The sequence below is a fragment of the Trachypithecus francoisi genome, unplaced genomic scaffold (assembly GCF_009764315.1).
Source record: "Trachypithecus francoisi isolate TF-2019V2 unplaced genomic scaffold, Tfra_2.0 Lachesis_group11, whole genome shotgun sequence".
NCBI classification, from domain to species: domain Eukaryota; kingdom Metazoa; phylum Chordata; class Mammalia; order Primates; family Cercopithecidae; genus Trachypithecus; species Trachypithecus francoisi.
Genome location: NW_022681456.1, coordinates 27,098,258 through 27,242,436, shown reverse-complemented (window position 1 = coordinate 27,242,436; position 144,179 = coordinate 27,098,258). Strand labels below are relative to the sequence as shown.

The window sequence follows — 144,179 nt, the reverse complement described above, 5'->3', positions numbered from 1 at the left end:
ACGCCTGTGGTATGTGAACAATCTGAGGGCCAGGGCAAGACAGCCTCCCTAGAACCTTAAATGAGTCTCAGAGCCCGGGACTGTGTCAGCAAGCAATGTTGGAAGGGAAACCTTTGTTCTCCTCTTGATGTGTCTTTCCACGCAGTAGCAAGAGCTCTCCTGGGGCAACACTCTTAGCTTCTTTCTGCCCCCTTTCTCACCCCCTTTACTAGTCCATTTTCATACTGCTATAAAGAATTGCCCCATCCTGGCTAACTCGGTGAAACCCCGTCTCTACTAAAAATACAAAAAATTAGCCGGGTGCGGTGGCGGGTGCCTGTGGTCCCAGCTACTCAGGAGGCTGAGGCAGGAGAATGGCGTGAACCCTGGAGGCAGAGCTTGCAGTGAGCCAAGACCGGGCCCCTGCACTCCAGCCTGGGCGACAGAGGGAGACTCTGTCTCAAAAAAAAAAAAAAAAAAAAGAGGTTAAAGAATTGCCCAAGGCTGGGTAATTTATAAGAGGTTTTTAATGAACTCAGATCAGCATAGCTGGGGAGGCCTCAGGAAACTTACGGTCATGGTGGAATGTGAAGTGAAGGAAGGAAGGAACCCTCTCCACAAAGCAGCAGGAAGAAGTGCCAAGCGAAGGCGGAAGAGCCCCTTATAAAACCATCAGCTCTTGTGAGGACTCACTCACTATCACGAGAACAGCACGGGGGAAACCGCACCATGATTCCATTACCTCCACCTGGTCTCTCCCTTCACACGTGGGGATTATGGGGATTACAATTCAACAAGAGATTTAGGTAAGGACGCAAAGCCTACCCACATCATCCCCCAGGGAAGAGGGGAGACTTAACCTGATTGGTGAAGTTGAAAAGCAAGTTCTTTTGCCTTCCCTTACTTCGTGTCCCCTCTCCTCCCCACCCCTCCTGTCCCATCCTCCTTCTTTCCCTCCCCTCCCCTCCTTTTGCTTTCTCTTTCTTTCTTTTCCTCCCCTCCTGTCCTCTCCCCTCCCTTTTCTCCCCTCTACTTCTCTTTCTTTGCCTCCCCTTCCTTCCCCTCCTCTCCCCTCTCTTTCTCTTTCTTTGCCTCGCCTCCCTTCCCCTTTGCCTCCCTTCCCTTCCCCTTCTCTCCCTTTCCCTTCACTTCCTTTCCCTCCTCTCTCCTTCTCTTCCTTTCCCTCCCCCACTCCCCTCTCTTTATCTTCCTTTCTCTCTTCTCCCCTCCTCTGTCCTCCCCTCCCCTCTTTCTCTTCCTTTTCTCCCCTCCCCTCCCCTTCCCTTCTCTTTCTTTCCCTCGTTTCACCTCCTATCTCTTTCTTTTCCTCCCCTCACCTTCTCTTCCTTCTCCTCCCCTCCCCTTCTTTCTCCTCACCTCCCTTCCCCTCCTCTCCCCTTCCCTTCTCTTCCTTTCCCTCCTCTCCCCTCCTATCTTTTCCCTTTCCTACCCTCTTCTCCCCTCCCTCCCCTCCCCTCCTCTCTCCTTCTCTTTCTCCTCCTCCCCTCCCCTCCCTTTTTCTTCTCTTGCTTTCCCTCCCTTCCCCTTTCTTTCCTTTTTCTTCCTCTTGGCACTTTGCTGCCCACATGCTCTGTTCTTAACACATCCACTAGCCCACAATCTGATCCACAGCTAACTCACCTCCTGGTGTTTTTTGAGGAACTAACAGTGGGAGAAACACTTGTAGGAGAACAATTTATGTTCAAGAGTGTGTCACCATTATTAGGCACCCACTGCATACCACCATAAAGCTGTAGTTTTTATGTTACTAACAGACAATAGTCTTAGCCCAGTGTACCACCCTGGATTACTATGAGAACCAGCTGAGATAAGGCAGTGAAAGACAAGGTGGTTCAAAAACCAAAGAACCCTGTTAATTAGAATGGAGGGTGGAGGACATGATTAAGACAGAGATCTACATACCCTGAGAGTACAAATAGGATCTCAGAACCAGGAATAGCCAGAGAGTGTGAGGGCACAGAAAGGGACATGAGGCACAGCCTGCCCGCAGCAGTACACAGCAGAAGAGGTGAGGGCCATGGAGTTAGACAGAACTGGGTCAGAATCTTGGCAGCCCCATTTACTGGCTGTGACATGAGCCAGTTCCCAGCTTTTGGGCCTAAGTTCACCTCAGTTTCCCCATCTGTGAAATGGATGGGGCATCTGCTCTTCTGCATGCCGGCATCCATGCCCCTCTTCTGACCACAGCCTCCCAGTTCTCCTTGAGGAGCGGCCTTCCCCTACTCTCAGGTGATGTTGTGAAGCAGACCCCCTCCCCCAGGTCCAGCATGGGCATTTGACATATATCTGTGCAGTCTGAGCATCAAACTGCCACCGCCACGGTGGGTTGTTCTGGAACGGACAGATAAATCTGTCCTCTCATTCTGACACTTCTGGTGAAACTCTCAGGAAGAGAGAATCTCTTCTATTCAGACTGTGCAGTGGGTAAATTGTAAAACTGGAGCTGTCATGAGAAAAGTTGCCACAACAAGCAGCCTGATTGAGGAGGAAATACAAGAAGGTAGGACTAGGACTTGATAGCTTCTGAACTCTGGATCCAGCCAGACCTGAAGTCGTAGACTTTTTGGATATAAATAAATAAGTTACTTTAATTTTGATGAAGCCAAGTTAAGGTGCCACCTGTAAACAAAAGTAATAGAGCATTTAATTTAATAATAAATTCCAAGTGCTTATGTCACGGGATCCTTGGGGTGTCACTTCACCAGCTGGAAACCTCTGTGGCCAGCAGTGCCTTCTGCCTGAGTATTGTTTGTGCCCACTGGACTCAATTCCACCCACTTGGCCCAGCAGGCTGCGCTTGGCTTGCACTACTGGCCCAGATTCCACACCTGCCAAGAGCGAGCCAGGCATGGAGCAGCAAGGGGTATGTGAGCAAACAAGCAAGCACAGGGTCTGGCCACTGTACACAGCCAGGCATACCAGCTGCTGCAGTGGGGCAGGCAACTCCAGGCACTGGCAGAGACACTGGCTCCGTGCAAGGCTGCAGCTGGACCAGACATACCGCAAGTGGCTTCTGTTGCAGGCACCAGTGGGTCTGGGCAGGGGGAACATGATAGCGCCTGAAAGCTCAAAGATGCCAGAAACCTCAGAGCCCCAAAGAGGGTGTTACAGCTCTGACTTGGGGAGCCCCTAGGTCTAGGGTCCCTGAAGGGCCACAGCTCTACTGTCCTTCTTGTCACCTGCAATGTGGCCAGCAAGGGGATGTGTTTCAGCCCTGTTTGTGTTACAGGTCTTTCAGTCCCACCATTCAGCAGGTCCTGAGTTCTTGTCCCACATCCAGGAAGGATGAGGTATGCAGACAACTAGAGAGTGAACAAGGCAAAGTGCTTTACTGAGCAACAGTACAGCTCTCTGGAGGTCCAAAGTGGGTAGCTCCTATCTGCAGGCAGGTCGTCCCGATGAACATGAAACCCTCAGCAGAGAGAAGACCTGTAGTGGGTAGCTCCTATCTGCAGGCAGGTCATCCCAACATCTGTGTGAGTCTGGCTGAATCTGGGGGTTTTATGGGCTCAGAAGGGAGGAAGTGCATGCTGATTGGTCCATGGGCAGCCAAGGGCAAGTGCAGGAAAAGCACCATGAGTTCTCACTCCAGCCACAGACTCCACCCAGAACTGGCAGCTCAGCCCCCAGGCTTCAGGCCCTCCCTGGCATGAAGGTGTTTCACCAAGGACCCGCCCCTTTCTGCCCAGGAACTTGTCTGCCTCCTGCCATCAACATGCTGTCCAAGGCACCCAGGCTGTTCCTGCCAAGGAGCACCTGCAGGCCCACACAGAGCTGCCCTCAGTCACCTACCTCAGCTTCCCTCCCATGCTCATCGGTGCCCAAAGTCCACAAAGGGCCAAGGCAGGAGGGGGCTGGTGTATCAGCACCACCCCAAGTGTGCACACACCCAGCAGGGTTGTGACAGCACTCGGGCTTGTCCACAACTTTGCTTCACCCCAGGGTGGGCACCAGGAGCAGGGAAAGGCCAGGCAGTGGGAGCAGGCACTTTCTTTCTTTTTTTTTTTTTTTTAATTTTTTTTTTTTGAGATGGAGTCTCGCTATGTCGCCCAGACTGGAGTGCAGTGGCACCATCTCGGCTCACTACAAGCTCCGCCTCCCGGGTTCACGCCATTCTCCTGCCTCAGCCTCCCCAGTAGCTGGGACTACAGGCACCTGCCACCACGCCCGGCTAATTTTTTGTATTTTTTTTTTCAGTAGAGACGGGTTTTCACTGTGTTAGCCAGGATGGTCTCGATCTCCTGACCTCCTGATCCGCCCACCTCGGCCTCCCAAAGTGCTGGGATTACAGGCGTGAGCCACCGTGCCTGGCTGGAGCAGGCACTTTCAAGCCTGTAGGAGCAAGAAGTTTCCTGGGCCCCCAAGAGCACAAGGATGCCCGGGATGCCCGGGTCTGCAGCATGCACCCAGGGAGCATGGGGCTCCCACCCCACCCACTCAGCAGGGGACAAGGCTCCCACCAGTTCCTGGCTCCTGCTGGCTCTTTTGCACAGACTCTTTTATACAGAGTGCACAGCCCCAGTTGTACCTACCCCGCTGCAGCTGGTGTCTTTGCAGCAGCCACTACAGATAGGCCACTGCTGCCATCACTTTAGAGCCATGCCTGGCACACAGTAGTTACTCGATACCTGAAAGCAAGAGCCATATCTGGGATCGAACATAAGCAGTCTGACCTCACAGCCCATACGTTTAACATATAATGTAAGATTTTTTTCTGAGACTCCATCAATTGAGTGCCGAATTCGTTGGATGATAATCATAGGTGACATCAGAGGAATTCCTGAGATGCAATTCTCTCCCTGTCTCCATATGTATACACACTCACACAAACACATATATATAGAGAGAGAGATAATCAGAGATATGGACCCCAAAATGTCTTAAATATTATTGAAGTCTGTAGCTGTCCACTTTCACACTGTTATAAAGAATTACCCAGGCCGGGCGCCGTGGCTCAAGCCTGTAATCCCAGCACTTTGGGAGGCCGAGACGGGCAGATCACGAGGTCAGGAGATCGAGACCATCCTGGCTAACATGGTGAAACCCCGTCTCTACTAAAAAATACAAAAAACTAGCCGGGCGAGGTAGCGGGCATCTGTAGTCCCAGCTACTCGGGAGGCTGAGGCAGGAGAATGGCGTGAACACCGGAGGCGGAGCTTGCAGTGAGCCAAGATAGCGCCACTGCACTCCAGTCTGGGCGACAGAGCGAGACTCCATCTCGGAAAAAAAAAAAAAAAAGAATTACCCAAAACTGGGTAATTTATAAAAAGAAGAGGCTTAATTGACTCACAGTCTCACAAGGCTGGGGAGGCCTCAGAAAATTTATAATCGTAGTGGAAGGTGAAGGAGAAGCAAGCACCTTCTTCACAAGGCAGCAAGAGAGAGAGAGCATGCAGGGGAAACTACCCCTTTAAAAAGCATCAGATCTCGTGAGAACTCCCTCACTCTCATGAGAACAGCATGGAGGAAACCCCCCTCATGATCCAATTACCTCCCACCTGGTCTCTCCCTTGACACATAGATTTGGGTGGAGGCACAGAGCCAAACCATATGATCAGGTGACAATTAGAAGCTCTGATTGGCTATCAGGGCCATCATAAGAAATTCTAAAATGTGATTTTATTACATAATCAAACATATCTGAATCATAAATAGAAAAATAACAGTAGTCATTATCTAGCAAATGATTTATTCAGAAGATAATGTCTTTGAAAACATGGATAGAAAAGGAATAAGAGGTCAGGCATGCTGGCTCATGCTTGTAATACCAGCACTTTGGGAGACAAAGGCAGGAGGATCACTTGAGGCCAGGAGTTTGAGACCAGCCTGGGCAACATAGCAAAATCTCATCTCTACTAAAAATGAAAGATAAAAATTTTAAAATTAGCCCAGCATGGTGGTGCATGCCTGTAGTCCTGCCTACTTTAAGGCTGAGGTGGGAGGATTACTTGAGCCCAGGAGTCTGAGGTTGCAGTGAGCTATGATTATATCACTGTACTCAGCCTAGGCAGCAGAGCAAGACTCTGTCTCAAGAAAAAGGACCAGGCATTGAAAACTGTGGGACACTGCTCCAGTCCAAACTAGTTGCTTTTAACGCAGGTGGAAAACGATGGGAGCCAAATCAGATACAACTACAAAAGGAGAAACTTGTTTTCTCTAAGTTCTCATCAGAAATTCATAGTCCTGAGGACAAAACCAGAGGATGATGTACCCATCCAAATGTATTTCTTTTTTTCTAACTGTATGTGGATTGAGCTTTCCAAAGAACTTATTAATATGGCAGACTAGTTGGCCAACATTTCTAGATGTGGAAACGTTCCCACAAAGCCTTATAAAATGAGCCTGTGACCAGCAGAGGAATCTGGTGAAGCAAAGGAGCAAAATTATCAGCCTCCTTCATCCTGTTCAGACTTGGCCAAGAGTCAGAAGAAAGGCTGGCTTGGCCACTTCACACAGACCACCCACGTGACATATGCACACTTCCAGATGGACATATACAAATCTTGACTATCGCTATTTGATTATTTACTGATCTCCCCCGCTACAGCTTAAGACAATAATCTCCTCCTTATATCTCCAGTACGCAGAACCTTTGCCATGCAGTGAACATTCCATAAATGTCTGTTGAATTAATTCATTTTTATTGAATGTGGCATTAGTCAACAATGATTAATGTAGACTGAAGGACCAAGGTTCAAATCCTGGCTCTTACTGGCTAAATTTATGATCCATCTAGGCCACACTGCCTTATCTGTAACATGAGTAAATTTGAAGTAAAAATTCTTATGCCATGTTGGTGGAAAGGTAGATGGTTACAGACATTTCAGAAAAATCTGGCAGCCCTGAGTGAAATTAAATGTGCATATGTCCTCCTAGATACATATCCCAGAGAAATTATCTCTCCCCATGTTATGGTAATGGCTTATGGTAATGGAAAATGCTAGGAAAAATAACCAAGTTAAACTTATATGTAATGAATGTAGTCTACAGAATGCAATGGAGCAAAAAGGCACAACAAACCGTATATCCACAGAGCAATGCGGGTAGATTACAAAGGTGCAGGATTATGCAAAACAAGCAAGCAATCCAGAAACACATGAAAAGATGTACAACCTCCCTCATAACAAGAAAAAAAATACAAATTAAATCTGTACTGAAATACTATTTCTCACCTATTCGATTGTTAAAAATATAAAAGTTCAACTTCACTGTTGGCAGGACTGTGGATTAACAGTCATCTTACACATTGCCGAGGAGATGCAAATGACACATCCCCTGTAGAGGGGAATTTGAAAATATCTCTGTATTAGTCCATTCTCATGTTGCTATGAAGAAATATCCAAGACTGGGTCATTTATAAAGAAAAGAGGTTTAATTGACCCACAGTTCCACATGGCTGGGGAAGCCTCAGGAAACTTACAGTCATGGCAAAAGGTACCTCTTCACAGGGCAGCAGGAGAGAGAATGAGTGCCAGCAGGGGAAATGCCAGATACTTATAAGACCATCAGATCTTGTGAGAACTCACTCACTATCATGAGAACAGCATAGGGGAAATATCCCCATGATTCAATTGCCTCCTACCATGTCCCTCCCACTACACATAGGGATTACAGGATTAAGATTCGAGATGAGATTGAATGGGGACACAGCAAAACCATATTAATTTCATAAAGTGATGTAGCATTTGTGCTTTGACCCTGCAAGTCCATTACCAGGAATCCACCCTGGAAATGCATCTCCACAAATACAACATGCATCCAGGGTTATCCACAGTGGTATTGTCTGTAATAAAAGAATGTAATAAAAGCAACTTAAAATATAAAGAATGTAATAAAAGCAACTTAAATTTCAAACAATAGGAAATTAGTTGAAGAAACTATTGTACATTGTCACAATGGAGTACTATGCAAATGCAAATGTAAAAAGTATTTTAAAAATTTCTGTTTACTGATTTGGAATAACTTCAGCATATATTCTTGGTAATAATTCCAGTATATATGTTTGGAATAACTCCAGCATATATATGCCCAGGTATAGAACACTGTTTATATGTGCACTATATTTCACAAAATAAGAAAGAGAAATGAGAATATACATGTATGTGTTTACTTTTGCTCAAAAAAAAGCCAGAAAGATAAACCAGAAACCAATAATCATGATTATGTTTCTGGTTATGGGGGTAAATAAACAGGAAGGAGGGGTAAGGATGGGAAGAAGCCATCACTGAGTAGAATTTTTAATTTAGTTTTGTGTTTGGAACTATGTGTTTTACACATTCAAAAATAAATTAAACCAAAAAGAGGGGAGAAAAGACTAACTCCAAAATTAAAAACAAATGTTTGAACACAATATCCTAACTATTCATCCTTAGGGGGATATACTCTACAAACCAACACAACAAAAATTTTTGCAGAGAAATCTTAAATCATTCAGTAGTTTTATTGTTAGTAATATATTTGTATTAGAAAAATAGTATTAAGTGAAAAAAATAAAAAAGAATTAGGTTTATAGCATATCATTTGTGAAAATTACAGACTCATAGACTGGTAATATTTCATAAGAACACAGCTTTATTTAATGGTTTATGTGTGTGTACATATATTACATACATATATACAAATATATTACACATATATACAAATGTATTACATGCATATATACAAATATATATATTACATATATGTATATATACACACTCATATATACATATATGTGTATATATACACACTTTAGGGCTATTACTTATTGTAGGGAGAGAGGGACATAGAAGTCAGAAAAAAGGGAAAAAATAAAATGAGAGAGAGCCTTTACAAAGACTAATGATGACTATGTGCTATGAGCTGAGAAAAATGACTTAGAAATTTTCTGAGGCAAAAAGCAGTATAGATATCAAATAAATAAAATGAATGCATTGATTTGAGAAGTTGCTGAGGTTGCTCCTGGCTCTGATCTAAATTTTAAATAAAGAAAGTTTGAAAAGACCTTGAGCTACATAATGGCATTCTTTTACTTCCAGAATCCAGCACAATGTCTGGCTTATAATAGGTACATATGAAATATATACTGGATAATGCATATCAGTTATGAATTACATTTGACTGCTACTAACAGAGATCAGACTTCATAAGAAGAAGCCTGTTTCTGTCATGCACAAAAGATGTCTAAAGATAGGCAGTCCCTGGCAGGGATAGTGGATCCATGGTCATTAGGAAGGGATATAGGCATCTATCTTTCTGCTTCACTGACCTCATGCAATGGCTTCATCCTCAAGATCACCTTGTGGTCCAAGTTGACTGGCCAGATGCCAGTCATTCCATGTACATTATAGGCCAGATAAAGGGAGAAATGGGAAAGAACAAAAGAATGAAGACAAGTTTGTCCCCTCCCTTTGAAGGAAACTTTCCAAAAGCTTTCTAAACTTTCTAAAACTCTAAGTCACACTTGTGATTGCATTTCATCTAAAATAACTTAGTCACTTGGCTGCACCTAGTTAGAAGGAAGCAATAAGGGAGGCTGGTGAATATAATCAAAGGATGTACCCGCCTGGAATTTAGGATTTGATACTGAAGAGTCATAGATATCAGAGTTGGGTAGGAATTAGCAGTCTGACATAAGAGAAGGAAATGAGGCTTTTTGAACACCAACTATGTGCCTGGTGTTTAACAGACTCTACACGCATTATCACATGGCCATGTCTCATGGGAGACACTTATACTAAAAAAAATTACTCGTCACTTATGTAAATTCAAGTTTAATTAGGTATTCTATACTTTTATGAGTGAAGTCTAGCAATCCTACACACTTGCTGAAATGTGACTAAGGCTGGTGGTAAAGCAATGAGCTCACTGGCTTGGTGGTAAAGCCAGTAGGCTCCGGAGTTGGCCAGGGTGTAAATCTCCATTGATTATATGAACTTGAACAATTGCCTAGTCTTTTTCTCCATGTCAACTTCTTCCACTGTAAAAGAAGAATAATTGTCTCTATCTCTTATGGCAGTTGTAGGATCAGATGAGTTATATGAGAAAAATACCTAGGACTGAGTGTGCCTAAATAGATACAAGGAGTGAGTTTTGGACTCACTTGGATAGGAATGACCCTGTCCTTCAACTTTCAGTCCCTCCTGACTGACATCCTGGTTGGCCGTGGCCTAGTAATGTGGGCTAACATCAACCCTCTCTATTTCAGTCATTATTAAAACTAATAATGATGATTAATCATAATGGCAGTAATTATGGTCAACCATTCCACTGTACTTTACAATGTGTGAAAACGATCTCCCTTATATTATGTCTGCTATCATTTTCTATTTTGTTACCTGTAAAATATCAGTGATATTCACAGTGATATCCTCTTCAGAGAGTGATGTGAATATTAAGTGAGATGATGTGTGTCGGATGCCTAGCACACAGTAGGTGATCAAGAGTTCACGTGCTTAATTCCTAAACTCTACTGCATAGGCCTACATGTGTGCAAAACTAGTGAATATTTTCTATATTTTAATATTGAATGTATATCTATATTGAGTATATGTATATACTGCACATTTATCATAAATAATACCTAAATGAACCAATTCTTGTCAGTGCTCATAAGTCACCCTCACAGATAGGTTTTATTGGAGGTCATCCCAGGGAACTTTTGAATTGGGGTTTCCTCTCTGTGGAGCCTGAGCTTGGCCTGTTTCCATTTAGCCTGGTCCTCACACCAGTGATAGTAACTAACCCGCTTTTAATCAGTGGCCTATGACTGGACCTGCTCCAGATATCTCAAATCAGGAAATAGATTACAAACGAGGCCTTCTTTTTGTTCTTTCTGTCATTGGCCTGGCTTAGGGCTGGGAGGATAATGGAGTAGGAGAAAAGAGCTGTGTCAAGGATGCCCACCTTGGGATCCTTGAATCCTGAATCCCACCCACCTGGGATTCCATCTCATTTCCTTTGCAATGCTTGGTGGAGAAGGACAGTAAAGAGGGCAAGGAGAGGCAAGACAGAAGATGACGTTCCCCAGTGATGGTCTCATCAGCAGAGCCTCAACGTCCCTTGTCTAAATTTCAAGTTGAGAGAGAGTAGGCCATGCCACACAATATATACTAACAACAGGGGACCAATTCAGAACAGATGTCTGAAGGTATATTTCACTAAATAGGGAAAAAAATTAAAGTTCTGCCATGCCCAAGCCTCAAAAGCAAATGGGTCAGAGCTGTTTGGCCAGCTACTGCTCCCATTCAACCTGTCTCCCCAGAGTTCTCTGAACCACACACCAGATAAAATCCACCTGCCTCTTCTTTCCTCAGAAAGGATCTGAACCTTGACTGTCACTGCAAGAAGAGGCCACAGAATGTGCATATAAAGCTTAGATGACTTGAGTTCAAATTTTAGTTCTGCCCTATACAAGCTCAGGATCTTGGGAAAGGAGCTTCACCTTCCTGGCAGCCTTGGTTTCCTTATCTATTAAGTGGGGATAATAGTAGTTCCCTGCTGGGTTATTATGTGGATTAAATGAGATGGTGCAGGATGATTTGCCATTTTCTGTGAGTCAGTATTTTGGCTGTACAGCAGTTGAAACTTCTGGGCCTGTGACCCAACCAGACACACCTGCTCAAAGTTTTAAATCTCAAAGTAATGGTCCACAGACACAGAGATGAGGCAGGATCCATTTTGGCAATACTGTACTTACCAGAACCACCCCATTTTCCAGAGCAGTGGTACCCCTAGCAATGCCCAACGGCCAAAGGCCAGAGCTGGCTGTGGTAGTACAGCAGCCACAGTGCCAGGGGACAGCCAGGGTAGCTGTAGTCAAGCCAACACCCTGGCTCTATGGTCCAATTTTGGCTGAGTTCTGGCCACCTTGCTTCCTTTATATTCCCAACTATTTCCCAAGCCTTGTTTTCCAGCCTTCTTGGAGTTTCTGGGAGATGCCTTATACTCTTTCATAAATTTCTTTCTGGCTCAGATTAGCCAAAGACCCTTTCTATTGCTTACAACTCAGATCCCAGTCTGGTATCACAGTCAAAGGACTTGACATGGTGTCTGGTCCACAGCAAACATTCAGTGTATGCTAATTTCCCTGTGTGTCAGAGATGTCTCCCTATTTCTGTCCCCTCATAACCATAAACATAATCATTCTTATTGGTTTCTGATTTATCTTTCTGGCTTTTGTTGTGTTTATTAGTTTTCTACTTGTATTAGTTTGTGTTGGGGCTGCCATAACAAAGTACCACAAACGTAGGGGCTTACAAACAAAAACCATTCATTACGTCAGAGTTCAGTAGCTCAGACGTCTGGCATGGCATGGCTGAATTCTGCTCAGGATCTAACAAGGCTGAAAAGGTGCCTGCAGAGCTGTATTCTCTTCCAGAGGCTCTAGACTGAAGCCCCTTCCGAGCTCACTCAGGTTGCTGAAAGAATTCAGCTCCTTCCAGCTGTAGGACTGAGGTTCCCATTTCCTTGACCTAGGACACCCTCCATCTTCAAGCCAGTAACAGAGCTTTGAATCCTTCCCATTCTTAAAATCTCTCTGACTTTCCCTTCTGCATTCCCCTTCTGCAATTAAGGGCTTGTGTGATTACACTGAGCCTACCTGGCTAATCCAGGATAATGTCCCTATCTTAAGTCAACTCATTGCTAACCTAGATTTCCTCTGCAAAGTCCCTTTTACCATGGAAATAACTAACATTCAATGCCCCCAGAATTAGGGCTGGAGTCTTGTGGGGGCTGTGAGCCTGCCCTCTACACCCTCCTTCCCAAAGGCATGTGGACAATGCCTCCATTTTCTCTTCTTGCTAAAACTGTTGGTATTACCTGGACAATGTTTTCAAGTGATATCTGTGGCAATGTGCTGGAGGAAGCAGAGAAGAGACCAAGCAGTCAGGGACTCAGCTCCAAAAATATCTAAAGAGCTTCAGTGAAAGATGAAGAGGGCGGAAACCAGTCAGAGGAAGCAGAAGGGGCACAAAGAGCGATGGGGAAACCAACTGGAGATAGAGGGAGGGAAAGGAGAGGTGAGGCAGGAAGCAAAACCAGTTCTTCCCAGCTTTCCATCCAGGCATCCGGTGCCAGAAGGCAAAATGCAAAACCAACAACGAGGAGAGGCAGATTTGCTAAGTGAAAAGAATGGGATTTTTACTTGAACACGTGGAATTTGAGAGGCCTGAAGAACAAAGTGAAGATGTGTCTCCACATCCAGGGAGGAGGCAGAGGAAACTTGAGAAAACTCAAGCTAAGATAAAATTAAAAATATATAAAATAAAATGTTAATAGTGAAAGCAAAGGAGAGAGAGGGAGGAGAAACTCAGAGTGGAAAGGACAGGCAGGGGAGGAAGGATGAGAAGCCGTGTCTCAGACATGCTGACAGCGCCACATGGGAGTCACAGCTCCTGGCTCTGGCTGCTCACAACACGTGATTTCAAATTCCCATCTGCCACAGAGTGTTTTTATGCTTTCATGTGAGTCTGTGGCCCGGCACAGGCCTGCAGATATAAAGGCTGCTTAGGGATGTTCTGGAACTCCAGATGGCACTCTGGGATTCCTGCCTACATGCCTTATGCTTCCTGGGCCCAAGAAAGATGCTGCCACCCGAATTCTCCCCAGTTCCTGCCCACCGTCTCAAAACAACTCGCACAACGGCCTCTCTCTCTCTCCCTCTCCTTTCCCCTTTCTGCTCCTTAGGTCCCTGCCCTGAGACATAGTGGAAAGATCATGGATTCTGGAATCTGACCTCTGGAACCTAGGTCAGTATCCACCAGCTGTGTACCCTTGAGCAAGTTACTTAGCCTCTCTGAGGCTCAGATTATTCACGTATGGCATGGAATCAGCAACACCTATCTCAATAGGCCTGTTGTGGGTTAAATGCCAAGCACAGTGCCTGGCAAGAAGGAGAAGCCCAATCAATGTCCGTCCCCATCCTCCAGCCTGGCACACAGGCCTGTGGGTCTCTTTTCAGAGGCAAACAGGTCCAGCCAAAAGCCCCAGGGCCAGGATGACCACGGTGAGCACAGCTTTATGGTCGGGGGACTGAGTTGCCATCTGTCTTTACCACTGATTGATACAATCTTTGGCCCGTTATCACTGTGGCCTCTCTGAGCCCTGATTTCCCCATCTATAAAATAGGGACAGTGACAGCATGCACCTCCACTGAGGATGTCTTATTTGCCTTGTATTAGTCTGTTCTCATGCTACTAATAAAGACATACCTATGACTGTTTAATTCCTAAAGGAAAGAGGTTTAATTGACTCACAGTTCCATATGGCCGGGGAGGTCCCACAATCATGGCGGAAAACAAGGAGGAGTAAGGTCTCGTCTCACATGGTGGCAGGCAAGAATACAGTGTATGCAGGGGGACTCCCCTTTATAAAACTATCAGATCTTGTGAGACTTATTCACTATCACCAGAACAGCAAGGGAAATACCTGTCCCCTTTATTCAATTACCTTCCACCAAGTTCCTCCCAGACATGTGAGAGTTACGGAAGCTACAATTCAAGATGAGATCTGGGTGGAGACACAGCCAAACCATATCATGCCCCTTCCGGTGCATTCTCCACCCTTCTCCACCTGCTCTGAGCCTTGGAAGCTGACCCGTGTCAACTACAGGAAGGGATATCTGCCCTCTGACTTCAGCAGAGGTTCAGCAGTCATTTCCCAGGCTCCCTCCCGGCAAGGTCACCTCTGGCTGGCTGCTTTCCCTAGTGACCGCTCCTGTCAAGGAAGCCCTCTTGACAGAGCTCTCTCCTTCTAGAGTCCAGCAACTCCTTCCTTCCTCACACTGTCGTTACTATCTGTGTAGGGAAAAACTCTGTCAAATCTTGCTTTTCTTCTGCTTTCACACCACCACAACAATCATCAACACAGAAGACTTTTGTAACAAAGATGTGGAGATTTGTTGCCACACACCAAGCAGTAGACCCCAGTTGGGCATCCTCCAATTCAATGCCAACACTAGCTACCTGGAGATAGGGTCAGTCCCCAAGACTCTCTTTCTCTCCTGCACCAAGACACCAGTCACAAGTCTGGACCTCTAGAACTTCTGACCGACTAGCTTCAAGTTGGGGTTCCTATGACCCCCATTTTGGGTTTAATTAATTTGTTAAGACAGCTGCCAGAACTCAGGGAAACAACTTAAGTTGACTGGTTTATTATAGAGGATATTGCAAAGGATACAGACGAAGAGATGCATAGGGTGAGAAATGGGGGGAAGGAGTGCACAGTTTCCATGCTTTCTCTTGCTTGGAACATCTGAAGGTTCCTGGGTGCACCACCCTCCAGGAACCTCCACGTGTTCAGGTATCCAGAAGCTGTTCTTCCATTGCAAGTGACAGAAATCCAAATCAAACTAATTCAGCCCAAAAAAGGAGAATAACTCTCATCACTATGAAGTCTCAGGTTAGTGTTTGCTTTGAGGGCAGCTTGGCTCAGGAGATCAAATGATGCTACAATACACATTTCACTTACTCTCTTAGTTCTGTGGTGCTCTTTCTTGGCTTCATTCTCAGGCCATCTCTGTTATCATTTGATGATAAAAATTGGCCACCAGTAGTATCTCTAGATTTACATCATCCTAATGGCGAGTCCAGAAAAAGAAAGAAGGAAGGAAGGAAGGAAGGAAAGAAGGAAGGAAGGAAAGAAGGAAGGAAGGAAGGAAGGAAGGAAGGAAGGAAGGAAAGAAAGAAAGAAAGAAAGAAAGAAAGAAAGAAAGAAAGAAAGAAAAGATGATGACAACAATCATCACAAATCCCCCCACCCCCACCCCCGCCACCACTCAACATCCATACTTGATCACCCAAGTGGCATTGATTGGTCCTGTTTGGGCTTTAGAATGGATACTGAACTAATTATTAGGTCCAGAAGAAAAAAATTGAACTAGTCAGAGTGAGTGAAGAGCTTGTCCCTATAGTGTGAAAGGTAATTACAGCCTGGTGAGGTCCCACTGAATCACATTGCCTTGCCTGAAACAGAATCCCAAAATAAGTGATGTAGAACTGACACAAAGCAGATTTCCAGATAGGACCATATAGATTTCCACTATAGGACCATTAGGGGCACAGACTATATATTCAACAAATGCTATCAGAATGGAAACTAAGAGTTCTATGAGATTAATACTTTCTCCTCTCTCTGCCCTCTCACTCCTGTCTCTTTTTCCCTCTCCCCCGAGTCTCTCTGTCTCATATATTCACACACACACACAAAGAAGTAGTTTCAAATAGTCCCTGGGGCACTAACAGAGGAAAATGGCCATGAGGATGAATTCCAGTATTACTCACAGGATAAATTCTCTGGTTACATCAAGAGGAAAAGAAAAACCATTAACTGAGGCATTAACTTCCTAATTGTGAAGACCATGATTGGCAGGCAGTGAATACCTCATCATTCTCAAATAGAAAATAAGCTTCAGGAAGCCTTTAATAATAACCTGTTATATTGACATGAATAAGGTTGAGCTAGAGCAGGCTATGCTGAAGTGGTAGAGGCTGAAAGAGAGAGAAGAAAAGATTGTTCCTGATGTCCCTTTGTATCTCACCCTTATCCAGATACTGAAACTGAACCACCATAATGAGCCAAGTATCATATTCCAAAAAATCTGACAGACATTCCTGCCATTTCAGCTTTATTGAATTACTATGTAGTGCAGCCTTAGAAATATAAATCATGGAGAAGCGGGAAATGCGTTTATTTCATTAACCCATCTAGCCTTCATTGAATGCCGGCTGGTACCTCTCTTAAAAATAGCCTTAGAGTCTCACCCTGCAAATACATTTGCATTCTGTTTTCCAGCAGCAGTAAACCTGATGATAGACTATTGTTTAATTCCTATTTCTCCTCAAAAGCCCTTTCATTCCCATTTAGTTGGCCTCATGTTGTTCAGAACTTTAAAGAACATCCTGTCTCCTTTGTCATTTCTTGGTCTTCCACGAAGTAGCTGGCCAGACTTGCTTTTTTGCTACCATTCCAATCAACCAGCCACAAAGAGGAAGAAATGGTTCCTGAGGTTGGCAACAAATATCTGGATGCATTCAAAAAGCCCAAATCACCTTGGACACCAAACTTGGTGCTCTGTGAAAGAGTTGCGCAGGAAAATCCTGAACTGATAGAACCAGTAATGAAGACAGAGATGATTTGGTCATAGCAAGCAGCTTTGCAAGTTTAGATGGCAGAGCAGAATTAGGACCAGAAGCACCAGAGTTAGATGGCCTCGGTTCAAATTCAGACCATAACACTTAACAGCTGGGCAACTTGAGCTAGTGACTTTCCTTCTTCCAGTTTCCACTTCATCAGCAGTACTAACGTTTACCTCTAAAGGCTGTTGAGAGGTGGCTTCAAGAAAAACAAATGAGTGGGTGCGGGGACCTGTAACCTACAAAATGTCACTCAACTTTGTTATTATTATGACACCCAGACCAAAGAATACAAGGGACATATACATCTCAGCTTGGGACAAAATTTCAGAATTTATCCTTGCCACCTTCTCTGTGAGAATTCCTTTGCTTTCTCATTCTGTCCCATTTCCCAAAAGGCCTATGTTGTTCTTCATGCTTACTCTTAATTAACACTTAATAAATCTCTCCTGAAACATTAATAGCTGGCCAAGATTTAGCTGACAATGGCTTAATGTATGATACCTCCCCAGGGGCGTTGGCGTTTATTTTAATTTGAAAGGAGACCCTAACTTCTCTCCTAACAACCCAGAAACTACACAAGGGTCCAGAGAGTCATCCCTAAAATGTCACCATCTGGGACTTGCCCACATGATCATATTGAAAGTTTGGGAGACAGTAAAAGAATGAAGAGGAAGAAAACAAAGCAAAACCCACTGGGAGCTGCATTTCCCTCCCAAAACAACAACAACAAAAACCTAGTGCGTGGTACACAGCAGGTGTTCCATTAATAATCTTAAATGGAGGAATAAATGATAGAATTAATGAACCAGCGAGCAAATAAAAGAAGAACTGCCCCATACTTTCTCCATTCACTCACAAGGAAGAAAATAAATAAAAGCTAACTTTGGCAGGGCACTTCTGAGAAGTCGCCAACTATAACAGCAAATTCCCTGCCTAATCCTTCTTACTGGAATTGTAGCACTAAGAATAGCCAGTTTGCTTTTTACTGACTGGGTTCTTACCTGCCTTCTTTCTGGAATGTGGTCCAAAAAAGGGGAGAATGGGATCTTGATCATGATGAAGGGCACAGGTTTTGAAGTCTATCATATTTGGGTTTTAGACCCAGTTCTGCTAACATCTATTTGTGATTGGGCAAAAGACTTAATCTCAACTTTTGCTTCTACCCATGAAGGAGAAACTCCTATGGGATACACCCTGACCCACTGAAAAAACAATCTACAAACAAAACAAAATAGATTCAAGAAGTGTTTTCAGACATTAAACAGCAAGTAACACAGGACCATAATCACCAATAAAATGAAAAACTAAAGTAAACCAGACAATTGCACCATCTTAACCTGGAAGTAATTTTTGGACTGAATCACCAGGAGGATGAAACCAAACAAAGAAAGTCACAGAGATCAGGGAGGCCAGGGTAGATAGATTTGGAAAGCACAGAGTACTGGAGTGAAGGAAACTATACAAAGAAAGAGCTCCAGAAATCTGCATAGGGGCACTCTGGATCTTTAGCTAAACATTAATCTCCACATGCAAATGAAGCTGGGCAAGGAAAATTAACAGAAAAGAAATCACTAGAGAGCTGCAAGCCAAACAATTCTCAGAGCTCACCCAGGGCTGAAAATATTCAACTTCCCACCAGCCAGAGCACAGAGACAATGCTAAATACATGGGAAAGGTAGTAACGCCATGGAAGTTTTATGCCTTGGTAGTGGGGCTAAGTAAGCCCTTCAGTAAAGGGATTAAATTAACCATTTAAAAATATCAAAATTGAGCCTCAAAAGAATCAAGCTGAATTGCATCCAAGTCACTTGACCCACCAATACAAAGCATAACACTCTTCAAAGGGATATAATAAAATCCAGCAATAACCAATTAAAATACACAATGCCCAACCTCTAGTTAAAAAATTAGTAACTATGATGAAAGAATATGATTTGTAAAAGAAGGAAAATCAATCAATAGAAACATCTATAAATTTTAAAGATGAATGAATTATCAACTAAGGACTTTAAAATCTTTCAGGTATGCAAGCTCAAGTGTTTAAAGAAAAACATGAGTATAATGAAAGAATATATGTATATACAAAGGAACACACACATACACTATTTATATGTAGTGTGTGCATATATAGATAGATCTATCTATAGTGTATATAGTGTGTGTGTGTGACACACGCTATATACACACACATGAAAACATGCCAAATGGAACTTTCAGGAATGAAAAAAATTCAAGAGGAACCACAGAGAAAAAGAAAAAGACTGAAAAATATAAACAGAGCCTCACTGAGCTGTAGGTCAACATCAAATGGTATAACATAAATGTTGCTGGAGTTCCAAAAGGAGAAAGATGAACAGAAAAATAAAATTGAATTTATAATGGCAATTTTAAAATCTAAATTTTTGATGACATCTATAAACTTACAGATGCAAGAAGGTCAATGAACTCAAGGAAAGATAAACACATAGAAAACCATACCAAGAGAAATCACAATCAATTGCTAAAGAAATAACTACTAAATGAAAAATATGAAAAGCTGCACAGAAAAACAGACATGATAAACCCAGAGAACAAAGAGAAAAATTATCTCAGATGTCTCATCAGAAACTATGCAAACCAGAAGACAGAGGACTGATATCTTTGAGGGATAAAGATGTAAAATGTCATGTAAATTTTGATAACCAGAAAAAATATCTTTCAAAAGTAGAGTTGAAATAAAGATTTTTTTTTTCAGACAAAAAAATGCTGAGAGAAGTTGTCACTAACTGATTTTCACAAGAAGAAATGTTCATGGAAGTTCTTCATGAAGAAGAAAACTGATACCAGAGGGAGACTTGGAACACAAAAGAGTGAAAACACAGCAACCATTAAGATTATGAGTAAATATGAAAAGAATAAATCAACAAGGAAATCAGAAAATATTTTGAACCAAATGAAAATGAAAACAAACCATGTCAATATTTGTGGGATGCTTCAGCAATTATTAAACAAAACCATACAGCTTTCAATGCTTATATTTGAAAAGAAGAAAGGATCAAAAATAATGACATTAAAGCTTTCCACAAAGGAAATTCCAGGTCCAAATACCTTCACTGGTATACTAAATCAAATATTTAATGAAGAAATAATGCCAACTGTACACAAACACTTCCAGACAATAGAAAGGAAGACAAGATTTTCTAACACAGTTTAAGGTCACCGTTGTCCTGAGACAAAACCAGACAAAGACATTAAAGAGAGAGAGAAAAACTGTAAACCAATGTCTTGCAGGAAAAGAACATATTTTGCAAAATATCAGCAAAACGAATTTGGCAATATATTTAAAGAACAATACAACATGAAGTGAAAATTATCTCAGGAAGGCAAGGTTGGTTTAATATTCAAAACTCATCTAATACAATCACCATATTAACATACTAAAGAAGAAAAAACATAATTATCTTAATAAATTTAAGAAAAGTATTTAACAAATTTCTTTACCCATTTATAATTTAAAGAAATCTCTCAGCAAAGTAGTAATGTAAAGAAACTTCTGGCCAGGCACAGTGACCCATGCCTATAATCCCAGCACCTTGGGAGGCCAAGGGGCGGGTGGATCACCTGAGGTCAGGAGTTCAAGACCAGCCTGGCCAACATGGTGAAACCCCATCTCTACTAAAAATACAAAAATTAGCTGGGCATATTGGTGGGCGCCTGTAATCCCAGCTACTTGGGAGGCTGAGGCAGGAGAATCGCCTGAACCCGGGAGGTGGAGGTTGCAGTGAGCCAAGATCTCTCCACTGCACTCCAGCCTGGGCAGACTCAGTGTCAAAAAAAAAAGAAAAAGAAAAGAAACTTCCTCAACTTGGTAGAAGACATTTATAACTAACATTATACATAATCGTGAAAGACTGAATATTTTTCACTAAGTTCAGAATGAGGAAAGACATTTGCTCAGTCTATGTCATTCAACATCATACTGGAAATCCTAGTATTAGGTGTGCTTTGTTGTATTGTAATGAAGCAAGGAAAAGAAATACAAACATACAAATTAAAAAGGAAGAAGTAGAACAGATTTTATACACAGAGAACCTAAAATGGAAAACTCCACGCACATGGAAAATCCTACTGGATCTTTTAAAAAAAAGCTACTAGGTAAGACTACTAAGTGAATTTAGCCAATTCATAAAATTCAACTCTATTTCTACATACTAGCCACAAAAAACTTGGGAAATAAATTTGTAAAGAATTCCGTTTATAATAGTTCAAAAGTATAACATGCATAGGAATAAATTTAACAAAAACTGTGTAATTCCTGCATACTGAAAATAAAAAATAATGCTGACAGAAATAAAAGACCTAAATAAATACATAACCCTGTCCATGAGTTGGGAGACTTAGTATTGTTAACATGTCAATTCTCCCCAGATGATTTATAGATTTATTATAATTGCAATCAAAATCTTAGCAGTCTGCTTTGTCGAAATGACAACTGATTCTAAAATTTATTTGGAAATGCAAAGGACCCAAAATATCCAAAATAATTTTTAAAATAGAAACAAAGTTATATGATTTCAAAAGTTACTAAAAGCTACAATAATCAAGGTGGTATGATTTTGGCAAAATGATTGACCAATTAATGGGAAAGAATACAGGGTCAGAAATAGACCCACACATCCATAGTTAATTATTTTACAAGGGTGCTATGTCAATTTAACAGAGAAAGAATGGCCATTTCAATAAATAGCATTCCAAAAACTAACATCTCATACAGAAAAAAATAAGTAAAATTCAATCATTCCCCACATAGTAAACAAAACTTACCTTAAAATGGATCATACACCTAAATGCAAAAACTTAAATATAAAGCTTTTAAAAGATAATATAAAGAATATATTTGCAACATCAATGTAGGCAAAAATTTCTGAGATAGGACACAAAAAGCTCAACCATTAGAAAATTTATAAAATTTACTTTATCAAAATTCAAAGCCTCTGCTTTTCAAATCACTCTATGAATCAAAAATAAAAGACAAATTCAACAACTGGGGAAATATTTATAAAAATGTATCCCACAAAATCCTTGTGTCTAGTATATATAAAAAACTCTTCTAACTCAAAAACATGAAGATGACTATCTTAGTCCATTTTCTGTTGCTATAATTGAATATCTGAGACTGGGTAACTTACAATAAAAATAAATGTATTTCTTACTCTTCTGGTGCAAGAATAGGAAAAATATCAGATGAAACTAGTCAAAGCACTGACATGCCATGACTGCACTTCAAACTTGAAGGATAACTCACCTCTTTCAATCTGTTTCTTCACTTTGAAATTCCCTTCTCAACAGGGAGCACTCCTATTAGCTCCAGCGTAGCTTCATGGGCAACATGATCCCACCACTCTAGATCCCCAAAGGACCTGAGCATGTGATTATAAGTTGTTTCTCTAAAATGGGAGGCAACTTTTCCCCAGCCACCCATATCTCTCTCCTTCATCAAAATAGTGCTTAGCTACACGTGTTTGTAAGAAGCCAGTCTAAGCAGAGCCCATTTCCAGTGACCATCTGTACTTCCTAGCAATTGAATCCACATCCATGCCTTTGGAGATGACCAGCAGGACTGGGTAAGAGGTCTGCATCTGGCTTTCTGCTCTGCACACATGCTTTTGTCTGGACTCCAAGGCCTGACAGCTGAAACTTCTGGAACGCCCTAGGCACTGCTGAATCAGATGTTTTTCAGCTTCAGTGATTCACAACTTCCAACTTGCAGAACATTCTCAAGCTAGCTATTTTCTGGAGTCCCTTTTCTCCAGGTGCCTCCAAAATGAACTGTCCCCAGCCCTGAATTTCACTGACAGTGAGGTGTTTCTGTGGAAATCTGGTTGAGGGCCATGCCAGGGTCATCACCCTGTACTGGGCTTTGAAGTCATGATGACCCACTGATTTTTATGTGATGAAGTTGCTGTTGCAGTGCCTGACTCCAGGCAGGTCCATGCAACCCAGCCTGGCATCCTGTGTTTCCATATGGCCCCAATCAGGTTGCTTTGAGCTCTCAGTCCTCTAGAAGTAGGGTCCCCTGAGGCACCACAACATAGAAAAGGCCACATAGAGCCCTGTTGGAATATGTGCATGCACAGCTTTGGACAGCCACTAGAGACCTGCTGTCTCCTTTACTGAATTCTGAGCCATTGCAGGTGCTCAGGATGGAGTGACCTCCATCCCATCCCACAGTAGAGTAGTTAAGAAACATGAATCATTCTGTTAATCCCATCTGCTGAGATGGGAGCTTCTAGAACTTCACATCAGTGGGGTACTGGGGACAGTTGCTCTCTGCTCCATGTTTGTTTGGAGAGTGCATTGATTTGGGCAACTGTCTTTGTTCCTGATATCTGCTCAGCTCCTGCAGGAAATGTTGTTTATATCAACAGAGATGGCAACAGACTGGGCTTACTGTCAAAGAGACTGAGTTGCAGAATGATCATCCCTGATTCCCAACAGAGCAACTAAGAGCTTGGACTTGAAAGTTAGTCATCCAGGCCCATATTTGAATCCAGATGCACATTTAACAGTGGGTTGACTTGGGCAAGTTACTGCGCTTCTCCAAAAGTGTTTCCTTATCTGTAAAAATGGAGATAAAGGAACATGAGGAAACTTCAAAGATATAATAAATGCAAAGGGTAGGCACACGGACTGCGGCCCAGTAAGCACTTGGTTAATACTAACAATAATTATTTTTCTTAATGGTGAGAGTTCCCACCAGGAAGCAAAAATAAGCTGTGGCAGAAACATTGCTAAGTGTTCATCTGATTCCATTTTACTTTTCGCTTTTTAAGTACTATAGACTTGAGGACTGTCTATGATTAGGTCGAGGTCAGATGGCTGAGTTTTGACCAATGGGAGGTGGGTGCAAATGATGCACACCACATCTAGGCCTGATCTTTAAAAGGTTCTGACTTCTGCTCTCTCCTTCATTTGCACAGCTAGAAATGAAGAACCCAGAGATGTCAGAACCACAGGATAGAAGCAGCTCAGGTGTTTGAGTACCTGCTGGGAGGTGACATGACAAGAGAACAGCCCTGTACTGGACTTAGTGGGAGTGAGAAATTGTTATTATATCGACACATTGACATTTCAGGGTTTATTTGTTACTTCAGCATAACATAGTCCGTCCAGACTAATTCACAAACACTAGTACATGGAGTGGATGGGGAACCAGCTGGTCAAGATACAATGGATATTCCCAGTCAGGTAGAGAAGTGTAAGTTTTTCATCAGGATGAAAATAACTCACTATTTTACAACAAAGTTGATTGCAAATTTCCCATGCAACCTCCCACTGGAACCAGACAGTTGTGCCAGGAGGAGACAAGTCTTGTGACATGAAAACCCCTTTGTTTGCACTTTCTGGTCTTCATATAGCAACACTGCTGTTCCACTTCCATACCCCAAACTTTGCATGATTCTGTAGATTAAGAACATCCTCTCCATAAATTTCAATAAATTGGCAGTGAATTTCTGCAGCGGAAACATATTCTCATTTAAAACTGCACATCATGGCATGTATCTTTGTCTGGGGACCACCTGTTGAAGGAAGCAGCCATCTGTACACAAAGTCATAAATGATCACATTCAGTCCATGTTAGAACATGGTCACACATGTTTAACAAAACATCACGCTCCCTGGGTCATGGCTGTCCTATGCCAATGGAACCAGAAATGAATCCTGTAAAGCTCTAATGTGAAGACCCAAGGGCCTTTGCAGATACTGTTCTCTCTGCCCAGAATGCTCACTTTACATATGGCTAGTCTTCATCTTCAGATCTCTGCCCAAAAGTCACCTCTTCAGAGATGCCTTCCCTGAATGCTCTTTCTACAGGAGGTAGCTCCCACCCTTACTTCTCTATCTCTGCACCATATCCGTTTCTTCCATAGAACTTACTATATGTAATTTGGGGAGGGGGGTTGTATATGTAACTTATTTCACTAGACCCAAGTAACTGGGAAACTCCCCAACCTCTAGAATTCCAGGTATATGAACTGATAAAGCCCTTGTAGTGTTTAAGCCAATTTCAGCTGAATTTTCTGAGATTATAGCTGATTTTACAGCTAAAATCTTCCTAACAAATATTCCTCCTCTTTACAGTATTACTACTATTGTCTTCCCTGAGATTATCTGTATAACTTAAAAATCCACTATGTGCCAGGCACTGCGTTAGGTACTTTATTTCATTTAATCTTCACAATAACTCTGAAAATTAGCGATTATTTAATGCTACTATATGAGTGAGGAAATTGAAGCCTAAAATGTGTAATTAACATTGTTGGCTCTGAATTCCTTCCTTTGGGGAACTGTCCTCCCACATTCTGTGTGATTCCGTGTCATTCAAATATACTGCAAGGTGGGTATATGATCCAGGCTGGCCAATAAGAGCACTTCTCCACCCAGACTCTGTGATGAGCCGGAAGGAGACACATGACCCAAACAAAGACAATCACAGTCCTTCCTTGTTACATAAATGCTAGGCCATTAAGAACCTATCTGGTTGGAGGATCACACTCTAAAATAACGTTAATAACCCTGCTTTGGCCAGGAGCTATCTTGCTGCCATGTGGGGAGGGCGTGCTAAGCATAAAGCCTTATCCAAGGAGAGTGAGTGAAAAGGAGGCCAATGAGATCCCTTGAACTCCTGGATCCAACTGTGCCTGAGACACACACCTGGGCTTCTCGGTTCCATGAAGTAGTAAATTAGTCATTACTTAGCATGGTCTGAGTGGATTTCTGTCATTTGCTACTGAACAAAGATGGAGAGGGCATTATGTAGAAGTTAAATACATATTAGTTCTCTCAACTTTTCCTCCTTAAAGTGACCACTGCCCATTAACCCCACAACAGTTGACAACATGTCAGCTGCTGCCACTACAAGCAACCCTATTTTTTCATTACGCTTACTATGTCACATTTGGTCCAGCCTCTAGGCCGTGCACAGGCTATTCTTTCTGCCTGGATACAGAATTATGTCTTTTCCAAGGGCCACACTTCTAAGCAAATACACTCCACAAATGACCTACAGCCCCTCTAACTGCAAATGACTGCCCATTTGCTAGTGGGGGCAGGGGCTATAGTAAGAATTAAAAGCCCACAGGTCTTTAAATGTCCTATTTTAAGTCAGTGAATATTGCCCTGCCAAGAAAGGACTATTGTTTCTCATTCATATTGAGTTTTATATTCAAGGTAACTTCATAGAATTTCTCTCATTCCTTCTTTTTCGTACCCCTGTTAGAGTTGGGTAAGAGAGCAATGAATACACCCATTAGACAGATGAGAAAGCTGAGTTCCAAAAAGGTGTAGCAACTTAACTCAATTGCAATTATCAAGTCCAGACTGAACTTGGAATTCTTCCCACCTCAGCCCAACCTGAGACGCACCAACATGTTCTAATCTGGCAAGCCACAATTATAAGCATCCATTCCCCAACCTCCTCCCGTACCCAGCACCTCATCAATTTGGACAACTAAGCCCTATCAGGTTAGGTTGCCAGATAGTATACAGTATGCCCAGTTAAATTTGAATTTCAGACAAATTTTTTTTTTAGTATAAGCATGAGCCAAATATTGTCTGGAACACACTTATACTGAAAAATTATTCATAGCATATGTGAAGTTCAAATGTAACTAGGCATTCTATAGTTTTATTTGCTAAATATGGCAATGCTACATCGATGTTCTTCCAGTAAACTAGGAAAGGGGTGCAAGTTGTAATTTATTTGGAAAGTCAGACTTTTCTGGCATGGATCCTGTAACACTACTATTCTGTGCACAGCATCACTCTCTAATGTTTGATACTAGGGTAGGGTTTGATGTCACTTGATATTATGGCCAGGATCCAGGTACTCTTCAGTCTTGTTCTATGATGCACCTCTCCTTCCAAGAGCTTTGTGGAGGGTCTATTCGCACAAGAAACAGTGGCAAAATGGGACTCAAGATGCTATGTCATTCTAGGCAGAGCCGTGAGTGGCCTTCCCCATTAGGAAATCATGACCCACTGATCTTGGACTCTGATTAATCCCAATCAGATTAGCAACTTCCTGCCCTTGGGATAGATGGGAGTGCCTAGGGAAAGGGCAGGCACAGGAAACTGCAATGTGGGGGAAAAGCGTGGCTGAGTGTTAGCCTTTGATGACGTCTAGAGTGCAGAACTAAGGAACCTGGTGAGTAGTGTCTTTTGGAAACCAAGACTGAGAACATGTAAATTTGGAAGCTATGGGATAAGCCAGGGTAGGTTCCACAATCAGGGAGGAGAAAGTCAGGGTATAAAAGGAGAAGAAAGCTGATACGCAAAGAGAGCAGAATAGAGGGTATACTGTCCTCTTCAGTCCACCACTCCAATTCTTAATTCCAGCTGCACTGCAAGCTGCATTTCCTCTTCTGAGAACTTCGAATAAATTCCCTTTTGTGCTTAAGCTCATTTGGGTAGGTGTCTGTTACTTATATTGATTCTGTCACTTACTTGACTAAGAAAAACCACCAAATAAAGAAGCAAGCTCTCTGGGTCAGTTCATTGCAATTTATTTAATTTAAAAATAAAAACAGAAACAAAAACCAAAATGAAACAAAAATCAGTTTCCAATAAAAATACAAACACTTTGGGTAGTTATCCAGCTTTTTTTTTCCCCTGTAGGCTGTTCTGGGCTCAAACCAATCAAATGAGTGAAAACCAATTTTGACAGGAGCCATAAAGCATGTTGCACCAATTAAATTACACCAATATATTATTATAATACCTTTGAAATGCCTTTCAGACCAATAAATAAAAAAGACAAATTCAAATAAAAAAAGTCAACTTTTTATTACCAAAAAAAAAATAGAAATTAAATAAAAGTCACAACGTGGATTTTTTTTTTTTTTTTTAATGTGCAGTCAAGTTTCTCTCTTTTTTTTCTTCTAGGAATGATACCATGCCAGTAAATCCCTACAGAACATTTCCAGTTTGGCAACAAGCAGTCAGTCGATCATTCACATTTGTACTCAAGACAGCAGGCCTGGGCAAAACTCGCCTGAATTTCACCCTGAAAAGTGCTCCCCATCATCTGAAGAAGCAGCACCTGGTAACAGGGATGGCCATTCAGAGGGTACTTAGCATTTTCATTTCACCTGGGGTCTTGAAGCACTTCCTGAAAACTGATCGTGCCTTGAAATTTACCTGTAAAAAGAAGTGTAATTCTACCCCTTTGGCAGACGTGTAAACTAAGACGGTGCAAGGCCCACAGAAGCAAGGAGAGGACCAGGAAAGCTGACAGCGAATCTCCTGCTTTGTCCATCAGGTCCTAAAAGTGTCTCTCACTTGTAATTCCACGAAAGCGAATAAAGCATAACTTCTTTGACTGGGATTGGCTGGTAGGGATGACAGGACTTAAGGATGAAGCAGGGAGCTGCTTTAACGGCTTTTCCCTCTATTGCAAGTTTTTCCTTGAAAGAACAGTCAACATCACACCTAGAATCAGAGGATGCTGGCAGTGTCAGAGCTAAGCAGGGCTTCAGGGACCAGCTAATTCATCCTTCCAGCCCTCACTGGAAGGAAAACTTAACCACCGCAAACAATGCAGATGCCTAAGGCCACCTATGACTTAACTCAGAGTCTCTGCCTCTGAGTGAAGGACTTTCTCTGCCACAGTCCACTGGCTGAGTTTCCTGATGAAAGAGAACACGTGTTTGGGGGGAGGAAGAAGGGAGTAGACTGACTTTCCTCAATAGTGTCATTTTTACTTAAAGACTAGAACGATGGAAAATACTAAACAGACTCAATCACTTGGCAAAAGGAAAAAGCACATCAACCAGTAGGTAGGTGCTAGATCTAAGTCATACTGACAGCTAAGGACACGGCCAGCTGCCGTGCGCAAGGGGCCAGCAGGGCAGCAGCATAGGAAGCCAGAATGAAATGAGGCAGGAAGTAGGGAGCTCAGAGTTGCAGGTTGCCCTCCATGCACCCACACCCCCATCCCCCCCGCCCCCCACACACGCACAATTTGCTATCTACGGATTTTTTTTTTTTTTTCCCTTTTAACCTCTATTAGAGTTCAGGAAGGAGGTGGAATTGAATGAAAGGAAACTGAGCAGCTTCCCATAACACACTGCTCAGCTCAACCTGAAGGAATGCACAAGCCAAAACACCAGAGCCGGTGGCAAGGGGAGAAACCAAACTGTCTCCTTAAGGAAAGGGCAACTCCATTCTAATGCACTTTCTTGGCACTGTAAGGTGAATTTTTTCTTCTCTCTCTCCGAACTATTTTTTGTTGGTTTTTCCAAAGATGTTCCCAAGACCAGTCTTCCTGTCTATCTACATGGCTACCAGTGCTGGCCATCTTGAAATGAGTTCAATTTGCCTTGGCCAGCAGAATCTGAAGTCATCCCAAAGAGACCAGGAAGTCCAAACCTAGAATCCTGAAGGTGTCCCATGGTTGGAGTGGCATCTTGTCATTGTGATCCGGGTGTTTAGAAATTACATATCTAGTGTTTTTTTTTTTCTTTTTTCTTTTTTTTTTTTTTTACTTTTTAAGATAAGAGTCCTGCCGCACCTCTTTTCTACCTCCCCCAGAACCATCTGGGTGACATCTAAGGAAATGTTCACTCTCTTACATGCTTCCTCCCAACCCCCTGCACTCTTTCAACACCTTATTCATTTAAATGGATGGAATTTTCTTTTCCCCCAAAGCCCAGGAGTTCACGTCAAAGTTTAAAACCATGACACAGAATACTTAGATTTGGGGGGGAAAAAGCACCGTCTACCTGATTTTCCTTTCCTCATCCCAATATCCCACCTACATCTAACTCCCTAGAAGCAAACTTGTCTACCTCTGAGGATGCTACACTCAGTGGATGGGGAAACCATTTGTCATTGGTGAACAGAGCCAATGGTTGAGCCAGGTAATCCTCTGGAGACTATGGACAGTAGCACGTCCAACTCAAAGCATTCATGCATGTGAGAACCCAAGAGGCAGCATTCCAGTTAATATTGAGAAAGAAAGTGACAAGTTGCCTCTTGTTGGTGCACATCAACTTCCATTCATCTGTGCAAAGATCACAGACCGTCTTGTGCCCTGTCATATACAATAGTTTTTACCTCTGACACCATCATCTTTCTCCCTGTCCACACTCAAGAGGTTGTGCTGTAGAGCAAGGCAGACATCAGGAAAGAGGAGGTGAACAGCAAGGAGCTAAATCACCATGGGCTGACTCTATGTCCTTAGCAGAGTTCAGAGTGTTCTCTCTCTGACCAAGGCCCTGTCTTTCAAAGTTGAGTAGCAAATTAACAAATGCCTCACCAGTGGCATGAAAGAGTTAACACAGATCCCACAGGATGACTAAACCCGATTCCGAGGGCCTAGCCAGATCAAAGATGACAACTACATAGCATTAGTGCTACTGCTTCCCTTCCCTTTCCCGTGGTAGCCATTACTAGTCAATCACAGTACTCCTTCCCCATGATGTGGGCCACTCACACCAGCACAACCGGCAGCCACTATTAATTGATCATCAACTCAAGCTCAAGTTGCTGAAATCTACTTGCCAGCTCCATGCAGCCAGACCTAGCTTGCTAATGCAAGGAGAAAAGGGGCAAGTTCTTTGGGCTCATCCAAGGCAAGCAGCCCAAGTGTCTCCTGCCCCTCCTCCAGAAACATTTGGATAACTTCTAAGGAAATGCTCCCTCCCCATATGCTTCCTCTCTACCCACTGAGTGCCGGTCAACACCACCTCTCCTGGACAGCTGGTCCTCTAGGAGGTGCCATAAAGCAAATGCCAAATAGGGCCCAAATTCTGACTGACAGTTGTCAGAACTGGCAGAAGAGCCCACCCTTCCCTTTTAGGTGTTGGCTCAAGGCTGCAAACTTGGCCAAGTGAGACAGTGCCAATCATTTTTCAGTCTATTGTCATGGCCAGCAAAGAGGTAACCAGCCTGTGAGCCCAAGTTTTGCTCCCCTTCCTCCCTCGTACCCCCACCTGCCCCCGGCGCCCTGGAGTGCTAGTTGAGCTTGCTGCAGATCTCCAGCGCTTGCTTGTAGACCTGAGTCACATCATCCATGTCTGCGAGGAGGGAGAAGCTGCTGTCTGCCAACCGGTTCCGGTACCGCTTCAGGTACTGGGGCCGGGGCCGGTTCTGGAGCCCCTCAAAGTCCTGGATCTGGAGGAAGTTTTCTGCAGAGACACAGCTGCGGATGCGCTGGCGGGCAGGGCGATTCTCCTGCAAATCCAGCAAGTCGAAAGAGTCGCTGGACAGCACGCTGTCATCACTGATGACACTGGAAGGACGGCTGTAGCTCCGGGAAAGGCCCTCGGCAGGGACACCAGGCTCCGACAGGGATTCCAGTGTGGGCATTTCAGGACTGACCAGGGCCGGGTCCATGGCGCCCGCTGAGTATTTGCTGCTGTGTTTCAAGATGCCCTTCCTCCGGCAGGAGAGGCTGTGGGAGGTCACCCTGGCTGGGTCTGGGGGGCTGGGGGAGGGGATGCTGCTGCCCATCACATCATTACTGTCCAACAGCTCCGAAGACTCACTGCGCTCTGGGGAAGAGTAGTAACCTGATTCTCTCTGCTGGGTCTTTTTCAAGATGCCTTTCTTCGGCATCGTGGCCGACTGCTTGGGGCTGAGTTTTCCCGGCACCTCTGACTCTGGTGAGCTTGGGAGGAGCACACCAGTCCTGCATAAGTCCTGCTCCATCTTGAAAGTAGAGGGTAAGGCAGGACCAACTACACCTTCAATGAAGCCAGTGCTGTGAGAGCGATGCTCGCTGTTGCTTCGCTTCTTCAGGATCCCCTTGGGCCTCTTGGAACTCAACTTGGATGGGCTTTCAGGCACTGCATCCAGACCAGACTGAGCAAAGTCATTCTCTTTCTTGGATTTCTTCAGCGACCGCTGCCGCTCTAGCATGACCTCAGAGGTCGTGGGTTTGACCAGGCCCTTCATTTTGGCTTCGGTGTCAGCCTGCAGCCCTGTGGAACGGTGGTGCCAGTCAATGATCCGAGCCAGGAGTGGGGACTCAGAGTCATGGAGGGCATCGCAGTCACACACGCTGCTCTTATAGCCCCAGTTCACCCACCAGTGATTGGCAATGTCCTCAATAGTGGCCCGGCGATCGGGGTTCACCATCAGCATCCACCGTATGAGTCCTCGAGCATCTAAGGGACAAGGGACAAAAAGAATCGGGCATTACGTGGGAGCTTCTAGCTTTGTGATAGTGGGACCCTCCAGCAGTGATGAAAGACACACACTCCCTCTAGGAAAAATCCATTTGGAGACCTGGTCCAGTCACATTATGGAGCAGGATGCCCCAGCCTTTCAGACCATCCATCAAAAGCGTAATCAAGACTTGGAACAGGCTGGGGTGCCATCACATGGTGGCATGTTTTCCCTATAAGTGAGCAAATGCCATAGAGCTACGAAGCTTTTCATCATCTTGAATCTTTAGAAAATGTCAGGTAACCAAGAAAGAATCCAGACTTGACCCCGAGAAGTGCCCCACCATTCCTTTGGCGAATATCATTTTACCAGAGGAAAAACAGGTGTAGATCACCATTGCTTTCTTTATTCCTCCGTAGGTGGGCTTGTATAAACACACAGCACCTGCAGTCACTGGGAAAGCATGCCAGAGACAGAACATGGAGTGTGGCTCAGAGGCACTTACCTGCCACACCTGGGCAGTAAGAGCGGCTGTCTCCAAAACTGGCCTCCCCGCAAGGTCCTGGCCAGGTTCTGAGACCAATACTCAGTGAGCTCGCCTTCTTTCCCTCTCTGACATAAGCCATCTCCTACTGAGCTGTTAGGTCAGAGAAGTGATCTATATCTGCTACCCATTCACAGCCTGTCTGAAAATTCTACTTGCACATTTCTGCTGCCAGACATATAGGGAAAACCCCTAAAGGGATGCTGAGAAGGCCACAGGAACCAACTGACTCTCACAGCTTATAAACTGACTTTTAGGTTCAAACTGTGTTCCCCCAATTGGGGTGAATTATATTCTGGGAAGCTGCCACCTCCCCTCAGCTGCTTATGTAGGCAAATGAGAAGCTGGCAAAGGCCTGGTAAAAGGGACTGGGGCAAGAAACGCCTCTGAAAAGTACCAAGATGATCATCCTCAGTCATTCAGTAAGTATTTCTTGAACCCCTACAATGTGCCAGGAACCGCATTGGCATCGGTTGGCTGGTGAGGCAAAGAAGACCACTTTAGAGGTCATTCTGAATTTTTCCAAAAAGAATAGGCTGGCTTGTTGAAAAAATCATATATATATATAGAGAGAGAGAATGCATATCTATATATACACACATACAACAGTCTAGCCTCGGTATCCATAGGGTCTGTATTTGCAAATTTGTCTACTCGCTAAAATTTATTTGTAACCTCAAAATCAATATTCACAGCTCTTTTGCAGTCATTTTTGCATATGCACAGAGCAGCAAAAAATTAGAGTCACCCCACCTAACACACATATGTATTCACAGCTAAGGTCAAACAAGGCAACACTCTGCCTTCTTATTTCAGATCTCATACAAAGTGTCCTTTTCTCAGTCTATTTAGTGCTGTGTTTCTCACATTTTTTGGAATTTTTTTTTGGTGATTCCTCCATTTTAAATGGGCCCCCAAAACAGTGCTGAAGCACTGTTTAGTGTTCCTAGCACAAGAAGGCTGTGATGTGCCTTATGGAGAAGATAAGTGTGTTAGATCAGCTTTGTTCAGGCATGAGTTACAGTGCTGTTGGCTGTTGAGTTTGATGTTAATGAACTAATAATATAGATTAAATAAGGTGTCTTTAAACAGAGACACACATAAAACAAGGTTATATATCAATCAGTTGACAAACATATTGTGAGCAGAGGCTCTCAGGAATCTAACTCCCTATTTCCCCTAGGAGCAACAGTTCAGTATTCACAAATTCAGTGTTTGTAGCAACTTTGTAGAACATAACTACTATGAATAATGAGAATCAACTGTGTATGTACAGATATATAGATATACATATATATTCGTATATATATATGCATGTGTCTAGTATGTATATAAATGAAGTGCCAATGTTAACTTCATTTTTTAACAAAAATGACCAGTGATGACCAGCTGTACACACCCTCTGTACAGGCATGATGCTCCCCATCAAGAGACGGAGCTCATGGCCATGGTTGTCTTGACCAATAGAACACAGCAGATATGACACAATCTGGGTACAAGCGTGGACATAGCACTGGCACTCCAGCCTGGGCAACAGAGCAAGACACTGTCTCAAGAAAAACAAATTTAAAAAGAAGAAAGAAGGCTCAGCAACTTTTTATTCCTCTTTCTTAGAACCCCTTGCTGCCACTGTGGGGTGGCACCTCAGAAGGTGGCGCCTAGGAAGGTCCACTGTTCAGCCCCAGCAGCAGCCCCAGCTGCCATCTACTTACAACTATAGGAAAACTCCAAGGCCAGAAGAGCACCTCCCAACCCACAGGAGTGAAAGAGATGATTTCAAGGTTGTGTAAGCCACTGAGTTTGTTTTGTGGGGGCAGATGGGGTAGAGTTGTTATGCAGAAATCAATAATGAGACAGTGCCCATGAGCCATACCCTATGCCAGTGGCACAATAGTGAGAGACAGAGCAGTGGCCACGCTCACAGTATTTACATTCTGAGGTGGGTGGTTTCTATGTCTACTCAGACTGGGAGAGACCTCGTCTAACACCTTTTCCAAAATTTTTATTTATGGTGGAGAATCTGAATCCAAAGAGCTTAAGTGACTTGCCCAGATCCACACAGCAAGCAAACAGGACTCCTAGAATGTGTGCTCTGAAAAGTTTCTTTGGGAAGGTTTGGGGAAAGCAGCCTAACAAGCAAGCTTTGCCAAGGATGATGCTTCTGGGAAGAAGAAAGAGGAAAACCAGGAGACTCCAGACAGACATACTAAAACAAAAGCAGAAAATGAGAGTCGGTAAACAGATCTCTCTCCCCTCCACCTCTGACCCTCCCTCCACAGGGCACGCACCTGAGGGCTGCGTGGGCTCCCGGTACTCTCCACTGCTGATCTGCCGAATGAGGTTTTTGTGATCGAAACCATCGAAGGGCATTGTTCCATAAACAAGGGTGTAAAGCAACACGCCCAGGGCCCAGCTGTCCACCTGAAGCAGAGAGACAGCACATATAGGAGCTGGGAAACAGATCCCAAGATGCCTTCCAAACCATTAGCATCACAGCCTGTGAGCAGCCACCCCCAGTGCCCCCAGGAACTGAATTTAGCACCTGGAAGACAGGTTCCCAGTGCAGCCTGACATCTGACAGCAATGCAGCTGGGACCTGCTACAGAGCCTGACCTTTCCATTCTGAACAGAGGCCAGTGGTCCCAACTAGTAAAGTACCTTCTTAAACAGATTATCTTATTTAATCCTCACTACAATCTTGTGAAGCAGTTAGGGCCAGGACTATTTTCAGCCCCATTTGACAGATGAGAATACTGAGGCAGGAAGAACCTAAATGGTTTCTCCAGAGGCCCTACCCCAGTGATGGAGGTAAAACTGGGATGCGGGGCTCTTCATTCCTAATCCAGGAATCAATTCCTTCCTGCACTTTCTTCAAATGAATCAGGAATTACAAACTGAAATCTTGTAAGAGCCAAGCAAACAACAGATATACACAAAGCAAGAAAGAATTGGGGTTACGACATAGAGTGTTGGGGATGGAGACAAACTGTACAGTACATTCACCCGTCTTAGGCAGACAACCTCTGTTTAGCTAATTGCTGCCATGTAGTAATGTGGGCCTAGCACTACTAGATTCTTTGGTTTTTCAAGAGAAGTCAGAAACCAAACTTTTATATGGAATCTCCTAATTATTACATGTTTGCTCAATTTTTTAAAATAAAAACTAAGGTGGCCAAATAAAGGAGTTTGCTGACCAGATCACAGGCTGCCAGCCTGTAACCTCAAAAAACAGGTCATCAAAGACCAAAATACTCATTATCTACGAGAAATTTACTGTTGAGTTTCTACAAGTTTGTAAATTGAGTTCTATGCTCCTCCCTCGCATTCTTATTTTAGAAAGACTTTCTCTTCATTGCAATTGATAAATGGTCTTGGCATCCTTCTCTTTACCCTTCAGCCCTGCCCCGAAACACTCTCAAACAGATAAATATTTAAAAGAAAACATTTCAACACACTGAGCAGCGGCTATTTAAAAGATACTGAGTGGATGAACTTCTCTGAAAAGAGAACCATCTTTCAAAAAGAGAATCATCACCCACAACTCACTCATTTTCAAAATAAAATTTCCACATACCCATATCTTACAGTGACCCTTGAAAGCACTAGCATGTAGGGAAATGTATTTCTCATGAATTAGAAGATGCCATTAAAATGTATTTCCTTAGTCAGATATGCATGCTGCCAAAAATATATACAAAAAAAGATATTTACTCCACAGTGAGGCAATCTTTTGTTTGTTGTGTCTGTTTTGATATAATAGGGAAAAAACTAAATGTTCACATCTAGACATTACTAAATAAATTATGGTATATTCATCAATAAAATGTCATTAAAATCATGTTGGGGTTTTTTTTGTTTCTTTCTTTTTTTTTTTTTTTTTGAGACAGAGTCTCGCTCTGTCACCCAGGCTGGAGTGCAATGGCACGATCTCTGCTCACTGCAAGCTCCGCCTCCCAGGTTCACGCCATTCTCCTGCCTCAGCCTCCCAAGCAGCTGGGACTACAGGTGCCCGCCACCACGCCTGGCTAATTTTTTTGTATTTTTTAGTAGAGACGGGGTTTCACCATGGTAGCCAGAATGGTCTCGATCTCCTGACCTCGTGATCCACCCACCTCGGCCTCCCAAAGTGCTGGGATCACAGGCGTGAGCCACCGCGCCCGGCCGAAAATCATGTTTTTAATAATGAATTTGGAAAGTGTCACAAGATAGTTTTGATAGTAAAGGGCAAGATATACATATGTGTGTCATATACATATGTATATCTTGCCTTTTATTAACTTAATCTCAATTAGTTTTGAAATGCAGAGATCTTCACTGGGAAAAGTTTAAAAGTCACAAAAGTATTAAGTGATTCTCTTTTGTGGGGGAATGACAGGTACCTTTATTTTCTCCTTTAGGCTTTTCTGGGTTTTCCAAATTTCCTCCCAGGAGTATATATTATTGCTTTTATAATTGTACAAGGAAAAGTTTTCCTTGCTGACTTTTTTAGGCTCTGTTTTTTTAAGCATTTCTCAAATCCAATTTTTGCCCTTCCTCCCTCTTCTCCCTCCCCTCCCCCGCCCCATACGCATCGGGCAAGCTGCTCACCTCTGGCCCTCGGTAAGGTCTCCCATTGACAATCTCAGGAGATGCATAGAGTGGACTCCCACAAAACGTTTGTAAGAACTTATCCTTCTGGTACAGGTTGGAAAGCCCAAAGTCAGCAATCTACAAAGAGAAGCAAAAACCAGGGAGACTTGTTAGCATTCCAGATTATGTCTGTGTTGAATCAGTTCACACCACACAGCACACAGAGTGGATGAAGGGCACCTGGGTTGGTCTGCTGGCTGGATCGCCATTTTCTCTCCAGCCCTGAGTCTTCATAAAGGACCACTCAGCCCAAGCAGGTCCGTGTTTCCTAGCTGCAGTCCTTGCCATCCATCACAAGTTCTACCAAATCTGCAGACTACAAGCTTTGTGACTTACTTAGAAATTACTCTTTAAATGGACGCTCTATTCAAACTTTAATTTAGACTTGCTCTGAGAAATAACATTCACAAAATCACTGGCTTGATGTTTCTGATGAACTTTAAAGCGTGTAACTATTAATTTAGGAATTCTCCCTCTGTGGTCTACCCAATCATATTGCATCTGCAGTGGCGTGCATATCACACTGCGGAAAACCCCTGACCTACGCAACTGGTGATACCACCTCTGTATCCACTCACACTCTGATCAGAACTGTATTTTGACTGTCTTGTGACCTGAGATGAAATGGACTAATTGACTCACAGCATTGGGTTTTGAGTCATCATATTTCAGCCCAACTCTGCACCTATCCATCTGTCACTCAGTGACCTTGAGCCTCAGTTTACCCACCAGAAAATGGGAATCCATGATCCCTTCCCTGTTCTAGCTCACAGGATTATCATGAGAATAAGAAGAAAAAGATATCAATCGAGATGAGACCTTGGCCGGGCAGATCATTTGAGGTCAAGAATTCGAGATCAGCCTGGCCAACACGGAGAAACTCCATCTCTACTAAAAATATAAAAATTAGCCAGGCATGGTGGTGCATGCCTGTAATCTCAGCTACTCGGGAGGCTGAGGCATGAGAATCACTTGAACCTGAGAGGCAGAGGTTGCAGTGAGCCAAGATCGCACCACTGCACTCCAGCCTGGGCCACAGAGGGAGACTCAATCTCAAAAAAAAAAAAAAAAAAAAAAAAAAAAAAAAAAAAAAGATGAGACTGTGAGTGTAAAAGTGCTTCATAACCTTCAAGTTTCATGCAAATGTTTCACTTAGCCTTGTTTCCATTGTACTCCACACTCCTTGGAATCATTCTCTTCTCCTTTGGTTTCTTGAAGTGTTTTATGTGTTATTTATGACAGCATTTTTACATATATATGTATATGTATATGCACACATATATATGCATATATACATACATATACATATTTGCTTTCCCTACCAGACTCTGAGTTTCCTGAGGCAGTTGGCAGGTTCCACATCCTCCCCTTAACTTTGTATCATCCACTCCTTAGCACCTGCCCATACCCAAGAAACACTTGTCACTGGAACAGGCATTATATTTTGAAAAGCACAAGATAATTAATACAAAATGCAAAATAATAATAATCATGATAAACTTAATTGCCACTTTTTGAACAACTTCCAGTTATCAGGTACTGCTCCAAACACTTTAAATTCTTTAATCTAATCTTAACAAAAACCTGGTTTACACAGCAATGTGAATGCATTTTATGCCTAAAAAAGGTTAAAATAGTCAGTTTTATGTTATGTCCACTTTACCGCAAATTTTTTGAAAAATTCATTTAACAGATGAGGAAATTGAGGTTTAAGGAGATGAGGTCACTCATTGAAGGAGATGAGTAACTAATATGCAGCAATATAAACCCCCGTGTCTCTAAAGCTTCAAACCACAGTGCCACCCTTCCCCTGGGTCACCTGCATATTTCACTCCACTCTAAGTCAACCTTGCAAGCTGAGCCCCTGTAGGTTTCCATCATTCTCCAAGCTGATTTCCATTTGAGGCTTGGAAAAGAGCTGCATGATTCACATGCCCAGAGACAGCCCAGCCTGAATACCACCGAGGCTCTGTTGTGGTCACAGCCCCTAGAAGCAGCCTATTTTGTAAAAGTCATCCCTGAATGAACGGAATGTCATTGAAAGCAGCTGATGTACAACCATCCTCAGAAAATGCATTCTCTGGGCTCAGACTGCACTTAATTGCCCTGAATTCCACTTTCCTATCAAGGCCCCATGACTTGCTTGCAGGAAGTTGGTTGGAAGCTTTATGAAGTGTGCCCTGTCAATCAGAAGAGGCATGGAATGGCTACACACAGGAAAACGCATTCCCTTTCCGCCTGGCAGCAGTGCCTGGGGCACCATATGAGCTTCACGTGCGTGTGAGAGGCACCCACTGCACATGTGCACGCTCACGCTGGGAGTTTTCACTCCGAATCTGGGCAGCCTCGTTTGCTCTGTAGCGGCTCTGGAGAAGTGTGTTTATGTTATGGCCCACTCCCATCCTCGCAGACTGATGTTTATCAGCCTCTCCCAGTAAAACTGTCATTGCCACTGACACAAGATTAATAGAAATCCAGATTAGCCTGTGTTCTTGGCACTTCGAAGGGAAAGCAGTATTAATCAACACACACACACACACACACACACACACACAGAGAGAGAGAGCGTTCTCAAACCTTGAGCCTTTGAAACTTAGGCTTCGGCTCTAAGATTTAATGCCATATGGAACTTATATCAACTACTGATAGGAGGGGAAATGGCCCCGGTTATGAAACCTCTCTGAAGCTTCAGTTTTCTCATCTGTAAAATAGCGTTAGAAAGAGTGTCTATCCCTACTGTGCCATGGCAGAGATTAAATGACAAAAAGTATGTAAAGTCCTTACAACAGTAATTGGCCCAGAGTTGGAGCTCATTATATATATTTGCTTCCCAACTTTAAATCCAGAGAGTTAATTACCTTCATTATCCTAGAAGCAGAGTCTATCCCAATGCCAGGGACTCTTGACAGTGAAGAAATACAGAAATTTTAGATGCCAAACAATAATGGAATTAAATAACGTTGAATAATAAAATGAAAAATTCATTCCTTTCTGGATTCACCTTCAGTTCTTTGGATTAAGTCAAGGAGAAAGTCTCGGTTGGGCACTGGTGTGTCTTCAGTATCTCTTTAGTATTTATTCAAGAGACCAGGCCTCGGGCCTAGCCTGCAGCAGCAACCAACATGAAGTTGGAACTTCATAATGCTATTTGGTTTCCATTATACTTAGTTTTGAGCTTATCTTCTATTCTTGGTAAGTGATTCTGGTTTTCCACTTAAGGTAATTATTTAGGGCTTCTTTTTCAAATAGACAGAACTTTAAAGAGTGACCTGAACGCAACAAAAATATTAAGTAAAATAGCAGTGAGGATACTGCGGAAAGGTAAAATCCACGAAAAGGATGAAAAACTGAAATTTGAGAAATATTGATTTTAAACATCATAAAACAAAACTAATCGCATCTCAGAATTACTTTGACCTGAAAGAGCCCTGAGAGATGTTAATCCTGCCCCTCGCTCTAAAAGTGAAGCAGCTGAAGGTTCCAGGGCATAAGAAGTTTTGCTGAAGGTTGCAAAAAGGGGCAGCAAGTACATGAAGGAGTGCATGGATCTTCCCAAGCCATACAGTTTCTCCAACAGAACATCAGCTGTAAAAGGAGAGGATGACTTTCCAGCAAGGAGGCGACTGGGCTGTAGTATTTTGCTGACACACTAGCAAGTAAGCCTTGGAGGAAGGTACCTAGCTGGCATTTTCATTTGTTGTTCTGTTTCCCTGCTCTATACTGGTTCAGAACCACCTTCTACCCCTGCCCTGTGCTTCAGTTCAGCCTTGATTCTCAAAAGGAGCCATGGAACTCAAGGCTTGGGTCCTTAATATTTGGAGTTTTTATTGTTATCAAGCCTTTCCGGAGGTGCTCCCTGCTGCATGAAAATTGGGGTTAGAAAGATAAATGAGGAAGTGATTATTCATTCATATTTCAAAAGGATTAACCTCACTACAACACAGATGAACCCTGAAGACGTTATGCTAAGTGAAATAAGCCAGACACAAAAGGACACATATTATATGATTCCATGTACATGAGGTCCCTAGAGTAGTCGAATTCATAGAGATGGAAAATAGAATGGAGATTGCCAGTGGCTGGGAGGCGGGGGAAAGGGGAGTTACTGTTTAGTTGGGACAGAGTTTCAGCTGGGAAAGGTGAAAACATTTTAGAGATGGATGATGGTAATGCTTATACAACAATATGAGTATACTTAATGCCACTGAACGGTGTACCTAAAACTGGTAAGTTTCATGTTACATATATTTTACCACCATAAAAGGATTAACTCCAGAACACTGTTAATAATGAGCTCGTCTGGTGAAAACTAAGTGTCACCTTGCTGACATTAACTGATAGGAAAGGATGCTGATGGCAATGATAATAATTAGTGATGGTCTAACAGTCATCTGCAGTGTTTAAGAGGAAGTATGGTGCACTCCACAGATCAGATGTTTTGGGGCCAGGAGAACTTGGGGCTAACCATGGCTTTGTCATTACTAGGTGATGGGTGGGACCTTCCAAGTCACTCGAGTTCCTTATCTGCAAAATGGGACTCAGACTAGAACCCACCTCACATAGGTAAGAAGAGTAGAGAAAACGTATGTAAAGCTCCTAGAACAGTCCTGGGACCAGCTGACGCTATAAATTACAGCCATTATGGTAGGCTGCTGGTTTGGCCAACTTCACAATTGTTTGTTAGTCCAGGCAAATGGGAAACTGAAAGCATTAAAGCCACTGCTCATTAAAGAGCCAGGAGATCTTATCACTCGTTTATAACAGAGGCATGTCCAGGGTGAGAAGCTGCATCGTAGGATGGGAAAAGGAAAAGATTCAGGGTTTGAGTACTTGAGTTCAAATCTCAGCCTCACCTCCTACCAGCATCTAACCGAAGGCACTTTAGTTAATCCCACCCCACTCCAATCTGGCCCACGGACCAGCAGCATTAGCATCACCTGGGACCATTTCAGAACCTGAGACACTCAGGCCCCACCCCAGATCCACTAAAACTGCATTTTAACAAGAGCCCCAGTGTATAATACATACTTGCACATTAGCCATTCTGAGCCTGCATTTCTTCATCTATAAAATGGAGTTGATGATAATAATGTCACCTACCTGGAAGTGCTGGTATCAAACCAAATAAACTGATCCGTGGAAGTGCTTACACCATGCCTACCTAGCACACAGTTGGCCTTCAATAAATGTTAGCTATGACTACTTTATTTAACCTCTCTGAGTCTCACATTCCTTTGCTGGAAAATGGAATTGCGATACCACCAAGCACTTGGTGCTGTGAAAATCAAAGCCAGATTAAACAAGAAAAGAATTAAAAGAGGCCGGGTGTGGTGGCTCATGCCTGCAATCCCAGTTTTTCAAGGTTAAAGCAGGGGACTGCTTGAGGCCAGGAGTTCAAGGCTGCTGTGAGCTATGATGGTGCCCCTGCACTCCAGTCTATGTGAGAGAGCAAGACCCTGTCTCTAAAAATAAAAGTAACAGTAGCAGCATTGCTATGTGCCAGGCACAGTTCTATGAGTGCTACATATATTAATGTAGTAAATTCTCACAACAATCCTATCTGGAGGACTGCGGATAGTGAATTCTAAAATTATCCTTATTTTGCAGATAAGAAAACTGAGGCACAGGGTGGTCAAGTGGCTTGCCTGAGACATCGGTGAACAGCTGCCTTGGCTGTAAACTGCTACATAAAGGGGAGTTATTGCTGTCAGGTGGCTGACGAGGAAATGCACTTTCTGTGTAACTCTTCGAGAAATCAGCAATTCCATCCACGAAGATACACTCCATAACTCCTTTCCGGCCTTGGAGTTGATCGTTGTGGCTTCACCCACCACAGCCTCACTCCTGAGTTGCCAGGAAGTGAAGGCAGGGAGTGGAATAAGGAGCCGAAGTGAGTGGGGCCAGCTTCCATCTTCGGAGGATCTAAACTCATGCCGCCTCTCTTAAAAGAAAAGAAATTCCCACCACGAACAATGTGAGGAGGTTCTTAAAAGAGGGTGCGTCCAAGCAGCAGCTCCCATGGATGCTAATGAGCAGCCAGTGCCAGCTCACAGCACACAGCCCTGGCATCCCTGCATGGCTACTCTGGCCACCATGACTCAGCCTGGCCATCAGCCACCATTAGCACTTGGAGAGTCTCTCGCAGGGACAGCTGTCTGCAAGCCTGCCTGCAGACAAGGTAAGGCTGACTAAAGCACAGACCAAACAGTGCCCTTGTGTGATGTGCTCTTAGATGTGGGGCAAATTTGGATAGTGAGAGTAGAGGGTAGAATTCATCAGGTGTCTGGTCTTTAGAGTCAAATAGCCATAGGTTTGTAGCCAGTCCCATCACTTATTTGCTGCAAGAGCCTCCTCATCTGTAAAATGATGTAACCACACCCACCCCAGTGGAGACATTCTGAGGACCAAATGAAATAAGGCGTGGAAGGTCTGACATGGGGCTCTAGCTTCTAGCAGGGGCTCAGAAAGCATTACTTTCCTTTTCTTTCTTTTTTTTTTTTTTTTTGAGACGGAGTCTCGCTCTGTCCCCCAGGCTGGAGTGCAGTGGCGCAATCTCGGCTCACTGCAAGCTCCGCCTCCCCGGTTCACGCCATTCTCCTGCCTCAGCCTCCCGAGTAGCTGGGACTACAGGTGCCCGCCACCTCGCCCAGCTAATTTTTTGTATTTTTAGTAGAGTCGGGGTTTCACCATGGTCTCGATCTCCTGACCCTGTGTTCCGCCCGCCTCGGCCTCCCAATACTTTCCTTTTCTAGTCTCCATGCTGTGTTCCTGTGCTTGCTGTTTCTTCCTCTTGAAAAGCCATTATCATGTTCCTTACTATCAAACTCCAACCCAGCCCTCAAAACCCAATTCAATTACTCTTCCTACATGAAAGCTTTCTGGTCCATCCAGCCAGACAGACCCACTACTTCCTGCTCAGAACTTCCAGAATACATTACACAGGGCCATTTGGCCCTGCCAAGGGAGGAGGATCAGGGAAGGCCTCCTGGAAGAAGAGACATTCAAGCAGAGAACTCAAAGAAGGAGCAGGCAAAAAGGAACGAGCAGAGCATTCCAGACAGTGTGAACCATGTGTGCCAAGGTCAAGAAGCCCGACACAGCTTGGGGGATGAGAGGAATTCAAGTCCTATACCAGGGGCCTTCCCTGAGCACTCTAGCTAAAAGGGCAACCCTATTCTTCATTGTCACCCTGCATGGATTTTCTTCGCTACCAGCCAATTACGTGATGTGTTTATTTGTTGATTGCTGTGTCTCCAACTGGAATTTTAAGCTCACTAGAGCAGGTACCTTCTCTTCTTCACTGACTTCTGTATCCTCCTCACGGCTCATTATCACTGCAGTTTAACAACTGCTAGATCCTGAGTTCCAAGTCAGAAATTTGGCCAGCTAGTTCTCTATTACATCCCCAGCACAGGGCCAAGTACACAGTAGGACCTTAATGAATATTTCTGATCAAATAAATATTGCCCAGAAGAGATATTCAATTCCTCAGTGAATAAATGCAGGAATGGATGAGTGAATGCAGGTGTGCATGGATATATACACACAACACATGAACTGATTAATTCATGCATGAATACAGCTCTCACACTCATATCATCAAAGCCCAGAGGCTGACTCTGAGCTGCCCCACTTGGTCTTGTTAAGCTTCAGAGGTTTCTATCTCTTCTTGGCCCTGGCCATTCAAAGCTTCTTTTCTTATCCACCGCAGCCGTGTTTCCATTGTCATAAGGGACAGCAGGCCATTTCCCTTAAGCCCCTCTGTTCTGAGCCCTGGGAGCTCACCAGATTCCCAGCCCTCTCGGAGGAGGTCGGCTGACCCTGGTGCCTGGACCTCTTCTCATTGTAAGACATTTTTACAGGAGCCTTCTATGGGAATTGTCAGCATTCCATTCTCTCAGAGAGTGGGCTGTGTATTTGGCCCGTTTTTTATTAATTGCAAATTAATGCTGTGCTGGGTGTCTATTTTAGTAGACAGGCTTCCAGAGTGCGGAATGCAGCCCAAAGCAGCACATTGCTCTCATTCTTTCTGCTGACCGACTGTGTGAATATTTTTAGAAGCCACACCCTCTCGCAGTGGCCAGATAAATAATTTTCAAGGCCAGATGTGCTCTCTGCAAATCAACATCAGGCAGGGAAGGGGAGAGGAATGAGCTACACGGCTCTCCCCACCATTGCAGTGACATATGACAAGTTTAAACCAGTAGCATTTATATAGGCTTCCTAGGCCAAAGTCCTCCACACTTGAAACATGGAAGATGGATCCACACTTAGAGAGGCACCAGAGGGAGCTCCAAGAGAGGACCTTGCTGCTCATGTCCCGTTCATTGGTGGCTCATGTGTCCGTGGTCCCCCAGGTCCAGACACGGATGGCAGGGGCTCTCTTGAGCATGGAAGCCAGCTTGTGGCCATGTGTCTGCCTGCCTTTGTCAGCAAGCGTCCTTTCTAAATACGTTTCAGCAAAATGCTGAGTCAGGAAGAGTTGAACATATACCACCAGAAGACAAATCAAGACCAGCTGAATCACATTTTCTAAAACCTTGGAAGTGGATGGGAGATGATGAAAAGATAATTTGCCTGGAAGTCAAACACATGAGTTCTAATCCCGGCTCGTCATTCCTTTATTCCAAAGTCAAACCATTTTGAAGTACCTACTGTGTGCCAAGCACTAGTCTACACTCTGGGGAAGCAAAGACACAATAATTTAGTCTAGACTGAGTCACTGCGTGGTCATGGGCATTATCATCTAGACTCTCTCGGTCTAATCATTAAAACAAGGGGTTGGAAAATGACCCCCAAAGTTCTTTGAAGATGTAGATTCTCAGATCTGAGTAGGATTCCTTGAACAAGGAGGAAAGGAATTTAAAAGCGTTGATAATGGGAAGATCTGGTTTCTCTTTGGGATGTATGTGTGCATGCGTACCCGTGCTTTACCTTGGGAAATGCCAGGATTAGAAATTCTTAAGGAAAAGTGTATGCCTAAGCCTTCATTGTTAATACTGTTTTGTGTGTGTGCTCTTTCCCTCCGTCATGCACAGGGACCCCAGGTCGAAGAACTTGGTGCAGGGGAACTGTCAGGCCCAACATTATTGCCCTTTTGCTTACACAAACGAAGCCATTCTTCTGGGCTCCTGCCTCACTGTTTCCCTGCACAATTGCTTTCAAAATTCTAATCATTCTTTTCCTCCATTAGGGAATTCTATGATTGCATAGAAAGCTATGTGTCTTATCACTTCTGGGAATACATCATGGGACCAAGGGGTCACACTGCACCATAGAACCCAATCCCTAGGCAAGAGGCTCACATTCCAGGCCTTGTAAAGCTGACATTTAGTTTTGAGCGCTCTGGGGGCAGGTGGCAGGAAGAAATCTGGCGAGGAAGTCAATAAGGTTGATGACACAAACCCTTAGAAAAATGTGGCCCTCAAGCCAGGACCAATTTTTCAGCCATGACCTGATCACCACTCCCCAGGACCTAGGCATCTTCAGAGCAGCTGACTTCCAGTTTAATTCCCTCTCCAGTAGCCAGCCACTTAAGCAGGCTCCCGGTATAGTAACAGTTAAGCGTGAATTGCTTTGATTGTAGTATTGTCTAAAATCTTCACGTTTGTTATGGACTCCCCAGGACTGGGCACAGGACATTGCACACAGTAACTGTTCAGAAAATATTCATCAAAAAAAAAAAAAAAGAACAAATAAACAATAATCTGCAGAGATAGGAACTGGCATCCCTACTTGACAGATGAGGAAACTAAAGCCTAAATCATCAAGAAACTTACCCCAAATCCTGCCATTACTAAGGGGCAGGGTTGCAATATCTAACTCCAAAGCCACTGCTTTTAACTTTGACTCATTCGGACACGAGTGCTTAGCAGTTTACAAAACTAAACACAGAATGTCTGATTCACTACTCTAAGCAGGCCTGTGGGTAGTACTGTTACCCTATTTTACAGTTGAGGAAACAAGGTTAAGTGGTTTTCCCAGTCTCAAGAAGCTAGTAAGCCACACAGCCCAGAATTTCCTAACTCTATAACCAGTGCTCCTTCTAGAATAATCCAACCACTTTGCCAGAAATAGAACCTGAGATTCCACTTCCTATTCCCATGGAGAACTACTTCCACCAACTATTTCCTCCTTATTCTATGGACTGCATGTGACTACGGTCAACCAGTCTTCAAGAGCAAGAGGTCACTGGGTCATGGCTTCCAGGGGCCTCTCAAAGGATGATGGTGACTAATGGTTGCCGCCATGATCTGTACAGAGAATCCCAACACCAAAGCGACTCCATCCTTTCAAGCAAGGAAATAAGTCTCATCACACGCTCCTCCACTGATAGCAGCGACAACAAAAAATCATTCCCATGCTTTGTCCAGGGACCAGGGATAAGCCACTAACATCACCAGCGGCCAATTGGAAGGCTCCTGCTGGTGCCGGGAGTACTCAGGCCGTTTCATAATGAAACCCATGCAGTGAGCTCCGTTTATTTTGAAACCTTATTTGCTTATTTTGTAGACGTGGTCAAAAGGACATTCAGAGGGCTCCCCGGGAGGCACTTGAACCCTGCGGGCCAGGAGAGCTTTCTCCAGCTCCAGCAGCAGCCAGCAATAATACTCTCTCTGAGAGTAAACTCCAGAACTTGCTATTTCCCAACAGCAAGCACCATCCCCATTTTGGTCAGCTTCCCAAGTCCATGGCTGGTTTCAGGAGTGGGAAGGTGGAGAGGGAGAAGTAGGAGACAGGGTGGAGAGTGACAAAGAAATGGCCAGGAAAAGAGTTCCAGCTCTAAAATAATTTAGGGCCCTGCTAGAAAATCAAGCAAAGCAACTTGAATTTGGGCTCATGAATCAGAGAGACATGGGTTCAAATCCCAACTCCACTCTTTACCATTGGATTACCTTGGGCAAATTACTTAGTTTTTCTGTGCCTCGGTTGCCCTATCTGTGAACTTATGTAAATAACAGTACCTACCTTGTAGAGTTGTCATAAAGATTGAATTTAAGTGATATCAGGCAAAAATATAAAATACACATGTATCTATTGGTTGCTAAAAGTATTGTTATGGTGATGATTTTAGACTATGAGCTTCCTGAGGAGAGACACTGTATCTCAGTCATCTCATCTTACCCAGGGAGGAAGAACAATGCCCAGCATGTAGTAGGAGATCAACTGCTTGTCGAATTTAATTGTTTGGACTGGACTTTGAGCTCAAGCAAAGAGACTCTTCCCCACCAGCCTGCCAGGTAGGAAGTGGCTGCCTTATTTCCAGGCTGCGGCTTGGAGCGGGTTAAGCCTCCACAAGGCTGCAAGACCCAGGCCCCGCACATCAATCAACGAGACAAGAGCTGTACCTTAATATTGCAGTTGTCATCGAGCAGTATATTTTCCAGCTTCAAGTCCCGGTGGACCACACCGTTCTGAAATGAGAAGACAAAGAGGGAATTGAATGGGAGCGGCTGGGATGAGAACAAGAGAGAAAGAGGAAGAAGGAGGGTGCGCAAAGGGAAATGTCTGACAGATTAAAGAAATGCGCCAGCCCGGTGGTCTTCGCCTCCATCCTTCAGGCTGCTCTCACTGTCTTGACGCTCCCCCGCCAGCAACCGACCAGCGACAGGAGAGCATTAGTCACTTGCTGTGTGGTTAAGGGAAAAATGACTGGAATCTGTTTTCCCCCAGAGCCTGTAAAACAGCAGGGGGATTCTTTGTCGGAATGTAATTCCACTGTGTGAAAGCAATATAATCCCAGGCAGCGGCAAACAATGTCTGTCTGGGATGGGATTCCCAGGGAAGAAGCAGATTTCTCTGCTGGGGACTCAAGACTTGTGGGGCTCACAGGCACTCCTTGTCTGTCTGTCTGTCTGTGTGCCTGCCTGCCTACCCAATGCTGGAAAGACATCTGGCTCAATCTATTGCGACTCATTTTGATGTGTCCTGAGGATAACATTTCCTAAGCAGCCTGGAGAGAAGACTTAGGAAGTCCCTCTCTGCTCAGCAGGACTCAGGGCTGGGTGAAAGGTGAAGCGTGAGCACAGACCAATGAGACCGGGACCACAGGCCTGACCGAAGCAGGTGGCTGCCGTCCTGCCTGACCTTTCCATTCAGGCAAACTCTGGCAAGGCTGGAGGCTGAACTTCAATGACCAGCAGCCAGCCAGCTGAAGTGTGAAAAGCAGTCATCAGCCAATAGGCTGTCGGTCTACACAGCAGTAACCATTAGTCTTCTTCATTCTTTTAAGACTATCTTTTTTATTATCTTTTTAGGGGGTGGGTGGGCATGGGAAGAGCAGTGGGCCTGAAAGAACTGGCTATTTGGGGGTGCATGGACAAGTAGCGGGGGGCACTGAATGATTCTGAACATCATTCAGCATAAAGGACATCTGCAATCAAAGCTGCTCTTCTGAGCGAACCAATAGGCATGTTTATGGGTGGTTCTTTCTTGTTTATTTTCCTTTTCATTTGACCATTCTTAGTATCTCCAAAAGCACTGCTCAGAGGGAGAAATGAAAACATGTATTTCTACTAATCTTTTTCTAATTCAAGCCTGCAAGGAGGCCTTCTGAATTCAGAAATGCACAAAGCCAAGTCTCTTAGAAGAAAGATGTCGACTACAAGTCGCCTGATACCATTAATTTTAAATATCAGGAACAGTTTGGTTTACATTGCTTAAGATGAAATGAGTCTAATAAAGCCTCATTCATACAGAATCCAAGTGTTCATACACTTCAAATAACAAAAATATCATCTCTATGGTGATTTACAATGATACCTGATGATGAAATACAAAATATTATACGATTCAAATCATGAGCACATTTTGAGTCAACAAAGAGAGGTCAAACAATGTTCACATGGGTTAAGGGTTTCAGATTTTAGTGACTGTCTTCTAATTACTTACAGAGCCACCCTCAATTAAATACAATATTTAACAAACCAGGAGGCCCCATGTTGCAATCATTTGTATAAACAAGTTGACTCTGTTTTGGATGCCCTGTTGGACTCAAGTCACATTATCCTCAAAGTAAATGACTGTTCAGGGTGTGACAGATCTGGAGAAAGTCTGAATGAGATGAAAATCATGGCCAAAATGATCAATAACAATAATGGCTGAGACATGGCTTGTAATTATCTGTGTTCTTCATGCCTTTTCCAGAAACCAAGAGTGACTCTACTGTGCTATATTATTATTATTATTATTATTATTATTTTGGAGGTGGGGTCTCACTTTGTCACCCAGGCTGGAGAACAGTGGCAACATCATAGCTCACTACAGCCCCAAACTGCTGTGCTCAAGGGATCCTCCTGCCTCAGCCTCCCAAACAGCTGGGACTACAGGTGTGCAACCTCATGCCTGGCTACTTTAAAAAAAGTTTTTCAAAGATGGATCTTGCTATGTTGCCCTGGCTGGTCTTGAACTCCTGGGTTCAAGCAATCCTCCCCACTCAGCCTCCCAACTAGCTTGGATTATCTTCTGAGCACATCCCATCAAGGTGTGCTGTAATAAGACGTATGTGCATGTAGGTGACCTATGCAAGAAAAGGGACCAAGAGTATAGAAAGGTTTCAAGAACATTTCTCCCAGTAATTCTACTTTTGGAATCTCTCTTAAGTAAATTATTCACATGAGAGGAAAAATTCATATGTAAAGATATTGATCACTATTTGTAATAACCAGAAATTAGAAACAGCCTCAATGTCCAATGATCAAGTATCACAAAGAATTTTTAATAATATAGGAAAACATTTAGATCAAAATATTAAGTAAAAAAGCATGACACAAACGATGTAAAATTGAATCCAGTGTGGTACCCTAGATTGGATGCTGGAACAGAAAAAGGTCATTGGTGTCTCCATTTTGACAAACGTATCACAGACATGTAAGATATTAATATTAGGTAGGGTAAACTGAGTGAGGCATAGATGGGAACTCTCTGTACTACCTTTGAAACTTTCCTGTAAATCTAAAATTATTCAAAATTAAGAGTTTGCCTAAAAAAAAAATATGTGAGAAGGAGGAGGAAGAAAACTGAAAGGAAACAAGCGAAACTGTCAAAAATGGGTTATCCCTGGATTCCAGAATCGTGGGTGATGGTAATTTTCTTATTTCTAGTTCATAAATTCTCCATACACGTTGCCATGAACAGATATCACTTTTATAATGGGAAAAAAATCATGCAGTGCCACAAAAACCATCTATGGTCAAAGCTGCGGGCCAGTCGCAGCCGTACCTTGTGACAATAGTGCACGGCGGAGACGATCTGCCGGAAGAAGTGCCGGGTCTCCCTCTCACTGAGGCGCCGCCGCTCACTGATGTAATCGTACAGCTCCCCTTTGCTTGCATATTCCATGATGATCACAATCTTATCTTTGTTCTCAAACACTGCAGAGGGAAAACAGCAATACACAAAACACCCTGTTTAGCCAACAAGCTCGCTTATGCTACAGAGAATGCGAGAGAGGACAACGGAGACGTCGCCAGGCAGAGGACCAATCAGTCAATTCAGCATCACGAGGCTCTGGGTGTGCTGTCCTGCCAGGTGGGCAATGGTGTGTGTCACCACCATTGTTCCTGGACATGCCTTTGTCATGCTAAGGGAAATGTGGTTCTCTTTTCTGAGGACCCCACTCTCCTTGTAAGATCATTCTCACAACCCTCTCCCAGAACGGCTCTCCTGTAGACACAATAATGGGTAACAATAAACACTACTAATAATTTATTAACCATTGGATATAGACCAGGTACCCAGTCCTAATAGAGCTACTCTGACCCCAAAATGGGTGCTCAATCTTGTCATCTCTTTATAACTTCCCACCTCAGGCAAATAAAACCCAAAACTTTTAATGTCGCCCACCAGGTTATGCACGATCCCACGGGCCCCTCTCAGCCCTACTACACATCCATTCCATATATTTATTTATTCTGTCTCCCCCAGTCAAATGTAAAAGGGGGTTATCCAGTTTCACTCACTGGTGTATCCTTAGCACCCAGAACAGCATTTGGCACATAGTAACATAGTAGGAGCTCAGTTAATATTTATTAAATGAGTAAACTCAAACTACATAAAGGCATTTTTGAACATTAATAATAAATAACAATATAGCACTTACTATGCACCAAGTTTGTGTGTAAGGTTTTAAGTACCTCAACATGTACTGACTCGTTTAAACCCTACAACAAATGATCAGGGAAATATCTGTAATTTTACCGTTTGAAAGATGAAGACACTGAGTTCTACAGAGGTTAAGAATCTGGCACAGCCTGCAATCAGGCAGTTTGGCTTCAAAGATCAAGTGCAGAACCATTAGATGGATGGCCTCCGAAAGAGCTGGCTGTAATCAGCAAGGCTCCGGTCCCCAGCACGGATGGGGAGCTAACGCCACAGCCTGCCAGGCTGCTGCTACTGTCATCTCAAGCCAGTTCCCTGCCACCAGGTCCAGCCCCTTCTCACTGAACCTCCGCACCACCAAGGAAACAGTGTCCCCAAATGCTTGTAAATGCTTCTTTCTCTCCAACTCTGATGCTGTCTAGCTGTGATGTTCAAAGTCAGGGTTCCAGGCAGACGGCCAGGGACCCATGCATGGAGGCAGGGAGAAGGGAGGCCACAAATGACAGGGTCCAAAGCCACTCCATTGCCACCTGTTTCATACTTTGGACTTTCACATAAGAGATCCTTTGAGCAAGGATAAAATAAGCAGTATTTGTTTTGAAATCCATCATCACTCTTAAGGGATATAGTACAAAAACTTTTGCAGGGTACCCAAGACCCTCCCTGAAGGTCCCCTGCCTACCTCCCTCCATCTCATCCACTTTTCTAACATTTCCATCAGGCCCCTATGCCCAGCACCCTAATTCATTAGCCAAGAATGTGCTCATACGTGGTTTCCACAGCACCCCTCCCATTGCACTAGTCAATACTTGCCTCTGAGCACATGCAAACTGTGCTATGGTTTATTTCCTGGTTTACATATCCGTGTCCTCTGCCTAGATGGACAGAGCTAAAAACTGTAGTGTTGGAATGAGATACTCCTAGAGCTGTGTGATTCTAGGGATGTTGCTTGCCCTCTCTGGGCCTCAGTTTAGTCAACTATAAAACATGAATAATATTAGCAAGTATTTAGAACTGCTGGGAGGACTTCCTGATATCAGGTATGTTCAGTGTTTACAAGGCCTTCCCCTTACAGCATACACTCAATAATGTTAGCTAGTATTGTTGCTATCAATACTAATTCATCCCCAGAGCCTAGCACCAAGGCAGACACACATCCAAGAACTGAGTTAACCTGGAACCTATCCTAGGCCTGGATTCCCTGTCCTCCCATACCTTGTTGCTGGCTGCTAGAAGCTCAGACCCCTCCAGTTCCTTTTTGGCTCCTTCAAGTCCAGCCAAACCTCCCTGATAAAATGAAGGGGAAGGAGGAGGGCAGGGAGGAGGAGGAGAGAACATCCAGATAAAATTGGCTGCTCCAGCGTCTGCTGGCCTCGGTGTACCCTGCAGCTTTGGCTCCTGCCAGGGATTTCAGCCTGTTGTGCACTTTTCATTAACAATAAACTCTGGAAACTGGAAACATCCCGACTGCCTCGGGATGCATGGCTCAGGCCCCAAAAACGAAAGAGTGATAGGCCCTGGAGAGGGCAGCAGGTTTTCTAATTTTAAAAAGAAGGGATGTAGGAAGAAGGAAAGTACTTTGACAGATAAATAAACAAGAAGCCTCACAGCCCAAAGAGTCTGGTGCGTCTTTAAGGGAGCCAAAGCCTCTGGCCCTACAGTGACTATCGGGAGGTGTGGACCACTTGCCTCACACAGGCAGAAGGGCTGTTTCAATGGCTGGATTCTTCCCTCTCCAACTGACTGATTTGGTATCAAGGAGACGTAAACACAATTCGGCTCAATACAGTCCAATACACCAAATATTTTACTAAGCAGCTTCCATCAATAAGTCCTACTGATCCTGTCTCTACAATATATCCCGAGTCCAGCCGGGCACGGTGGCTCACGCCTGTAATTCCAGCATTTTGGGAGGCTGAAGCAGGTGGATCACTTGAGGCCAGAAGTTACCAGACTGGCCAACATGGTGAAACCATCTCTACAAAAAATATAAAAAATTAGCCAGGCATAGTGGCAGGTGCCTGTAATCCCAGTTACTGGGGAGGCTGAGGCAGGAGAATAGCTTGAACCCAGGAGGTGGAGGTTGCAGTGAGCCGAGATCACACCACTGCACTCCAGCCTAGACAACTGAGTGAGATTTCATCTCAAAAATAAAATAAAAATAAAATAAAATATATCGCAAATCTGTCCACCTGTCTCACCTCCAAGGACACCCCTTACCCCCATCCTTACTGGTTGCCAGCCTTTCACACTTGCCTCCCTGCTGACTGCATTTGGAGGGGTCAAGAAATAGTTCCAAATGCATATTCCATGGGGTACTCATTCTGCAAGCTGTCTTGAAGAAGAAAAGAATTCCATGCTCAAACACAAGCCAAACGTTAATACTTGATTGTCCTCAGAGAGCCTGGTTTCCTTAACTCAGAGTTCTGCCAGTTGATTGGGCCATTTCAGTCCCCCAATCGGCATCCAGAAGAACTCATATGGAGCCAGTTCGGGAAGCACTGGATGAATGAGATGATATCCGAGGGACAAAACTGGCCCCTCACTCTCTCAGGCAGGGCCAGTGAGCAAGGTGGTCAGAGAACTGTCCAAGCGGCCAGGCCTGGCTCTGGGACACCATCCCCCAGTTCCTCATAGGAAGCAGCCCGTGTCTCAGGGTCAAGGCCCTGACTGCCACTTTAAATTCACTGACAGCAAACAAGATTCCTAGACTTCGAACCTCAGTGTTTCATCAAGCAGGCTAGGGGTGTTACAGATGAAGCTTCTTGAAGCCTTTCTTAGTAACAGCAAAATTTGCTGTAGGCTTACCATGTGCAGGCACCATGCTAACAAGCATTCTGCATGAATTACATCATAAGGATTGGAAACTATGAAGATCCCCGTTTTACAGACGAGAACACCTGGGGACAAGGTGAATAATAATTCCCGTAACCACAGGGAGTACGAGGCACAGCCAGCACTGCATCCAGCAGTCTGACTGCTGCCCTCAAGCTCTCAGTCACTCCATTACTACTCATATATCTCAATTCCTCTGACCCTCGGCCTCCTCATCAGTCCAATGAGACTAGTAATTTCCTCACAGGTCTCTCGCCCTCAGCACGGTGCCTTGGCCAGTGCTCGACAAATGGAAGCTGTTCTCATAATTACTTCATCAGCCACTTAGGCAGCTCTAGCAAAACAAAACCCTAAGACTTTCCTCTCCCTGCTGGCATCGCTCTTTAAAACATGTTGTGGCTGCCGCAGAATCACAGCATTTTCGAGCAGGAAAGGACCTTAGAGAGCGGGTGTTATTTTTCCAGAATAGTCTAGGATTTATAATGCATAAGAGCAAGGCCTTGGGAATTAATACTGAAGAATGAGCAGCTTCCGCACCCTTGGCCCAACGCTCCTTTGCCCATGCTTAAGGTCACTATCTACAAGGTGACAGGGATACTCTTGGCCATTCTTCTAGCAAAAAACGGCTGCTTCCCTTGGGCACTTTTACAACTGGTTATTTATAAGCCCAGAAATCTTGTCTGTGTTTATGTTATTAGTCACTAAGCAAAAGCTTATTTTCTACCAGTTGGGAAGGGTTTCCTTTCTGAAAAATGAAAGCCTGTGTCTCTTGGCCAGACAGTTTTACCCAGAAGCCTGGTGGCTCCAGAATGGTAAGGAAAACTATGCCCCTTGACATGCCAGGCCTACCAGGAAAATTAAATCCCTGAATAGAAACTTAGCTCAGCCTAAGTCAGCCCACAGCACTGGGGCCATGGCCAGGTGGTGCAGAGCCTGGATTTAGCACAGCAGAAAGCACCTACTCTGCAGATGGCACTGGGGATACCGAAAGAAGACTTTTCCCAGTTTGGAGGGGAAGGAAAGGCAGGCCAGGTAGAAGGGTCAGCAAGAGGAAGGGAACAGAGCAGAAACAGAAGCCAGCAACTGGCAGGGCCAGAGACTAGGAGGAGAGAAAGAAGAGGGCGATGAATAAAGCACAAGACCTTGAAGGCCCACAGGGAGCTGCAGGTAAGCCACACAGGCAACCAAACATCACCGAGAACAATCCAAGAGACAGGAGCAAGGCACAGGACAGCATCCAGGATCCTGGACCTACGAAATTGTTCAGGGCTCAATTTTTTCCAGGAGACTTCCCAGACAGGGATCTCTCCTTCCCTAGAACGCTTGTAATAAGAATAGTTAACATTTATTGAACAGTTACTACATGTCATGGATTAAAACACTTATTCCTCACAACAATCTTATGAGATAGGGATCCATGTTATCCCTACTTTATAAATAGGGAGCTGGGCCGGGCGCGGTGGCTCAAGCCTGTAATCTCAGCACTTTGGGAGGCCGAGACGGGCGGATCACTTGGTCAGGAGATCGAGACCATCCTGGCTAACACGGTGAAACCCCGTCTCTACTAAAAAATACAAAAAACTAGCCGGGCGAGGTGGCGGGCGTCTGTAGTCCCAGCTACTTGGGAGGCTGAGGCAGGAGAATGGCGTAAACCCGGGAGGCGGAGCTTGCAGTGAGCTGAGATCCGGCCACTGCACTCCAGCCTGGGCGACAAAGCGAGACCCTGTCTCAAAAAAAAAAAAATAAAATAAAATAAATAGGGAACCAAGCCAGGCATGGTGGCTCACACCTGTAATCTCAGCACTTTGGGAGGCCGAGATGGGAGGATTGCTTGAGGCTGGGAGCTTAAGATCAACCTGGTCAACATAGTGAGACCTCATCTCTAAAACAAAAAATAAAAAAAATAAATAAATAAATAGGGCACCAGCACTCACATCAAGAAACAATATTGCCAGCCCCCTGCAAGCACTCCTGCCATGTCCTCTTTCTGTCATTAATCATCTCCCCAAAGATACAGATACACCAATACCATGAATATGAGGAATATGAACCAAAATCATCGATGAGTTTTGAAGTTCTAAAAAATGGAATCATAGCCAGGAGCAGTGGCTCAAGGCTGTAATCCCAGCACTTTGGGATGACGAGGCGGGTGGATCACGAGGTCAGGAGACCGAGACCAGCCTAGCCAACATAGTGAAACCCCATCTCTACTAAATACACAAAAAATTAGCTGGGCATGGTGGTGGGCACCTGTAATCCCAGCTACTCGGGAGGTTGAGGGACAAGAATCGCCTGAACCCAGGAGGAGGAGGTTGCAGTGAGCCTGCCTGGTGACAGAGTGAGACTCCGTCTCAAAAAGAAAAAAAAAAAAAAAAGGAATCATGTAGTATATTTCCTTTGTCATTAATTCAATATGTTTGTGAGAATAATTTATGTTGCTCAGTGTCATCAAAGATTGTTCATTCTCATTGCTCTAGAGTACTCCATTATGTGAATGTATCGTGTGGTTTATTTATCCATTCTACTGTTGATAGACATTTGGGCTGTTTCCAGTTGAGGGTTGTTATGAATAGTATTGCTATGGATATCTTTGTGCATGTCTTTTGATGCATATCTGTATGCATTTTTATTGGGATTGGATGGCAAATTTGTGCAACTCAAAAGCAAATGTTCCTGCCACGACTCTCCACCCCCTTCCTCCATCATCCAGTTCTGCTTTTCGCATTACATCCAATAAAGGTTCTCCTTCATTAAATGGAGCCAATCGCACCGATTTTTCTGAAATAGCTTTATTATCAGCCTATTTGAGGCATCAATCTGAGTATTTTGCTATGTGTCAAAGGGAGTATAAAAGAGGAGAAGGCACAGTCATTACCCCCAAGGAGTTGCTTTCGAGTTGGAAACGACCAATACTTAAAAAATAATTCAAGAGCTAACCTGTACAGTACAGACTTTAAGTACCTGGACAATCAGAAAGATCAGTGAAGTCACCCAGAAGGAACCTGAAAAGATTTCTAGAAAAAGCAGGCATGGAACTGAACCACCCAAAAATGACTCGGGTTTTGCTTTTGAGATAGTTTCACCATTGTTTCAACATATCCTAAAATACCCAAACTCTCCTTTTTCTTCAACTGTTCCACAAGCAGGCCTTCCTTCTTCCCAGACACCAACTTAAATTATTTTTCTTGTTTGCTGTTTATTTTCCATTTCAAAGAAGAGTAGGGATTGGTTGCTATAGCAACAGCTACTTCTCCACAGTAATCCTGAATTTCATCAGATGTTCGGTTTGACAGTCCCATTCTGCCCTCTGATCATTTGGCTTTCACAACCAGGCTAATGACCCAGCTCCCAGAGATTGCCTCCTGCAGCTCTCGAGGTTAATAACACAACGTGTAGAACTTGAGAAAATGTGTATTATAAAAACAGTGCTCTGGTCTGAGGGAAACGCTGATGAGTGAGGATATCCTGGGATTTTAAGCATCCACTGGCCACGTGATGCCCAGCAGAATACACTGGGCCATTTTGGATGAAAGAGGCCTGGAAAGCAGAGAGGATGAGGACCAGTTTACAGGATGTGCCAGGAAGGGTGGGTTTTTAAAAAGGGAGAATTTCTTTCTGTAACCTCCAGGGAGGAAGAGTCCTTTGTTGAGTTTTTTGGTTAGTTGGTTGGTTGGTTGGTTATTTTGTTTGTCTGTTGAGACAGGGTCTTGCTCTGTCACACAGGCGGGAGTGCAGTGGCAAGATCTCGGCTCACTGCAATCTCTGCCTCCCAGGCTTAAGTGATCCTCCTGTCTCAGTCTCCTAAGTAGCTAGGACCACAGGCACACACCACCACTCCTGGCTAATCTTTGTAATTTTTTATTATTTATTTATTTATTATTATTATTATTATGGGGGTTTTGTTGTTGTTTGTTGTTGTTGTTGGAGACACGGTTTTGCCATGTTGCCCAGGCTGCTCTCAAACTCCTGAACTCAAGCCATCGGGCGACCTCGGCCTCCCAAAATGCTGGGATTACAGGTGTGAGTCTCTGCACCCAGCCCATCTGTTGATTTTAATAAAAAAGGCCTAGGGCCTAGGAGTGGCCCCAAGAGAATTCTCTTCACACCTTTGCCTTCTATCAGCTCCGTCTCCTAGGTGGCATCCAGGGTGCTGCCATTTCTTCCACGGCACTGCCTCCCTAGGCAGCAGCGTTTTTGTCATTTTCCCAAAAATCTCGGACCGAAGTACCTTTCCAGTCCTCATGGGTGCTCTTTTATTAAAGATCAGGACAATCCTTACAGAAAGTAGCTTATTTTTCACTTCAAAAATGAAGTGATCTTTTCTTCGAAAGGACTGTCTGCAAACCGAGTCATTTCGTCAATACAAGATTCGTTCTTCAAAACTTTCCTCCCTAGGAGTCAATTTCAAACACCTCGTGGGCTCATGGCTTCACTAAATGGTCCTCTGATCTCTTGAATCTGAAAGCCCAGAGCAGTGAGGATGAGAAATGTAAACTGGCATCTCCCTGTCAATAAATTGGTCTGAGTTGATTCAGTGCAGTTCCTGGTTTGCACAACAAAAAGCTTTTTTGTTCACTCACTGTCTTTTCTTGAACCAAAACTCTTTCTAGATGTTAGCTGGCATGCCCGAAGAGAACTACAGCCAACGAGGCCACCCACGGCCAGACTGGACTCCATGGAAGGCAGAAGAAATGGTAAGAAAGTGTAGAAGCCACCTGCAGAAGAGGGGATGCAGAAGCCTTGCCAAGACCCATCCATGCCTGCTAGGATTAATAGTGCCAATGGGGCCCAATATCCAATCCTAGGAAGGCAGGGAATGTGGCCAGGATAGAGAGAGAAGTTGTGTGGGAGAGGCGACTTGACAACACCATGCTGGACAAGCCACTGGATTCCACCCTCCTTCCACAACCATCCCTGGGGAGCATTTCTAGAAACCAAGAAAGACCCTAAGGTGGAAATGGGCTCTATCAGCCATCACCACAGGCTCATGATACACACTCAGTAACACACACGCACTCCAGAGCCTCCCTGATCATTCCCTCTATTGCTCTGTCTCAGCCTTTGTGTCATACACAACACACACACACCTCTCTCTCTCTCTCTCTCTCTCTCTCTCTCAAAAAAAACACAACTCACTCACACAATCCTGAATGTGAGAAAGCCCCGGCAATTGATCAGAACCTCTCACAACTACCCCCAGAAAGAAGCAAGTGTTCTTGTACTTGATGCTGTGAACTTCTGAAAAAGCATGCTCCCCAGTTCTGGCAGGGATGGGGGTAGAAATATCTTTGTGAAGACAGCCTTAGTCTTCCACCCCTGGAAACCCCAGCAGAGGGCTTTGATACAAGGGTTCATCTCACCCTCACAACCTCACCAAGGTGGAAAGGCCAGGCCCGTGGTCATCACACCTCTGGCTCCAGCCACTTCCCAGTTGGGTGACCTTGGCAAGTTACTTAGCCTTTCTGTACTGCAGGCTCTTCCTCTGCTAAAACGAAGCCTCTACCTTACGCCTCATAGTAAGTATTATCACACTACACCGCAGCGAGTATAAGCAGAAGTGTTAGCTGTTCCGATTCAGCAGCAAAGGGGAACTAAGGAAGACATCAAATCCAGAATTACGGGTATGCACCGGCAGAGTCCACACCCAAGGCTGCATTCGTGCCCTTGAGGTATGTGTGTGATGGGCTGGAGGTGGAGGAATGGCAGAAATAACGAAAGAACACTTAAAGACATCAGAGGATTCGAGCAGCCCCCAGTAAAAGCTGAAGTGAAGGCAAACCTAGCTCTCTTCCATTCTTTGGTCCCTAGGGCTATTCCAAGCATGGGTGCCAATCTCTAAGCCATACCTACCAGAGGTACCTGCTGTCAGAAGTCATGGCGGGGAGCACAAATTCCCCAAATCAAAAAAAAATCCCAGACTCTGCAGGTTAAAAGTCACAGTTCATCTAATCTGACCCCCCTTTCAATATCCAAATCCCCGCTATTGTACATGGCCATTGTGGAGGCCCCTCTTCTGTGCTCTGTGAGCCTTCCCAAATGCATGCTGGTGACTGTGCAAATTAAGAAAGCCATCCCAGTTCATTCCGAAAGACTCCATAGTAAAGGGCAATAGAGGTTTGTTTTTTTTTTTCTCTAAACATTAGTGTCAAGTATAAGTGGCATTATTTAAGGCACTGGAAAATACTGAATTCCAGGAAACCCAGGAGGGCGAGGCAGGACAGCCTGGGAGTAGCGCTAGTTTGTAGCTGTTTTGTTTCTGATCTCCTGCCTCTAGAAAAATGACTTGGGTGTAATCAAAAGAAAACAATGAAAATAATAACTTGAAGGTCAAATAGCTAACTTAATAGGAAACTCATTAGAAACGTGGCTGGACAGGCCCACAGCTGAAGCGCTCGTTCACATGATTACACGTGAAGAGAACTCTCCCGTGCTGTGTTACGAACAGGGGCGAGTCCTCAGTTCGGATCCAGTCTGCAGGGACTTCATGTGGAACTTGTGAATCTGGCAGCAGAGGGAGTGTGTTAAAATGCTCAATGATTTGCCATGGGTTCAAAAGAGTAAACACAAGCATAATACACTACTTTGCCAAGTTCAACAAACCGTTTCATGGGGCTCTGAGTCTCTGATGAGGGCAGCAACCCAACAGCTAACTAAGTACACCAAGCCCGAAGGTATCACTCGCTGCTCACTGGTGACTGCCGCCAGACACACGTTCTTCCCTGGAATTCACTGATGACAAATGATCAGACCAAGACAAGTTTCCAGAGCAGGGCTCATTTTCTCTTTGTTGCAGGATTAAGTCTGTATTCTCAGCCTGGTCAATTAAACTGGAATATTTGGGGGTGAGACCCAGGCATCAGCATTTTTTACAAACTCCTCATGAGATTTTAATGTGCCTCCATCGTTCAGAATCACTGATAGGCAAGCTGGCCTCACTCTTCTCTTCTCCAACCTCCCGACAGAAGTTTCTACTCCAGCCAGAAAGGACATCTCACTGATCCCTAGATATGACATCAGGAATAATCAATTCCATTTCTTGAGCATGGCCCTGGCATGGTGCTTAGCAATTTTATTCACTAGCTCCTTTAATCCTACATTATCTATAAAGTAGCTAGCTACTGGTCCCATTTTATAGAGCCTCAGAGAGCTTAGTCACTAGCCCAAGGTCACACAGCAGTAACTGGCAGTGCAATTGGCTCATTCAAATCTCAGCCTATGTGGATGACGAATTTACACTCTTGCCCTACTATTAGGTTGGTGCAGAAGTGATTGCGGTTTTCACCGTGACTTTAATGAATGGTACCCGAAACAAAAGTGTTAATAGAACAGTACCTGGAACAAAAGTGCTCAATACATTTTTGTAAAACACATGAATGATTCAAAGACTAAATAAGCAAATGAATGAATGAGAACAGTGGGTAATGTTAAGGACGATTGATCTTGTTAGATCAATTCAGCCACTCTCTGCCTTCAAAAGAAACTAAATCAGGACCTGCTTGCAAATCTTCCTGGCTGAGAACCCTGGAGTAGCACAGTTGTGTCTGAGAAGAGAAACATAAACTGCTTGTAAGTATTTCCAAATAACTGATGCTAGAAATGCAGCCCTGCTTTTGTTTCTAAAGAAACAAGAATCAATTATTTGGAAGGTTTTGCTTCTAACCTTCTGTGGAGGGGTTTTTCTAGCACAGTGGGGTTGTCAAATTTGGGTGTACATCAGAGCCACCTGGAGGGCTAATGATTACTCTGGGTGCTGGAACCCACCCTCAGCGTTTCCAATTCAGCAGGTCTGGGGCAGACTCCAGCTAGTCCGAGACTGCCCTTTGAGAACTGCTGCTCAAACGCATTATTAAGCAGTTTACCAGGCTCCTGCCATTCTCAAGAGGTGATTCCAGGGGCACAAGATGGAGCAGCAACACTTTCTGATTCCAGGACCTGTGCTGGGTTCTGCGGAAACATCTTACACAAGCTCCACTGCCCCTGGCCACAAGCTGGGGGTCAGAGTGGGGGGTGGGGGCAATGCCGTGTACAATAAGGAATACAGGCTTTTCCACAGCCCCTGTCTCTTGATTTCTCTTCTGCTTCTCTGGATTTTTAGAGCAGTGATTTTCACCAAGAGTGATATCTCCTCCCAGAAAGACCTATCCAAATCTCAGGGAGCACAGGTAGCCTGCAAAAGCATATTGTAGTGCAATTTCTCTAGTAAGATGAGAGGAGCTTTTAACTGATAGTGCACTCATCCAAAGTGTCTTCATGGTGGGAATTTAGAGAATATTTGAGAATACAGACTTATTATAACTTATCTTCTCGTGGGCAGGATGCTTAAGGCTCACAGGGTGGGGGCATGAGATTCAAATGCTTATCAAAGGACGCGTTTGTCTATTTTGTTTCTTTTCAAGTTGGAGAAACACTTCCAATGGATGAGAGATCACAGTTAACAAATGCCAAAGAGGCTTCCAACTTTGTCCCAGAAAGCCAAGATCACCCTTACCTAAAATAGTTGAAGTGATGAAAGGGTTGGCCAGTTCCAGCGTATCACAATGCAAAGAACCCATAAAGAGATGCAATCTTGCATGGCCAAGAGGAGAGATTTCCAGAAACCAAAACCAAGGGTGTCAAAGGGAAGTCACAGGCCGAATCTCCCCCACCCCTCCACCCACCTTTTCAATTTTATATACCGGACTGTTACCAGATGAGATGCTAAAGATGTTTGTTCTCAGTGGTTTTGCAGATCGGGTCTCCTAGGCTTTCAAAGGGGAAGTGGGGGTGAGACAGCATGCCTTTGATGTTTGAACTTCGGTCCTGAAATCAGAACCTCAGGCAAAAGCTGTTTTTATCTCTTCCATCCTAGGCAACCCAGTTGAAAGCTCCAGTGGGTACTTCCTTTTCAGCTGTTTTTTCCATATTGTCAATTACCTCCCTGCTGAGAGAATGGAATTCCTTTGACTGGAAACAGGGGTCCCTCTTTGAGATGGTGCCAGAGATTTCTTTCTTTTCTCTTGATTAGGCTCCCCTCAGTATCACACACTGAAAAGCGTACATCTATCCTCTTTTATTTACTTAGCATTAGAAGCCAGTTATGTTTGTATTTACACAGAGTTGACAAATTTGAGGGTTAATCACCTTCACCCATGGGTCAATAGGAGAGTTAACCCCAGGGTTTGGTTGAAGAAAGATACATTTGAAAGGAATTATTTTTGAGATTTGGTGAGCAGCAGAGTTGCTTCAGTGAAGTCACAGATTTTACGGGCCTGTGGGTATTGTGATTATATAAAAATCAAATTTTCATGGTGTTCTGCAGTTTAGAAAACACTTGACCTATGAGTTTAACAGATGTGAACCCCAACCTTCTTCCTTGGATGCTGGCAGAAGTATTTTCTAAAATGCTACAAAGCTAGTATTTAATGCTGTCAGATATGTAAGACTGCAACCTCTATGAAGACTGGGAATTCTCCATATCACAGGGTCTAGAATAATACTTCCCTTCAATGAGGAGTCTCTGCAGACCACCAAATGACCTGGTTAGTATCAAGAGCACCGAGTTCTGAGTGTCGCTGCCTGGGTTCAACTCTCGGATCCACCACTTATTAATTGGTAACCTTAGAAAATGGACTTTGCCTCTAAAGCTGAATTTTCCTTACCAAAAAATAGGGATCTTAACCTTTCATATTTCCCAGATATAAGGGTTAAACGAGATAGTACATGCACACCTCCTAGCCCAAGGTAAACACTCAATAACTCCTTGCTATTATTAGTACTATTTTATTTTATTTGTTTTTGTGAGATGGGGTCTCACTCTGTCACCCAGGCTGGAGTGCAGTGGCACAAACTTGGCTCTTCACTGAAACCTCTGCCTCCCAGGTTCAAGCGATTTTCCCACCTTAACCTCCTGAGTAGCTGGGACTACAGGCATGTGCCGCCACATCCAGCTAATTTTTTGTATTTTTGGTAGAGACGGGGTTTCACCATATTGCCCAGGCTGGTCTCAAACTCTTGAGCTCAAGTGAGGCCAGAGGATCCACCAAAAATACCTCACTTGAGCTCAAGAGTTCGAGACCAGCCTGGGCAACATGATGAAACCCCATCTCTACCAACATGACCTCCCAGAGTGCTGGGATTACAGGCGTGAGCCACCACGCCCGGCCTTAGTATTATTTTAAAATGTAAATCAAAAAACGCTACTTCCTCCTTTCTAGCAGTTTCCCATCATTCCTTATAAAGAACCCACACTCCTTCCTCTGGCCAGTGTGGTCCAGATCTAGCCTTCTCCACCTTCTCCTGTTACCCTCCTCCTCACCCCTGCACACCTCCCAGATCCTTTGTCCCTTCTACCCATACCAGTGCCTTCTCTCCTCTGAGCATTTGCGCATGCTGTTCCCTTTGTATGGAATTCCCAGGACTCTGAAGGGCTTAGTCTCTGCTTCATTCAGGTCTTCACTCAATAACTACTTACTCAAAAGTCCTTCAGCTCAAGACTCAGTCCAAAAGGGACCGCCTAGTCTGTTCACTTTGTTGACTCTCCATTGCCTCTCCTTGAATGGCAGCTCCAAGAAGGACAGGAGCTTGTTTTGTTGGCCCCTGTATTCCTAGCGCCTAGAACAGGGCCTGGCACATAGTAAGCACTTTATTAACATTTTTGTTAATGAATAAGTCACGTTTTCTCTAGAACTGGTATTTCAATATCACCGGTGAGTACAGCTCAAGATGATGGCTCCCTTTCATTAAAACCCACACTTTCTAAACATACAGGGTTAGGCACATCATTGTGTTGTCATGTTGCTATTGTTGTTTTGTAGATGTTGTTGTTGCTACTGTCACTATGCGTGTGCACATTTGGCTCTTTATTTTAATCATAAAGATCTTTGCTAAAGAAGACATTGGCAAGTTCTTTTACAGCTTCTACTCCTTTGGCTGGTATCCGAATAGCCACTTCGGTGCCTTAGCATCCATTTCTTTCTAAGCAACTTAACGCATTTCCGCACCAAGCTAAGGCTCTTGATTGGCCTGTCAACCAATCAGCTTCCGGAGAGAAGGTTCCCCTCTCATTCTGTGAGTAGCAGGGAGACCAGCAGATGGGCTCACAGACTCGGGTCCCACCACCACTGTTGCCACCCTTCTTGCCCCTACCACACCCCCAGGTTGCAGCAGGGGCAGGCAGGGGCAGAATGGAAAAGGCCAGGCTGAGGTGGCCTGCAGAGCCAGCAAAAGAAGACACAGGATCAGAAATACAGGGATGAGGCAAGGCAGAGCAAGAAAATAAAGGGGACCAGGAGACCCATATGTCAGGGTCACCACGTAGCCGTGACACCCAGCATGAAGAGCTGAACTGCATCCCCGCAAAAACTCAGGCGTTGAGTACACCAAGTACTTCAGAATGTGACCCTATTTGGAGACAGGGTCTTTACGGAGATAAGTTAAAATGAGGTCCTTAGCACAGGCCCAAATCTAATATGACTGGTGTTCTCACGAGAAGGGGAAATTTGCACACAGACATATGTGGTGGGAAGAGGTATGAAGACATAGTTAGAAGTCAGCCATCTATAAGTCAAGGAGGGAGGCCTGGAACAGATCCTTCCCTCACCACCCTTAGAAAGAATTAACTTTGATCTCCGACTTCCAGCCTCCAGAATTGTGAGAAAATACATTTCTGTTGCTTAAGTCACCAGTCTATGGTATTTTCTTATAACAGCCCTAACAAACTAACACACCCAGCAAGTCATTAAACCTTCTAGAGCCTCAGTTTCCACAACTGCAAAATGGGAATCCCTGGCCTGCCCACTTCACAGGTTTGCTGTGGGGATAAAATGAGACCAGATGTGGGAGACGTTTGTAAACTATGAAGAGTTCTACAGATGACAGGATGTCTAACTTCATTTTCAGAGCTGGATCTTTGGGTCCTGTTGGGCAAGAAAGCAGATAAAGTCATGGGATCCTGGGACTGTGGTTCCCAGTGAGAGGTGTAGGAGCTGGAATACAGCCTTGGCAATCTCCTGCTCCCAATCCCCAGGGAAGGGAGGGGAGCTGCCCTCCTCCACAGTTATTTAGTGGATGTGGGAGAAACAGAACTTGCGTGGGAGAAGGGAAAGGAAACAGAACAGAAACTGGAGGGCTCTAAGAAATTAAAAGAAAGAAAAAGGACACATGTAAGACCCCGGGAGTTTTCTGGATAAAGACAACACCTTTTATTTGCATGATACCCTGCAGGTCACAAAACACTTGGAGGCACTGGGTTCTCATTAACCTACCTGAGGTCAGGAATGCCTTTGAGAGTGTGATGAAAGCTACATACCCTCTCTCAGAAAAAAGTAACTCATGCATACAACACCTAAAACACTGCAGCACTGTCCAGCAGAACTTTCTATGAGGATGAAAATGTTCTGTAGCTATGCTGTCCCATACGGTCGCCACTAGCCTCCTGTGGCTACTGAGCACACGAAACATGGCTAGTGTGACTGGGGAACTGAATTTTAAATTATTTTGCTTTAATTATTTTCCATTTAAATATCCACCTGTGGCTAGTGGCTTTTGTGTTGGACAACATAGTTACATACTATTCCAAGGGATTCACAGATCCCTGCAGCTCATCCATGAAATACCCTTGTCAATGGACCCCATGTTATGAACTATTTGTGATGATTACAGTGTCCTCATAATAATTATCTTTTTTTGAGCTTACCGGATACATGTATCATGCCATTTAATCCTATTGAAAACCCCATGACAGAGCTAGAATGGTCATCCCCATTTTATAGATGTGATTACTGAGGCACTGAGAAGCCTACCATCTTACCCCAAGTGTTGTGCCTAGGTCACAGTGGAGGACTGGGGACTGAAACTGAAGACCTCCTGATGTAAGACCTCAAGTCTTCCCTAACTCCCTAAAACCTGTCCTAAGGGTTTCACCAACTGAAGCCCCGGCTCCCTCCTGAGGCCTGGATAGAAATTATTTCTAGTAACCTAAAGAACTTCCATTCGCACTGCTATGCATCTTTAAAGTGACAAGCAAGAGCTTTGGGGGCTTCTCTTCTCCTTAAAGCCTCCAGCCTGGGCTCTACTGAGGCCAACTGCATGTTGGTAACTAAGTATTCTTCCATTAAGATTTGTCTCTGATCTTCCCTTTGGCAGAGGGATGGTTTCCTGTTCTCCATTAGTCCTGTCTGATTCCCAAGGCCATAGAGGGCATGGTGCTGGTAAAGAAGTCAGGTTTCCCCATGTGGGATGCCAGTGACCACACACTGCCTCTCAAATAAAGAACCCGGAACCTTCATGCTGGGAACGCACTCTCTTTGCCTTCCTACTCTGGGTGAAGAAATCCCAAATCACAATAGTGTTCACAGGCCACAGGACCATATGGGTCCACACCCTACAGGTCAATCCTTCACCATGGCCTATGGAGCTTAACGAAACTCATTTCCACGTTGTTTCTGTGTCTCTACTCACTTCTAACTTCTAAAAATTCCCCTCATTCACCAGGTATATTCAGATTGGAATTCTATTTTCCCCAATTCTTCCCCCATCAAAAAATTCCTTCAAGGCCCAGCTCAGATGCCATACATCTCCATGAAAACTTCCAACCCCTAAGCTTCCAGAACATGGTACCAAAATATATTGCTTACATGTCTACTGATATGGTTTGGCTGTCTCCCCACCCAAATCTCATCTTGAATTGCAGTTTCCATAATCCCTACATGTTGCGGGAGGGACCCGGCGGGAGGTAATTTAATCATGGGGGCAGTTACCCTCATGCTGTTCTCGTGATAGTGAGTGAGTTCTCACAAGATCTGATGATTCTATAGGGGCTTTTCCCCCTTTTGCTTGGCACTTATCCTTCCTCCGTCCATGTGAAGAAGGACATGTTTGCTTCCCCTTCCACCATGATTGTAAGTTTCCTGAGGCCTCCTCAGCCTTGCAGAACTGTTGAGTCAATTAACTCTCTTTCCTTTATAAATTACCCACTCTTGGGCAGTTCTTTATAGCAGCATGAGAACAAACTACATCTACATAGCACTTTTTCCATACTGTCTTGTATTGCTTTTTTTTTTTTTTTTTTTGACAAAGTCTCACTTGGTCACCCAGGCTGGAATGCAATGGCACAATCTCAGCTCACTGCAACCTCTGCCTCCCAGGTTCAAGCTATTCTCCTATCTCAGCCTTTCAAATAGCTGGGATTACAGGCGCATGACACCACACTCAGGTAATTTTTGTATTTTTAGGAGAGATGGGGCTTCACCATGTTGACCAGGCTGGTCTCAATCTCCTGACCTCAAGTGATCCTCCTTCCTTGGCCTCTCAAAGTGCTGGGATTACAGGTGTGAGCCACCGTGTCTGATCTGTATTGCTTCCTGAGTGTGGGATCCATGTTGTTTCTTGAGTGTGTGGTCCATATCACATTATTGAACGGAGTGCTTGACAAGAAGTAGACACTCAGTAGACTAGTGGTTTTCAAACTTGTTAAAACACAGATTGCTGAGCCCCACCCACCACCCAGAGAGTTTCAGATTCAGCAGGTCCTGGGTGAAGCCTGAGAATCTGCATTTCTAATAATCTCAAGTGACACTGATACCACTGGCCTAGGGAGCTTGAGAAGCACTGTAAGAGGTGTTTGTGGCATAAATAAAAGATGGAATGGATAAAAATTTCCCTTAAAAATCCTATCACCAAGGGCTCCAAAAATGAGCCTTCAAATGACCAGGATAAAAGAAATATATTACCAACATTTACTTCTAGATAAGAGGCAAAAATAGAAGCAACAGAAAAAAAGAATGGCAACAAAAGATCAGGGAACCAGATGAAAAATGAAAACTATCAGAAAAACTTTAGGAGCACCACTGGTTGGTTTCCTTTTAGCCCTACCTGATAACTTTTTACAATCAGACCAGAAATTAAAAATAAGTTCATTTTTCCTTTTTTTTATTTTTTATTTTTTTAAAAACAGAGTCTCACTCTGTTGCCCAGGCTGGAGTGCAGTAGCACAGTCTCAGCTCACTGCCACCTCCATCTCCCTAGCTCAAGTGATTCCTGTGCCTCAGCCTCCTGAGTAGCTGGGACTACAGGTACACGCCACCACACCTAGCTACTTTTTGCATTTTGAGTAGAGACAGGTTTCACCATGTTGGCCAGGCTGGTCTCAAATTCCTGACCTCAAGTCATCTGCCTGCCTCAGCCTCCCAAAGTGCCAGGATCACAGGCATAAGCCACCGCACCTGGCAATAAGTTCATTTTTCTGACTCAGTCATATATTTTTAAATATTCTAGGGAAACACTCTGACTCAGTAAAACCAAAATTGGGAAATTTTCATAAGAAAATAATCAGAAATGAAAGTCAAAATGATGCACAAGGAGAGTTGTGAAGACCTGTTTACAATAACCAGAAATTTGGAACAACTTAAGTGTTTGGCAAAAGAAATTAGATTCAATAAATTATGGTATGTCCATAAACAGAATGCTATAAAACCTTTTCAAAGGTCTTTACAGGGGAATAGTTATTGATACAGAAAAGATGCATGAGACAACAAATGAAAAAATAATCAAGCTAAAAAATAGTTTCAATAGCATGATCTAACTGGACAAAACCCACAAATAGATATAGAGAAATAGATAAAAACAGAGCTATGGAAAGAAAGCTATTTATCAAATTGGGAGTTAGAACAGAAATTATTTTTTAATTTTAACATTTCTATTTCAATCATTTCTACAATAAACACATACTGCTGTATAATTTATTTACAGGGTGTTAAAAAATAAATGATAGTCTGTAGGCGGTGTATTCTCTCCATTTCTTCTTATGAAGGACCAAAGAGTTGAACTGAAGCCTGAGCATTTGTATAAGCTTTTCCCCACTCTGCTCTTTGGCAAACACCAACACAATTTGGGATCCATTTATAAGGCATCTGCTGCACCAACCCTCTTTCTTGGTGCTTACTGGACCTGCTCAGGGTTAATTTCTAACTCAAAGAACCTAACTTTGAATAACTTCATACCACCGGCAAAGCAACTGACTTTGGAGAATGACATTTACAACGTATCCACTGTTATTTGGTCACCCAGCAAACTGTCATTTTTCAGAAACCAGGGCTGTCTCACAGACTGCCTTTCAATAAGGTGGGTTGCTTAGCAACTGCCAAGGAATTAAGAAGGCAGAATAAGGCATCTGCCAGAGATATTTTACGACCAAAATGAGCTGCATTCATGTGCCTGGTTGTGTTCAAGGTAACCAAGTAAGAGATAACACCGGACTATTTTTGCATCATGAGGAAAAATACTTGGCTTCTGCCCAGAAGGGCAATTATCTCAAAGTCTTGGCAGGCCCCATGGTATGAGAAATGGTAACTGATACGGGGGTGAAAAAAAAAATCACTGACCTTCATAAATACTGATGATATGAGGATGGTTGAGAGATGACATGATCTCAATCTCTCGTCTGATGTGAACCATGTCTTGTTCATCCTTAATTTTGTCCTTACGAATGGATTTTATAGCAACCTATAAAGTCAGGAAATGAAATGTTATTCAGAGAACTAAACAGATGCAAATCAGCCATTGGGGGAGTTTGGAAAATAAATACAGATGTTACTTGTTGGCAGAACTGACAATAACCAAAACAAAGCTTGGAAAAGCCCCCGTCATGTCTTTCATATATAGCAAAAAGACTCCTCCCGGCAACAGAAACCATCAGGTTTTAACAGCCTGGGATTTGTGATGGTGGTTTTTGTTTTTGTTCTTGTTTTGTTTTGTTTTTGTTTTTTTCATAAAGCAGAGGCTGCTTAACACGGCCAGAGTCATTTACTCGAGGAACCCTGATGCTTTGAAAAAAGAAAAAAGGCAAGTTCAGTTTACAGGGTATTGATGATTAAACATGGTTAGGTGAAATTGGTTACCACTCAGCTCCACTGTGCAGCTGCCACAGCAGTGGCTATAAAAAATCATTACTGCCTGGCCAACCTTGAGGCCAGCTCTGCCTCAAGCCTTGGTTTTTAAGACTCCAGGCTACGCTGTGTTTACGCAAGGGCTCAGAAGCAATTCCTTCCTACATCCTTCCTCTTGCTCAAGGCACCTTCAGTAGCACATGGTATGACTAGAGGGCTCTTCTGGAGACAAATCAGGGTAAAACAAAGCGAGTGACAGCTCATCTCCCTGCCTGACCCCTGTCAATTCCCAAAGCTCAGTGCCAAAGTTGCAAATCCAAACTGCAGAGACCTGCTAGGGCCAACACACAGAGCAATTACTCAAAAGAAACACACCAAGAAAAAGGCAATGAATGACAACAGGAACCTAATAAGGAAAAGCACGTTTGCCAATGGATTCATCTTTGCTCATAAACAAGCTGGTTTGTAACTTAATCAGATTGGCTCTAAGGGGGCCAAAAACTACTTGAGGAAGGAGTATCCACGGGTAACAAAGAAGCCCACCAATCGATGTGCTGCCGGATCAGAAAGCCTGCCCAGTTCCCTTCCAGGCTGGTCCTCTTGTGACCTCAGCTCTCACCAGTGGAGGTCAGGTAAACTTTCCTAGGGGAAAGGCAGCTAAACCATCCTTCTGGATTATAAAGGCATAGAGTTATCTGGAGCAAAGAAAGTCCTTGTTATCAGCAACCCATGGCTACACCTTGCCTATCATACAGTCAACCCCAGCCAGCCTCAGCAGGGATATATTCACTTTTGGGAGCACGTGCTACTTCTGACTTGCACCAGCTCTCCACCAAGCGCTACAAATGGAAACATTTCTAAAATACGTCAGTCCGTCTATGACTCAACAAGAACTGGGTAGCTGTTATGACTGTTTTCGCTATGTGCTGACCTCCCAAAAGACAGGTTATGTCTGACTAGCAGCTCCCTGGATTTCTCCTTTGCAGTCTCCTTACCCCAGTTGTGATTAAATCAGCATTTGTGTCTTTACTTGACTCTACACTGGTAAAGATCGTATTCACTGCTTTTTTTTAACCTCCAGTCCTTAACACCATGCTTGGCATATGGTAGACCCAAGAAAACATTTAGTGTAGACAGGTAGGCAGGTAGATAAAAAAGGAACGAAAGATGAAGGAAAGGAGGAAAGGAGGGAAGCTAGAGGGAGGAGAGGGTTGATGTTATTAACTGATGCAAGCTCAGACCAGAGAAGTGGTAGCAGAACTGGGGCAAAAAATGTGGGAACCACCCCAGTTAAATAATACTGCCAAGACAAGCATAATAGGAAGAAGATTCAGAATTTCTTTAACATCTATCTACACAGGCAACAGAGAAATAGATAAACAAATATAAAACACAGGAGGCCCTGCTGTAAACCCAGGGCAGGCTCCACCTCCCTTTGACCGTGGGTGGACCCATGGCTGGATAGAAGGAGGCTGCATGGAGATGAATGAGCCTCCCAGCTTAAAGGCCCCTTTTCAGCAGAGAGCCAGACTCAGAGCTACCCCAAGTCCTCACGACAGCCCCATTCACTATATGGCAAGAAAAACTTCCCTTCGCTTACGTCAAATGTAAAGATATGACTGGATGGCTTTATTTTATCTGAGGAAGGGCTGTAATCCTGGCACCTTGTTCTGGGAGGAAGCAGACAGTGAACACACACAGGCTGTGGAGGGTGTGGGTGGCTGCTGGAACCACTCCTACATTCCTCCGTAAGCTAAAGATGGTCGAGGGTAGAAACCACCCCTTTGATTATGCAGCAAGCTGAACTTGGCCTCAAGGAGGCTCTGTTGTCAAGTTACAATAGGCATAAATTCTTCCCCATGCAGGGTCAGAGGAGGGTAGCAACACTCTAAAGGGTAAGAAAATAAGCCCACTTGCTGATTCCCCCCTAACAGTCCAGCGAGGCGGAGGGTCCCACGGTGCAATCGCCAGGGGATGCTTTCAGCTGGGTGTGAAAAGGAAAGTGCCCACATTCTCATCACTAAGCCTTGCTCAGCACTGAGGAAACTAAAAGGGTTCCAGAAATGTTAATAAGCATAGTGGCTGTCTCTCCACAAAAATTTTCCCTTTTCCTACAATGAATTTTCCACTGAAAATGTAAGAGGGTGCATTCTGCTCCCCTATTTCAAAGGGGTGACAGGAAGCCAGGAGGAGACAAATGCTAGAAATCACTTTCATCTGTGCACCTGCCAAGGCTGGAGGGAAGACATTCAGCTCTACTCCCAGAGTGGTGGCGGACCCATCCAAGGTTCTGACAGCCAGTTAATGACAAAACAAAAAAACAATCCTGCTACTAATAACAATAGCCAGCATTCATAAGCCACTTAATATATGGAGCAGACACCATGGTGAATGCTTTACACACCGGGGATCTTTGCACCTTTCTCATTCAAGCCTCAGCTTCACACCACCCTCTTAGGGAGACCCTTCCTGACCCCTCTAGCTGATAAGGCCACCCTTATGGCCACCTCCCTCTCTATATACCCTTCCCATTTTATCTTCTCTGCAGCATCTCACACCAACTGCTTTATTAGCTGCATATTCAGCCTGTTCTTGTAGGACCCAGGGAGCTAAGAATGGTTGTCATATTGTTTGAGGGTTGTTAAGAAAAAAAAAAAGAAAATCTCTAAACACAGCTCCTGTAAGAGTGTCTGCTTGAGGAAGTTGAAGGATACACTGAGCCAGTGCACAGACAGTATTGCATAATGCTTAGGAACATGGCTTTAAGTCCAGGCTAAAGCCACTCTCTAGCTGTGTGACCCTGGGCAAGTTACATAACCTCTCTGTGCACCAGTTTTCTCATTCATCTAGTAGAGAAATATTAGTACCTGCCTCAGAGGTCCTGGTGAGGATTACATGTCAGGTGCTCAAGAATACGCCTGGGCCAGGGGGTAACTGCTCAATAATTGTCAGTCTTTTTTAACCCAGAGTGAGTGTTCTATAAGTACAAACTTCTTTTCTTCCTTTCTTTTTCAGAGCAAACTTGAATTTCTCCTGGCTCCCCAAGGGACAGTCAGTGGAGGTCTTAGGGACATGTTTCCAAAGTACATAAAGGACAAGAGCATCTCCATCCTGGGTCTTTACATTACAACCTCACCTGAAATCAGGAAGATCAGATCAGCTGGTCACACACCATTATCAGCAGGGCTCCTGAGTCCAAATCAGACAGGAGGATGAACACTTTGAACCCAAAAAGCAATCCCAGGACCATTTCTCCACCTGCTCCCACACTGTCTCCTTTGACCATTCAGCTGAACAGGGCACAAATATGTTCCTACTTAAAATCAAAAGTCAGCCTCAAGATAGATATTCACACTTCAGCCTATATGAAATGTGGCTGTTCATCCACTTGTTCTTTTTGAAAACCTACCATGTACCAGGCTACACAGGAGGGAGCCAGCGCGACTGCTCCAGCCCTCAAGGTGGGAGGTGGGGTGGGGAGGGTACGGGCAATAAGCAAAACTCACACCAGTAATTACATAATTACCCTCATGGCCAGGGCTACCAAAGAAATGCACAGACATGCCCGGCATTGCAGAGGAAAACTCCTCTCCAGTTTTCCTCAATTCTCACATCTACAAAGAAACACAGAGGTAAGGAAGGCCAGTAGGAAGAGATTACCAAACGCCTGAAATCACACACCCTCCGCCCCCAGAAATCCCATTTGTTCCCGCACAAGTCAGAGAGCCCGCAAGGAGGAGGGAACTCAGGTGTTTGAGCCCGACTCACAGTATAGCCACGTTCATAAATGTTCCCAAGTCTAGACAGCACTGTGTGCCTTATAAAACGGTCTGCTTTTAAATAAGGTTTAATGTTGAAACCTTCTGCAGCAGCAGGTTTGGTGGAGAACCTGTGAATATTGCCCTGTAGTGCTTGCCTGTTTCAGAAGCAAACTCAGCCCAGATAGTTCTGTTACATGCAACAGGCACAGCCTCCTCTTGAGGGATGGAGGGTTTCCTTTTCTGAATAATCACCAAAAACCACCTGCTCTGCGGCCTGCTGGGCATCCTCTCCCACATTCGCTGCTGTGGGTGTTCAGAGCTTGGTGACCTAGGAAGGGCTGGGGGATGCAGAGTGGAAGAGTAAATGCTCAGACTGTCATCGGCTGGGTAACCTCAGGCAAGCCCAAACTTCCCAGGTCACAGTTTCCTCACCTGTAAAATGGGGTTAGAAAATCCTGTTTCTTGGGGTTGTTGTGAGGAGTGGAAACTAGGTAAGTAAAGGCCCCAGCACACAGTAAACACTGAATGGCAGTGATAATAAACCACATTTAGGGGGTAATGAGCCCACAGCAAATCATATCATAGGTCTCTCAGCTCCCCTCCACCCCTACACATATCCTCCCCCTCCCTACATTTGCACAGTGGCAAAAGCAGGTTAAAATTAATATCTGGCCAGCCCCAGATGTGTCCTGCTGTCTTATCGAGAGGATGCCTATGTAGTGTAGGATCAGCTGGGGGCGTGGCAGAGAGTCTGGGCAGGTTGTATGTTGTCGAGGCTCTAACCAAGAGAATCCCTGCCTTCCTCCTTTTGCAACCATCTCCCTGCGTGCTCATTCATTGATATAAGCTGGCCTTCAAGGAGTATTCTTGAAATGCCTCTCAAACAGGAGTCACCTGTGCATCTTGTAAAAGTGCAGATTCTGAATCCATAGGTCTGGGGATCCAGCCTGGGATTCTGCATTTCCAGCAAGGTCCCAGGTGATGCCAGCCCCAGGGACCACACTAAGCCAGGTCTTAGTGCTTTGTCTTTGACCCTGATGTCTCAATATTTTTTAATCAATGGCAATGTTCTTAATAATAACAATAACTACTATTTCTTAGGTGTTAACCACGTGCCAGTGGACCTTCTCATTTAAGCCTTCCTACAATCCCATTTTGCAGATGAGAACATTGAAGCCAGGAAAGATAAATATTTCCCAAAGTTACATAGTTTGTTTAAAAAAAAAAAAAAGTGGAGCTAGAATTTGAGCCCAGAGGCTGCTGACTTTTAAGGCTATGAATAAAGTCGGGATGAATAGAAAACATCACAGGGAACAGAATCTCCTGTAGGGTCGGAAAGGGTCCCTAAAGCCTAGTGAGGTGGACCCCCCTCCAAGCAGGTGAAGTTTTACAGGGTCATATGTGAGGTCCCAAAAGGAGGGACTGGAGGGCTGAGCAGCAGGGAAGAAACACAGTCATAAATATGGCATTAGCATCGCTTAGTGAGAACAAGTTTGCATCCTAATCCCAGCAACACGAGCTGGCAACTTCCCTGCCATTCACAAGGTGTGATCTCATACCCAGGCACGTTCCACAGGAGCTGCAGGGCACGAAGTCAGAGGCAGCACAGGGGATCTCTTCTTACCTAGGAGCCCAAAGGCCACCTGCAGCAGGAGCGGGCAGCCAAGCCCAGCTGGAAGCTAGGGTAAAGGGCTCCTGCTCCTGCCTGGGAGATAGACAGAGTGTGGGGCAGGGCACAGCCCCACCGAGGCCACACCGGTCCAAAGCTCCCAGGATCACCAAGTGGCTTTCACTCAGAAAGGCTCTGCCCAACGACAGTCACCACGGTGATGTCACCCATCTTGCAAACAAAGCCCCTAATTAAATGACCCCCGGCTCTTTATGGAGGGGCCTGGCCAACTCAGAACAACACTCCAGCAAGTTGCCATGATGCAACGGGCCCCATGGGAACCAAGCCAGCTCTGCCTGGGGCCCATGGGCCTCTTCTTCCCTTCCTCTTTGGCTTGTTGGTTCATGTCCTACATGAATGTATTTCAGAAGGAAATGGATTGGAAGCCAAGAGTTGTATCAGCAGGCTCTGAGGCGAGGCACTGAAGTCAGGGAGCGCGGCACGTGTAGCTAGGAGCTTTTCCTTCAAAGAGTGGCATCCCCTCACTAGCCCCCATCAGCCCTTTAATCTTATCAGAGGTTCTGAAAATTTAATCCTCTGTAACTTGGTTCTCAAACCTCTATTTCTCAAAATTCTCCATTAAAGAGATGAGGATTCCTGTGATGATATCGATTTCTCTCCTGCCATGAAAAATGCATTCTATTTTCAGAACATAAACAACAAAGCAGATTGGTGCTTGACTGGGCCTGGGCCAGCTCAGGAGGGCCTCAGAGGGCCGGGACAATTTTATCTACAGGGACAGTCATTCCTTGGTCTCTAAGACTCAGCCCTACACCTCTCCCCTTCAAAGACTGAGCTAAGAATGTCATTATTGCAAGTGGTGATGCCACAAGGGAAGTGGAATTAATGACTAAGAAATCGTAGGCAGATTTACACTCCCTGTCAAGGTTTGTAAACATAAGATACAAACCGTGGCTGACCAGGCAAGAACCAAAGAAACAGCAAAAAGGCCACCGGAAAGTTCGTGCTGAGTGGGCATGCCAAAAGGGAGCCACCAACTAGCCCGAAAAGGACAGTCAGAGACTCCAGAGCACTATCTGTCCAAGGGTGGTGAGCAGATCCCCTGCCTCCGATTTCCTGGTAAGGGGGAAAGGGGAAACATTGCTAAAATGCAGATTCCTGGGCCCACCCCAGAATTAGTGAATGAAGGTGGCGGTGTCCAGGGTAGGGGGCAGACCTGGTATCAGCATTCTTTACAACCTCCCAGGTGATTCTGCTGCACTCTGAGGTTTGAGGGCAGTCACCTTAAAGCAGGGTAAATGTGGCCCTGACGACATCTATTATTCTATAGCTTAAACAGGAAGCAGTTATATTACACACTAGATGACTGATGAAAATTAATGAAACTTCCATTTATACAGAGGGGAATTAAACACAGGCTTCCTTGAGGGGGCTCAGTGACTTGAATTAATTCACCCCTGGTAAATGGAAAGTTTGCTTCCAACGGGTATCTCCCTAGTCCCAGCCCAAGGCAGGCCAGTGGATGAAGTGAGGCCAGGGAAACTGGGTGCGGGTGGGTTACTTCACAGTCTACACACACAACCCAGAGCATGAGAAAGCCTCTGGTAACACAAGACACGCTAACACAGGCAATATCAGATTCAAAGAAAGACTGAAAATGCCAGGCTGTTTAGCTGAGACTGGAGTTGCCAAGCAGCTGTTTATTTTTGGACTTTCATGTCTCTGAAGCCAAATGCAACACCAAATCAGAATTCTAAAGTGCAACTGTTTTTCTTCCAGGTTACAATTGCCCTGGGGAGGGAGGGAAAGGGCTGGGCCAGAGGGCTGAGGTTGCTTACAACTTGGACAGCCTCAACCGGTAGCATCTGATCACTCTGACACTGTTTATAACAAGGCTTGGATAAGCTTAAGGTTCTGCAACTTTTATTTATCAACCTCCAAACCCAGAAGAACCCAAGCCAGTACTGCTAAGAAATCCAGCATCTGCACCTTGGGCTCGTCGTCAGTCACACCAACTCAGCCGAGGCGACTCCTATAAGCAGAGGGACTCGGATGATTACGCCACTGGCTCAGTTTCCTCACCTGCAAATGAGGATGATGATGGTACCAACCTCACAAGGTTGCTGTGGCAACATGGCAGATTGTGTATATGATGGATGGCAGAGAAGGCAAATAGTACCTATGGCAGAAGCCAAAATGAGCACTGTTATCATCCGTGGATGTTAGAGCTGTAAGGACTTCGAATGTTCTACGCCAATCTCCTCATGTTACAGATGAGGAAACTGAGTCCCAGGGAGGTTAAAGTACATAGAGACCCCAAGTTCATGAAGTTATCGGTAGCACTGGAATTGCAACAAGAGAGTCCTGATTCTCACTCCAGGAGGGATAAACACTCTGAGCAAGGGGTCCTTCCTAACCACATACTAAGCCACAGTGAGCAGCAGGGCTGAAACTGCCACAAACAAATTCAACATTTACATGGGAGGCTAGCCCCAGTCACAGCCAAGTTCCCAGAACTGTTGCATCATTAATAAACCCAGATGGGAGTGGCAGATACTCTTCAGGGTGCTGACAAATCATGACTTGTGTTGCAGCGTGGTGCATTTCACCTCCAACTATTGTCTGTCTTCACATAGCTATTCCAGAGACGCTGTTTCCAGTTCAATTCTATCCAAACCTTCCTCCAGTTTCTGAAGACTGATATAATATCACCCATGAAGACGCATACTTGGGAAGTTTTCATCCCATTATTTCTTAAGTCATTGCAAACATTGCTTTTAAATAACTTCAGGCCACTACTGAATCACTAACCTTGGGGACAATGAGCTAGGAACACAGAGACCTAAGAAGCAAAATTAGTTTTCCAAAGGGAAAGGAAATTAGTCAGTTGAGTTTAGCTGATCCAGGTGAGCAGAACCAAAAAAACTTTTCTTCATTTCTTAATATGGTAAAATATAACAAGCAAAAAAGAGGCATGATTTTCTATCTTATTTCATATTTTAATCATGAATGGTTTTATAAAAAAGTGAAAGAGAAGATTCTGCAGAAGTTATTTTTATCCAGACAGAATCTCTTCTGTATAGAAAAGTGATTTATAGCAATCAGGATGTACAAGACCTATTGGATAGGGTGGGAGCAACGGTGCAGGCTGCAGTCTGTCCCCCAAAGCCTCTGGAGAGCACTCAGGAGCCCCTGAGGCCTCTCTCATTATCTCCTCACAAGCATCTTTTTCTTCCAAGAGAAGCTCTCATTGTCCATTATTCCTAGAGTTAACAGGCTGGTCCCTGCTCACTAGCCCATTGCAAGATTCGTCGGGAGGCCTGTCATCTCCCTCATTAGTGCTCCACAAGCCTGCCTGCTGGGATGCTCTTGCTCATTGCAAATGCACAGCCCCAATAAACCGCAGGCTGAGCTCAGAGGAGTGTGCTCGACCCCAGATGATCATTTCCTGCCGTCCCATCATGGGGATGAGCTTCGCCTAGTACTCAACTCTCAGTTCCTACCCTCCAGAAGGCTGGGGCAGGGGTCTGTGGTCACCTCAGAGACCCAAGTTGTGCCCTGGGTTGGGAAGTGTGCTCATGCCCCTAGACATGCACCTGCCATTTTCTTTGCCAGGATCCTCCACACCCTGTCCTTGCCATTAACATTTTCAGTTGACCAACTCCTCTGCATCCATCTGCTGCAGACATGGCCCATCCCCTGCAATGACCCCTTTGTAGGTATGGGTCCCCTTTTATAACCTCGGTCACCATTGCTCATAAGCTTCATTCACACGAAAACCATTTGTGTTTTATGCACCATGGCATCTCCCGTACCGAGCATGCACCGAATATATAGTATATACAAAAAAGCTGGAGCCCAAGTATTAAGAAGGACCCTTGACAAACAGAAAACCATGGTGGGACATCTGATCATTCCGGTCAACCTAAACCCCAGCCACCTGCCCCTGAGCCTTCTTTTACTTGCTCACCTTTCAAATGTGGAATCCCTTCTTGTCCCAAAATCACTGAGCCTGAACGTCCTCATCTTCCAAATGGAGATAATAACAGTGCCCACTCCAGAGGGGCTGGGGGTGATTCACAATCACAGCTAGCAATCATAATAATTACCAGTTATCAAGCCCTCACTATGTGCCAGGCCCTCAGTACCTTTCTGTTAAGCCTCTCAACCTCTCACTCATTAAATTCTCACAAAAACATTATTATTTCTGCCTTCTCAATGAATATAACCTGAGTCTGAGGGAAGTTAAGTAACATGCCCTAAGGCACATAAATAAATAGGGGATCTGGGTCTCCAAACGCCAAAAGACCGTACTCTTAACCTCTGAAGCACACTGACAAAGTAATCAGCACAGTGCCTGGCACATTACTATCATCCCCAGCCCCTCTGGTGTTACATAAATATGAGCTGAATCAGAACCTCTGGACACGAAGGCCCCATCAAGGCCACACTGCCTTGTCTCCACCTGAAGTCCTTTTGTTAGCTAATATTTAAATCACTTCCATCTTCAAAAGCACACCTATCAATCAGTGTTCCTGCTGCTTTCTGTGGGACCAGGTGGGCAAAAGGCAGAATTGTATGGGAGGGGCTGGGAGGCATGTCCCTAAAACGATGTGGGAATGAGTCAACCCCACAGCAAGCAATTTTGGAAACTCTGTTCTGGATAAGGCATTGATCCAGTCCTAGAGAACATGACCTAGACCTACCCTTCAAGTTGCCTACCATCCAATGGGAGAGGCCAGTAGCCACAGGGGGTCCTCCCCACCCAGCCCCTATTCACCCTCCTTTTGGTAGGAACACGCTGACTTCACTGTGAGGACTATCCCTACCTCCCAGATGCCTTTCGAAAGAGACCAAGATACTTCACCCTCTCCCATGCCAACAGGCAGGCATATGACTCTAGAGCTGGCCCTGGAGATGCTCTTTCTAAGGTTTCAAGAACCGTCCCAGCAAAGTGCTCTTTTGGGAGCCCACCGGCACTTGATGTGTATACACAGAGATAGGGCCTCCTGAGAAGTCATTCCATGCATGGCTCCCTCATTTCTATCCCTGTGTCTTTCTCACGCTCCTAAATAAGAATCAATTCAAACCAGAAAACCGAGTCTCACTTTGCTCAGCTATTCATTTTCCTGTTTCCAGAAAGAGCCAAGGCATTGTCGCTGCTGCCTCTTTCTCATACTGTGTGCCTTACACTCAGTCATCTCCTCCATAAAGTGGGCCTATTTCACTTGACCGTGCTAGTTGAAATGCAGTCTTCAGGACCCACGTAGATGTCATTTTTATAATAACTTCCTCAAACACTACAAAATGCAATATTAAATTATTGTGGAGCTTTGTCCCGTTTCGGGGCAGGGTTTCATTAAGGATAACACTGACCTACTTTGCACAAAGGTGCAGGAAGTGCAGCCACATTCTCTGCCAAAGAATGTTCACACCTACAAAATATTTACCTGTCACTGTCCATGCTACATAATGACAGTCAGTATATAGTCTAACAAAAGGGAAGGTCATTCATTGCCAATGCCCCAGACATAGCAAGCAGAGACTGCAAGCCAGGAACTGCCGTGTTCCCCTCTGTGTCCTCAATATCTAGGAAAGGATCTGGCTCTATAGTAGTAGAATTCCAATAAATATTTGTTGAGCTTAATTTTAACAAAAACGATGACTATCATAAGTCTTAATTTGTATAATTATTCCTTTCTTACACATCCACCCACTACCACCAACCTGGCCCAATATCTACAAGTTGCTGAAGTCGACCAATCTACCCAGATTCCACTCTGGTCCAAGTTGCCTCTGTACTTGTGGCTAAGACCACAGATCCATGGAGGCAATGCCATGTTGCATGAATGACCTCCCACCGTAGATATGATGTCATCCCACTTTGTTTTATTCCCCCTACCACCACCCCATAAGACAGGCTAGAAATTTTGCAGGAGAGGAAAACAGAAACCAAAAAGAACTCCCCAAGTTTCCACAGGTCATGAAGGCCCCACCCAAGTTTCAACCCAGGTACTTAGATCCGATGGCCAATGCTGCTTCCACTGGACCACACCTGTTTCCACATTTGTCAAATCTATGGAAATGTGTGCTAAAGAAGAAAATACTCTTAGCCCTGGCATTGTGATGCTTCCTTTCTCTGGAGTGTAAAGCCTTGGCAGGGAAACTAGCTCAGATAGCAGATTGCTCAAATGTCATGGAAGGTCTGGTCGGAGAGCTAATCAGAACAATTTGAATGTGCGGCTAAGCAAGGACACTCCTTCCTGGATCACGCGTTGCTTTGATGGCAATACTTTATAAGAACCATTCCCTTACAACAAAACTGTCAAATCCAGCAACCACAGGCCAGAAACATCCCCGCGGAATCCCGCCAAGCTGCTTTCTGATGTACTGTACACACAAATACCAATATTCCCCAGATGTTCTCCATGTAAAACATTTGGTTTGAGACACTGCTCTTCTTTCCCAAAAACTTTTACATTTGTTTAATGGACTCATACAGTTCAGCTAAAATATCCTGGAGCAGACATCTGAAGCCAGCCTGGCTCTAATGTGAGCATCCCATCTGTGGAAAAGACGAACAAGTAAATAAGACCGTCCTTCCCAAGATTTATGCTCCTTGCATCTTTAAGCAGGTCATAAAATGTAAGCTATGTAAGGATAATAATGCAAGTTTGCTTTCAAGTGTGTTTCTGAGTCCATCTCAGTATTAATCTAAGACCGATGTTCCAACAGAGACTGGGTCTCACATGCTAATGAGGGGACTAAATTCTACTTCTTACTCCCTCAAAAAAGAAGTCTAAAAATCTGTCACCTGAGCAACATAGATGATTGAGATAAAGGTAGGTTTTTCCTGGTTTTAATTATCCAAATATAGCAATAGCTTCTTTATGCCAAAACCACTATCCCTTAACCTGTAGTGTAAAACACAAGTAAGAGGTAGCAAAATAGGAAATGCACTTGACCTTGAGTCAAGAGACCCAGTTCAGCCACATCCTAACTGAGTGACTCCAATCAGCCCTATTTACCCCAAGGCAGTTCATCCTGTTACCCAGAAAACACAACTTCATGCCTGGAGTGCTATTCAGCCCTGAAGACTTTGGGGAAGGGAAATAAGCCCTTAGAAATGCCACTCAAAGAAATGCCATGGATTCCATGCACAGAGCCCCTGCAGATGGTCACCCATAGCTTTCCCACTAACACATTTACAAGGAAAGCTTAGCCACAGAAAATCTGTAGGGAAGCTGGAAAAAATGGTATTAGAAAGCTGAGAGACACAGCCTCACTGACAGAAGCAAGACATGACAACTCACTTTCCCCTTAATCTTTAACTTTTCTGTATCTGGTGAGTTTTCAGTATTGAGCATGCACTATTTTTGCTAAGGGAAAAGAAGAATTTTATTTTTTAAAAAGGTCACAAAGAGGAATGAAAGTTAATGAGGGAGATGACAGACACAAACTATAAATAGTAGACATGAGAACTCCAAAACACAGTACAGAGGACCATCGAGGAGAATTTTCTCAAACTCATCAAGAAAAGGTTTTAATTACCTTCAAGGAGCTTTGTTTTAAGAAGCCAAGAAAGTGTGCATCCCGATGAGAAAGATTTCCTAAAGAAATGCCTGCAATGTTTAAGAGGATTGGCTCCTAAATGGGTGAGCTTCAATTGTCTGGAAAAAAATATATATTTAGAGCACTCTATTATAACTTATTAGTATTTCCACTTAACCAAAGCATCCAATTAACCAGTGTTCTCCATTCCCTTGACTGAGGCTCATGGCAGGCTGAACACTAGGGGCTGCTGGGCTACTCTCTGCTCTTCCCACAGCGGTCCACACAATGAGCCAACTACCCACCCTCATCTCAGCCAAGTCTATAGCTTCCAGTATGGCAGTCTCTACAGACCATGGCCTCCAACACGACCAGAAACTTACAGCACCACTGCAACTGGCCCTCTGCTAAGGATAAGAAGTCCAATTTCAGGCTTAGATTTGTCCTCATCATTGCCAAGAAAAGGCAAAGTGATATGAGATGGCATACAGAAAATGCCCAATATTGTGCCCAACATCCAGCATATGCTCCAAAAACACTTGGCTGCTCTTATCATCTTTATTAGTATAATAATAACAAATAGACCTTATGCAGAGGTGTGTGCAAATACAAACATCACAATGAGAACTTCAAAATCTGAGACTCAGAGAATAATGTCGGGGGCAAAGTGAGAAGGGGGCTGGGAGAAAATGAGCAGCTGTCATCTCTTCTGAGACGCCATTTCAGGTCACCCCACTAACAGAAGTCTCTCCAAATGTACTTCTGTAGCCCCCAGGGAATTGATTTCGCAGGATGGAATTATTTCCCTGAAATAAACAGACAGTCAAAGGTCACTACAACTGGGGCCTAAAAGAAAACAAGCCAGCTGCCGATTTACAGGCAGCCTATGATGCAAGATAGCAAGAGGTCTCGGCCCGGGTCCAGTGCAATGGCTTCGGACACACCAGTCCCACAGGGGCGAGGATGGAGGAGGGTCTCACCTTCCTGTGAGCAAGGTTCCAGCTTGACCAGGCATGGATGGGGACACCTTCAGGAGAGCAGACCCTTAAACCTCTGCTGTCAGCATGCTCTAACCAGTGGCTCTCAGCCCTAGCAGTGCATTACAGCGACCTACGGGTCTGTTTAAAAATACTGATACCCGGGTTCCTTCCCCAGACAGCCTCCTTTGGTTAGCCTGGGGAAAAGTCCAGACGTCAGTGTTTTGAAAAGATCCCAGGTGATTCTCATGCTCAGCCGGGCCTGAGAACTAGTAGCCGCATGGTGGAAAGAACCCACAGTGGGATCAGGTAGACCCGAGTTTTTAACTCCAATGCTCTCTTGCTTTCTTGAGCAGATCAGCCACTCTGTCTGAGCATCGGTTTCTTTTAACCCTAAAGTGAGAACGATCATCACTCCCCATCACAGTGTTGCTGTGAAGACTGTACAAGATAACATATGTAAACTGCCTCATCTAGTGTACCTCGCAGAAGGCACACACAAGGTGGTTTCTAAATGTTAACCCCTCCTCATTTCATGCTTCTCTTTTCAAGGTATTCCCATGTGGGATAGGAGTTCTAAGCAGCTCTCAGTTCTAAAGGGTCTCTTGCCTTTCTAAGTGGTTCAAAAAGGGTGGGAGGCTGGGCGTGGTAGCCCACACCTGTAATCTCAGCACTTTGGGAAGCCCAGACCAGCAGATCACTTGAGGTCAGGCATTCAAGACCAGCCTGGCCAACATGGCAAAACCCCATCTCTACTAAAAATACAAAAATTAGCCGGGCATGGTGGCAGGTGCCTGTAATCCCTGCTACTTGAGTGGCTGAGGCACTGGAATCATTTGAACCTGGGAGGCAGAGGTTACGGTGAGCCGAGATTTTCCACTGCATTCCAGCCTGGGGTACAGAGCGAGACCCTGTCTTGGGGAAGAAAGGGGGGGTGCGGAGGGAGGTACATCCTTCCTGAAAAACAGGTATGAACGAAACTGCTGACAGAATGGGTTGGTGGATCCCTACACACACATACACACACACACACACACACACACACACACATACACCCCTATTGGGTGAAACAGCAAAACTATGTAAAACCTGAGTCACAAGCAGCAAAAGTGAGGAAAACCCAATCTTAAAGATTTGCTTTGCTTTTCCCGTCTAGAAGAAAATCTATCTTGTGTGTGACGCTTTCTCAGAAACTCTTTGCCTGTGCTTCTGCCTCCTCCATCAGACCAGGTGAAGTCTTATGCCTGGTGTACGACACAGGGCTGGTGCACAGTAGGCCCAAGGGAATGTCCATTGAATAGTTAAGCTCCTTGGGGGCAGAGGTGGACATTTGTAGACCAACAGTGCTCATAACATCCACACGTGGTAATCCCCTAAACAGGCATTTCATAAGTATGCCGGAACTTTGATTCCAAGCAACTAGCAGAAAAGGATAAAAAGCACACTGGGCATTCAGGAGGCAGCTGCCCCAAGTCCAGTGGCCACGAGCAGCAGTATCACAGCAGTTCAGGATTTTCAGATCTTACAAGGAGTATAAACATGGGCAAGTGACTTAATTTTCTGTGCCTGTTTATCCACCTGAAAAATGGGGATGATAATGGTGTTCACCTCTTAGGGTTACCATGGGGACAAATTCAGGTCAGTGACTGACATGCTTAGACTACTGCCTGGCACGTAATTGCTGCTATGTAATTGTTTGCCATTATTATTACTCCATGATTGGATAACAAGAAAGAGACCTCAAGTTTCAGGTCCAAAAAGGAGCCCTCCATGTATCACAAGAGAAGGTATAGACTACAGAAAATGGTGTGGTGTATCCCCAAACGAATACAGCAACTAGCTTCCCGTTGTCCAGAGCTGTATTCTCAAAATAACACATGGACTTCCCCCATCACATTCACTTGAGTTGCTTCGTTAAAATGCAGAAGATACTCAGGTGTCCCTAAGTCCCACCCCAACCCTGTTGAAACAGAATCAGACTCTCTGAGGTCAGTGACAAGGATGGTATATTTTAACAGGTGCACCTAGGAGATTCCCATATCCCTGAAAATTTAAGAGCCACTGGATTGAATAAGCTCCTTACCTAAAGGATCTATGTCTGTTTGCTCATCACTATATACCCAGAGCCTCGCATAGCACCCAGCCTGTAGTCCATGCTCGACAAATATCAGATGAATCCACTCCATGGTTTCAACTCTAGAAGTATGTGTTCCATTTGTTTGCAGGCCCATTATGTGGTAGGCTCATGCAAAGCAATGCTGATTCAGGCAATTTCATTCATTCTAAAAATCATTACTGGGTGCTTAGTGCATACCAGAAACTGTTCTAGACGCTGGAGATAAAACAAATGTGATGAACGAGGTTGCTCAGAAATATAACACTTTATAGACCATAATGCGTGCTATGGAGCTAATAAAGCAAGGTAAGGGGCCAAGTGTGTGCCACGTCCTCATTCAACCCAGTGTCTAGAGCAGCACTAGTCCTGCCCAGCAGAACTTTCTACGATAATGGAAATGATATATTCTGCAACATCCCATGATAGCCACTAGCTACATGGGGCTACTGGGCACTTAAAATGTGGCTGGTGCCACCGAGGAACTGAATGTTTTATTTAATTATAATTAATTTTAACTTTAATAGCCATATGTGCCCCTATCAGACAGTGTATGTCAACAGGCAAAGAGGCAGATATGTGAGCTGGAAATTACAACACAAGGCAATATGAGCTATAAGGAGGGGAAGACAGAGCACCATGTGCTATATCAAATGCCTCTCACCCAATTACCAGATGCCCTAATGTTCTCTGGCTCTGGGAATTGAAAGAACAAGGTCAGGTACGAGGCATTGTGCTTGGGCTGGAATTTTTACAGCCCATGAGCAGTTGAAAATGGTATGCAGCCCAGCCAAGCCCCAGAGACTGCAGCTCAGGATCACCCCATCATCTGCAAAGCCAGGCCACAGCTGCCAAAGAGATCTCTTGCCTCCCCGTCATTCTGCTGATGGTCATTTTGTCCTTGGCTACAACGTCCCACTGGGCCCGAGACACTGCAAGGATTTTATGAGATTTCTTCGCTTCAAGCGTAAGCACGATTACAAGCCTCCTAAATTCCACCGGAAAATTGGTGGCTAATCCAAACATTTCATAAAATTAGAACTCACTGTGGGGCTGAATGGAATTCAGACTGTGCCGCCACCAGGGAAATACAAAATATTCATTATAATTTTTTCCTTCATGAGCTGTTTTAAGAAGCAAGTGCTTTTTCTGCTTGAAGCAGAGGGGTTGGGGGAAAGGAAGAGTTTTTGTTTTCGTTTTGTTTTCTCTGCGGTTTGCAAAAAGCATCACCAGATGAAAAAGTAAGGAATCCTGCCTGACTCCCCAATCCCTCAACTAGCAGGAATCATAACAAACCATCCCAATCTTAACTGTTCTTGCCTTTATAAAGGCAGTGTTTTTCCTGGAAAATGGGATTTTTTTTCCTGGAAAATTGGATTTTTGCTCCTTAATTTTTTTCTTAGGCTTCAGCCCTAGAATTTTTATATCCTGAGATCTCATTAGCAGAGGAGATACTGCAATCATTCATGCATGTGTATCAGCAATATTTACTCCCCAAGCACTGTTCTAGGCACTTGGGGTACATCAGTAGGCAAAACTGATGAAAACCCCTGGCCTGTGGAGCTTGCCTTTTAGTAGAGGAAGACAAACAGAAGAGAATCCAGCAACTGCCACTTTGAAACAATTTTGGCACAAGGCATGAAGATTCATAAAATGCAGTTTCTAGAAGGGGTTTGAATGTTAAGCTGCAAGGAAGGGGGCAGAAACGTCGTCTGTCTCACCATGGCTGTCTCCCTACCATCTAGAGTGGTATCTCACACAGAGAACGTAACCAATAAATATCTGTTAAATAGCCGGGTGTGGTGGTTCGTGACCATAACCCCAGCACATTAGGAGGCTGAGGCAGGTGGATCACCTGAGGTTAGGAGTTCGAGACCAGCCTGTGCCCCGTCTCTACTAAAAAATACAAAAGTCAGCTAGGTGTGGTGGTGCATGCCTGTAGTCCCAGCTACTCAGGAGGCTGAGGCAGGAGAATCGCTTGAACACGGGAGGTGGAGGTTGCAATGAGCCAAGATCACACTACTGCACTCCCGCCTGGGCAACAGAGCCAGACTCCATCTCAATAAATAAATAAATATCTGTTGAATGGATAATAAATTCTGAAACAAAAATCTGTCCCACAGCGTTCATCTTACAGATAAGTTAGCTGAAGCCATGGAGGGGCATGTCTTGCCCAAGGTCACACAGCTTAAATTGTGGCAGTGATGGAACCAGCAGTCAAGTCGCCCTGCGTACCCAGACTTATAACACTCCATAGCCATTCGACAAATATTTATTGCATTCTGACTGCGTGCCAGGCACTGAACTAGGCACTGGGAGGAAATAAATGAGTAAGACATAGAGCGACTGGGATCATGAAATTAAGTTCCTCATACTGCTATTTTCTCAAGCACGGAGGCAACTTCTCTGTGCTTTAAGTCCGGCTCCAACAGTGGTTGTAATCGCGAACGCTGAAGTCAGACGGTACAGCCCTACATCCTGTGATCCCGGCTCTGTGACTTTGGGCAAGCGGTTGGACTTCCTCTAAGCCTCTGCTTCCTCATCTACAAAATGAATGTGATAATAATACAGGTTTGAAGGTGAAAAAGCAGGAAATAGTTAGAATAGTGCCTGGTGCACACTGATCCCTCAATGATTCCTGCTATTAGGGTTGTTAGGGGAAGGATGCTCCCTCTGCCCTGGACCTTCCTGCACAACCAAATAAGTGGAGACTTCCACTTCACTTTTCTCCTCTCTAGGATCTCTACTACCCGCTTCACGCCCACACACTCATTCGCTTCCTCCCTCAGTATTCCATTTGGTCCTGCCTGAAAAACAGATATCCACAAACCATGAGGAAGATGCAAAATGAGGTTCTCCTCAGGGCAGCAAGCACATCACTGCCCTGTCTTTCCAGGCAAACATGTTCACAGCTGGGCTTTGAGCTCACCAGAGAAACAGACCATTAGCCTCCTCCCTGCATGGCTTCTGCTAATAAAAGAAAGCGTTCACTTTCAAATCTACTAAGAATCACACAAGGTAATTATCTTGCCTCAAGGACCACTGAGAGCTTCTAAGGTTTGCTGGTATCTGTCTTAATTGATACTGAGAAAGCCCAGGCTGCCTAACGGATGTGTTTGATAGAAAGTAATAAAATTCTGAGAGATTAAAGAAGAAAAAAATACAACAAGAAATCAGTCTCCTTAAAAGGACCAGCAAGGAGGGATAAATGTGGACCACAAAGACTGAGGATCTTCAAATGTCAGGGTTAGATGTACCCTCTAGAAGCAAGAGGTGGGTGAACTCATTGGGGCAATATCTTACTCTCTGTTGCCTCCCCCTGTGCCTAGCACAGTGCTATTGGAATAAATATTTTTAAACCAGCTACCTGAGAGAGGCAGAAGGGAACACCTGCCACAAGAAAAAATGACAGTTATTTCTACTCTTTCTTGGGAAGCAGTCTAGGCTCATAATTTCAAGCTCAGACAGACATGGGTTGCCTTCCTGCCACCATCCCCAAATTACAAACAGTGGGGCCCTGGGCCTCAGTTACCTCTGGGCAAAGTCGGGTGACAGCATCTATCTCATAGAATGGTTCTAAGAGTTCGGCGAGATGACACAGGCAATGCACTCAGCACAGGGCCTGGCAAATAAAGTGCTCAGTAAAGGTTAGCTTTATTTGTTCATCATCAAGGATGAAAGAGTAGTAAACATGAGTCAAGTCTTCCCTTTAAGTGAGACTGCAAAAACATCCCTTCCCCTGGGGACAGGGCTCTCTTAAGTCTTTTCCTCATCCCTGGAATCTTGCCTCTAGCCTACCTGTCACCCAGGATCAAGAAGCCAAGCTCTCCTGCGTGCTCAATGTGCCCAATCTCTGCTAGAGCCTTGGGAAGACTAAGTGGTGTCCCCAGAGACAGCCTGAGAGCAGAGGCAGCCACGAGCCTCTGGCCTCACTGGGACCAAAAGCAAAGCCCCTTTAAAGTCTAAACATTTAAGGAATGAGCAAAGATTCTTCTGAGCAGCCCAGCAGAACATGAGCTTACCCTCCTCTGAATCACAAAAAACAACAAATAACACTGCTTGACAACTGGCTTCATGTCAGGCACTGTTCTCAGCATGTGTGTGGCCCATGAGTCCTTGTGACGACCTAGGAGTTCAGTTCTATTACCAGCCCATTTTACAGATGACAAAACTGAGAGGTTCTTTGGGGATGAGCACTTTCTTTTTTTTTTTTTTTTCCTTTTCTTTTATTTGAGACAACTTCTCACTCAGGCTGGAGTGCAGTGGTATGATCATAGATTACTATGGCCTCCAACTCCTGGGCTCAAGCAATCCTCCCATCTTGGCCCCCCAAGTAGCCAGGACTACAGGTGCAGGCCACCATGCCTGGCTAACTTTTTAATTTTTTCATAGAGACAGAGGAGTCTCACTGTGTTGACCAGGCTGGTCTAGAGCTCCTGGCCTCAAGCGAACCTCCTGCCTTGGCCTCCCAAAGTGTAGGATTACAGGCAGGAGCAACCACACCCAGCATGGGTGAACATTTTCTGTCTCACATAGAGTCTAGTTCAGAAGCCACCTCATACACATGTTTAAGAAAGCCCTGGCTGCCTTGAGCTGAACAGAATGCATTCACATCCCACAGAACCAGAGAACAGGGACGGGGAGCAGACCTCCCTAAACGCAGGCTGACAATCTACATAGCGAGACTCTCCGTACACTTGCAAAGTCGGTATGAGAACTGAAGATACTTCCGCTTTCCCCAGCAAAGAGTCCTTCTGCCAAAAAACAAGCAATAGGAAATGAAGGATTTTAGTGAATCCTAGGATTCTCTTCCTATGAGCTGGAAGGAACCCTTAAGGACATTTTTGTCTCAGCCCCTCAATTTACAAGTGAAGCAAGTGTGCTCGACAAAGCGGCACCTACTGTGTGCAATGCCCCGTGCCCAGGCTGCTGCAGGGACAGACATGGCCAAGACCCCATCTTGCCTTTCCAAAGAGTCCTCCTTCCAAAACTTAGATTTACAGACCATTCACTGTTGGCAACACACTTTTCTAAGAACTCGACATACAATTTGTTAACCCTGCAACTCCCATTTCACAGGTAAAGAAATCGAGTCACAGCTGACTATCTCAAGGTTACACAGGAGGTTCATGTTCTTTCAAATCCAGGAAGCCTAGCTCTAGATTCTCTCTTTTCTTCTTCTTCTCCAGATTCTCTCTTTTCTTCTTCTTCTTCTTTTTTTAATTTAATTTAATTTTTTTATTTTTTTATGCAGAGACTCATTCTGTCGCCTAGGCTGGGGTGCAGTGGTGTGATCTCGGCTCATTGCAACCTCCGCCTCCCAGGTTCAAACGATTCTCCTGCCTCAGCCTACTGAGTAGTTGGGATTACAGGTGTGCGCCACTGTGCCTGGCTAATTTTGTATTTTTAGTAGAGACGGGGTTTCGTCATGTTGGTCAAACTGGTCTCAAACTCCTGACCTCAAGTAATCCACCCACCTCGGCCTCTCAAAGTGCTGGGATTACAAGAATGAGGCACCATGCCCACTTCCCTTTTCAATGTGTAGATTGGACGGTCCACTTCCCTTCCATGATCCTGCAGAAGACTGGGATAGGAGTGACCTTTGGCAGTTGAGGTGAACCGCACGTGAGCTGAGCCTAGTTCATAGTGAAACTGCAGCAGCCAGCAAGGCTTCGTTAGAACCTGCTGCAATCAAGCATCTTTGTGGCCCTTGAGCCACATGAATAATGGGAGCCTGACACAGACAGAAGTGAATGGGGTCCCGCTGGAGATACTAAGAGAAGCAGCGGCTACCTTTTTTAAAAACAGGGAAATTGCCCTTCAGCCAAATAGATGAAAGTTGAGTCCTAAGCCATTCACCATTCCCCGCCCTTCCAAGGACTACCACAGCCTCCGCTTAACGCCTTCCCCCTGGAAATCTCAATATCTCTAATGAAAGTAAGCGAAGTGGAATTCTTTTCTCAAATTTAAAAGGCAAATCATGATAGTGTTTTTTCAAGACATACATTCACTCTACACCCCAGCCGGTTTACCATTCTTAAAGTACTTGATTTACAATCCAGAAAGAAATGTTTTGAAAACCTTGCAGATGCATTTTGCATCTAAACCTTGCAGGCTCTGCAGAGCTGATTACCCGGGCTTCTCAGATGGAGGGCTGGACTCTCCGAAGGAAGCCGGGCCAGTGTGGGAGTAGCCCGAGGAGGCTGCTGAGCTCTGAAAAACTGCCCACCTGGAGCAGCCTCCAAGGGTGGGAAATGGGTTTGGGATGGGCTTGAGCCGCCTCTCCAGCTGTGGTGCAGAGCTGTCACTGAGAAGCACCCGGCAATGCTGTGCACACAATGCAAGGGGAGGCATGTTCCAGAGAGGGAGGAGGATGGAGCCCCAGGGCCTTCCCTGATGACTCCCGCCTTCACAGAACTCTCCCTTCTCAGGACTGCTGGTGCTTCTTCCTGCAATTGTTCATTGGATCATTCATTCATTCTTACTGAGCACCCACTAGATGCGTAGCACTGGGCTACAGGCTGGGCTGCAGTGACGAGTGAGACAGACAGCAGCCCGGCTGCCTTTCTAATAGACAAGGAAGAATGGAGCCTACAAATAGTCCAACACACACTCTCCATGTGCTCAGAAGGACACAAGACACAGGGCTGAAACAAAGGAGTAAGGAAGTGGTGGTCTGAAGACCCAAGCAGGAGCCTCGAAGGACACGGTAAATTCAGACTTTGGTTCCCATGCAACCCATGGGAGGATTTTAAGCATGAAGAGCCATGAGCCAAGATAAGAAGGTCACTGGGTACTCCACCCTAGCACTTCTGCCTGAAACAGTAATATTAGCTCTAGTTTTCAAGAACTTACTACGCACCAGGCTCTGTGCTGGAAGCTTCCAAATCCTATTTCTGATGGCAATCTCACTTGGTAGGATATTTCGAACTTGGTAGGATATTTCATAGCTGCATTTTCCAGATGAGTAAATAGAAGCCAGAGAAAATGAGCAGATTACCTGGGACCATCTAGTTCCCGGGTAGCAGGACAGAATTTGAACCCAAGTCTGTCTGATTTGACAGCTGGGATTTCTTCTTCCACATCTCATTCCATTTTTTTTCTTTCTTTTTTTTTTTTTTTTTTTGAGATGGAGTCTGCCTCTGTCACCCAAACTGGAGTGTAGTGGCACAATCTTGACTCACTGTAACCTCTGCCTCACAGGTGCAAGCGATTCTCCTGCCTCAGCCTCCTGAGTAGCTGGGATTACAGGCATGCGCCACCATGTCTGGCTAATTTTTATACTTTTAGTAGAGATGGGATTTCACCATGTTGGCCAGGCTGGTCTCAAACTCCTGACCTCTGGTGATCCACCCGCCTCGGCCTCCCCAAGTCCTGGGATTGCAGGCGTGAACCACCGCACCCAGCCTCGACACCTCATTTCTATACTCAGATTATTGCATTGTTCTCAGATTATTCCAGATGTCTGAATCTAATAGCCCCAACTAAATTCTAGGTATCTCAGTGGCAGGACTTGTAATATCCTCCTCTGAAAGTCCCTATGGTGCTGGACACATTGTGAAGCACATATTAAATACATCTATCTGGTTTACTGCTAGATTGAAAAGAAGAGCACGTATGTTGAGCCCTAATGTGGGGATGTTGTATCTTTTTTATGGGGAAGCTTCAGCCACAGAGTATTGAAAAGTGGTAGCTAAGAAGAAGAAGAAAGCAAGCTACCACCAGGGCTGCCAAGCAGGGATGTGCAGATCATACACGTACAAGGCACCAGCCAATGCACAGGTGAATGGGCCCCAGCCCACGTCGTTCTCACAGAGCCACTAGTCAGAGAGGCGCTGCTTCTGGCCAGGACAGAAGCCTTTTCATATGTATCCACCTAGAGGAGGCCTTTTTTTAATGAGCGTCAAGGTGCCTTGTAGAGTAGCAATGGCCCTGGCTGCATCTATTGTGCACCTACTGCATGCCAGGAACCAGGCAAAAGGCTTAGCTATGTCACCTCGGCGCTTCCTCGGCGTATTCCTCTGGCATACGGACAGAGGCAGCCTGGCCCTGGGGCTCTCTATGTTGACCATGGTTGGCAGGATATTGTCTTCCCTTCTTTCACAAAATGAGTGTGAGATTTCTGTGGAACCAGAGGTTGGAATCTCAGAGGCCTGAGAGATACAGGCTTCCACCCCTTTCCCACTCTCCACCCTGTGCCCTCCTTTTTTAAGTTATTACCAGCTTTATTGAGATGTAATTCACATATCATACAATTCGCCCGTTTAAAGTGCACAATTCAGGGTTTTTTAGTATATTCAGAGTGGTGCAACCATCATCACAATTTTAGAACATTTTCAGCATCCCCCAAAAAACTCCATACCCATTAGCAGCTACTCCCCATTTACTCCCAGCCCCACCCCCAGGCCCACTCATCTACACTCTGTCTCTACCCATCTGTCTCTTGTGGACATTACATACAAATGGAATCTGTGGCCTTTTGTGTCTGGCTTCTTTCACTGAGCATAATGTTTTCAAGGCTCATCCACACTGTCGCATGTATTAAGTACTTCATTTCTTTTTACTGCTGAATAACAGTCCAAAAATATTCCATAAATAAAATTATGGAATAGATCATAAATAATATTCCACAAATGAAATGGATGTGCCACATTTTATTTATCCATTCATCAGTTCCTTCCACTTCGGGGCTTTTATTAGTAATAATGCTCTGTGGACATTTGTGTATAAGTTTCTATGTGGACATATGTTTGCATTTCTCCTGGGTAAACCTAGAAGTGGAACTGCCCAGCCCTGGTTTTCACATGCAGTTAAAAGTTTGCCGAAGAGTTTCACTGTAAAGCCAACATCTGGCTGCTCCTGGGCTGTTTCCAGGGAATTTTATCAATTCAGCCAGACTCCATTCACGGTGGGTCATCTGGCCCAGCCCCTCCTACTCTGAGGCCTGGGATCCTCTCATTCCTGTACTCTACAATGTCGTCTGGGCCAGTACGATGATAAATGCATTCTGCTTTAAAGCAGATATTTCACAAATCATAACTTACAGATGCTCCAGGACTTTCATGTGGGAAAGACAAATGAGACTTCTGCTGTCTGACTCTGGAGCCACTGAGGACAGGAAGCCACAGCCAGAAACCTGACAAACCCTGGATATACGTCTCTCCCTAACAAATGCATGTGCAAACGTAACAGAAGGGGAATTCGTGCAGAGAAGGGTCTGCCTGTCTTTTCAGACTTTGCTCTGTAACCTGCCATTCATTTCCAACCATTGTCTTTCCTTACCTACAAATCTGAAGTTCCTTGAGGTCTGGAAAGATAACGTACAACTTCTACGCCTCCCAAGATATTCTCTCGCTCAATGTATTCACTTCAGTTCCATCCTACAAGCCTCTGTTGAGGACCTACTATGTGCTTGGCACCATGCGAGGCATTGACAAGTAGCTATGCAGGATGGATTCAAGACACACGGGACACAGTGACACACAAGATACCTTGACTCAAACCCTTATCTCCTGCTGCTTCCCAGGAGGAAGCAAGATCAACACATACTAGCATGGTGTGGGGGCATTTTTGTCTGCAGGCAGGGAAGTGAACCAGCTTACCCCTCAAAGCCCCCTAGGGACTCCAGGGTCTGAGGCTGCTTGGGAAACAAAGAACTCTGTGTGTGTCCAGGTGAAGAGCTCCCTGACCCGATTCATTAAAACAAACTCCTCGAGGTCCAACAAACAGACCAAAAAACAGACGGCTCACCAGAAGCAGGCAAATCTCATCTCCCTAACTTGGCTCTGATTCTTATCTTCCCAACTCAACTCTTGCAAAAACTCCCTGCTCCAAGCCAGCACACCAAACTGATGGGCTCAAGGCCCACTGTGATCAGAACCCAGCTCAGACACCTCTAGAGGAAGAGTTATGGTCAAGGTCTCTGCATTCACATTGCCTGGGTCCAGGCCTGGCTCTGCTGCTGCCTGTGACCTTGAGCAAGCTAGTTAACCTCTCTGGGACTTCAGGTTCTTCATCTGGAAAATGGGATTATAGCAGAATTGTTACGAGGATTAAATCAGTTAACATGCACCTAGGATGTTATAAGCACTCAAGAAGTATTAGTTGCTATTATTTGCATTAGCATCAATTATTATCATTACCCCCATCCTACCTTACCAATCCTGCCCTCCCATTGTGTCCCAGCACAAACCTTGCATTCCAAGTCACCTGGAATATTCACCTTCCCCCAAACACAAGTGAATGAATGCCTTGGAAAGCCTCACATTTCAATCATCTGAAACCCAAATCAACAGTTATTTTCAATAGCACTTGTCCTCCCATTAGCCGAAGAACACTTTCTAATCCCACAGTATGCCCTGGCCCCTCCTCTAGATCCCCTTCTGGAAGGGTGGGGGATCATCCCATGGCTGCTCTTCTGGCATCATGAGCAAAGAACCACACCCAAATCCAGAGGTCACCAGCTGTGCAACATTAAGGAAGGTTCTCAATTCCTCTAGCAGCAATGGGTTTCCAAACAAACTCATTTGGAAACTGGTCAGACACCATCCAGCTGTCTGACCCTTGGCAAGTTACCTCACCTCCCTATGTGTCATTTTTCCCATCTGTAAAATGGGTCTCACTACTTTACACCTCACAGGGTTGCTGTGAAGGTTAAGTGAGGGAAAGTGTCTCTAAAGCACTTAGCGCAGTGCGAGGTACCACAAGCTCTCAAAATATCAACTGGTAGTAAATAATGGTAGCAGCAGAAATATGATTCTGTCCAGGATCAAACTCAGTTTGATGAGCTAAGCTTCAGTGAGCTGTCATTCAACTTGAAAATCACCTGAAACAATCGAATCCTCTATGGAAGAGTTACTCATGCCTAGTAACTACTTCCAGGCTGGAAGCTCCCTGGGTCTTACTCATTTCTATGTCTCAGTGTTTAACATGGTGAGTAGCATATGGCAGATGGTAATAAATCTTCGTTGAACTGAACAGAATTAGTTCAATGTTTAAGTACATTTCATCTTTGCTACTAGATTATAAGTTCTTTAAGAGTGAGGCCCATATCTTTCTCCAGTAAAGATTTATTAAATGAGTGATGGAAAAATACCAAACCAAGAATCAGGTTTCTAAGATCAGGCTCAGTCATTCAACAGCTGGGCAACCTCGACAAAGTCACTTAACACTTCCGCTCCTTATTGGTCCCGCCTCGAAGATGAGAAGTTTGAACCACATGTTTGCCATGGTCCCTTACATTCTAAAACTGGATTTGGGCCTTAGCTGCAACATGGCACTTCTGCCACCATGCATGTGATGTCAACACACACTCTGGCTTGGCAGGCCAGCTTGCTAATTTACCTCCCTGATTTGCAGTTTTCCAGCAGGAGGCTATGAATAGCTTTGGGCCAGTGCTTAAAACACTCATTTTTGGTCAAAACACTTGGCTTGCTAGGTGAGGATGCCCCATCACCCAAGCTAATGTTCTAGTGGCCAGGGGCAGCAGGGCAGACTGTGGGGGAGGGGCACACACTGACCACCAGTCCTGCCACTCCCATCCCAGACTCCCTGCCAGGGACCCTGCCTCCAGCTCACACCACACCACCTACTGCTCACTAGGGACAACCTGGTACAGGGAGGAAGTTGAACTTGGCCCTTTGACATAGAGGTGATCACAGGACATAAAATTGTATGGTTTTGGTTTTGTTTTTTTTTTTCTTTTTTTTGCAATGCTTTGTGTGGCCTGCAGGTCCAGGGAGCTTAGCTCAAAGAAAATGCATGCTGAATTATGACACAGAGGCTCACCCGACAGGCCTGCCCAAAACTGTATCAAAACAAAAGTTGTGCAATAAACAAGGCCCAAATTCAAGACCTGAGAAATGCATTCAGATCCTATCTGAATCTGGCTAATTATCTCACCTTCCTATGGACACACCTCCCTAATTAATTTGGTATTTATTTTATTACTCTGAAAAGTTGATTATTTCTTCTATCTCTCTCTGCATGATACAATGCATTGTCTCTCTCTCATGGTCTTAAAATCTAATGAAATCCTAAAACGAGATGAGAAAAAATAAATCTGCTCAAAGGAGGAACTAAATTGATTAATGTCCCCTTTTGAGGTTTTATATAGATCACTGTATTCAGTTCTCACAAGTCCATGAAGTTGGTACTCTTAGTAGCTCATTTTACCGATGAAGAAGCTGAGGTTTCAAAAAGTCGCATAGCTTGCCAAAAGACACAAAGCTAGTAGGGGATAGATCAAGGATTTGAATGTAAGCCAGGGCTCTTAGCCTTTCTGCAAGAGTGCCTCATTTTTGAGCTTGTTCATCTCTGGAACAAGCCACTCTGAGTCCTGGTCTCACGGACATGCTTTAGCAGAGGCCGCAAGACTGCAGGAGGATGCTGCACGGTGCACAGGGTCGCACCAGCTGACTCCAAGCATCTCATTCTGCACTTTTCTTCAGAACTGCTTTTCGCGGCACATAGAAAATGATGCTGTGTTGTGTTGTGTTTTATTCGGAAGGTCCTTCCAGGTATGCAATTAAAAACCATCACATCCTCATTTTTTTGAAACAGAAGAGCTCCTGATTTCAACAGGGATGTTGATTTCACAGCATTTCATAGAGCCCCGTACCCGGCACCTGTCTTGGGCCACTCACATTAGTAAAATATGTTAGAACCACTGCTCCTCTTGAGAGATGCTGTAAAAGGCATTGGTGCAAAAGAAAATAAAGCAACACTTCAGAATTCTACCCAAAGATCAAAAGGCTAAATTAAGATAGCGCCCTTTCAGTTCTCCTCAACTGCACCTTCAAAGCAAGTTGTGAATGTTTAGCACATCATTGGTACCAGAAGAAAACTCCAAGTTCATATTTTAGATGAAAATTTCTTGCTGCTCTTAACAGGTTCTGAGTCACCAGGCACTGTATGGGCAAGAACAACTCGTTGACCACTTTTTTGTGTGTTTGGTGTTATTTTCTGTTCAGCCAGTCACAGGAAATTTTCCACTTGACAATTCCTGTTTCTCACTTAAGTTCTTAACACCATCCATGAGCAGTGTGCTCAGCAGGGGGAGGACAGGGGGACCAAGGAGGACTTCCCTTCCCCAAACCTCAGTTTTCCCATCTGTTTTATGCTAGGTTTTCACCCAGGGACCTGGCTAACATTCTATAAGCTTAGCTATCAAGGAGAAAGCAGCCCCGTGAATAAATGAAGCATTTTAGAGACTGCCAGTTTCTGGGCATGGGTCTGCTGCCAGATTTAAAATCTTTACATAATTTTGGGGTAAAACTAGAGATTTAGCTGAAATTAATAGCACAATGGGAAACTGAACTAGGGCTGAACAATAACACAGCGGGACTTCAGACTTGTGGCTGGTAAAGAAGCCTCTCTCGTTCTCAGGGCGCCCCCTCGTGGCCTCTTGACTAAATCTTGACGGAATGTTCAGTTTCCGCAAATATAGAGAAAGACATCCCCCAAAAGAGAAAGGCAGACTCCTGCCTACTGATGCAAATCCCTTTCACTCTAACCTAGTCTGTGGATCAGGCAGTTCGAAGAACGCCTGACAGGAAGTCCCAATGACGCTCAGAAAGGCGTCTGCCCTGCCTAAGACAAGGGTTCGTTCTTTAGAAGGGTCTGAGGCAGTGCTCCAGCATTTAGACTTTGGGGTCTCTTCACAGACCCCAGGCACACTCTTACCACTTCAACAACCCCTCATAGTCTCACATTCTCAACCTGCAACTTGAACTGCGTCTGTTTTTCATTATTCTGCTTCCCACCTTCCCAGTGCGATTTCTTCAGCAGCTATTAAGACAACATGAGCAGGGAGCTAAGCTTAGTTTTTGCTTATTCAACATCCAGCCTGGGGAATATCACCTCAGAAGAAAAGCATGAATGAAGTGCACATGTCCCAGCCTCTTCTTCCACAAACCTGAAAATGCCTTCATCAGAGGCCACCCCTACAACCCTCCCCTTTAACAATTTCATCCTACAAAAATGGCACCTGCCCAGAGTGAATTCTCAACTACTTGCTTGCTGTAGAATTTATTACAGAGCCAGATTTAAAAAGAAATGTACATCTCAAATTTCCAATTAATTGATAACAGATTTTTTAAAAATAACGTTATGGGATGAAGTTATATAGACTCAAACATCGAATCTGAGAAATGGGTTGGGAGGGCATTATCCGGGTATCTAGATATTTGAGAATCTGGGGACTGAACTTTGCTGACTGGCACCCCCATTTTTTTCACAGAACTGTCTCTGTGCAAAAGAAACATGTCAATATTAGCTGCTATTTGACAGCTCATTTTCCTTTTTTCCTGCAGTCATTTGTTGTTTATAAGCAACCCTGAGCCCTCAAAACACCCCCAAAAGTGTACACAAGGAGTCCCATAATTAGTTTCTGACTTTGGCCCTAAATCGATTAAAATACATCTGATCTGTTTCAAATCAAAGAACCATGTTAATTTTCTGCCACACACCACACAAAATCTTTCTGCAACAGTCAGTCACTTTGAACCCAACTCTCTAGCCACAAGCAGTGTGGATTTCAAGGGCCTGTTCTGCAGAAGTGAAAATAACAACAAACCAAGGCTGGGACAAGGCAGACAGACCCCCAGGCACTCAAAGCACTTCTTGGAGCTGTGCAAATGGTGCCAGGACCCTGGCAGGGTGTCAGCTGTCACAAGAGCAGCGGGGCCAGACCCCTTCAGCAGTTTGGTAGCCCTGCAACCAGGAGCTGAAACGCAATTGAGCCTGCTGCAACTAAGCACAGCTATCTGTGTAGCTACCCATGCCCTGGACATTTCACTCCTCCCAAAGCCACGATACAAACTGTTAGAATCCTCAGACTTGCAGTAGTCTTTATTTTTGCTCCCTAACCTTGTCTCAAAAACAGGCAGAAGTCGCCCTCCCTTGCAGCCACAGCATCATCAGGGCAATGCAGAGTCTGAGTGGGAGGATGCAGAGCAAGGGGCTGCGGGCAAATGGGTGCAAGGGGGTAGGGACACCTACAAAACACGGGACTTGAGGGGCTAGTTCCTAGCTGGGAATGTGGTTATTTGGAGAGTTGTGGAAATAAGGCATTTCGGAGCATGGTCTGAATGTGTGCCTGCGAGGGAGACCCCGGCCGTCCCAACGCTGCAAAGTGTTTGCAAATCTAAAACATTCCTTTGCTGCTGGGATTAAATTTTTTAAAACAAACCAAAAAATAAAATAAAATATGTGCAGACAGGATGTAACAAGTGTTTCAGGACAGAGACACGCCTGAGTCACGGGGTGCTGGGGAAAGAGTGAGGAGTCTGTCTCGGGGCTTCCCAATGAGCCCCCTCTCTGTCAAGAGAGCCCTAGGGCGCACAGATCCCCGCCTCGCACGCCACCGGTCCCCAGGCGCGTCCAGCCAGCTTCCCCCGCACCCTCCAGGATTGACCCACTCACCACTCGGCCCGAAAACCTCTCGGTGGCCCTCTTGACTTTGCCGTAGGTGCCTTTGCCCAGGGTCTCCTGCAGCTCGTAGCGGTGCTTCAAGTTGTGCTTGTGGTGATGCCGCTTCACCCCGTGAGGCTTCCTGGGCTCCGGGGCGGCAGCCGCCGCGGGGGCTGCAGTCGCCCCCGCCACCGCCTCTCGAGGAGAGCCCGGCGCCCCCAGCCCCAAGTCGGGGCGGTCCCCCGCCACGGGCGCGGCGGCCCCTTCCATGTCCAAGCGCGGGGCGAGCCGGGCTGCAGAGGGCAACACCGGGCACAGCGCTGGGGTGTCGTGGTCCCCACTAAGGGAAGCCGCGGAACGCTCAAGGTCGCCCCCGCAGCATCAGGGAGGCGGCCCGATCCCGCTCGGGCTGCGGCTCGGTCACTGGCGGCAGCGGGGACTGCACATCTGGCGCCCGCGGCGCGCACGGTCCGCGCACCGCCCCCCGGCCGCGGCGAACTGTGGAGCTTCGGGCGAGGTGGCGGCGGTGGCAGGGGAGGCGGTGGTGTTTGCAGGAAGGAGGGGAGAGGGTGGCTCGGAGCGCAGGAGGGGGAGTGTTATGTGGGGCGCCGCGCCCCCCAACCCCTCCCCTGAAGGACGCGCAGACGGGGCGGGGGCGGGGACGGCGCTCGCGCTGCCCCGGGGGAGGGGGAGCGAGGGGCGGTGCAGCTAGGGCTTCCCCCACCTCCCTGCAGCCACCCAGGGCCGGGGCCGCGGTGAGCTGGGAGGGGGATGGGAGCGTGTCGCGACTCGCCCTTTGTGCGGCGCGGCGTAGGCCACGGCGGCGGCGGCGGCCAGGGTGGCTTTGTCCTCGCTGGGCCGGAGGGGACCGGGAAATTCCAAGCCGGGTGCCCCCTCCCCGGGCGCTCTCGGGCTCGCCAGTCGCAGCTATCGCGGGCCCTCCGCCGCCTCGGGCTCCGGCTCTGGCCGCTCGGCCTGGATTCCTGCTCGCGCCGGGGCGGCGGTTGCGGCTGACCGAGCCCCGGAACCAGGGAAGCTAGAGCGCCGCGAGTCGGGGGCTGCCGGGACCTGCTCGCCATCCGGCCAGGGGCGCCGCGGGCCCGGGCGTCCCTTCATTTTCTTGTAGGTGTCGCCGCGGCCTGGCGGCCACAGCTGGGGGAGGGGCAGGGAGGCCTGGTGTTGGGTTACAGGCGGTGACTCACGGACCTTGCCCGCCGAGGCTGGCACCCCGCGGGGCAGAGCTGCGCCTGCCTGGGGCACCTCCGAGTCCAGGAGAATCCCAAGAGCGGCGCTTTGGCCCCGGCCCCCGCGTCCTCTCCGAAGAAAGGAGAGTCGGGGACGAGGGAGGCCGGGAGGCTGAACCCCGGGCCCGCCGTCGAACCGCCGGCCCTCCGACACCATCTGGACCCCGGCGGGGACAGCAGCCTGGAAGGGGAGGAAGGCCGGGGACGTGGAAGAGATGGGGTTCTAAAGGCGCCGGGACGGAGCTGGCTCCCCAGAGGCGCCCACCCTGCCAACGGAGGCCGCCATCGGAGGTGGGCAAACCAGGGACCTGGGGTGGACCAGGAACCCCGGCCTGCTGAGCAACTCCTTTGCTGAGCAGGAGGCGATTTGAAGGCCTCTTGCCTCCTTAGGCCTTGGAAGATTTCCTTTCACTGTAAGGGCCAGCCAGATCCTTGCGATGGTGACAGGAACGGTACCCCGCACGGTAAGGGTCAGGCAGGAAGGGCCTCCCGCCGCGGTGTGACTGTCCCCCTTTTAAGAAGAGACCATGAAAAATAAGGAAGAAAGCTAGAGAAAAAGAGGTCTTGGGGAATTTTTTTTTTTTTTTAAACAAATGGTGCAATATACCAGACTGGAGTGGGAAGAGTGAAGGCTGAAGAATGTCTGGTGTTCTGCAAATCGCATGGCGGTTCTTCTCCACCAGTGGACCTCACTGGAGCCTCCTCTGCAGCTCTCAGGTCCAGCCCTTCCTCTGAATTCCCGCCGCCTTCATTCCTGTCTACCCCTGGTCACCTTACCCCGACTCCTGCAACAGCCCGCCCTCCCCGGGAGCCTCCTCACTGCTGCCAGAGTAATGGCCTGAAACACTACCATCATCCTCCACACATGTGTCTCTGCTGTACTCTGACGCGTGATATTCTTACCTGTCCAAACTTTTCTTCTACTGATGTTTGACACAAACTCCCCTGCCCCTTCTTCCCTTTCCCAGGATCAATCACAGAACACAAACACAAAGGTGCATCATACCTATTCAATTCCTATTCTGTCCACCATCATGCCTATTCAATTCCTATTCTGCAGGGCCTCCCTGCCCCCCATCCTGAAACTGTTCTGCTTCTATACAAAGTTTGTGGACGTTGTCCCTATAGATCCAATAGTCAGGGTGAGTGGCATGTGTTGAGTCCTATTTTCGCAGAGGATTGGCTGTGTGACCTTGGTCAAATGACTTAACCTCTCAGAGCTTGGGTTTCCTCTGAAGATACGGATTAGCAGATCGATTGTAGAGATAAACACATTGTGTCTACAGTAGTATTTTAAAATGTTTTCTACTTCTTCCCCTCCCCTGGGATGTGGTAGAAATCCACTACCCCATCCTCTTGAAGTTAGATGTGACCATAGGACTTGCTTAGGCCAATGGAATGAGAGCAGAAGTGATTGTGTTGCTTTCACGTGGAACCTTTAGGAGCCAGTGACCAAATCCCCATGTCTTCTTTTTCCTGTCTTGACAATCATGGTGGTACAAAGTTGGAGCCTCCCCAAGCCAGCTGAGTCTCTGTGTAAAGATGGCAGAAAATCCCAGCCAATCTGCTTTGGAAAAGTAGCGTCAGCAAATGTTAAACTTTATTTATGTTAAGCCAGTGGGATTTGTTAAAGCAGCGTAACCTGGCTTATTCTGTCTGATAGTGTTACTCCCAGATATGTGGGACTTCATCAGTATCTATTGAATCAACAGCATCTGCTCTACCATAGGCTGGTACTGTTTTATGACAGTGAACCCTCCTCTGTAAAGTAGCTGTTTACAATCCCTATTTTCAATTGAAGAAACCGTATCAGAATGGTTAAGTAATTTCCCAGAGGTTACGCAGTTTGTAAATGGCAGCACTAGGATTTAAACCCTACCTGTCCAGTTCCGAAGCTCCCCCTCTTCTCCTTCCATATATGCCATGCTCCATCTCCTTAAATGGGAAGGATGAAAAACACCCAGTACAATGCATAGCACACAGTCATGCCCAGGCACTGGGAGTTCCTCTCCAGACTGAATTCCTACCACATTTATAATTGGAACCACACTTTAGCACAATGCTATCAGGTACTGTGTGTGAATGTTTTCACATCGATAAAGGATTTTTCTCCAACAAGAGCCCAGGCTCCTTGATGAAGAGCTTGAGATCTAGAGGTAGAGTGACTGGGTTCAAATCCCTGTTCTGCCACTTACGATCATCTTGGATAATTGCTTTCCCCCTCTATGCCTCAGTTCTCTAATCTGCAAAGTGGTGATGGCAACAATGTATGTGGTATTAGCAGTTACACCAATAATACATCCCACAGGGTTAGTAGGAAGATTAAGGGCTGGAATATATACACTCAGTAAATTGTGGATATTAATATGATGCTTTTCATCTTCCATGGATCCTACTAGAATTGGGAGGCTTTTTTTTTTTTTTTTTTTTTTTTTTTTGAGATGGAATTTCACTCTTGTCACCCAGGCTGGAGTGCAATGGCATGATCTTGGCTCACTGCAACCTCCGCCTCCCTGGTTGAAGCGATTCCCCTGCCTCAGCCTCCCAAGTAGCTGGAATTACAGGAATGTGCCACCACGCCCAGCTAATTTTTTTGTATTTTTAGTAGAGACGAGGTTTCACCATGTCGGTCAGGCTGGTCTCAAACTCCTGACCACAGGTGACCCACCCGCCTAGGCCTCCCAAAGTGCTGAGATTGCAGGCATGAGCCACCACACCTGGCCTGGGACAATTTTAAGCAGTTTAATCATACTGCTTGGTTAGACTCTGATTTCTGGTTTTGTTCTGGATACAGGACAGATGTAGTAACAGTGGCATTTGAAAGTGTGACATCCACACTCTCCTACATCTTTTATTTACATAAGGCTCATTACTGGTCCTTCACTGCACTTTCTATTTTCAAAGCAATTTAAAAGAAAGAAGGTACGTTCGCTTTCTCAAGAAATCGTTGTTCGGGAATCCTGTCATTCAGGCAGCATAGATGAGCTTGGAGGACATTGTGTTGAGAGAAGTAAGCCAGGCCCAGCAAGACAAATACCACATGTTCTCACTCATATGTGGATGCTGAAAAAGTTAATCTCATTGAAATAGAGAGTAGAACTGTGGTTACTAGAGGTTGGGGGAGGAGATGGGGATAGCCAGAGGTTGGTTAACAAGTACAAAATTACAGCTAGATAAGACAAATAAATGCTCATGTTTGATAGCACTGCAGGGTGACTATAATAATTGGGAGGATGGGAGGATACAATAAATTAATAATTTATTTTGTATTTTAAAAACATACAGTAGAATATTATATTGTATAAATTAATAATTTGTTATATATATTCAGCTAGATAGAAGAGCAGATTTTGAATGTTCCCAGAACAACAAAATGAAATCTGTTTGCTATGCGAATCACCCTGATTTGATCATTACATGTCGTATGCATGTATCAAAATATCACACTGTGCCCTGTAAATATATACCATGATGTGTCAATTAAAAAGAAAAAGATAAAAAAGAAACGTTTGTTCAGAAAACATCGTAATAGCAGTCATTGTTTATTTGCTACCTCCTGCCTGCTAGGACCCCTACATATGCATATCGCTCTGCTAATCATCTGCAAGGTGGCTGTTATGTTGCCCATTTCGCTACTGGGAAATCTGAGTCTCAAAGAGGCTAATTTGCCTGTGATCAAATAGTAACTGCACAATTAATGCCTGTGCTTTGGTTGATAACTGTTCTTCCACTTTGCTAGATGAAGTTTTGAAAAGTTACCTAAGACTGTGACGTTTCTAACCTAAAACGTGGTCTGGTGGACAGTTTACATTAAATAGCAAGCTAAATAAGCACTTAGTCTTCACTGTAGAGGAAGGAAGATAATTGCAACCAAAAATTCATGCTGCTTCATCCACAGACGGCTGCTCAGCCAGGGACACATTGCCCAGTCTCCATACATCCAAGTGCGGCCATGAGACTAGGTCTCTCTAATGGAACAGAAGCAAAAGTGATGTTTTTTTCTTCCAATCCAGGGTGTTTTAAAAGTGGGTGTGCCTTCTCCACATTGCCTAGCTGGAAGCAGAGGACTTGGAGGCCCTAAGTGAATGGTGAAGCCACAAGATAAAAGAAACCTGGGCCCCTGCTTCACTTTGAGAAATAAAGTCACTCTGACCAGAACATTGGACTGGTGCATCAGTGAATAATAAACTTAACTGATTGTGTTCAGCCCCTGCAATTTGAGGGTTTATATGTTATGACAGCTAGTACTACCCTAACTACTACATACAGTTTACACCAAATCTGTATTTACACAGAAAAAGCAAAATGGAAGATTGTAACAAGTACCTGAATAGTTGGAATCCAAAATGCCTTTTTTATTTTCTCTCTGTTTATTCAAGGAGATAGCAGATTATTTAGGGTCTTGAGTTTTTCTTTTATTTTTCCTGCATTGCTTGTGTCACAGATTAAAAAAGAGGAGTATTCAAAGTCATAAAACAGGAAGAAACAAATTTATTCATTCCACAGTATTTTCCCGTACATGCCAGGCACCTGGGTCTGAGAATGTGCTGGGACAAGACGGGTCTGATCTCATCTTCATGTGGCTTGCAGTCTACGAGTATTAAGTACAGTTGATAGCATTCAGCTGACTTCCAGCCATCAAACTTCTTGGGAGAAGCCAGGCTACTTGAATGTGGACTAGATAACTACAATAAAACTAAAGCTTACAAATCCAACAGAAAGCTATGTTTCTTCCCCCTGCTAAATGACTAGAGAAACAATAAGAATGATGACTAAGGGCAGAGACTCCAGAATCAGAACAACCCGAGTACAAATGCTGACTCTCCCACTTTCTAGCTGTGTTATCTTGGTCAACTTCCTCTTTGTTTCTTAGTTTTCTCAGCTTTAAGATGGGGGCATTAGTAATACCTGTCTCAAAAGGGTTTTTTTGTTGTTAAGGATTAGATGAGTTAATTTAAAAAAAATTAAAGAAAGCACAAGATCAGCAAGATACGAGTAGTAACACCCAATAAATGTAGGCTGTTTGTTTGTTTGTTTTGTTTTGTTTTGTTTTGTTGCAACTTGCCCACTGATATTCCATTCTGTGTGTAAAAGGATATAAGAGAAGGCCTTTCCATGGGGGTTGACGGGTGATATCAGGAAACAGAAGTATTAATAGAATCAGTGGATATTTACAAGGGTCAACAGAAATAGCCCAGATGGAATTTTAGTTTTAGTTTATCTCATGCATTTGATGGTTGAGAGGGCCCGTTGAGCCTGTTGGGAAGAGTGTCAGTTTGGGGAGCCACCTCAGTGGGTAACCGATGGAGCAGGAGATGACCGATGACACTCTCCCACACTGACATTCTTGATTCCTTTTGGAGATGTCAGGCTTACGTTCCTTGCACATTCCTTCTTCCCTTCCTCCTGCACTTGTGAATGGGATGGAGCACGTGGACAGCTGGCAGCAGTCCCATTTGCCTTGTTTTCTCTGTTCTAGACCCTGTACTGAAAAATAAGATAGCTTGTTCCTGGGGAATAAAACAGCAGGGATTCGCTGGAAGTTTCTGTTATCAAAAAAAGAAACTGAACAGTGATAAATCCCTGTCAACAGATAAGGCACTGGCAGGACTCCAGAGCAGAAACAACACCGTGCCACCCTGGAAAGAGTGGCTGCCAGAAAGTCGCAAGAGTAAAAATGTCATGTGCAGGAACGTGCTGGGGTCAGGTGAGAGAAAAACTCTAATTGGCTACAATGGAAGAGGCTTAGGGTTTTACTGAGGTTAAATAGGGTTCTGGGCAGGTTGGGGTCCTTTCTCTCGCTGAATAATACACACATTCCTTTCCCTTCGTGATTCTCAGGGTTTCATGTCTCTTGGCCTTTGCACATACTATACCCAATTCCTGGGACACCTCATTTCCTGGCCTCCAGATGACAAACTTCTACCATCTCAGAGACCTGACTGAGGACGTCACCTCTCCCCTGATCCTGGGCTGGGCAGAACTGAAGGCTCAGTTCTCTGTCCCCAGAGCACTCGGTTCCTGGGTCTATTATAGCACTTACCACATGGTATTACAATTACTCAATTGTGTGCCCAGCTTGGAAGCTCCGGAATGGCAAGGTCTAGAACGGCACTATCCAGTACAAATACAATGCAAGCCACATAAGTAATTTTAGCTTTTCTGTCAGCCATGTTAAAAACCAGTCAAAAGCAAGAGAAATTAACTTTAATAATATTCGGAATAGTAATAATAAATATATTACTATATTACTATAAAATAAATAGTAATAATAAAATATTTGGAATAGTATCATTTCAATATGTAATTAATATAAACAACTCACTGATAAAATATTTTACCTTTTTCTGCACTCAATCTTCAAAACACATTATGCATTTCATACTTAAGAGTAATTCTCAATTCAGAGATAAATTTTCAATGATTAAACTGAAATGCAACTCTAGCAAAACAATAAAGTTGTATTTCATAAAATTTTCATTTGAAAATTTAAATTGAAAAAATCTGAAGCAGTGTAAAATATATTTATAGTTGATTATATAAAATTATAAAATTTATATATAATATATATTATTTTTATCTATTTTATATATATATTTATTTTATATATATTTTATATCCAATAGTATAGATCTAGATCTTACTCTAACAGAAGCATAGGTCTGGCTTGTAGTGGGTGCCTTAGAAATGTTGAACAGATGTATGGATGGGTGGGTGGGTGGGTGGGTGGATGGATGGATGGATGGATGGATGAATTTATTTGACACCTTTACTTTCTCCCTAGTTTACCATTCAATTTCCTATTCGGGAAATGCATAACCCAGAAAAGAAAGTGAGAATGAACTTAAGAAAAAAAGTGAATTCACAGAAATCTTCCATGGACTCCAATTTGCCTGCTTGCCACATTGGACAAAATTCATACAAACCAAAATTCTACTTTCCAATCCACACAGTTCAGCAACCCAGTACCTTCAACTCTGCTCAGATGTCACCCTCTCCATGGGGCCTTTCCTGACCATCCTGTCTACCACTGCAGCCCACCTTCTCCACCTCCCATTCTGCTACTGGCACTGCTTTCCTTCCCTGGATACTTTATTCTTCACCATTGCATTTACCATCATATAATACATTATAAAATTTCCTTATTTGTTGTGTTTGTCCCCACATAGCAGGAGTCTTCGTTGGTATTATTCACACATGAATCCCTAGTACCTGCTATATAGTAGGTGCTCAATCATTATGTAATGAATGAATGGGTGGATGAATGGTTTGAGTTCTAGCAGCTCTTCCACCATTCAGCTCTGTGACCCCAGGAAGTAACTGAACCTCAATCCCTCCATATGTAAAATAGATAGAGTCATAATACTTAGTTCATAGGACTGACAGGATACAATCCTACAGAGTTAATGCTTACCTTGTAGAACTACAAAAATGTCTACGAAGTGTTTAACATAGTACTATATAGGCATGTGGTAAACACAGACAAAATAGTAGCTGCTATTATTATTGTTTAAATAATATTATTATCAGATTTATTCTATCAGGTCTATAGCAAGCATGTAAAACAATTACCATTTCCCAAGTAATTATGTCCCAAACAAACAAACAAAAAAACTAGGTCAGGTAAAAATAGCCATGGGACCAAGATTTCCTATATAACTGCCTACTTTTATCTGTGCTGTGTTTATGTGTATTCTTTTAAGTCTGGGAAACAGGTCTATCAGACCCACCCTGCCAAGACCCAGGGTGGCTCAGTGTCAGGCCCTACGTCCGTTCTGTTTACTGTCACCAGGGACTAAGGCTCTAAAAGCAGGCACGAGAGGGAAGGCATTCCAGGCGGGTCACCAGCCCGCCCGTGACGACAGAAGCTCCCGGCCCACCTGCTCTGGGACGCTCACACAAGCCTTAGATGGTCTGGGGCCTGGCAGCTTGCCCAGTAGAGCCAGCCTGCCCGGCAGCTGGCTAACTGGCAAGTGATGCATTAGCTGCCTTCCTGGCAGACAAGCCACGTGCCCTAGATTCCTCTCAAGGGCCTGCTTCTCCTGCTCCTCCCAGTCTCATCCTTTGAAACCCTTAATTTAATAGGCACATTGCCAGTCTGCCAACCCCTTCATGATGCTCTTAATTCACCTGTTCAGTCATTCATTCAACAGATGTTAATTGAGCATCTATGATGGTGCAGTCATTCTGCAGACAAAGAGTAATACATTTATTACTGGTCCTCTGCCCTCAAGGAGTTTCTAATACCTCCCATCAGCATGATGCTTTATAGTTTACAAAACACTTTCCCACAAGTGGTCTTTTTTAATTCTCAAAATGATACTTTGCTTGGGATTAGATATTTTTATTTCCCCCATTTTTCATGGGATATGCTAAGAGATCGAGAGACTACCCTGTGGTCTCACAACTTACGCACTCAGGTAATTTGGCTACACAGTAGCTAATATCTAAGCAACAAAAACTTCTCCAAGAAAGGGGGAAGAAATCACATCTCACCAACAGTTGTTATACAAAAGTCACAAAAAGTCAGCTCCTTGAGAGATAAAGTCTATTTGATTGTATATCTAATGGCTCCAAAAAGAAATTGCATGTTTTGCATGGTGAGAAGAGAGACTGATTTCCTCTATGACAGAACCAGGGACAACTGGGAAACTTCCAGGAATTTGGATTGAGCACCTCACCAGATCTAGGATCTATCTGTCCCTGGCCTCTCCCATACAGATGCCCGACTCAGGACTCTTGAAACATCAGAACTCAAAACCCTGACTGCCCAAATTAACTGGATGTGGACAGATGCTGGAAACATGCACATAGGTATGAACAACACCTTTTTCCCCCAGAAGCACCATTTCCAGCATCCCCATCTTTAAACCTGAAGTTCTCCAGGGGAAGCATCAGGTACCTGTATAAGGAAAAGCATCTTCCCACAGCTCCACCAAGTGGCTGGGTCTGCCCACTGAAAACTTCTCCAAGAAATGGAGAAGAAATCTAGTTCACTCACTTCCGTTCAAGCCAAGGTACAAAATAACGACTAGGGCCAAGAAAGAGAAGTTGGCCAAACGAAAATGGGGTGGAGAAATTCTGGGGAGACAAGGAGGCATGGATATCCTCAGGGCAGGGAGAAGGAAGGCGGTTGAAGCTCTTTAGCAAAGGTAATTTGGCAAAAATGTATAGACTCAGAGCTAGAAGTAGCCAACACTTCCCTTCTAATAGATAAGAGAACTGAAACCCAGAGACGTTCATGCTCTCATCATCTGGTAGAAGGGCAATGGTGGGTCCTGTGCAAAACACGTTACTGGTGTGATCTTATTTAATCCATGTGAGTCTAAGGCGGAGGTATTACTACTTCCCAATTTTACAGACGAAGATAGGGCAAGGGCCAGCATGCTATGGCCCCCTGCCTGTTTTTGTGCCATACATAAGCTAAGAATGGTTTTCACACTTTTGAGTTGCTTTTGCAAATCAAATAAGAATAATATTTCATGATTCATGAAAATTATATGAAATTCAGATTTCAGGGCCATAAATAGAGATTTATTTGAACACAGTAACATCCATTTCTTTATGTACATCTATGGCTGCTTTTGAACTAGAAGGGCAGAATTGAGTAGTTTCAACAGAGATCATATGGCCATCAAAGCCTAAAATATTTACTATCTGGCTGTCTACAGAAAAAGATACCAGTTCCTAGAATAAAGGCTCAAAGAAGTCAAGGAACCCAAGAAGAAGTGATACAATGGAAAGAGATCAGAAGAATGGGAAGGAGTTAGAAGGCCAGGTCTGTCACTAACTGATCTGTAAGACCAGGGATAACAATAACATGTCCTACTGGATTTGCTGGATGGATGGATGGATTAAAAAGTTTAAACATGCAAATACTCTGTCAGCTGCAAAGGGCTCTACATGTTGTGCCTATTGTTATTTATCAGACTGGAGCCAGCTTATAGTCTCAATTTCCCAACATTTCCCATCACATCACACAATCTCTCCTGGCCTTAGTTTCCCCATCTAGAAAATGGGGATAATGATACCCTTCTACGTAGAGACATCATCAAAATGAAAAAAAAAAAGCATGTTTGTGAAAGCCACTTCTGAAATAATTTGTAGATACTTCGTTTCAGGGTCCCGATCTCCTTTTTAAAATGAAACTGAATGCCATGAGTTTTCAGCCTCCAAGGTAGAATATTTGTGAGCCAGAGAAAGGACAGGACAAAGAAATCCAGCCTGGCTTCAGCTTGGAGTCCTGCTTTTTCAAAAAGAGCAGCTGCCTCACTGTTCTCTCAAAAGGGCAACTGATTGGATTCTCTGCACCTACATTATGCTGGAAGGGCATTTAGGGAAATTAATGTGTCCTTGGGGGATTGCTATCCAGCAGTCCCCTCCAGCCTCGCACTTCGCTGTCACCCCTGGCTTCTCATGTTACCAGCTGGCGATCTCTTCAGAGGTGGTACCAGCCACTCACAGCAGACAGACAGCAGGTGATGAGTGGACTCTGGCCATAGAGATCAATCTCTGTACTGACAGAGTGAATGAGAAGCCAGGTGGGGTGGCTTACTCCTGTAACCCCAGCACTTGTGGGAGGCTGAGGCTGGTGGATCACTTGAGGTCAGGAGTTCGAGAGCAGCCTGGCCAATTTGGTGAAACCCTGTTTCTACCAAAAATACAAAAAATTAACCAGGCATGGTGGCTTGTGCCTGTAATCCTAGCTACTTGGGAGGCTGAGTCGTGAGAATCACTTGAACCCAGGAGGTGTAAGTTGCAGTGAGCTGAGATCGCACCATTGCACTCCAGCCTAGCCTGGGAGACAGAGCAAGACTCCCTCTCAAAAAAAATTTTTTTTAATAATAAAAATAAATTTAAAAAAGAAGAGTGGATGAGTAGTCCCTAGGGCAGTTCTAGAAGAGAAGCAAAGACCTACTGCTGAGGCAGGAGCTGGTGAGCAACCCACTCGGTCCACACCTGGCCACAGCATAGATACAGCAATTTTCCAGAGAAAATTTAAATGAACACCTTTACCTAAAAGTCCCAGTAGCTCTCACCAAAATACTTGGGTCATCGGCCTACCTGCTGGCTCGGACTTTAGTATCCAGTGTAGCCCCTTAGTATCCAGCTACATCCATCTAAAGTAAGTCCAGCCAAAGTTGAAGGGAATAAAGCACAGAGAAATTCCAATGTGAGAGAGGCTGTGTAATATGGAGAATGAAAGCTATTGTAGTCTGATCTGGGTCAAACTCCAGCTCCCACCATTTCTAGCTGTGTGACTTTAGGTAACTTGCTTAACTTCTCTGGGTCTCAGTTTCTGCATCCACAAGATGGAAAGAATGCCTAACAAATATAGTTATTTGGGGAAGATTGTATTAAAATGCCTGGTATCTGGAAAATAATAAGGGCTCAGTTAAAGGGGATTTGGGGCAGCAAGTTCTGCTTAGGCATCTTGGTAGCTGTTTGTCTACAAAGACTGCAGAGAACCACTTGGTGCATGTGAATGAATGAATGAATGAACAGAGGAACTGACAAGCAAAAGAGCAGGGTGCCTCATTCTGGCTTCCTGATAACGCCCAGGAGAACCATGATGTCACATTCTTGTGTCCAATTTACCAATGAACAATGTGAGTCCCAACAGCCTACATTATCCATAGAAATCTGGAATTCGAGCCAAGAGTTTACATTTTGGCTTCCGTTTGGGCTTCTGTTTGCTCATCAGGTAAACAGGTAAAATCATCAAACCTATATTACTGAGCTGTCAAGGGCATCCAAGGAGAGGACGGGATGTGAGAACATCACATTTGTGGCTATTAAGCATAAAATCTCACTCTCCAGGTAGAAATGTCCTTTAATAAGACACAGATTCCCTGTTTGGCTTTAGCCGAAAGGATGAAATTCTAATTATGGAATCTGAGGCATAGTCAGATGAGCTTGACAAGTGTCAATGCAGATGAAATGGGAACTTCCCATCACCTTGGCAAATAAGTGGTATATGGCGGTGTGGCCAGGGGTGACCTTGTCCTCTGAAGGTGTTATCCTGAATTTGTAGAGTCCAGCCTCGACTGTGGCTCTGGCCCCTGAGAGAAACCTGCAGGCAACAGAGCTGCAGAAGACACTGACATACTCCACAAATCCATCCTTGTTCCTTCAGCAGAAGCATCTGGCATAATTCCCATTTATGAGCACCCACCAAACTTTCAGGGATCTAAGGTTACACTGAGCTGTGCTTCATGCACTCCACTGGCTCTGTCATAGGTAGAAACCCATCAGAGGGAGCCTTTTCAAATTATACACACACACATACATGCACACACACACACACACACATACACAAAATTAGGAGTATTTAATAATAAAAGAATCATCTAATATAAAATTATCTAAACTGTCTCGACTAAACCTTCCCATTAATGCACACACATAAATTCTTTTGCGATAAAAGGCCTTATCTCTTGGCTCAAATTCCAAATTTCTATTGATAATGTAGGCTGCTGGTACTCACGTTGTTCATCTGTAAATTGGACACAAAGAATGTGATATCATGGTTCTCCTGGGTATTACTAGGAAGCCAGAATGTCCAAGGAGGTACCTGTAGGAATCACTTACCTGTAGGAATGAATGGTGTGTCACCTCAGCCTTCATCTCAGCCTTCACCATAGGTTGGATCTAGGAGAAGAGTTCTTATCAGAGCATGACCCAGAGCCTCTAGACAAAGAGCTCCACAAGTTACTTAGGAAGTGGGAAAATGGAATGAGGAAGCACAGCACAGTCCCTGCCATCTAGCCATCTGTCCTCAGGGTCCTTGGGCTTTGTCCTGAGGAACTCCCTTTTGTGATTGGTTTCTTTGGGATGTTGCTGTTCACCCTCTTGCTCTGATTGGCTATATGTGAATAAGCAAGGCCAAATATGTTGATCCTAGATATGTTAATTAGTGCCTGCTGACTCTATTTCCCCCCCACCTATCTTTCTATTTTGTATGGATGTGTAAATTAGGCTACCTTAAAATGCTGATGATGGTCCTTGCTGGGAGACAGACAGACCTCTTGTGCTGATATATTGGTGCCAGAAGTGAGACTTCTAGTTAAAACTCACATACTCATACCCTTAACACACCCATAGTAGGTGTTCAATAAATATTCTCTTTCCTGGTTTGCTTTGCTCCCCACTTTCCCCCCTGCCTTATGGCTGAGTTCTTCTTCTTTGTCCTTCCATAGCATCATAGCTCTTTCCATTGTGTGTTGGGATCCTCTATTTATCTGTTTGTTCTCCCCTGTAGACTACAAGCTCTTTGAAGGCAGTGTTGGGATCTCTTCTTTATTGTGCATCATTGGCACTATTACTGTTCTTCATATTGCTGGTGATAAGTAAATATTGAACTTAGCTGAGCCAAAGCCCAGAATTGTAACTGTGAAGGAATGAGACTTTTTAAAAAAATAAATATATCAGAATGCATACATACAAAATGAATGGTGTCCATTTCAGGGAAGTCACCATAAGAAGGGGTGCACTTGCTGTGCCCTTTTGGGGAAACAGCATTTTTAGTGGGTGGCACATTCTTTTGAACAGCTTTAGTGAGAGTGCATTTTCCTCTCCTAATGGGAGGATTTATATGAGAATCCTTTTAGCGACAAGAAACAAAACAACTAAGTAAAAGTGCCTTAAACAATGAAAATGTGCCAGGCGCGGTGGCTCATGCCTGTAATCCGAGCACTTTGGGAGGCTGAGGTGCATCTCCTGAGATCAGAAGTTCAAGACCAGCCTGGCCAACATGGTGAAACCCCATCTCTACTAAAAATACAAAAATTAGCTGGGCATGGTGGCACACGCCTGTAATCCCAGCTGCTCAGGAGGCTGAGGCAGGAGAATCGCTTGAACCCAGGAGGCAGAGGTTGCAGTGAGCTGAGATCGCGCCATTGCACTCCAGCCTGGGTGACAGAGTGAGATTGTATCAAAAAAAAAACAAAAAAAAAAAAACAGTGAAAATGTTATTATCTCACACAAGACGACTGGGGTTAATGGTTCCAAGGTTGGCTCAGCTCGACAAAGTCATCAAAGATCCAGGCTCTTTCTGTTCTTCTCTACCATTTAGCTTTCTAAAATCTGCTGGGTTGTGACCCAATAATCACAGATGGGTGCCTTTGTTCCGGATATCAGACTCTCATACTATTATTTTTGAAGGAAGTAAGAAGGAATGAAGTGGAGGCTCAGCCAGGGGAAAACAGCAACTCCCTTCATGTGTCTTTCTCTTCTTTTATGACAGATGGAAATACCTCCCTAAACACCCCGTCACCTAGCTACCCTTAGCTGCAAAGCAGGCTGAGTACCTGGCACATTCAGTCTCTGAAGCGAAAGGCAGGGAGAGAAGGAAGATGGAGGATGGCTGCTGGGAGGCAACCAAGAAGGGTTCTAAGAGATTTGATTTCTGATAAAAGCCAAAAGTCAGCTGGAATCTGAGCTCTAACCTCAAGGTGGGACCATAAATCATGATAACATGTTCAACACTAACTATACGCCAGATTAGTAGTAAGTCCTCAGCATATGTTGTCTTAATCTTCCCGACACCCTTGGGGTAGCCACTATTGTTAGTCCCATTTTATCATTGAGGAAACTGACACCAGAAAGGTGAAATTACTCTCCCCAGGGCACACAAATAATAAATGGCAAAGCCCTGCCAACTCCAATATAAGGCTTTTAATTCCAAAACTAGACTGAAAACTATTCATAAGAAGGTTTCATGGCTCATAAAACTGAGGGAGGCTGAGCTGAACAGTTAAATTGTGCTTTCCATTTTCACCTGCACCAACCAGGTTATTTGATCCTCAGAACAATTTGTAGGAAATATTATACTGCAGGAGGATTTTCAGTTGGCCCGCACCAGTTAGCCACACCATTTAATCTGCTTCTCCCTTTCTTCGGTAGTAGCAGAACTCCCAATTTTTAACAGAGATTATGGCCACCCAGAATAGAGACCTTCCTTATATGTAACTAAGTTCTCTTATACATGTAACTAAGTTCTATTATAAACAAAAAGACCTGGCCAACTTCTGAGTCATGCCCTTAAAGAGAATGGCCTTCCCTCTCTTTTCCCCTTCCCCTATCTTGCTACCTGGCAGGTGAATCTGATGGAGAACCATGGAGAACCATAATGAACATCAGAGATGAGGGTGAAAGCCTAGGGATGGTAGACATCAAAATAAGACTCCACCATCAGTACAACCCAGTGTGCTGACATTGTGGCTTTAATCTCTCAATCCTACATTTCTTATCACTGGACTGTTATAAGAGGAATATACTTCCTATTTAAACCACCGTATTTGAAGTCTCTGTTAAACCAGTGAACTTGTGTTCTAAGATTCCCTACAGATAAAATTTGGGATAACTACCCAGGCTACAGCAGTGCCCTTGCCCTCCCACTTCATCAGTAAGTATGAGCTCCCCTAATTAAATATGTGCCCCCGACCTTGACCTGATGGCCACCAGAGTGAACAATTAACCCAAAATGGGTCAGAGTCCTTTTTCTACATCTATTTGCAATGAGGGTTAAGTGATTCTAGTTTGATCTGAGCTGATGACTTGAGTAGAGGTGATGTAAGCTCCAGAGCTGTGGACCAAGAAGCAGAAAAAGTCAGTCTATAATCAGAGATTGAAGCAGATGAGCAGAGAGAAGCTGTATGGTTCCCGATGGCTTTTACAACCCTGATCCCAGTCTTAGCCAAAGGTTCAGCTGCATCTCTTTCCTTAAATTCTGCAAACCATCTCTATATTTTTACAGTAAATCACCCACTTTGAGCTTCCCTAGCTCAAATAGGTGTTTCTTACACTTGCAAGCAGAGTTGCAAATAATATCATGAGACTCAGTAAAGCCAAGCAAGTGGCAGGACCAAGCCACAGTCTCAGCTTCTGTCATTCTGTGTCCAGGAGTCTCCCCTCAGTAGACATACTTCACAGCTTAATGGGGAAAGTTGGTCTCACCTCTCTTTTCTTTTTCAATGGACACATCTGGGAAAGACAGGATTCAGGAAACAAGCTCCTAAATTCCAATCTGGCCTAGGCCCCCTAAGTTCCACCTAATACTTGAAATAGAAATTGAGTCTCTGCCATCTCACTTCTTTTCAGAAGGCCCAAATGTATCTCTGGACCTTTTGTAATTATAGTCATGCATCAACTAATGATGGGGTACATTCCGGGAAATTCATCATTTGGTAATTTCCTTGTGTGAACATCAGAGTATGCTTACATAAACCTAGATGGTGTCGGCTACTCCAAACCAAGGCTATACGGTAGAGCAGGGGTGTTCAATCTTTCAGCTTCTCTAGGCCACATTGGAGGAAAAATTGTCTTTGGCCACACATAAAATACAATACACTAACACTAACGATAGCTGATGAGCTACAAAAAAAAAAAAAATTGCAAAACAAAACCTCATAATGTTTTAAGAAAGTTTATACATTTGTGTTGGGCAGTATTCAAAGCCATCCTGGGCCACATGCAGCCCATGGGCCACGAGTTGACAAGCTTGTGTAGAGTCTATTGCTCCTAGATTACAAACCTGTATAGCACGTAACTGTACTGAATACTGTAGGCAATTGTAACACGATGGGAAGTATTCTTGTATCTAAATATATCTAAACATAAAGAAGGTATAGTAAAAATACAGTATATAAGATTAGAAAATGGTACCCCTGTACAGGGCACTTCCCATGAGTGGAGCAGGACTGGAAGTTGCTTTGGTGAGTCACTTACCCACACCATTTAATCTGCTTCTCCCTTTCTTCGGTAGTAGCAGAACTCCCAAATTTTAACAGAGATTATGGCCACTCAGAATAGAGACCTTCCTTATATGTAACTAAGTTCTCTTATACATGTAACTAAGTTCTATGTAACTGGAAGTTGCTTTGAGTGAGTGGCGAGTGAAGGTGAAAGTTGAGAACAGTACTGGACATGACTGTAGACTTTAGAAATACTGTACACTTAAGCTACACTAAATTTATTTTTTAAATGTTTTTCTTTCTTTAAACAATGATCCTTGATAATAAAGTTTACTGTAACCTTTTTACTTTAGACTTTTTAATGTTTTCAACTTTATGATTCATGTAATAACACTTAGCTTAAAATACAAACATTGCGCAACTGTATATAAATACTTTCTTTCTTTATATCCTTATTCTATAAGCTTTTCCATTTTTTAAATTTTTTTTTATTTTTTAAACTTTTTTTGCTAAAAACTATACAAACACACACATTGACCTAGTCCTACACAGTCAGGATAATCAGTACCACCACCTTCCACCTCCACATCTTGCCCCACTGGAAGGACTTCAGGGATAATAACATACATGGGGCAGTCATCTCTTACGATAACAATGCCTTCTTCTGGAATGACCTCCCTGGGCTGTTTTACAGTTAACTTCTTCTTTTTATAAGTAGAAGGAGTGTACTCTAAAATGACAACAAAAATACAGTATACTAAATGCGTGCACCCATAACATCGTCATTTATTATCATTATTAAGCATTATCTACTGTGCATCCTTGTATGTGCCGGACTTCTATATGACTGGCAGCACAGTGCTTTGTTCTCACCAGCATCACCACAGACATGTGAGTAATGCATTGCACTGCAACAACTCCTGGATGAGTTAAAGTTCACATCTTATTCAAGTCACCCCCACACTTAAAACTCTTCAATGTCTTCCATTTCTTTGGTGTTAAAGTTCACAGGCCTTGACCACGGGACCCATCCTTCTTAGCCTGTCCCCTGCCTACTCTCCATCTATCTTCGAGTCCATGGTGATGCTCCAGCAGCCCTGACAGCCTGCACCTTCTCTCCTTGCCTCTCTGACTTCGTTCATGCCCTTTTCTCATTTAACGGTCAAAGAACATGCCAATTACTCACCTTTAGTATTAGGTTGGTGCAAAAGTAATGCAGTTTTTGCCATTAAACATAATCTTTTGCCATTAGAAGTTATCTTTTCCTGTGGCAACAACCAACGTCCGAAATCTCAGGGGTTTATGATAAGAAATTATTTCTCAAATGTGGCTTCACCAGTCTTCTGTGGCTCTGCTGGGTGTAGCTGGGTTTAGCTCCAGTTCAAGTGTGAACTTTTTGTCTACAAATTGGAGGACCCAGCCTGGAAGAGAAGCCACTCTCTGGGGCATGTTGATCTCATGATGGAGGCAGATGCTCAAGAGGTCAAACCAACCACAAGAGCACATGTCAAGCTTCTGACCAGATCTGGTGTAAGTCAACTCTGTTCCATCGCATTGCCAAGGGCAAGTCACATTAGGGGGCCAAAGACCAATGAGGCAAGAGTGTGTACCCCTTACACTGCAAAGTGGGAAGGACAGTGAATATCTGAAATGCAATAACACAATCTACTGCACTTCTGTTTCCATGGGATCACCATTCAGGAGAGAACAATATTAAGAGATTGCTTCCTCTCTCAACAATCTCTCACTATCCAAGTGGGAAGATGGAAGAGGGAACTGTCCCAAATAAGGTCTCTCCCTAGAAACCTGCCTGCCTATTTTCTCCTTTCCTTGTGTCCTGTGATAAGTTCACCAGTGCAGGACTTAGCCCCCAACAAAAGGTAAGTCAGTCTATTAATAGGGCAAAGGAGCAGGAAGACCATACCAACTTCAGAGAGACCCAAGCTGAGATCCATCTTTACCAGCATAAAACTGATCCTTTCACCTCTATCTGACTCCTGTGTCCATTTCTCAGGGGTTATAGTATGAAGGAGAGGAGAACTGACTAACGTTTCACCAAACCCCCGATACTTAGAACACACTAACCTCTGTCAGGCTCTATCTGGCTAACATCTACTCATTCCTGAACAATAGTAATAAAATAATAATAATAATAACTAACACTCATGTAATACTATGTGTTAGTCACTGTCATAAGTGTTTTTCAAATATTTGTCAATTTAAAACTTATGCAGCCTGGGCATGGTGGCTTATGTCTGTAATCTCAGTGCTGCAGGAGGCTGAGGCAGGAGAACTGCTTGAAGTCAGGAGTTGAAGACCAGCCTGGCCAACATAGCAAGACCTCTAAAAAAAAAAATTAGCCAGGCATAGTGGCACATGCCTGTAGTCCCAGCTACTCAGGAGGCTGAGGAGGGAAGATCCCTTGAGCCCAGGAGTTTGGGGCTACAGTGGGCTATGACTGTGCCGCTGCACTCCAGCCTGGACAACAGAGTGAGACCATGTCTCAATCATAATAGTAATAATTAATTAATTAAATTCATGTAAACACTATAAGGTAGACACTGCTATTTTTAACATCCACAAATTAAAGATGAATGAACTGAGGTACAGAGAGGTCAAGTGACTTGACCCAGGTCACATAATTAGTATCAGAGCCAGATTCCAACGTGGGCAACATGGTAGGAAACCATGCCCCGAACCACTATGCTTTACTGCCTCTAGCTCCCCTGCACACTCTCTCCCAGGCTGGATGAGTGGAGTCCTTCTCTTATTGGTGTCTGCAAAGCACCATACAAACTCCTATCGCAGCACTGACCACTGTTACAGAGTAATCTGTTTACGAGTCTGTCTTCTCCTCTTGGCTCTGAGACTTCTTTTTTTTTTTTTTTAAGAGATAGGGCCTAGCTTTGTCGCACATGCTGGAGGCCAGGGGCATCATTATAGCTCACTGTAGCCTCGAACTCCTGCCTCAAGCAATCCTTCCACCTCAGCCTCCCAAATAGCTGAGACTAGAGGGGGCACAGCACTGTGTCTGGCTATTTTTTTTTTTTTTACTTTTTGTAGAGATGGGGGTCTCACTTTGTTGCCCAGGTCTCGAACTCCTGACTTCAAGTGATCCTCCTGCCTTAGCCTCCCAAACTGCTGGGATTATAGGCATGAGACACAGTGCCCAGTTGGCTCTGAGATTCTTGAGGACATAAAATGCATCTTGTTCTTACTTTATCTCTTCAGCCTAAGAAGACACTTTTCTTTATTCACTCAACATTACCTGAGCATGACTAATGGCGAACACTGTGCTAAGTGCGACTTCATTATTTCTTCAATCCACATGCTGTTCCAGATGACCGCAAAGTTGTAAAGTTAGAATGGTAGACTGCAAAAAAAATGCCCTGCAATAATTCCCCTCCATGAATCAATTACCCGCCTCCTTGAATCTAGGCTGGTTTTGTGACTTGCTCTGACCAATAAAATGAAGTGGAAATGATGTTCAGCCAGTTCTAAACTCGGACCTCAACAGGCCTTACCCACTTCTGCTCACTCTCTTGAGGCCCTGGGTACTACCACAGGAATAAGCCTGGGCTAGGCCAGCCCACTGGAGAATGGGAGACCATATGAAGCAGAGATAAGCCAGCCTAGCTGAGGCCATCCTAGACCAGCCTGGCCTTGGGTTACCTTGCAACTGACTGCAGACACATGAACCCAGAAGACATAAGTCCCACCTGGTCCAGATACGAGAAACAGCCAGTCAAAACACAGTCTCATGAGCTAAACAAATTGCTATTGTTATAAGCTACTAAGTTTTGGAACTGTTTGTTACCCAGCAAAAGCTAACTAATACAATGGCAACCTGGGTTTGTCCAAGGATGGTGGTGAGAGTTACAGTAACTGTGCACAGACTCTCCTAAGGATGAAGAAGTGAGACAGCAACCAGCCCACATACTGTCCTTGTCAATTAAGCCAAAGACCCCAGTTCTGCCTCTTCCCTTTTCCTCTCACTCCAAAGACTAGTCACATGGTATGCAAAATGAGAAAGGACCATGGATGGTTCAAATACCGGATAAAAATAAGCCAGACAGGCCAACAGACCCCTCGTTCCAGTCTTCAAGGGTTTTAACATACCAGCTCTTAATCCCTGAGATAAACCTTACTCTACCAGGAAGTGACTATTGTGTATCTCAGAATTAGAACCTTTCAAGGAAATGTTCAATGATACCCAGGCGTGGTGGCTCACGCCTGTAATCCTAGCACTTTGGGAGGCTGAGGAGGGTGCATCACTTGAGGTTAGGAGTTTGAGACCACCCTGGCCAACATGGCAAAACCTCGTCTCTACTAAAAATTCAAAAACTAGCCGGGCATGGTGGCGGGCACCTGTAATCCCAGCTATTTGGGAGGCTGAGGCAGGAGAATCACTTGAACTCGGGAGGCAGAGGTTGCAGTGAGCCAAGATCACACGACTGCACTCCAGCCTGGGCAATAGAGACTCTGTCAACAAAAAAAAAGAAGAAGGAGAAGGAGAAGGAGAAGGAGGAGAAGGAGAAGGAGAAGGAGAAGGAGGAGAAGAAGAAGAAGGAGGAGGGGGGGAGGGGGGGAGGGGGAGGGGAAGGAGGGGGAGGGGGAGGAGGGAGGGGGAGGAGGGGGAGGAAAAGACGACGACAACGACAAAGTGCTAGGAAAGAATCTCATGTATTCAAAGGGAATGAAACCAGTTCTTTTAGAAATAGTGACATGGCTCTTGAAGAGAACACGTGTGTGGTTAGTGATTAAGGACTCCAAATTTCTTGAAAAGGATGAGAACCTTCCTGTTCTCTCGCCAAGTCCTTACTCCTCTGCCCCGGCAAAGCTTTTCATTTCCACCTAATGAGCTCTGTCTCAAAAAACCAAGGGTAGCTTCTGATCTCTCCAGGAAAGAGGAGCATCTTTTTTATTGGCTTCTTCATGCTCTGCTGTATTTATATAGCCCAAGTCAATAGCCTCAAGGTGCATTTCTCTGTTGTAACTAGGAGACAAGCCTTTCTCAGGAATAGCCTTTTGTAAGGTATTCATTGAAGAAAAATCTAGTGAACTGGCACAGTGCTAGGTCCTGAAAATAAAACAGTGAAAGGACATAGAACCTGCCCGCTGGAAGAGGAAGGGCATGAAGAGGGATGACAAAGAAGAGGAAGGGGAGAAGATCCTTATAACTACCACAGATTTTTGCTTCTTCAGTTTGTGTATTTCATTTTGGTTTAAGCTTTTGTGTATTGAGACCCTGGCACGGTGCTAGGCTCAGGGAAGAAAAGTGTGTTAAGAAAATAAACAGGATCTGCTTTCAGAAAAAGAATAGTAATTATTGTTAATAACATTGCTATGATAACTTCCTTGGTTTTATTTGCTTTTACTTGTTTGTTGTCAAATCTTATAACCTTTGCTATTTTAACCATTTTTTAGTGTACAGTTCAGTGGCATCAAGTTCATCCCCATTATTATGCAATCATCACCACTATCCACCTCAACAACTTTTTCATCTTCCACAACTGAAACTCCATGTCCATTAACAACTATTTTTCTACGTCCCCTTCCCCCGGCCCTTGGCAACCACTGCAGAGATTTTCTGTCTCTATAGATTTGACTGCTGTCAGGCATAATAAAATAGAAACTTCAGCTGAATTAAATTTAAAGGAGTTTAATTGAGCAATGAACAATTCAAGAATTGGGCAGTCCCCAGAATCACAGCAGATTCACAGAGACTCCGACACAGCCACCTGGTGGAAAAAGATTTATAGACACACACAAAAAAAGGGGAAATGATGTACAGAAAATAGAAGTGAGGTACAGGACAACTGGATTGGTTACAGCTCAGTATATGCCTTATTTAAACATAGTTTGAACACTCAGCAGTGTTTGAATGGTTGAAGTGTGGCCACTGGGATTGGCCAAGACTTCATTAGTGTTACAGTTGCATACTACTAAGTTAGGTTTTCAATTTTGTCTGCCTATTAAGCTAGGTTACAGTTCATCACAAGGACTTAAATATATGGAAAATATGGAGTCTTTCTCAGGCCATACTTAGTTTGCTTTAACAGGTATATAAGTGGAATCATACAATATTTGTCCATCTGGATTATTTCACTGAGCATAATGTCTTCAGGGTTCATCCATGCTATAGAATTGGTAAGAATTCCCTCCCACTTTAAGACTGGATAATATTCCTTTGTTGGATATACCCCATTTGTTTACCCATTCATCCTTCAGTGGATACTTGAGTTGCTTTCACATGGTGATTGCTGTGAGTAATGCTACTCCGAACATGGGTGTGCAAATCTCTCTCCAAGTTCCTGCTTTCATTTCTCTCGGGTATACACTCAGAAGTGGAATTGCTGGATCACATGGTAGTTCTATGTTTCATATTTTGAGGAGGTGCCATACCGTCTTCCACAGTGGCTGTGCCATTTTACATTCCCACCAACAGTGCACAAGGGTTCCAATGTCTCCACATCTTCACCAACACTTGTTATGTTGTGTTTTCTTTTTTAAAAATAATAATGGGTGCATGTGTTGGTGTGTGTATCTCCTTTAGGTTATAATTTGCATCTCCCTGATGATTAATAATATTGAGTATATTTCCATGTGCTTATCGGCCACTTGTATCTTCTTTGGAGAAATGTCTGTTCAAGGCCCTTGGTTTTATGTTTCCTGACCAAATTTTGTTTTCACGTTTTGTTCCAGGCACTCTAGCAAGCGCCACAGATGCCTTATTGGATTTAACCTCCCTACAAGAAAATGAGGGGGTTATTGTCTTTATTTTACAGGTAAGGAAACTGAGGCTTTTTTCGTGGCTTGCCCCAGGGGCCACCTCAGAAGGGGCAGAGAGGGATTTGAGGCAGGCCTGGCTGACCCCACTAAGTCACACTGCAGTTCAGGTGGAGAAGACCTGCAGAAGGGAGCGGGAGGGGAAACCCAGTATCCACTTGCCCCCCGTGGGACTTGTCTTTGGGTCCCACATATCCCCTTTGGTGCCTTTTGCTGCAGTTCCCTACCCCTCTTTCTTCCTTCCCTTCCCTTTTCTTTCCTTTCTGGGTCTGGGCTAAGTAAGTATCTCCTTCTTGCCCGCCAGGAGGTGATAAATTCTTAGTACCCCAGTGAGAATCACTCCCTCCCATTTTCAAAGGAATGAACTGGAAGAGAAAGTCCCCAGAACCATCCCCTAGAGGGTCACCCCTGGGTATCTGACTGAGAACCTGAATCTAACCTGGGGCAAGCAGACCCGAGACCCACCCCCATAACCTGATGAATGGCAAATTTTTTTTTTAGCTAGGAAGTGTTACCCAACTATTCACTAGTTCTTCATAAAAATGAATTGTTGGGAACTCACCACAGCGTGGCAAAGTGGCTGTGGCCAGACTGCCTCTCTAGATTCCTCCTCTCTGGGCAGGGCATCTCTGAAAGAAAGCAGCAGCCCCACTCAGGGGCTTACAGATAAAACTCCCATCTCCCTGGGACAGAGTACCTGGGGGAAGGCAGCTGTGGGCATGGGCACAGTTTCAGCGGACGTAAATGTCCCTGCCTGCCTGCTCTGAAGACAGCAGTGGATCTCCCAGCACAGCTCTGCTAAGGTATATAAGTGGAATCCTCCTCAAGGGGGTCCCTGTCCCCCGTGCCTCCTGACTAGGTGACACCTCCCAGCAGGGGTCGACAGACCCTCACACAGGAGAGCTCCGGTTGGCATCAGGTGGGTGCCCCCTCTAGGATGAAGCTACCAGAGGAAGGAGCAGACAACAATCTTTGCTGTTCTGAAGCCTCCGTGGGTTATACCCAGGTAAACAGGGTCTGGAGTGGACCTCCAGCAAATTCCACCAGACCTGCAGAAGAAGGGCCTGACTGTGAGAAGAAAAAATAACAAACAGAAAGCAATAACACCAACATCAACAAAAAGTACCCCCACACAAAAACCCCATCCAAAGGTCATCATCAAAGATCACAGGTATATAAATCCATGAAGATGGGGAAAAACCAGCCCAAAAATGCTGAAAATTTCAAAAACCAGGAAGCCTCTTCCCCTCCAAATGATCACAACTCCTCTCCAGCAAGGGCACATAACTGGAAGAAGAATGAGTTTGACGAATTGACAGAAGTAGGTTTCAGAAGGTGGGTAATAACAAACTCCTCTGAGCTAAAGGAGCAGTTCTAACCCAATGGAAGGAAGCTAAGAACCTTGATAAAAGGTTACAAGTCCTGCTAACTAGAATAACCGGTTTAGCGAAGAACATAAATGACCTGACAGAGCCGAAAAACACAGCACAAGAACGTTGTGAAGCATACACAAGTATCAATAGCCAAATCGATCAAGCGGAAGAAAGGATATCAGAGATTGAAGATCAACTTAATGAAATAAGGTGTAAAAACAAGATTAGAGAAAAAAGAATGAAAAGAAACTAACAAAGCCTCCAAGAAATATGGGACTACGTGAAAAGACCAAACCTATGATTGATTGGTGTACTTGAAAGTGACAGGGAAAATGGAACCAAGTTGGAAAACACTCTTCAGGATATTATCCAGGAGAACCTTTCCAACCTAGCAAGACAGGCCAACATTTAAATTCAGGAAATACAGAGAACATGACTAAGATACTCCTCGAGAAGAGCAACCCCAAGACACATAATTGTCAGATTCTCCAAGGTTGAAATGAAGGAAAAAAATGTTAAGGGCAGCCAGAGAGAAAGGTCAGGTTACCTACAAAGGGAAGCCCATCAGACTAACAGTGGATCTCTCTGCAGAAACCCTACAAGCCAGAAGAGAGTGGGGCCAATATTCAACATTCTTAAATAAAAGAATTTTCAACACAGAATTTCATATCCAGTCAAACTAAGGTTCATAAGAGAAGGAGAAATAAAATCCTCTATAGCAACGCAAATTTTGAGGGATTTTGTCACCACCAGGCCTGCCTTATAAGAGCTCATGAAGGAAGCACTAAATACGGAAAGGAAAAATCAGTACCAGCAACTGCAAAAACACACCAAAATATAAAGACCAATGACATTACGAAGAAGTTACATCAACTAATGTGCAAAATAACCAGCTAGCATCATGATGACAGGATCAAATTCACACATAACAATATTAACCTTAAATGTAAATAGGCTAAATGCCCCAATTAAAAGACACAGACTGGCAAACTGAATCAAGAGTCAAGCCCCATTGGTGTACTGTATTAAGGAGACCCAACTCACATGCAAAGACATATATAGGCTAAAAATAAAGGGATGGAGGAATATTTACCAAGCAAATAGGAAGAAAAAAAAAAAGCAGGGGTTGCAATCCTATTCTCTGATAAAACACACTTTAAACCAACAAAGATCAAAAGAGACAAAGAAGTGTATTACATAACAGTAAAGGCATAAATGCAACAAGAAGAGCTAACTATCCTAAATATGCTCCCAATGCAGGAGCACATAGATTCATAAAACAAGTTCTTAGAGACCTACAAAGAGACTTAGACTCCTATGCAATAATAGTGGGAGACTTCAACATCCCACTGTCAATGTTAGACAGATCAATGAGACAGAAAATAAACAAGGACATTCAAGACTTGAACTCAGCTCTGGACCAAACAGACCTAATAGACATCTACAGAACTCTCCACCCCAAATCAACAGAATATACATTATTCTCAGCACCACATAGCACTTATTCTAAAATTGACCATATAATTGGAAATAAAATACTCCTCAGCAAATGTAAAAGAACAGATATCATAACAAACAGTCTCTCAGACCACAGTGCAAACAAATTAGAACGCTGGATTAAGAAAGTCACTCAAAACTGCGCAACTACATGAAAAATGAGCAACCTGCTCCTGAATGACTACTGGGTAAATAATGCAATTAAGGCAGAAATAAAGAAGTTCTTTGAAACCAATGAGAACAAAGAGACAACATACCAGAATTTCTGGGACACAGCTAAAGCAGTGTTAAGAGAGAAATTTATGCACTAAATGCTCACATCAGAAAGTAGGAAAGATCTAAAAGCGGCACCCTAACATCACAATTAAAAGAACTAGAGAAGCAAGAGCAAACAAATTCAAAAGCTAGCAGAAGACAAGAAAGAACTAATATCAGAGCAAAACTGAAGGAGATAGAGACATGAAAACCCTTTCAAAAAATCAATGAATCCAGGAGCTGGTTGTTTGAAAAGATTAACAAAATAGATCACTAGCCAGACTAATAAACAAGAAAAGAGAGAAGAATCAAATAGAGACAATAGAAAATGATAAAGGGTATATCACCACTGATCCCACAGAAATAAAAACTACCATCAGAGAATAGTATAAACACCTCTATGTGAATAAACTAGAAAATCTAGAAGAAATGGATAAATTCCTAGACACATATGCCCTCCCAAGACTAAACCAGGAAGAAGTCAAATCCCTGAATAGACTGATCATAAGTTCTGAAGTTGAGGCAGTAATTAATATCCTACAAACCAAAAAAAGCCCAGGACCAGACAGATTCACAGCTGAATTCTACGAGAGTTACAAAGAGGGGCTGTTACCGTTCCTTTTGAAACTATTTCAAGCAATAGAAAAACAGGAACTCCTCCCTAACTCATTTTATGAGGCCGGCATCATCCTGATACCAAAATCTGGCAGAGACACAACAAAAAAAAGAGAATTTCAGGCCAATATCCCTGATGAACACCAATGCGAAAATCCTCAATAAAATACTGGTAAACCGAATCCAGTAGCACATCAAAAAGCTTATCCACCATGATCAAGTTGGCTTCATCCCTGGGATGCAAGCCTGGTTCAACATATGCAAATCAATAAATGTAATCCATCACATAAACAGAACCAATGACAAAAACCACAGGATTATCTCAATAGATCCAGAAAAGGCCTTCAATAAAATTCAACACCCCTTCATGCTAAAAACTCTCAATAAACTAGGTGTTGATGGAACATATCTCAAAATAATAAGAGATATTTATAACAAAATCATAGCCAATATCACACTGAATTAGCAAAAGCTGGAATTATTCCCTTTGAAAACCGGCACAAGACAAGGATGTCCTCTCTCACCACTCCTATTCAACATAGTATTGGAAGTTCTGGCCAGGGCAATCAAGCAAGAGAAAAAAATAAACCATATTCAAATAGGAAGAAAAGAAGTGAAATTGTCTCTGTTTGCAGATGACATGATTGTATATTTAGAAAACCCTATCATCTCAGCCCCAAAAGATCTTAAGCTGAGAAGCAACTTCAGCAGTCTCAGGATACAAAATCAATGTGGAAAAATCACAAACATTCCTATACATCAATAATAAGACAGAGAGCCAAATCATGAGAACTCCCATTCACAATTGCTACAAAGAGAATAAAATACCTAGGAATATAACTTACAAGGGACATGAATGACCTCTTCAAGAAGAACTATGAACTACTGCTCAAGGAAATAAGAGAGGACACAAACAAAAGGAAAAAAAAATGTTATGCTCATGGATAGGAGGAATTAATATCATGAAAATGGTCATACTAACCAAAGTAATTTATAGATTCAATGCTATTCCCATCAAGCTACCATTTACTTTCTTCACAGAATTAGGAAAAAACTACTTTAAATTTCATACAAAACCATAAAAAAGCCCATATAGCCAAGACAATTCTAGGCAAAAAGAACAAAGCTCAAGGCATCATGCTACCTGACTTCAAACTGTACTACAAAGCTACAGTAACCAAAACAGCATGGCACTGGTACCAAAACAGATATATAGACCAATGAAACAGAATAGAGGGCTCAGAAATAACACCACAGATCTACAACGATCTGATTTTTGACAAACCTGACAAAAACAAGCAATGGGGAAAGGATTTCCTATTTAATAAGTGGTGTTGGGAAAACTGGCTAGCCATATGCAGAAAACAGAAACTGAACCCCTTCCTGACACCTTATGCAAAAAATAACTCAAGATGGATTAAAGACTTAAACGTAAAACCTAAAACCATAAAAACTCTAGAAGAAAACCTAAGCAATATCATTCAGGACATAGGCATGGGCAAACACTTCATGACTGAGACACCAAAAGTAATTGCAACAAAAGCCAAAATTGACAAATGGGATCTAATCAAACTCAAGAGCTTCTACACAGCAAGAGAAACTATCATCAGAGTGAATAGGCAACCTATAGAATGGGAGAACATTTTTGCAATCTATCCATCTGACAAATTTCTAATATCCAGAATCTACAAGGAACTTAAACAAATTTACAAGAAAACAACAACCCCATCAAAAGGTGGAGGAAGGATATGAACAAACACTTCTCAAAAAAAGACATTTATGTGGCCAACAAAAATATGAAAAAAAAGCTCATCATTGCTGGTCATTAGAGAAATGTAAATCAAACCCAAAATGAGATACCATCTCAGCCAGTGAGAATGGTGATCATTAAAAAGTCAGGAAACAACAGATGCTGGAGAGGGTACGGAGAAATAGGAATTCTTTTACCCTGTTGGTGGGAGTGTAAATTAGTTCAATCATTGTGGAGGACAGTGTGGTGATTCCTCAAGGATCTAGAACCAGAAATACTATTTGAACCAGCAATCCCATTACTGGGTATATACCCAAAGGATTATAAATCATTTCACTATAAAGACATATGTACACATACTGCAGCACTGTTCACAATAGCAAAGACTTGGAACCAGCCCAAATGCCCATCAATGATAGACTGGATAAAGAAAATGTGACACATACACACCACAGAATACCATGCAGCCATAAAAAAAAGGATGAGTTTATGTCCTTTGCAGGGACATGAATGAAGCTGGAAACCATCATTCTCAGCAAATTAACACAGGAACAGAAAACCAAACAGCGCATGTCCTGACTCATAAGTGGAAGTTGAACAATGAGAACACATGGACACAGGGAGGGGATCATCACACACCAGGGCCTGTTGGGGAGTTAGGGGAAGGGGAGCGAGAGCATTAGGACAAATACCTAGTGTATGCTGGGCTGAAAACATAGATGACAAGTTGATGGGTGCAGCAAACCACCATGGCACATGTAAACCTATGCAACAAGCCTGCACGTTATGAACGTGTATCCCAGAACTTAAAGTAAAATTAAAAAAAAAAAAAAGAATTGTTGGCGAGTGTCATGGCGGCCGGTGTCGAGTTGGCAGGCGTTGCCCACGGAACTGGGGAAACTCACTAGAGCAGAGGAAGAAGTGACGCAATCTGGACAGTGAGAATTGGTGGGAATGAGCAGAAACCCTGCATGGGTGACTGTGTCACTAGAGGCGGGCACCTGGTCAAGTCTCAGGCCAGGCCTCTGCAGTTCTAAGCAGAACTCGGAGCCGGCGTTGCCGAGGAACCCCGCCTTGTGTTATCGAATCCTGAGTGTTTTGGACTAGTCTCACCAAGGCAGGCGTTCAAGGATATTTGGTCAGATCGTCCGACAGCACTAAACCTTTCTTTTCCGAGTGGGCCAGGTCATTCACTAAAGTCGCCGCGATGTCGTCCTGGCTTGGGAGCCTCGACTCGGCTGGGGCCAGTCTCTGGGTCAAGTCGAGGGCAGCCTGGCTTCCCTCACTAGCCAGATTTCAAACTTTACAAAGGTTATGCTGATGGAGGACTCGGAGGAAGTGGAAGTAGAATTACCTGATTCTAGGACAAAGGAAATTGAAGCCATTCATTCAATCTTGAGATCAAGAGAAGGAAAGGCTTAAGAAACTTTTTACTGATCTGGAAGTGAAATATGAAGCATCCGAGCTTCAAATTAAATCAGAATTCTACAAGTTGCGGAAATCAACTTCAACAAAAAGAGGTAGAAATCAGCCATCTTAGAGCCAGACAGATTGCGCTCTGGGATCAGTTGCTGAAACTGCAGTCATCTACTCAGTCAGTACCTTCGGGAGCTGGCGATGTACCAGCAACCACTGCAGCTTTATTCTTTTATGTGATTAGTTATCATTCTTCAGCTTTCCATGACGATGACGTGGACTTTGTTGATATAATTTTGTTCCAATGAGAAATAAACCGACTCTCAAATGAAGTTTCAAGGCTTGAGTCTGAAGTTGGCTATTGGAGGCATATTGCTCAGACTTTGAAAGCACAAGGAACACATAGCTCTGCCCAAAGTGAAACATGCAAACTACAAAGTATCATTAAGGAACTGAAACAGAACCAAAGTCAGGAAATTGATGACCATCAATATGAAATATCAGTACTGCACAAAGCACACCAACAGAAATAAGTTGACAACATCGAGAAGAATTAAGTGACTATGAAGAACGAATTGAAGAACTCATCTGTTACAACAAGATGGCTCTGGAGTTACAGAAATTGATCACTCTAAAATCTATGAGATGCAAAAAACTATCCGACTTCTACAAACAGAAAAAATGGAGTCTACCAAAAAAATTGAGGAGCTTGAGGATAAAATAAAAGATATAAATAAAAAATTATCTTCTGCAGAAAATGGTAGAGATATTTTGAGGAGAGAATAAGAACAGCTAAAGTGGAAAAGATATAAATAATGGAAGAATGTGAAAACTTGAAATTGGAGTGTAGTAAATTGCAGCCTTATGCTATGAAGCAAAGTGATACTGTGACAGAAAAGAAAAGAATTATTGCACAGTGTGCCTCAGTGGAAGAAGAGTTCAGAGTACAACAAGCACTGTCTGATGCCAAAAATGAAATAATGAGATTGAGTAGTTTAAACTAGGATAACAGTCTTGCTGAAGACAATCTGAAACTTAAAATATATATATCGAAGTTTTAGAAAAAGAGAAGTCATTACTGAGTCAAGAAAAGGAAGAACTTCAGATATCACTTTTAAAATCCAACAATGAATATGAAGTAATAAAAAGTACAGCTACAAGAGGCATAAGTTTGCATTCAGAATTATATGACTTAAGACTTAATTTGGAGGCAAAGGAACAAGAACTCAATTAGAGTATTAGTGAAAAGGAAATACTGATAGCTGAGATAGAAGAATTGGACAGAGACAATCAAGAAACTACAAAGCACATGATTTTGATAAAAAATCAGCTATCAAAACAACAAAATGAAGGAGATAGCACCATCAGTAAACTGAAACAAGATCTAAATAATGAAAAAAAGAGAGTTCATCAACTTGAAGATGATAAAATGGACATTCCTAAAGAGTTGGATGTACAGAAAGAAAAGTTAATTCAAAGTGAAGTGGCCCTAAATGATTTACATTTAACCAACCAGAAACTTGAGGACAAAGTAGAAGTTTTAGTAGATAAGCTAAATAAATCACAAAAAAAAAAAAAAAAAAAAAAAAATTGTAAGCATCCAGAAGGAGAATTTGGAACTTAAGGAGCATATTAGACAAAATGAGGAAGAGCTTTCTAGAGTCAGGAATGAGTTAACTCAGTCTCTAAAGCAAGACTCTAGTAGTAATTTTAAGGACAACTTACTTAAAGAGAAGCCAAAGTCAGAAACTTAAAGGAAAATCTTTCAGAATTAGAACAGCTCAATGAAAATTTAAAGAAAGTTGTTTTTGATGTCAAAATGGAAAACGAAAAGTTAGTTTCAGCATGTGAAGATGTGAGGCATCACTTGGGAAGAATATATTGCTACTAACAATCAGCTTTCTCTGGAAAAAAACACGAGTGTGGAGACTCTAAAAATGGAAAAAGGAGGGAAAGAAGCAGAATTGTGTCGGGCTGTAAAGAGGCTGTTGGAAGAAGCAAACACGTGAGAGAAAACCACTGAACTGTCAAATGCACGTAATTTGAATATCTCTGCCTTACAGCTGAAGCATGAGCATTTAATTAAACTCATTCAAAAGAAAGACATTGAAATAGCAGAACCCAAACAGAATATTGGACAAATGGATACTGATCATAAAGAAACTAAGGACATTTTGTCATCTAGTTTAGAAGAGCAAGCAATTGACACAACTTTTAAATGAGAAATTTTTACTGAAAAACTTAAAGAAGTTCAAAGCTGCAGGAGCAATTGGATAAATATTCTCAGGCCTTAAGAAAACATGAAATTTTAAGGCAGACCATATAGGAAAAGGACAGAAGTCTTGGATCCATGAAAGAAGAAAATAATCGTCTGCAAGAAGAACTGGAACGACTCAGGGAACAGCAGAGTTGAACTACACCTGTGACTGATCCTAAAACTCTTGATAGTATTACTGAACTAGAATCTGAGGTATCTCAATTGATCATAATCAAGGATTATCTTGAAGAGGCAATTAAACATCATCAAAAGATAACTGAAGATCAAAACCAGAGTAAGATGCAACTACTTCAGTCTTTACAGGAGCAGAAGAAGGAAATGAATGAGTTTAGATACCAGCATGAGCAAATGAACACCACACACACCCAGCTCTTTTTAGAGACAGATGAGGAAATTAAGAGTTTGCAAAAAACAATCAAATCAAAATCCAGTTCCATGAAGAAAGACAAGACATTCAAATAGATAACTCTGATATTTTTCAAGAAGCAAAAGTTCAGAGCCTTAAAATAGAACACGGAAGTGAAAAGCATGATTTATCTATAAACTAGATGACAAAATGTCCTTAGTTTCTTTATGATCAGTATTCATTTGTCCAGAAAGCTTTAGATAAGCATGTATCTTTAAGTTAAAGATAGATTATGTACATCATCCAACATTTCTTATCGGAATTCATTTTGTTTTTTAAGTTCTTCAATTTGTTCTTCTTTTAGATCTGACTGTTCTGTAAGTCTTGATGCTGAATTCAATGCAGCATTTGCTTCATCCAAACCTTCCTGTGATGATATCACTTTTCCTTCCGGATTTTCTGCCAAATTAAAACTTAAAGATAAGAATATATCTTTAAGCTTTTCAATAAAAATTTCTCATTTAAAAGTTGTGTCAATTGCTTCCACTCTTCTCAACTAGATGACAAAACATCCTTAGTTTCTTTATGATCAGTATCCATTTGTCCAGAAAGCTTTAGATAAGATCAGTGAAAGGAATAAGAGAGAACTAGAGATTAAACTTCTAAATGAAAAGAATATATCTTCAACTAAACAGATTGATCAGTTGTCCAAAAATGAAGTTGGTAAACTAACTGAGATTATTCAGCAGAAAGATTTGGAGATACAAGCTCTTCATGCTAGAATTTCTTCAGCTTCCTATACTCAAGATGTTATTTATCTTCAACAGCAACTGCAGGCCTATGCTATGGAAAGAGAATAGGTATTAGCTGTTTTGAATGAGAAGACTAGGGAAAACAGCCATCTAAAAACAGAATATCACAAAATGATGGATATAGTTGCTGCCAAAGAAGCAGCTCTCATCAAACTGCAAGATGAAAATAAAAAATTGTCCACTAAATTTGAAAGTAGTGACCAAGATATGTTTAGAGAAACTGCTCAGAATTTATCATGTATCATTTGAGAAAAAGGCATGGAAATAGATACACTAAGTCAGAAATGTCAGACTTTATTGGCAGTTTTACAGACATCCAGCACTGGTAATGAGGCTGGAGGTGTTAATAGTAATCAGTTTGAGGGGCTTCTATAAGAACGTGGTTAAAACAGCAAGTTAAAAAAAAAGGAAGAGTGGAAACAGCAAGTGGTGACCACAGTACAAAATATGCAATACAAGTCAGCCCAGTTTCAGGAAGAGCTTCACCAACTTCAGGCACAGGTTTTGGTTGACAGCAATAATAATTCTAAATTACAAATGAACTATACCGGCCCAATTCAAAGTTACGAGCAGAATGAAACCAAATTCAAAAATCTGCGGCAGGAATTCGCACAAGTTTAGCACGGCACTGGGCAGCTTTCCAATACCAAGGATCTTCTTTTAGGAAAACTTGATATTATTTCACCCCAGCTGTCTTCTGTGTCATTGCTTACTCCCCAGTCAGCAGAATCTCTTAGAGCAAGTAAGTGTGATGTGTTGAGTGTATCTTCTGAATTACTTCAGCAAGAGGTAGAAGAGCAAAGAAAATCACTACAGGAAAAAGATGCAATGATTGGAACTCTCCAGGAAAATAATCACAGATTGTCTGATTCGATTGCTGTCACCTCAGAGCTAGAAAGAAAAGAACACAAACAAACCAATTCAGAAATTAAGCAGAAATAAAGGAGAAACAAGATGTTTTGCAAAAGTTGCTTAAAGAAAAAGACCTCAAAGTCAAAAGTGGTCAATTACTTTCTTCCAATGAACATTTCACTAACAAAGTAAATGAAAATGAACTTTTGAGGCAGGCGGTAACAAACCTGAAGGAGAGAATATTAATTCTAGAGATGGACATTGGCAAACTAAAAGGAGGAAATGAAAAAATAGTAGAAACTTCCAAGGGAAAGGAAACAGAATATCAAGCGTTACAAGAGACTAACATGAAGTTTTCTAGATACTGCGAGAAAAAGAGTTTGAGAGCCGTCAATGAAGGAGAAGGCTCTTGCTTTTGAACAGTTACTGAAAGAAAAAGAACAGAGCAGGACTGGGAGCTAAATCAGCTTTTAAATGCAGTGAAATCAGTGCAGGAGAAGACAGTTGTGTTTCAACAAGAGAGACCAAGTCATGTTGGCCCTGAAACAAAAACAAAGGGAAAACACTGCACTCAGAGAAAGGCTCAACATTTACATGACCAAGAACTTCAATCAAACCAGGAGCTAGAGACATGGCATAATCATCTTTTAAAATCAGAAGATTCTTATACCCATGAAGCTTTGGCCACAGAAGATAGGCTAAACTAAGAAAGAAAGTCACAGTATTGGAGGAAAAGCCAGGTTCATCCTCTAATGCAATGGAAAATGCAAGTCATCAAGCCAATGTGCAGGTAGTCATTGCAAGAACAATTGAATGTAGTCTCCAAGCAAAGGGATGAAACTGCGCTGCTACTACTTTCTGCCTCTCAGGAACAAGTAAAGCAGTATGCTCTGTCACTGGCCAACCTGCAGATGGTACTACAGCATTTCCAACAAGAGGAAAAAGCTATGTATTCTGTTGAACTAGGAAAGCAAAAACACCTTATAGCTGAATGGAAGAAAAAGGCAGAAAATCTGGAAGGAAAAGTGATATCACAGGAAGGTTTGGATGAAGCAAATGCTGCACTGAATTCAGCATCAAGACTTAAAGAACAGTCAGATCCAAAAGAAGATCACATTGAAGGACTTAAAAAACAAAATGAGTTCCGATAAGAAATCCTGGATGATGTACAAAAGAAATTGATGAACTTACCAAACAGCTTAGAAGGAAAAGTGGACAAAGTCCTAATGAGAAACCTCTTCATCAGTCATTTCCACATGCCAAAAAATCAGCGTCATGACATGTTCCAGTTGATGGGAAGCATCCTGGGTATCAGAAGGGAGGAGATGGAGCAGTTGTTTCATGAGGATCGGGGTAGTGTTACCAGGTGGATGACTTGGGTGGCTTGAAGGAGGATCAAAAAGTGTTCCCAACACACCTTTGAGACCAAATCAGCAATCTGTGCTTAATAGTTCTTTTTCAGAACTTTTTGTTAAATTTCTAGAAACAGGATCTCATTCATCTGTTCCACCACCAAAGCTTTCTGTTCATGATATGAAACCTCTAGATTCACCAGGAAGAAGAAAACTAGATACAAATGCACCAGAAAGTTTTAAAGATACAGCAGAATCCAGGTCGGGTAGAAGACGAGATGTAAATCCGTTTTTGGCTCCTCATTCAGCAGGTGTACCTCTTACTAACCCAGCTGGACTTGGACCTGGTGGGCCCCAGCACCTTCTTTTGAAACCCATCTCAGATATTTGGCCCACATTCACAGCTTTGCCAGTGTTACCTGACAACAACGCTGGAGCTGTGTTGAAAGACCTTGTGAAACAATAGATGATTCTCAAGCCAGAGACAGTCTAGCACTTTAAAGAAACCACGAACACTATAGATACGTACTTCATCACCAAGTGGCCTTTTAGAAAATGTCATGTATTTATTTGTAGTTAATGCTTTCTCTGAATTTAATAAAAATATTCCTAATGCTTTTAGAAATTGCAGGTGTCAAGAGGAAGTGTTTGCTATATCATCTGATTTATTCCTTCTGATTTGACCTAATTTAAGCTAGGAACATTTATCTTTTATCTTAAGTTACAAAAATACAGACAGACAAAAATACTAGTAGCTATATGTTAGCTTTCTATTTCCTTCTGTGATTTCCAAGCCCATTTAAGCTAGAGATTGTGGTTTGTCAAGAGAGTTTTTTTTTTTTAATGAAGAATAAAAAAATACTAGTAGTGGCTTCTCTGCATAGTGTGGAAAGTTGATCTGAAGCATAAAGTGATCATCATTAGAGGACTTTGTGGTAATAGGCCAACAAGATGGTCCCTGGAAGGTCATCGGTGCCCTGAGATGAAGTATGTATTTGGTCCTGTGCAATGTCATCATGTGTGTAAATTATTTTGTTGTTGTTGTTGTTTTTTTGTTTTGTTTTGTTTTGTTTTTTTGTTTTGTTTTGTTTTGTTTTGTTTTTTGTTTTGTTTTTTGAGACGGAGTCTCGCTCTGTCGCCCGGACTGGAGTGCAGTGGCCAGATCTCAGCTCACTGCAAGCTCTGCCTCCTGGGTTTACGCCATTCTCCTGCCTCAGCCTCCCGAGTAGCTGGGACTACAGGCGCCAGCCACCTCGCCCGGCTAGTTTTTGTATTTTTAGTAGAGACGGGGTTTCAGCGTATTAGCCAGGATGGTCTCGATCTCCTGACCTCGTGATCCGCCCGTCTCGGCCTCCCAAAGTGCTGGGATTACAGGCTTGAGCCACCGCGCCCGGCCTGTTGTTGTTTTAAATAGAGATGGCGTCTCACTATGTTGCCAGGCTGGTGTCGAATTACTGGGCTCAAGTGATCCTCCAACCTCGGCCTCCCAAAGTGCTGGGATTACAGGCATGAGTCACCGTGCCCAGCACTGGCTGTAGATTCATGTGACTACCACCACAGTCAAGATACAGAACACTTCCATCACAAGCATCCCGTGTCACCCTCTCATAATCGTAGCCACCTCCCGATCCCTTTCCGGAATCCCTGACAATCACTAACTGTTCTCCATCTCAGTCGTTTTGTTATTTCAAGAATGTTATGGCCGGACGCGGTGGCTCAAGCCTGTAATCCCAGCACTTTGGGAGGCCGAGACAGGTGGATCACGAGGTCAGGAGATCGAGACCATCCTGGCTAACACCGTGAAACCCCGTCTCTACTAAAAAATACAAAAAACTAGCCGGGCGAGGTGGTGGGCGCCTGTAGTCCCAGCTACTCAGGAGGCTGAGGAAGGAGAATGGCATAAACCCGGGAGGCGGAGCTTGCAGTGAGCTGAGATCCGGCCACTGCACTCCAGCCTGGGCGATAGAGCGAGACTCCGTCTCAAAAAAAAAAAAAAAAAAAGAATGTTATATAAATGAAAATCAAAATCAGTATGTAACCTCTTGAGACTGGCATTTTTTCACTCAGCGTAACTCCCTTGAGATCCATCCAAGTTTTTGGATGTATCACTAGTTTTTTCCTTTTTATTGTTGGGTATATAGTACAGATATATCACTTAGTTTTAATAGCTACGATATCTATTTAAAGACATCATCTTAAAACATGTTTCTTTACACAAATTCATACAACTTTCATATAAGTGTTAAACCATACAGCTGCATCTACATAAGTATAATTAGCAATATCACTGAACATGCCACTTCCTGATATATGAGGTATAGCAATCCGAGACCTAACTGTTCTCATCACAGTAGCGACTGAGGGCAGTGAAATTCCTTTGACAGCACTAATACCCAGATGTCTGAAACTGAAGAGAGTATTTCCTCAATTTTTTATAAACCCATCATAAAAAATCCTAACTTGAAACCTAACTGTATCTGGATGTTCATATTTTTATTAGTTATTGAAGTTGTACATTTTTAAAAAGACATTTCTTGCAAATTTTGTAAATTTCTATATGCCTCTAAAATAGAAACATTTGTGTAACAAAGAAAGGTGAAAATGAGACAAATTCAAATATGTAAATAGGCCTGGCTCAGGCCAGAACTATATTTGGTTACTTGCAAGTTTTGCTGTGATTAACTGTACTTTCTAATATATTTGGAAGACTAGAACTCTTAATTAGACGTTGATGGGTGAAACGTCTATATCTGAAAAATGAAGTAACTGAGAATGCTGCTTCAGAATGTCTTCTATCTCCTTGGATAACTAATTTATATTGCTATTCTTTAGTATACTTTAAAGGAAGTGGTCATACAAGCTCTATATTAGAACTGTCAAGCTGCCTCCTCTTGGTTTTTTGCCCATTATTATTTCTCTATGAGTTGTTACTCCTTGGTTTTTTGGGTTTTGGTTTTGTTTTGTTTTTTGAGACGGAATTTCCCTCTTGTTGCCCAGGCTTGGGTGCAATGGCATGATCCCAGCTCACTGCAACCTCTGCTTCCCGGGTTCAAGCGGTTCTCCTGCCTCAGCCTCCCAAGTAGCTGGGATTACAGGTGTACACTACCACGACAGGCTAATTTTTGTATTTTTAGTAGAGACAGGGTTTCGCCATGTTGACCAGGCTGGTCTCAAACTCCTGACCTCAAGGAAGCCACCTGCCTCAGTCTCCCAAAGTGCTGAGATTA

General features: G+C 44.0%; 2 protein-coding genes and 1 pseudogene across 2 annotated transcripts; 2 read left to right on the top strand and 1 right to left on the bottom strand.

The window, feature by feature from the left end:
* Positions 1-27,916: 27,916 nt before the first annotated feature.
* On the bottom strand, positions 27,917-105,686 carry NUAK1 (NUAK family kinase 1). The gene is made up of 7 exons (XM_033220803.1): positions 103,692-105,686; positions 71,733-71,853; positions 51,661-51,812; positions 48,789-48,854; positions 37,399-37,518; positions 35,100-35,232; positions 27,917-32,266 (listed from the first exon to the last, which is right to left on the bottom strand). The coding sequence occupies exons 1-7, from the start codon at positions 103,947-103,949 to the stop codon at positions 31,113-31,115; spliced, it is 2,004 nt and encodes a 667-aa protein (XP_033076694.1). The 5' UTR covers positions 103,950-105,686; the 3' UTR covers positions 27,917-31,112.
* LOC117090823 lies at positions 103,948-109,656 on the top strand. Its single transcript, XM_033223470.1, has 3 exons — positions 103,948-103,981; positions 104,046-104,801; positions 108,937-109,656. Exons 1-2 carry the CDS (start codon positions 103,948-103,950, stop codon positions 104,717-104,719), a joined length of 708 nt encoding a protein of 235 aa, XP_033079361.1. The 3' UTR covers positions 104,720-104,801; positions 108,937-109,656.
* Positions 109,657-135,103: 25,447 nt separating this feature from the next.
* On the top strand, positions 135,104-141,546 carry LOC117089481 (annotated as a pseudogene).
* The last annotated feature ends 2,633 nt before the right edge of the window (positions 141,547-144,179 follow it).

What these genes read in the sequence shown, in the direction of transcription:
- LOC117090823 (XM_033223470.1), top strand. Translation starts at nt 103,948, where the DNA reads ATGTCCAAGCGCGGGGCGAGCCGGGCTGCAGAGG. An exon ending in GGCGAGCCGGGCTGCAGAGG is followed by an intron (nt 103,982 to 104,045) that starts GCAACACCGGGC and finishes GGAACGCTCAAG; the next exon opens with GTCGCCCCCGCAGCATCAGG.
- NUAK1 (XM_033220803.1), bottom strand. Translation starts at nt 103,949, where the DNA reads ATGGAAGGGGCCGCCGCGCCCGTGGCGGGGGACCGCCCCGACTTGGGG. An exon ending in AGAGGTTTTCGGGCCGAGTG is followed by an intron (nt 71,854 to 103,691) that starts GTGAGTGGGTCA and finishes CTGACTTTATAG; the next exon opens with GTTGCTATAAAATCCATTCG. An exon ending in ATGACAACTGCAATATTAAG is followed by an intron (nt 37,519 to 48,788) that starts GTACAGCTCTTG and finishes TTCTCTTTGTAG; the next exon opens with ATTGCTGACTTTGGGCTTTC.